Consider the following 144,179-nt stretch of genomic DNA (forward strand, 5'->3'; position numbering starts at 1 on the left):
CATCATTATTATATGTACCATTGGTTGAAAAACAAATCCATTATACTGACACACTATCAACTGTAACACACATGCTATTTTCTAAAATGTTTTTACCTTGTAATAGGTGAAATGTGTTAATTACACACCACAGATCCTGTCCCTTGAGCACAAAATCAGGCAACTATCCTCATCCCCTGAAGACCTGAAGTTTACTCTCTGAACAATCGACACCAGGCACCTCTGTTCTTTAACATGACATGAAGCACAGCTGAGGGAAAGATAAAGCTCTGTGCTGAAAAGAAAGGATAAAATGAAAGTACACTAAACAGTATTATTCCCATCCCATCTGCCATTGAGCTCCCATTCTCTCTCCTTTCTGGGATTACAATTGCTCATATACTGAACTGTTCAACCTTGTCCCAAAGCTGTTGGGTGCTGTAGGTTTACTTTATACTCTTCTCTGTTTTCCAGTTTGGGCCATTTCTGTTGATTCATTTTCAAATTTATTGATTCCTTGTCTCTGTTGAGTCTAGTGATGAGATTGTCAAAGGCCTTTTTTTTTTTTTATCTCCATTATGGTTTTCTTTTTCTACAGTTCTATTCTACTATTTCTTAGGCTTTTCATCTCTAGTTACATCTGTTCATTTTTTCATGCATATTGTTCACCTTTTATACTATATATTTAACATATTAACCACGTTTGTTTAAAATTCCTTATCTGATATTTCCAAAATCTGAGTTATTTCTGAGTATGGTTCTGTATTTTGTGTCTTGACTGTTTTCTTTTTCCTTGTCATGTTTTTAACAGTTTTTGTATCACACAGTTTTTGTTCTACATGTGTTGATGTAGAACAGTGGTGACAAAAGAAAATAATATTTTACAGGCTAGAAAAAGACACAATTAAAATATCTGTAAGATCAGGAAAAAACAGAAAATAACATTTATGCCTGGGATGAGAATGCCTCTTCCACTACTGGGTAGTTTGTTGTTCCTGTGACCATCATACTTCTGCTGTTGCTACCCAGCCTCAGTCTTGGACGGCCCTGAATCCATGGGTCCATCTGAAGACATCCCTGAGTCCGTGGTGGAGCTTTCTCAGTGATTCTGCTTCCTGAGTGGTAGAAAACTTCTAATGCTGTGGGTCTGGAGCAGTTTCCTGCTCCTTACTCAGGATGGGTTCATTCATTTTCTGTTCTTGCCTCAGAAGTTCAAGCCTTTTGTTTTGTGTGTTTGCTCCTCATAATGAGATATTTTTTTTCTTAAGAGAAAATAACTTTATTCAATATGAAATAAATTTAAACTATGACATAACACAAATTGAGGAAAAAATAGAATACAATTTTACACTCCAAATGTTATTTTCAAAGGAAAATATGCAAACTAAACTGAAACAGAACAAAAGGAAACAAAGAAAAAAAACAAGAAAACCCTTTGAAATATCATTTCTCTATATGTTATTAGATTTATATATTAATAACAATTTCTGGCCTTCTGCCCTGCCCTCAGTCTTTCATTTGGACATCCTCTGAAGGGGTGTGGAAAAGTTGTTAAGTGGAAGCTGTCAATGAAATATCATAATATGGTTGGAAGATCAAAATTAGAATTTAATCATCAAAGTAAGCATTTAAACCCAGAAACGGTCTGAATTGACTGATTTGTAAGCTTTTGTTTGGTGACCTGTTTTATACATTTTCTTACAGGATAGGTATGTGCATTGAATTAAGTTTAAATAAGACAGGTTTATGTTGTTATCAATCACATTCAATATCAAAGAAAAATACCTGGTAATAGTTACAGAATTGATTATTGATTAAAGAAGTACATGATATTCCTACACTCCAATGTTATGTATGTGCAGGGAGAAGCAATCAATGGGATTATTTGGCATTTTTCCTGTAATGACCCTAAGACATAAAGATTACGCCTTCTTAAGATCAGCAGATGTTTCCAGGGTCAGTTTGCTGAAGTCATGCTGAACCTGCCTGAATCCTGGATGGCTTAGCTCTCTGCAGTCACCATCTACTCTTCAGTCCACAGTGCAGGTTCCCCTTGGGTCTGCAGCGCCAGGGGTTCTGTACCTTAATATAATCCAGATTTATCCTTTAGCAATTCACTAAAGACTTTAGCTGAGTTTTTCCTTCCTTGTATGGTGGTCCCATCTCCCTTCCATGCTCTGTCCCACATTAGCCACTGAAACAGTGGCTCATCCCGTTATCGTTACAGCTCAAGCTATTTTGCGGTACAATTGTAACTCTCTGATGATTTGAAGAAGAGTTACAATTATGTAGATTCTCAGGTTTTTTTTTTTTTCTCATGACTAATGTGAGAGTGCATCTCTTTCCAGCTTTCTCCATCCTAAGCAGAAATGGAGCCCCAAAGTTTTGGTTTTTGTCTGGTTGTAGAGAATGTTTCTCTACCTTCTATTTATTTTCTGACCATCTCAGGCTATAGAAGCTTATGGATGAAGCCTTTTTATGACCAGAAAAATTAATTGGCTATAGCAGTATCATACTTGAAACGAAACACATAAGTGAGTCACTTGTGACCAGAGGCAAATCCTCATCACTCCCTATTCTACCCCAATACCTAATTTATTATATTAAGATATTGCATAATGACTGGGTGAAACCTTGAAGGTACTGCTATTAAATATATCAATTAAATTTTACAATTCTCTACATAATAAAACCATGATGCATCTTTGTTTTTTAAACTCCCAGAAGATTCTGGTGACAAGGCCAGCATTCCACATTTTTATTATTCAATGACTTCCAGCTATCTGGTTCTGAATATTGAATACCATCCAAAGACTTTCTAAACACACTTCATGATTATTTAACATTTGTGAATTCATGGTTTATGGGAAGCAGAAAAAATAGTTGAAAGTGGGAAAGGGGAGGGTTGCAAGTGGGAGGGACGTTATGGGGGGCGGGGAAGCCATTGTAATCCATAAGCTGTACTTTGGAAATTTATATTCATTAAATAAAAGTTAAAAAAACTTTAATAAATAAAATTTCCAAAGTACACTTTATGGATTACAATGGCTTTTCCCCCCCCATAACTTCCCTCCCACCTGCAACCCTCCCATCTCCCACTCCCTCTCCCATTCCAATAGTTGAAAGAATTCTAATTCCAGATAGGAATCATAAAATTTGGTCTGTGATTAAGATTTGCCTAAAACTCTAGATGACCTTGGCTAAGCTACTGAACCTTTGTTTTTTTTCTTTCTTTTTTTCCTCAGAGAACAAACATGAAGAGGTTGACTACTAATTCTGAAATTGCCATTCCCAATTTCTATGAACCAGTCAATTCTTTGATTATGAATAACCATGCAAAGACTACCCCAAAAGCTCCACAAGAGGGCAGCTCCTCCACACTGTTTAATGTCTTCAGAGAAATTGTGAACACCTGTTATGAAATCACCTTCATACACAATATTTCATTTTTATTTTAATTATATAAATAAAACACAAATATATTCCAATTTTTTAAATTCCAGAATCACAGATCAATTTCAAGTCTCCTGATTAATATCCCAATCCTAATCTACCTATTATCAAATTGGTTGGCATTTTACTTTTTTATGAAGTTTCATCCTTTGACTTTTTTTAAACTTTTATTTAATGAATATAAATTTCCAAAGTACAGCTTAGTTGTCAAAACAATAGAGTATTACAGAAATTAAAGCATGTGACATCTGAGACCAGATCATAAAAGACTTTGTGTCTTCCACCTTGTTCTCCCTCTAGGACAACTTGCAGAAGGGGAATCCAGCTGCCATGTCGTGAGGACATTCAAGCAACCTTTACGAAGAGCTCCAAATGGCAAAGAAATAAGGGCTCCTGCCAACAGCCAGCATAAACATTCTGACCAAATGAGTGAGCCATCCTGGAAGTAGATGCTCCAGCCCCCACCAATCAATTAGATGACTACAGCCCTGGCTAACAGCTTCAATATAATCTTGTGAGAGACCCCAAGCCAGAACCATTCTTCTAAGCTGCTCTTGAAATCTTGACCCACATAAAAAGTGAGAGGTTATAAATTTGTTGTTGCGTCAAGCCACTTTGGGGTAATTTGTTATGCAGCAATAGATAACTAATACAGCTTCCAAATGTTCTCAAACTAAGATGCAAGCTTCTTTGAATAATGTAATATGGCTGAGGTCGTGCTAAAAAAATTGTCAATATTCCAGATTATATGTTTCTTTTTCATTATTGTGATGTAATACTTGAAGTAGGCTAGGTTTATTAAGAAAAGAAGCTTATTTATTTCATAGTTTTGGAGGATGCAAATCCAAACAGCATAGTGCTGGCTCCAAAAAGGGCCCTTGTTGGAACAACTTGCTGTCACAAGATCTCATGGGTTGTATAAGAGCTAACTTAATTCCTTACGAGAGTAGCTACTTTACTGACCCAAGAACCACTAGGCTCCAGTTTTTAAAAGTCCCACTTCCTCTCAGCACTGCCACACTAGGGACAAAGTTCCCAACATGTGAACCCTTGAAGAACACCCTTAATCCAACCAAATCCATACCATAGCACAGTCCTTCAGGCCAAGCTGAATGGTGCTGAAATAAAGACTAAAAGTAGAGGTTTATTAGGAGGCTAGAAGGCCAATGGCCACCTATCTTTAGAAATGCATTGCAATAATTGTAAGAGGTGCATAAAGCAAAAATTTTTCAGGATCTTAGAAAAAAATAAAGTTAGAACTCCCTTCGTGACTGCTACTTTCTCTAACCCAGTTTCTAAATTGTTTTCCAGCCTTATCTTTCTCTTCCTACTTTCCTGTATCTAAGGGATTCTGTCCAAGAAATATTTTTTAATTCCCACGGAAAGACACAAATACCTATAAAACTGACTCATCAGAGGAGGTGGAGGTTACAAGAGTGGATTGGGGGGCCTTGAAGTTGGGTCTTACGTCATTTCCCTTGACACTCAAAAGAGCTGGAAGCAGCCTGCTCACCTTCACCTCAAGATGCCATGGTTTGATTTCTACAGAGACTGTTGGTGACAGCATTTGGGAAATAGGGAAGATATCATCTTCACATTTAGAGGCTAGAAGGTGTATTCTCCATTTTGATCTGAATTTTGAAAAGTCATTCACTGGGAGGACTAGGGAATCTGGCCATTTAAGAACTGCTGGGGTGAGGAGATTGCTAGATGGATGTCTCAGGAAAAAACTCTGCAATTTCCCACAAGCAAGTTTTTTATTTAAAATTCAGGAATAGAACATAGTCTTTTAGAGTGGAATGAACATGGTTAAATCTGACCAGCTGTGCAATCTAGAGCTTCTCTGACTTTCAGTTCTCATTCCCGGAAGAAATAATTAAGAAAAATGTATGTCATGATAAGCACAGTGTCAAGCATGCTTAATAAGTGTGCCTCCTCCCTGTTCCTATGAAAAACACAATGATGATGATGGAGACAGTGATGATATTGAAAAACCAACTTGTTGTCCCACTTTACCTTGTTCACAGACTCTGGGGAGCCCCTCTGATTTTCAGGGTCTTCATCAGCAAAATGGCAACAACACTAGTGTGCACTTACTGAGTCGTATACTGGACAGTGTTCTGAGCATTCTTTACATGTATTTTTTTTCTGCCAATACCCCTCCCCCAACCCTTTATATGTGTTAACTAACTTATGCTTACAGTCTCATGAGGTAATTTATTATTATTATTCCATACATTATTAGTATTCCATAATATTCAGTTATTATTATTATTTTCCATATTATCCCATTCCTATTCCAGAAAAAGGGGCAGAAAAAGGAATGTATCAGTTGGACGAAAGTCACACAGCCAGTAGATGATAGGAGCTAGAGTTCAAATTCAAGGAGTTTAACTCTAGAGCCCACATTCTATTTTTGTAGAACATTAAAATGTAAAATAGAGCCATAATTTCTAGGAAAACAACAATCATTGTGGTGGATAAAATTAGTTCTCATTAACATAGGTAGGGTCATATGATTCATGTTCACCAATGAAAGATGAGTAGATGCTCAGTAGGTATTACTCTAAGCACTTGAAGTCGGAGGCAGTTAAGAGAGAAGTGTTTCCATCTGCTCTCTCATATAAATTATCTGAATTTCTAGAAACAAAGTACTCTGAGATGACAGAATTGCAAGTTTGCATGCTTTGTACCCTAATTTTCCCTAGAGTAAGGACAAACAGGAGAGCCTCCTGACATGCATTGATTTGTATTATGGTTGAGAATAAAGCTTTTTATGTTTGGCTATTGAATTTGGGGGTGCACATATTTCATACTGAAGCCTACTTACCCTAACCTAATAGTCCTTAAAGGCTATTCCTGTAGTAACTTTTCTCAAATAAAATTCACACAGCCATAGAAGGAAAGTCTCATGAAGCTGATGTTAAAAAAGAAGAATTATTCTTGGACAATAAGAAAAAATATTATGGGATTCCCCAGAGTTCAAGAGATTCATTATAATGATTCTGGGTAGAGAAAGAAGCCAAAAGGTCAAGAACAGAAAGAAAAGGAATCCCAAGGCAATTTTGTCATTGTAGAAACTTCCGGAACTTCAGCATCCAATTTACACAGACTAAGCCTGGTACAGAGCTTCATAAAACAACTCAAGTCACTGCTCTGACTTGCTCCCCTGGGCCACAGCATAGTTCAGGGAAGATACTGTCCGTGGTGGAGTGGCCTGTATTAAAGACCCTAACAAGTCAGGCGGGCGCCGCGGCTCAACAGGCTAATCCTCCGCCTTGCAGCGCCGGCACACCGGGTTCTAGTCCCGGTCAGGGCACCGGATTCTGTCCCAGTTGCCCCTCTTCCAGTCTAGCCCTCTGCTGTGGCCCAGGAGTGCAGTGTACGATGGCCCAAGTGCTTGGGCCCTGCACCCCATGGGAGACCAGGAGAAGCACCTGGCTCCTGCCTTCGGATCAGCGCAGTGTGCCGGCCACAGCGGCCTTTGGAGGGTGAACCAACGATAAAGGAAGACCTTTCTCTCTGTCTCTCTCTCTCTCACTGTCCACTCTGCCTGTCAAAAAACAAACAGAAAAACCACCCAACTAAGTCTTCTGAGGCCAAGTTCCCAGCCTTGCCTGTGAATTCTAGGTCTGAGTGGGCTCAGAAACCATTGTCCCAGCTTCCCAGACAGGAGGAAAGACAAAATTAACAATAAATGAACACTGGAGGAGCTTTCTAATGGATAAAAGCCAGGAACCCACTACTTTTCCTTTTGTCCCTCAACAAACCTAGAGATATTTGGTCACTTTCCTTTATACCATCCCATTTGACTGAAGCTTTTTCAGATATCAAAAGTCTTAGTATGGAATTTTCCCATAGACTCTAGAGCAACATCCTCTGGAGATCATGGTACCCAAAGGAACAATGGTGAAGGTGTTGATGGTTCTCTTTAATCTCAGGATAGGGAGGGTCTGGACCATAGGCAGGGACCACTGTGCTCCTGCATCTGAGGGGAGGAAGGGATCAGCTTATTATTCACCACATTTCACAATACTGTTTCCTAGATGGGGAAGCTGAGTCATTAAAACTATAATGCATAGAAACAGCATGATAGGATGGAATATGCTGATCTGTGAATTAAAAGAGCTGGGTCTGGTTAATCCTTAATTTGATCCTATACAGATCATTAATTTCTATAGACCTAAGTTGCATCACCTACTAAATGCAAAATATTAGTTATAATAATAACTGTCCTGCCTACATTCCTAAAACTACATTATTTTGAAAAAATATGTTGAAAAACAGCAGAGTGAACTACTGCTTTGATACACACTTAAAATTTAACCCCCTCCTTTTTTTTTTTAAATCTAGGCAAACTGCTCTTACTTATTTCTTACTATGAAAATAGAAATGTGTTTCAGGGTAAGGAGACTCAATCTTCTATCTGCTTCATTATTGTTAAAATGTCATTATTCTAGGCTAACTCGATGAGATTCTTAGCTAAGGCCTGTGGAACTATGTTACAGTGAAGACTGATATACTATGGTGTAAACCTTAGTTTCATTTGCAAAGACAAATTCTGAACTAGTCATGAACAAAATGCCTTTCTCTGATGAACAAGCAGGTAACTTGAATTTCTTTAAGATTATATTTATTTATTTATTTATTTGAGAAGTAGAGTTACAGACAGTGAAAGGGAGAGACAGAGAGAAAGGTCTTCTTTCTATTGGTTCACTCCCTAAATGGCTGCAATGGCCAGAGCTGTGCCAAGCTGAAGTCAGGAGCCAGGTGCTTCTTCCTGGTCTCCCATGCAGGTGCAGAGGCCCAAGTGCTTGGGCCATCTTCTGCTTTCCCAGGCCATAGCAGAGAGCTGGACTAGAAGAGGAACAACTAGGACTAGAACCGGCACCCATAAGGGATGCTGGCACCACAGGTGGAGGATTAACCTATTGCATCATGGCACCAGCCTGACTATTGCATTTCTATCCTCAGCACTGTCCTCCTGCTGCCTTTAAGGAGGGGGAGTGGGAAGAAAGGAGGGTTAAATGAGGCCTGGTATCATTCAGCCCTACATAAGGGCCTCCTCTAGGCTCCTGCAATCAACTTGGAAGAAGCTGGGGGAATGCGTTTGGGGTTTTTTTCCTTCTTTTTAAAGACAGTCACAGACACTACTGTTGAGTGAATGCCACCTCTACAGAAAAACCCAAGGCTCAGAGAAAAAGCATAAAGTTCTGGGGTAGCTCTCTGGGTAATTTGAGAAAGAGACAGGAGAGGCTACAGTCTTCTCTAACTGTCCACTTATTCTTTTCTACCTGAACTCTACAGCAACCAGACAAGAGGAAGTTGCTGGAATCTGGGAAAAATTCCCAAACAAGATCCCGGTAAGACTCACTGTCCTTCCCCAGAGGGGCTGTATCTGTTCTTTGAAGAAACAAAGATCAAACAATGGCCTCCTCCTCTCTTTTCCAAGTCCCTAAGATACTGGGGGCTCTGAGTCACATTCTTAGGCACCTGCCTCAGGAGAGACCCATGCTGATACTCTTGGCAGTAATAGTGGAGCGCTACCCCAGAGAGAAGCTCCTGCCCCTGCTGGACAAAATCAAATTCCTGGTTCCTCAGGAGCTGAGCATGACCCAGTTCCTCAACATCATACGGTAGGCGGCCCCGTGTGCACGTGTGTGTGTACCTGGGCCTTTCGGAAGGACGGGCCCTGGCAGAAGGATAAGGGGGCAAATTTGTTTCACTTTTTCTGATTGTGCCTTTAAAAAGGATGATATGATGAATAATGTTTTAAACAGGTGGTGATTATCTTACTAGCAACCCTAAAGAAAGTGAGAACTCCCAATGTTGATTCAATAGCAGTTTTCTCTTTTATTTCAACATTTTACTGGTATTACACTTTTAAAAATATTTATTCATTTTCAACTTATTTGAAAGGTAATGAAAGAAAGAGAGAGACAGAGAGTTCTTTCACCTGCTGAGTCACTGTTCAAATGCCCATGACAGCTGAGATGCCAGGGACCCAAGTACTTGATTCATCATGTGCTGCATCCCAGCGTGGCACATCAGCAGGAAGCTGGAACCAGAAGCAGAGCCATGACCCACACCCAGATGCTCTGATACAGAACATAGGTGTTCCATGTGTGTCTTATCCCCTGGGCCAAATGCCTGGCCCAGTATCATATTTTAAATATCAAATTTCTCTAACAAGTTTCCAAAGGAAGCTTTGGAAACTAATCTATAGAACCCTCTGTTTTCAGGGATTTTTAAAGCCCAATGACAGCTGTTTGACCCTAAGTAGTTATTTCTCTCCCTGATGGCAGGAGGTGGGAGTGAACAGGAGGGATTTTTCAATAGGGAAATACTCAGTGCACCTGCTGGAATCACTGAGCAGAGGAACCCGGGCCTTCCCAATATTCAGTTTTCTCCCACTCTGGACAAGGAAAAGAAAGGCAAATTAAAGCAAATACTTCTGACTTTACAAATAAAGCTTAAGGTGTTAGAGTTTTCACCTGTCATTTAGACTCAATATAAAGTGATATAAAACTAAACTAAATAGCTGAAGGGGGTTCAGTAAATGACCCTGGCTCGTGGTGCTCCCTGAGCTAGAAACAGCCCCTCAGATGTTTTGGCTGATGCAGACAGTTTCTTCAGAGCATTTGTCAGGATTTTCAATGAGCTCTTTAAGAATGCCCTTCATTCTCCTCAGACCTGACAATGCTAGGTTAATCCAGAAGAAACTTGGGGCAACTAATGACAATCCAAAGTCAGGTTTAGATCCCAATTCCTGACAGACTCCAGGATTCTGCACGAACTCAACTGGCTCCTCCGAAAGGTGAGTTTTGACACAGTTTGCCCCTTTTTCCTATAGGGCTTTGTCTCCAAATTTCATGCACTCCCTATTTTCCAACCCCAGCAATAGTTATTTATAATTAATTCATTTAGAAATTTATATATGAAGCACCCATTATAATCAGGCACTGTGCTGGGCTATGTGCATAAACATCTTCCACCTCAGCATTTTTACTCTTGGGCACTTGCCAGCCTTAATAACATGAGAGCCAGGTGGAAGAAGAAAGGAAGTGAAGGTGCAATCTCTGGACATGAGAGCCTGTTGCAATTTCATGGTTGCCGCAGCCCATCTTCAACCCCCTGCTTTCCCATGCAGAAACACCTTGACTCCACAGGGATACAGAGTAAGGATCAGGGCTGTCTTTGTATTATCCAGCTGAGATTTAACCACGCCCTGAAACTATTTCCTGTTTGTATGCTTGGCCCCTCCAGCCCCTTATAATTGGCACTGTGAGTGCCCTGGGCATGCCCGTAAGGACACTGATAGTGTATGATTGGTTGTCCAGGTGGAGGGTGGTTAAAGAGAGGATTCGCCATCATAAACGGACTTAACTTGCCATGATATTAGAATGATTACGATTCCTCACAAAGTCCAGCCAAATGTGGCTACTAATCTTTTTTTTTTTTAAAAAAAGATTTATCTATTTTATTTGAAAGGCAGAGTTATGGGAGAGGCAGAGACAGAGAAAGACAGGTCTTCCATCTCCTGGTTCACTCCCCAAATGGCCGCAATGGCCGGAGCTGAGCTGATCCAAAGCCAAGAACCTGATGCTTCTTTCAGGTCTCCTACATGGGTGCAGGGGCCCAAGCACTTGGGCCATCTTCTACTACTTCCCCAGGCCATAGCAGAGAGCTGGATTGGAAGTAGAGTAACCAGGATTAGAACCAGTGACCATATGGGATGCGGGCACTGCAGGTGGCGGCTTTATTGGCTATGCCACAGCACTGCCCCCTACTCATCTTTCTTTAGCCCAAAGGGAGGGATCTTAGATTTGACACAGCAATTCCTGCTCAAATGTCATGTTAAAGCTGTGCCAGAACACACCACCTTATGAGTTCCTTTTGCAGCACCTGAGAAATCCTTTGAATTCATAGCAAACAGAGGCATATTTGCTTAACATGTTTGAGCTGTGAGTGTTTTTTCTAGTTAATGGTAGAAAGGCCTTGCACTCTGAGCCCAGATGAGAATCCTGGGCTCTTTTACACCTCCTGAAAAGTGTATGGAGTCTTTTTGCCAGTTTTTGATGTCTATCTTATAGCCTCAGATGTAGAGGGTTACTCAGGCACTTTAATGTGCGTTATTGTTTAATTATGATAAAACTAGTAAAAAATTTACCACCTTAACTATTTTGAAATGTGCAGCTCAGTGGCATGAAGTACTTTTTTCTTTTTTTTTTTTTTAAGATTTATTCCATTTATTTGAAAGGCAGTTACAGAGAGAGAGGAGGAGAAAGAGAGAGGGGCCTTCCATCTGTTCGTTCACTCCCCAAATGTTTGCAATAGTCTGAGCTGGGCCAATCTAGAGCCAGGAGCCAGGAGATTCTTCCAGGTCTCCCATGTGGTGTATGTGCCCAAGCATTTGGGCCATCCTCTATTATATTCTCAGGCACATTAACAGCTAGCAGGATCAGAAATGGAGCAGCTGTGACTCAGCTGGTTCCCACAGGGGATGCCAGTGCTGCAGGTGGTGGCTTAACCCGCCAAACCACAACACCAGTCCCAAGTACTTTCACATTACTATGCACCATCACCACCATCCATCTCCAGAATGTTTTCATTTTTTCCAGTCAAAACTCTGTACCCAATCAACACTAACTCCTCATTACCCTTCCCCTAGCCCCTGCAAATCATTATCCTACTTTCTGTCTCTGATTTTGATTAAGTCCCTCATATGAGTGGAATTATACAGTATATGTCCTTGTGTGATTATCTTATTTCACTTAGCATAATGTCCTCAAGGTTCATACATATTGTGCATGTGTCAGAATTTCCTTCCTTTTAAAGGTTAACTAATATTCCACTGTTTGTATACACTACATTTGATCTATTCTTATTGATGGACGTTTGGATTGCTTCCACAAGATCCTTCAACTTCTGTGCCTTGATTTCTCTATCTGTAAATAAGGAATCAGTAGGATTAGGACTGAGGTTTTTTTGTAAAAAGTTAAGTAGTATGGCCAATGCTGTGGTGTAATGGGTTAAAGCTGCCATCTACAGTGCCAGCATCCCATATGAGTGCCAGTTTGAGATCTGGCTGCTCCACTTCCAATCCAGCTCTCTTGCTGTGGCCTGGGAAAGCAGTAGAACATGGCCCAAGTCCTTGGGCCCCTGCGCTGGCATAGGAGACCTGTAAGAAGCTCCTGGCTCCTGGCTCCTGGCTCCTGGCTTCGGATCGGCAAGGTCCAGCCATTGCGGCCATCTGGGGAGTGATCCAGTAGATGGAAGACCTCTCTCTCTCTCTCTCTCTCTCTCTCTGCCTCTCCTTCTCTCTGTGTGTAACTGTGACTTTCAAGTAAAATAAATAAATCTGTGTTACTGTTTCTGCAGTTACGTGTGTAGGCAGGACAAAAGATATGAATGAGACTTTGAAAGATGTCAGGCAGTGATGGGGTGACAGGAGAAGGATCTGTGCTTCTTGAGCTGCTTCACAATTATGCAGATTCCTGGGTGGCTTCCAAGATCTATTGAATCAAAGCCTGTGGGGGTAGCACCCAAGAATCTCCATTTTCAAAAATCCTCCTCTGGGGAATTCTTATGCACTGGAGTCTGAGGTCCACAGCCTTAGAGTTTGGGAAATTGGGTACTTCATGTGATGGGAGCTTTTGTCTCTACCTTTGTTCTCCATCTCAGGAGCCTCGTGGTCCTGAGGGCCACTGAAGGCTGATATTTGCTGGAGAACACAAGAACTTGGTCAGCATGCACGTGACCATGGCAGAGACCTACAGGGGCTACAAGGAGAAGGATGGCTTCATCTACATGACCTATGCCTCCCGAGAAAGGTTTGGTTTCTTGGGGTCAGCAGCTCTTGGAGACTATATGGCCCTACATCCTCACTGGCAGATGGGACTCCTCTGCCAGGAAAGTTTGTAAAGGATTTTAAAGGGCTCCAGGATAATAAGGATAGTGGGCGTTTCTGCCCTTCAAATACCTTTGAAGCTATTTGGGCCATTTCTTGCTTAGTTTTTTTTTTTTTATGCCTTTTCTTTGTAAGAAAAGTTTGCACTGCTCTTGGAAATGTTTCAAGCAGTAACTGTTCTTAGTAAGAAATGGTCAGCTTGTGTGATGTGATGAGTGTTGAGGTGTGTTGAGGTGGAGATGGATTGTAAGTGTCATCCATGGTGGTGCCTGCAGGCCTTTGAGGAGTTTGCTTTTAACACTGTGTGTAGGCAGGAGGCCTGCATGTGGTTCTCATCCTACAGTGACTGACAGGCTGCTGATATGGTGGCTCCAGGACTGCATTCCAAGGGAATGATTTCCTTAATGATTGTTTATGTATTTGCATCCATTTGAAAGGCAGAGCAACAATGAGAGTGAGAGAGAGAGAGAAAGAGAGAGAGAGAGAGAGAGAGAGTGATTGAGACCTTCCAGCTACTGGTTCACTTCCCACATGCCTGCAACAGTCAGCATTGGGTTGGCCAAAGTTGGGAGTTTAGAACTCCATCAGAGTCTCCCACATGGGTGGCAGGGGCCCAAGCACTTGGACCATCATTGGCTGTCTTTGAGGCACATTAACGGGAAGCTGGATCAGAAGCAGAGTAGCTAGGATCTGAACCAGTACTGTTAAGGGATGTGGATGTCTGAAGCCACAGTGTAGCCTACTATGCCACAATGATATTCCCTCTTCCCCCCAGGGAGTATTTTCTAGAGGAAGTGGTGTCTAAGCCAATATTTGCTGAGAAAGAATTAGCTTGACAAAGAGGACATGAAAAATATTGTAGGCACAGCAATTGGGATGAGATATTTGATGAACTAATATCACTTTGATGTGGTTAGAACTTTGAGAAGGGAGTGGAACAAATAAGAGTGAGATAGGAAGCTAGAGTGGGGGCAAGGGCCTTGAGGGCCGGTTAAGAAGAGAGAACCTCACCCTGAGAAGATTAGAAGGGATGGTAAATGCTTCTGAGGCCTGGAGTGCTTTGGTCTGGTTTCTTTTTAAGAAAGATCATGGTGCCTACAAGGAAAGCCATTGGAGGTTTGCTTCAAGGGAGCCTGAAGATCACCAGAGACATTGTTTACATCTTTCCAGTACACAAAGACCTGGATCTCCCTCTGTGTGAGGAGCACACTGGTAGCCTTTTAGGGTAGCTGGCTCACCTGTCTGAACTACACAGGCTGTTTGGAGATGAAGAGCAGGTGGGTGAGGATGGGAGGTAGATGCTCTGGATGGAGGTATGGGGTCCAGGGCTGGAAAAAGCAGATTGGTTGAGGACATAGAGATGTAGAGAACCATGAAAGAGACAGAAAGTCATGAGGCAGAGAGGAAATAGAAACCCTTCCAGGTATTACAAGCAGAGGTATTGAGTGCAGGAAATTGTGATCAGATGTTGAAATGCTGGAAGAGCAAAACAGACAATGGACATAGGAGAAGATTAAAAGGATACCTTGAGGCCGGCACAGTGGGTTAACACCCTGGCCTGCAGTGCCGGCATCCCATATGGGCGCCTGTTTGAGACCTGGCTGCTCCACTTCCAATCCAGCTCTCTGCTATGGTCTGGGATAGCAGTAGAAGATGGCCCAAGTCTTTGGGCCCCTGCACCCACGTGGGAGGCCCAGAAGAGGCTTCTGACTCCTGGCTTTGGATCAGCGCAGCTCCGGCCGTTGTGGCCAATTGGGGAGTGAACCATCGGATGGAAGACCTCTTCCTCCTTCTCTCTCTCTCTGTGTAACTCTGATTTTCAAATAAATAAATAAATCTTAAAAAAAAGGATACCCAGTGATCAGAAAGAAAAAAAGTGGAAATATAAGAGAGAACTGTGGTACCAAGCCAGCACTTGCCACTGCATTTGTTCTACAGGGAGGTATATGCAGCTAAAAGTGCTTCTGTCCTCCCACCCCTTTTTCCCTCCCTCCCTTGCCCCTCTGTGGCTGAAAGGGGACCAGGAGACTGACACCAGGAGGCAAGGGAATTTAAGTGTACAGTATATAGTATCCCAGCCCCTCAGTTCTTAGCCACACAAAGAAGAAAGGGCACAGGAAGGGGTGGGGGGAAATGTAAATGACCTTTATCTGTCCACTGTATGTTTTGCTGTCATATAGTATTTAAGTATTTTTAAGCCCCAGTAGACACTAACTTTACTGCCTGATGAAATTTGAGTTCATTCAGTTACCCATATATGCTTGACTTGCTTTATTGATGCTGGTGATGGATTCTTTTATTCTTAATCTGAAAGTATTTTCATTTACCTTCATGTTTAAAGATATTTTTACTCAGTATATAATTTTGGGTTTGTAATTATTGCAATTATTCTTTCAGTGAATTTATGGGTCATTCCCCATTCTATCAGCCTCACCATGGATACTTCAAAGATAAACTCTCTCCTCACACCTATCCCTCCCTCTCCTTTTTCTTCTCTTTCTCTCCATACCCCGAATATTTAAAAAATATTGTTTTTCTTTGATCATCCACAGTTTTATTATTTCTAGATATGATTTTGTTTATCATCCATTGTGCTTCTTGAATCTGTGGATTAGTGTTGCTCATCCTTTCTGGATAACTCTGACATTAAACTTTCAATTGTTGCCTCTGCCAGCATTCTCTCCTCTTCTGGGACATCTAATTCTGCCCTCCAAGTCTCTTACCCTCTCTTCCCTATTTATTCATTCCTTCTCTCTCTAGTCCTATTCTGTATAATATCTTCTAATTTATTTTCCAATTCTGTTATTTTCTCTTCTGTGTTCCATTTTCTTTAAATCTATTGCATTAAATTATTAACTTGGATTATTTCATTTTTTTTCATGGTTGGAAGTTTCATTTGATTCTTTTACAAATCTGTTGTTTTATTTGTCATAGTTTCCAAGTACCTGAAGATATTTTTAAGCTCGTCATACTTTTTAGATATAATAACCATTAGCAATAATTAGTTTCTAATAATTCTAGTATTTTAGTCTTTGGGTTCTAATATATCCTGATTTTTCTATTACATGTTATTCATTACACCGCATTCCTTGTTGTATTAATATGTCTTTGATTTAAAGGTGACTTTTTTCATTTAGAAATTTGTCTGTGAGATTTTTCAGAGGCCTTGAAAGAAGATGCTTCCAACCAGAGAGGTTTTGCTTTTGCAATTGCCAAGTACCTGGGCACTGAGAATTTGTAACCATCTAAATTTTTTAATCATGTTTCTTATACCTGACATTGTGAATTTGGCCTGCAAGTGCTCACTGAAGTTAGCATTTTTTTTCCCAGTTCAGAGAAAGATTCTTTCCTCACTCAATATCAAACTCTTCATATTCAAGAAGGATCAGAAGAGGTTCAGATATACTTCTGGTTCAGCTTCCCTTCGGAGCCTCAGCTCAGTTATACAACTGCCTCCAGTCAGATCTGCAAATACTCTCAAGGACAAGAATGAACTGTGGTGTATCAGCCCCCTCTTATTTCTTCAAATGAGCCATCTTTTATTTTAATCTTTAAAAATACTTATTTGTTTTCATTTACTTGAAAGGCAGAGCAATGGTTGGGCAAGGAGTTCTTACATCTGCTAGTTCACTTCCCAAATACCTGTAACAGCCAGGGGGTGTGACAGGTCAAAGCAAGGAGCCCAGAAATCCAGGTTTTCCCATGTGAGTGAAAGAGTCCCAAGCACTTGAGCCATCATCTGCAGCCTCCCAGGATGTGTTAACAGGAAGCCGGATCAGAAGCAAACCAGCCAGGACTGGAACCAAACATTCCAATATGGGACATCAGCATCTTAAGTAGCAGCTTAACCTGCTACACCACAATGCCCTTCCCTGAGCTATCTTTTTGATGTAAGTTTAAGTTTCTCATACTCCACCATTTTAAGTTGTCTTTAATAGGATTTTGGTCCAAGTAACAGACTATATTACTTAAAAATGGAAGCTTCCCTAGTCATCTTTCTGCTTTTCCCTCCACATTTCTATCAAGTGTTAGCAAACTTGTATACCAGTTGTAGGCCAAGAAACTGTGTTTCCTCAACTCTAACAAAGGGTGAGTCATTGCTAGCAGCTCCATGCAGTCAGTGTGAAAGTCAGATAAGATTCCATAGGAAAGAGTTCCTGTAAACTCGAGTGCCAATCACAGAGAACAAGTGGGAAGGATGTGAGTAGAAAGATCAGATTGTGTTTATGTTCCTTCCAGTTCTAAAATTCCAAGAGTCTATTTCTGCATGGCTATTTCCCATCTCTTCCCATTATAAATGCAAACTTTCACAGCCTCCCTGGCTCATCCATGATACTCAGCACTCTATTTTTTCCTATGGGAAATCAACCTGTTCTTCAAGATTCATGCAAGCACAAGATCAGTAACCTTCATGAAGCTACAGAAATGCAGATATGTGAACCCCACCCAGACCAATGTAATCAGAATCTCTAGGGTGGGGCCTGTACAGTAGGATTAAAAAAGTTTTTTTTTTTTTTGAAGTATTTTGTGATAAAGTGAGGCATAGCTATCTTTCCTTCTGAATCCTGCCTCTTAATGATTGTATCACTCATTGGGACAGATCTATAGTGCCTTGTATTTTCATTATGTCTTTAAATTTGTAAATATCCTGTGTTTCTAAACAGAATACAAATTCTGTTGTGGGTAATTTAGCTTCTCTTCTCATATCACATATAGAGCTGTCCGTTGCTAATAATAAGGAGCCTAAAAATATTTTCATATGTGGTGGTTATTGTGAGTGTGAGCAGGGGAGTAATATACTAATGTCACACTAAAATCATAATAATTTTTTTTAAAAACTCCAAAATAATGGAGGATTGGCTCAATAAGTTATATGTTAACCACATGATGAAATTACATTATTACCGGGGCCGGTGCTGTGGCACAGTGGGTAAACGCCCTGGCCTGAAACACCGGCATCCCATATGGGTGCTGGTTCGAGACCTGGCTGTTCCACTTCCAACCCAGCTCTCTGCTATGGCCTGGGAAAGCAGTAGAAGATGGCCCAAGTCCTTGGGCCCCTGTGCCCACATGGGAGACCCAGAAGCTCCTGGCTCCTGGCTTTGGATTGGTGCAGCTCCAGCCATTGCAGCCAACTGGGGAGTGAGCCATCTTCCATCAGATGGAAGACCTCTCTCTCTCTCTCTCTCCCCCCATCTCTCCTCTCTCTGTGTTGCTCAGACTTTCAAATAAATAAATCTTAAAAAAAAAGAAACTCATCAAACATAGCATTGTTTAAAAATAAATAATTAAATAGACAAATAAATAAATAAATTACTTTATTGCCATTAAAAACAACACTGAGGGAGACTATTTAATGGCATAGTAAAATTACTTTGATCCCTTTAATAAAAAAAGGTAAGTTACAAACATTCTATGTACTATTCAAGTCATTCTACATTTGTCCAAACCAAACCAAAAGTGAATAACACTTAGTGTACAACAACAAGGTTGCACCCCAGTGTAGACCATAGATTTTGAGTGACAATGAAGAGTCAATGTCAGTTTATTAATTGTAACAAATGTGCCCCTCTGGTATGGGATGATGTACTAGGGGAGGCTGTGCATGTGTGGGGCAAAGGATAGTATGGGAAATCTCCGTCCATCCCACTCACTTTTTGCTGTGAAACTGAAACCACTCTCAACAATAAAGTCCTGTAAAAAGTATGTAATTTTTAAAAAGATTTATTATTTAGGGCCGGCGCCGCGGCTCACTAGGCTAATCCTCCGCCTAGCGGCGCCGGCACACCGGGTTCTAGTCCCGGTCGGGGCACCGGATTCTGTCCCGGTTGCCCCTCTTCCAGGCCAGCCCTCTGCTGTGGCCCGGGAGTGCAGTGGAGGATGGCCCAGGTGCTTGGGCCCTGCACCCCATGGGAGACCAGGAAAAGCACCTGGCTCCTGGCTCCTGCCATCGGATCAGCGCGGTGCGCCGGCCGCAGCGCGCCGGCCGCGGCGGCCATTGGAGGGTGAACCAACGGCAAAGGAAGACCTTTCTCTCTGTCTCTCTCTCTCACTGTCCACTCTGCCTGTCAAAAAAAAAAAAAAAAAAGATTTATTATTTATTTGAAAGAACTAGAGAGAGAGAGAAATTTTTCATCTGCTGGCTTACTCCCCAGATGGCCTCAATGGCTGGGCCAACCTGAAGCCAAGAGCCTGGAATTCTATTTGGGTTTCCCACATGGGTGGTGAGGGCTCAGCCCTCAAGCCATCTTCTGCTCCTTTCCCAGGTGAATTAGCAGGGAGCTGGATTAGAAGTGGAGCAGCCAGGACTTGAACTAGTGCTCGCATGGGATGTTGGCATCACAGGTTGTGGCTTAACCTACTATACCACAACACATGCCCCGCAAATGTGTTATTTTTAAAAATTCAGGGAAGTATTTATGGAGAAGTGATATTCCTGAATATTTCATATTTATAGACAAGGGCTACCGTTGTGGCACAGTGGGTTAAACCATCTGCATCCCATGTAGAAGTGCCTAAGTCCCGCTGCTCTGCTTCTGATCCACCTTCCTGTGAATGCTGGGAAGGCAGTGGAAGATGGTCTAAGCACTTGGACCCCAGCCACCCATATGGGAAACACACACAGAGTTTCTGGGTCCTGGCTTCAGCTGGGCCCAGCCCTGGCTAGTGAAGCCATTTGAGGAGTAGACCAGTGAGCGGCAGAGTCCCTCTCCCTGTCTCTTTCTCCTCTCTATCTCTGTTGCTCTGCCTTTCAAATAAATAAATCTTAAAATGATAAAAATACAAATGAAAGCAGCATTGTTTTCCTGGGCAGGTGTGTGTGTAGATTTGAGCAAGAATAAGTAAAAGGTGCTTATCATAGCATTTATTTTTTATTTTTTAAAATTTTTTGACAGGCAGAGTAGACAGTGAGAGAGATAGAGAGAAAGGTCTTCCTTTGCCGTTGGTTCACCCTCCAATGGCCGCAGCGGCCAGCGCGCTACGGCCGGCGCACCGCGCTGATCCGACGGCAGGAGCCAGGTACTTCTCCTGGTCTCCCATGGGGTGCAGGGCCCAAGCACTTGAGCCATCCTCCACTGCACTCCCTGGCCACAGCAGAGCCTAGTGAGCCGCCGCACCGGCTATCATAGCATTTTAAACACCCTAGATAATTCTAATGACAGAAGATGATGTTTCCAGCACAGCCAGCAGAGATACTCTCTCTCTTGTTGTTGCTCTGCCCCAGACAGCTTCTGTTTGCCTCTGTCTAAGGCAGGGAGAAATGGCCAGGCTGTGGCCTTGGCCTGAAGCCTTTGCACATAAATGATGATTGACTACTCAGTGAAGTCCTGGTTATAAATATTTGGGCTTACTAAGTTTCAACAATATTCAATATTCAAGAAATGCAATATAAAAAAAAACATAGCTCAGCTTTTTATATCCTTAGTTGGTTTTAATTTGGTTTTCAATATCTATGGAAAGAGATTGCTTTTTTTTTCTACTTGGAGAATAAGATAATTTTACAAGGGAAAAAATTAGTATGTGTCATCTGATTCCAAGATTGTTAAAGGGAAATAAGCCTGGAAGGGAATATACCAAAGTCCCACCAACCATTGGGACTCTTGTATGGTTGGCTGGAGTGCTATTTGGTATTAACTCCACTGAAAACAATTTCATAATAAATATCAAAATTACAAATTTGCATACCATTTGATGTAGTAATTTCATCTCCCAGGGTATTGCTATGATATATTTACATACTTGTAAGATAAAATGTGTGTAAGATTATTAATTCAATATAATGTGAAAAAACTTTGACAGTAAGTTAAAACATCCACCAGGAGGAACTTGTTAAACAAGTATGATATTTGACTAATTGTCAGCTAACTATAGACAAAAAGAGGAAATTCTTTATAAATTTATGGAATAACCTCAAGGTATATTTTAAGGGAAAAATTGTAAATACATGTATAAGAAATAGTTTATAGTTTCTATGCAACTATGCAACTATTTGCTTTAAATAAAGGAGCAGAGAAAAAATATTCATACTTTTTTTTACATGTTTTCCTTCAGGAAGAGAAAATGGGCCTGGACAAGGAATTGTTTTTTATTGTTTATTTTTTGTATGTATTGAATTTGAACCATGTGAATGAATTTTATACTTAAAAATTTAAACTGATAATAAAAAAAAGTTGTTAGAGCATGAACTTCATGGAAGTTAGAGATTGTGTCTGTAATTTGTACAATTCTGTTCACAGTGCCTGGCATAGAGTAGCCTCTTAACTAAATAACTGAATGAGTAACTGAATGCTTAATAGTGAGTGGTGATGTGGGAGACCCAGAAGAAGCTCAAGACTCTTGGTTTCAGATCTGCTCAGCTCTGGCCACTGGGGCCATTTGGGGAGTGAACCAGCAGATGGAAGACCTCTTTCTCTCTCTCCCTTTCTCTCTGTCTGTCTCTACCTCTCTCTGTAATTGTCTTTCAAATAAATTTAAAAAAAAAACTTTAAAAAATAGTGAATGGTGAGATTCCAGGAAATGTTTTGTAATTTTAAAATATTCTGTATATGCAGACATTGATTTTTATAATCTGAAACAAGTTTTTTTTTTTTTTTTCCAGAAACCTTTTATTTAAGGAATACAACTTCAGGAACATAGTGATTCTTCCCACCCACACTCTCTCCCCTCATTCTCCTCCCTCTCCTATTCCCATTCTTATTTCTCACTAAGATCTATTTTCAATTAACTTTATACACATACAATTAACTCTAAGTAAAGGGCTCAACAAATAGTATGAAAAAAATGTTCCTCAACAGTTGAGACAAGGGCTATTCAGAGTCTTCACATCTCAAAGTGTCAATTTCATTTATATAGATTACCTTTTAGGTGCTCTATTCACTACCATGGATCAGGGAGAAGGTATGGTGTTTGTCATTTTGGAACTGGCTTACTTCATTAAGTATGGTGTTTTCCAATTTTATCCATTTTGTTGCAAATGACAGGATTTCATTTTTTATTGCTGTATAGTGTTCCATGGTGTACATATCCCATAATTTCTTTATCCAATCTTCAGCTGATGGATATTTGGGTTGATTCTATATCTTAGCTATTGTGAATTGAGCTACAATAAACATGGAGGAACAGATAGCTCATTCGTATGCTGATTTCATTTCCCTTGGGTAAATTCCCAGAAGTGGGATGGCTGGGTCTTGGTGAGTCTATATTCAGATTTCTGAGGTATTGCCATACTGTCTTCCACAGTGGTTTTATGTTTACGTTCCCACCAGCAGTGGATTAGGGTGCCTTTTCCCCCACATCCTCACCAGCATTTGTTTTTGAATCTGAAACAAGTTTTAAGTGGAAGGAAAAACTGATGCAGTGGAGCCTGCACTCAGATGAGGCTTGCTTGGGTCAGCCTGGCACCTCAGGTAAGCCCTGTGCTTTCTGGAAATTTCCTAAGACCTCTTCTGAGGGCTGGAACAAGCCAGAGTTGGCAATGCCATCACAGCAAGGTGCCATAGACACTGATCAATTTCTTAAGGTGCTCTCCAACCTTTGGCTACTCAACCCCTCAAGAGGTAGACCCCAAATCCAGGAAGCTCCCATACTGTGCCTATGAGATTTCCATGACCTCGCTCTTAGCTGGGTCCTAGTTCAGGGAGCTCAATAGACAGACACTGCCATTGGCTGCTATGGTGTTTCTTTTGTGGAACTGGACCACAATGGGCTATCAGATGGTGTTGACACCTGATATGGGGTAACTGCCACTCAAGGCAGACACAAGGAAAAGGATAAATTCAGTGTTTGGCTTGAGTTCCCATATAACCTGAACACTGATTTTCACCCATGGTCTGACAGTTTTTCATTAAATTGTTCACATAGATGATGTCTCACAAAAGATGTGGCTTGCACACATCAGGGGTACCTTGTTTAAATTATTTTAAAAATTTCAGTGAGACAATTGAAAGTATGTAGTGTTCTGACATGTCAAAGCAAAGTGTTATTCTAGAAGATAATGTTGCTAGGTGGGAGATGACACCTAGGTTATTATGATCAGAGATCAGAGATCATGCCCATAAATTTAGAGTCAGAGGAGCCCAGTGGGTAAAACCATGGGTTTCTCTTACAGCTAGTCAACCATTTTTCAGTGATTTTTTAAAAAATTATAACAAGTAAATAACTTTTAACTCTTGTCTGTTTTTCTTTTTTTTTTTTTTTTTTTTTGACAGGCAGAGTGGACAGTGAGAGAGAGAGAGAGAGAGGAAGGTCTTCCTTTTTCCGTTGGTTCACCCTGCAATGGCCACCGCAGCTGGCACGCTATAGCCGGCACATCACGCTGATCCAAAGCCAGAGCCAGGTGCTTCTCCCAGTCTCCCATACGGGTACAGGGCCCAAGTACTTGGGCCATCCTCCACTGCACTCCCGGGCCATAGCAGAGAGCTGGCCTGGAAGAGGGGCAACCAGGACAGAATCCGGCGCCCTGACCGGGACTAGAACGTGGTGTGCCAGCGCTGCAGGTGGAGGATTAGCCTATTGAGCCGCGGTGCCAGCCACTCTTGTCTATTTTTCATAACAGCTTAGAAATGACCAAGTCCCACCACAGAGGCAAAGCGGCTTTGTGCTCTACTTCATTATGTGATGGTCCATACACATTTCAGCACTACAGTTCCATTAGACAATTTAACTTTTTCTTAAATTTAAATCCTCTCTCTCATTCCATGCACATTTTCCAAAGAAGCAATCTGAGCTTTAGAGAGAGCAGAGTGTTAGAAAGAGATTAGCCCAAGAAAAGCCAGCCTCAGGGTAATAGTCAACTTCTTCCTCTTAAAATAAGAAACTGAAGTTTTCTGACTTTTCTCCCCTTCACCTCTGTGTGCAACTCTCTGCTGATTCAGGGAATTCTATGTTTCCTTGATTAAAAAGCCCCCATGGTGTTCTGTGCCCTAAGTCTCTTTCCCCTCCATCCAGGGAACTCCAGGAGACTCTCAACCACAGACTGGGAGCCATGAAGATGATATTGCTGGTGCCACCTGGTTTTCCCTGACATCCTGGGAGGACCATACAGGAAATCACCCTATCACACTCAGGAATCCAGCTGAGTCAGTTTTTCATTTTCATAAGTGTATGTGTGCTATTGACTGGAAAATGCAGTGCAGCTATCTGAGAAAAGATGTGTGCAGGCACAGGCTGAGTGGGAAGGGGCACCAAGTTTGGGACTCTCATTGTTGGTTGAACCCAATTAGGTGCCAGGGACACACACATTTGTAGAACTGTGTGTGATGGGCATGAGAACCTTTACCTCGTATCTCCCCATCACTGCCCACAGTCTAAGCTCCACATCATTGGTCCTCTGGGTCCTCTTTAACCTATAGAGTCTGAGGGAGGGCTTACAAAACTAGACAGGGTAGTCCGAATTTTTGCTGGAAGAGTCACAAATGTACTGGCAGTGGGAGTGACGTGGAATGTGAAAATCCAGTAGACAGTAAGTGGGGAGGGAGGGAGATAGGCACCCCACTATGACCAGTCTGATCCTCTGCTGATGCTTGTGACTGACCTTGCAGGGGTGAACAACAGGCAAAGCGGGGGATGAAGGCCAGGAGGAAGTGGACCAACAAGCTAGAAAATGTGCGAGCAGAAACAAAATGTGCTGTTACTGAGTAGTTTCTTTTACACTTTTATTAAATTTCTGTTTGTTTTTTTTTTTAACTTGAAAGAGAGAGATGGAGAAAGAAAGACAAAAACTGAGAGACTTTCCAACTTCTGGTTCACTCTCCAAACTCTGGCAACAACCAGGACTGGGCCAGGCAGAAACCAGAAGCTTGAAACACAATCTGAGTTTCCCATGTGGGTGGCAGGGACTCAACTACTTGAACTAGCCCCACTGTCTCCCAAGGTACTCATGAGTAGGAAGGTGGATCAGAGGCACAGGAGCTTAAATTCAAACCAAGCATTCTGATATGGGATTCTGATATCCCAATTAGTATTCTAACTACTGCACCAAATGCCCATCCCTGTTATTGGATTATTTACTGACTATGTCCATTTCACTGGCCAAGAGATATATTTCTAAGCATCTACCAGGGGCTACTCTAGCAAAAGATTCAGTTCCAGTATCCATGCTAGTTATTTGCATCCAGGCGGCAGGGAGACACAGCATAAATGGAAAACTTCAATGGTGCTCTAGGTAGCAAGAGACAGAAGTCCTGACAGGGAACACTAGGTACTCAAAGGAGAGAGTAACCAGGAGGCTGATGAGAAACGTGGGTGAGTTTTCATGCAGAACATGATGCTTGAGCAGGATCTTCCAAGCAGAGGAGGTAACTGCAGAGAATGAAGGGTCTGGAGATGGATTCTTGGTAGAGGGCGTGACAGGGACGGGGAAGGAGCATAAAGCAGCAGTGTGACCTGAAAGGGAAGAATTTGGCTGGAGTGGGATGCAGACTGTGTCCTAGGGTAGAAAAGAGAGGGCAGAGAGAAAGAGAGAGAGCTAAGGGTGGACAGCAGGAAAGGGCTTTCCATTTAGACTTAACCCTGGGTGTCAAGGAAGCTGCCACAAATCATGATTTTGCATTTTGTTGATTCTCATTTTTTGAAATGTCAGAAACACCAGAGCTTAGGGAGGGAGTGGGGAGGAGGCGGAGCTAGGGAGGGTGATAGTGGGTTGTTTTAAAGGTCTTTTTGGAAGAGGATAGGTAGAGGTGAAGTTTTGAGGACGTGAGGGACCTAAAGCTGAGAGGCCCACATTAGTACAGGAGGGAGAAGGTTAAGTAACAGCAGGGGGGTGCAGATGGCTGAACTAGGGGGTGTGGACCAGCAGTGTAAGAGGTGGGATCTGATTAAGAGGAAAGGTGAAGGTTATTCTTGAACAGGAGGGAAGATGTCTCCTCCTTGGTATGTTAGAGGAGGTAGCAGAAGGTGCTGGTTTATAGCGTGGGAGCAGGACCAGAAGGGGCTTGGCAATTATTTCTTTTTAACCGTTAAGAATTATTTATTTATTTGAAAGGCATTTGGGCTGCTAACCAGTGGATGGAAGACCTCTGTCTCTGTCTAACTCTGCCTTTCAAAATAAGTAAAATAAAAATCTTAAAAAATTTTAAATTATTTCCACAAAAAATTCTTAAAAAATCATGGGGCATTCAGAGCTAATTACATTTTTGGCTTAAATTATTACTAATTTTAAATAAATATAATTTTAGAGTAACTATTTTGAAATCTTAGTTGTTTTATGTATCTTGTTGATATTTCCAGTTTATGCAAATTGATCCCCTTCTGTTCTATAGCTGAGTGCTATTGCTTGGTCTGGATGAACCATAATTTACTATGTCTATCTCTTGCTCATGAACTTAGAAATGCTTAGTTTCTGCTGTTGCAAATTGTGCTCCATGGGACAGGACCACAAGCATGTGCAAGGAGTAAACACTGATTAGGATTTGCTCATCCCTGGTGGAATGACCTTGAACATGTTTTTCTGTCTTAAGCTTTAGTTTTGTCATTTGTAAAATAAACATTAGCAATAGTATATTTATTTAGTAGTTGTGAGGATTGGATGATGATAAGGTATTAGACATGGGACAGATGTTTGGCATAACAATTAAGATGCCACCTGAGGGGGCAGTGCTGTGGCTTAGCGGGGCGAGGGTTTGATTCCCAGCTGCTCTACTTCCAATCCAGCTCTCTGCTATGGCCTTGGAAAACAGTAGAGGGTGGCCCAAGTGCTTGGGACCCTGTACCCACATGGGAGACCCGGAGAAAGCACCTGGCTCTTGGCTTCGGATCTGCCCAGCTTCAGCGGTCGTGGCCATTTGTGGAGTGAACCGGCAGATGGAAAACTAACTCTCTCTCTCTCTCTCTCTCTCGCCCCCTCTGATTCTGCCTCTCTAACTCTGCCTTTCAAATAAATAAATAAATCTTTTTTTTTTTTTTTTTTTTTTTTACAGGCAGAGTGGACAGTGAGAGAGAGAGAGTCAGAGAGAAAGGTCTTCCTTTGCCATTGGTTCACCTTCCAATGGCCGCTGCGGCCGGTGCACTGCGGCCGGCGCACCGCGCTGATCCGAAGGCAGGAGCCAGGTACTTATCCTGGTCTCCCATGAGGGTGCAGAGCCCAAAGACTTAGGCCATCCTCCACTGCACTCCCGGGCCACAGCAGAGAGCTGGACTGGAAGAGGAGCAACTGGGACAGAATCTGGTGCCCCAACCGAGACTAGAACCCCGGGGTTCCGGCACCACAGACAGAGGATTAGCCTATTGAGCCACGGCGCCGGCAATAAATAAATCTTAAAAAAAAAAAAAAGATGCTACTTGGGACTCCTGCATCCATATCAGATGCTGGAGTTTGAGTCCCAGCTCTGCTCCTGGTTCAGCTTCCTGCTAATGCAAAACCTGGGAGGTTCAAATACTTGGGTGCCTGCCACCCATGTAGGAGATCTGGACTGAGTTCCTGATTCCTGACTTTGGCCTAGCATAGACCTATCTGTTGCTAGCATTTGGGGAGTGATGCAGCAAATGGGACCCCTTTTCCTCTTCCTCTCCTTCTTCCCTCTCCCCTTTCTTCTTCCTTTTCCCCCTCCCTCTCCCTCTTCCTCTCTCCACCTATGAAATAAAATACATTTTAAAATTCAAAAGTGTTAGACGTAGAACCTGGCATGTAGTAAGTTCCAACTCATAATAATAGTGTTTATAATGAATGCCAACTTTGTTCGTCTGTATTTGGGTGTTTATATTGATACTGCCATGGGAGAAGTTTTTAGAAGTGGAAGTGCTGGGTAAAGAATATGCATATATTAAAGAATGATGAATATCACTGCCTTTCTCTCTACAAAATTGTTTGGCTTACACTCACGTCAAAGTTTCCCACTTCACCATCTATGCTGGAAATAGAAATCTTTAAAAATACTTGCCAGTCTATGAGGTGGAAAATTGCCCAATACTGTTTTATTCTGCATGCTTTTTGTCTTCCAGCATCTTGTCAAATGTTTATTGGCAATTTGTACTTTCTGTTTGGTGAATTCTGCTTCTTTGGGGGTAGAAAAACATTCATCATTTTTGTATTGATTTGGAAGAGTGTTTGTTTATTAAAGAAAATTGTCTTTTATGAGCATTGCAAAAATTCGCCTTTTAAAAAATGTTCTTTGGCCTTTTCTTACATAAGCTTTAAAATTTTTATGAGATCAAGATTTCAGTTTTATCCTTTATGGCTTATGGAATTCACATCCTGCTTAGAAAACAGTTCTACTCCATGATTATAAAATGCTTCACCTATGCTTTGTGTTTTGTTAAATCTGTTATGATCTTGTTTATTTTACATGTAAATCTTGATATACTTGGAATCTATTTTGGTATTATAAGGACTCAGCTTCTAAATGCTTGCAAAGCTACGTTCCCAATGCCATGTATTGAAGAATTCATCTTATCCCCCTCATCACCATGTGAATTGGCTGTAATTGCCGTATTCAGCTGTCATAGAACTAATGCAATGCTGAACTCTTCAAGGGTAAAGGCCAAGATTTTGCCTCTCTTGACCCTTGGGGAACCTGGAAGCATGCTGAGCACATCACAGCCGCTCACAGGACAAGACGGTGAAGTGAAGCTTTTGAGTGGGAGTCACCGCAAGAGGATATGGCTGGGCTCAGTGAGGCATGGGGTGTCTGTTTTCAGGCCTGCATCATGGAGGGAATCAGCTCCTTGCATCTGTCACCCCTTTTCTCCCCCCTTCACATTCCAAACTGTCCTAGCACAGTGGAGAACCAAACATAGGGTTTCCTCACAGCTGAACTAGGGTCACTAGCTGCTCTCAGCCTCATTGAGTATTTGGTTTACATGATCCTATCATCGAGACCTTCTGGAGAAATAATGGGGCATCACAAACGTGAAGATTGGGGTCTTGTCTCCAAGAGTTGTAAAGAAAGGTGTCCAGAGCTTCAGGCTCATTTATTGACTTCATGTTGCCGAGTGTCCTATCAGGGGAGCTCCAGGTACTTTTTCTGGTCCTTCTGAGTTATTTGCTGTGCAGCATTCAGATGACTAACATGGCTTTAGGAAATGGAAATTCTTCAGCTCCATGATAATCTGATGGGCCCATCACGTTTATGCAGTCCAAATCAATGGCCAAAAATGCTAATATGTAGCATATGACTGTATCATTAAGACAAGAAAATTGGCTCTTGAGGAAAGGAGTGACAAGGATGAATGAGGAAGTGCTGCTGAGCAGAGATGAGTGAGGAAGGAAGCAGTGTCCATCTATGGGAGGGTCCTCCAGGTGCAGGTGACCATGACAGAGACGCAGATAGATGGTCCCTCCAGGGCCCTTCAGCACCAAGAGCAGGGGAAATAAACAACCACTAATAAAGGAATGAGAGAGTCATTTCTTGCTTTCTTGCTTCCCTCTGTATGCTGGAGAGTTGTAGAGAAAAAAAAAAAAACAATCCTATAATCCTACGTGTACAAGGGGTCTTCATAAAAGTTCAAAGAAATGCAGATTATTAAACACTGTATATGAATTTCAAAATTTCTTTCTTTAAAAAAGGATTTGTTTATTTGAAAGTCAGAACTACAGAGGAAAGGCAAAGGCACAGAGAGAGAGAGCTTCCATCCACTGGTTCACTCCCCAAATACCTGTGACAGCAAGGGCTGGGCCAGGCTGGAGCCAGGAGCTTCATCTAGGTCTCCCATGTGGATGCAGGGGTCCAAGAATTTGGGCCATCTTCCACTGCTTTTGCAAGTATATTATGATGGAACTGGATCAGAAGTGGAGCAGCCGAGACATGAGCTGGTGCCCATATGGGATGCTAGGACTGCAAATATGGGACGTTCAGAGCTGCAGAACTGGTGCCCTTTTGTGGTACAGCATAGCTTTACTTGCTACGCTACAGTGCCAGCACCTTCAAATTTTCTTACACCAACTATATGTATCTTTCAATTTTTCATGATTTTTTTGAAGTCTCCAGGTATGCCTAATGTATTCAGTACAGATAAAATTTCACAGGAGAATAGATTAATATTCCCATTTTTTAAAAACAGAGATCTTTTTGTGGGAACATATGGGAAAAGTCTGAAGACCCACAGCCAAATATTATATGTGGTTGGAGAGCTGCACAGTGGTTCAAAAGGGGGAAAGAATGTAACAGGTCAGTGGTTGCTCCCACGGTTTCGTAGAGCAAATGAAATATTCTGGATCTCCCTTAAAGTATAACTCAAAGGTGCTAATCACAGAACATATAGACGATCTTCTGGCATGCAGTTTTGACATGGTCTATTGTAAGCTCTGAAAGCACAAATCCCTTAGAATGTAATGGAAAAAGAGATAAAATACTAAGTATAAAGCTCTTAGCAAGGTACTTGTAAAATTCTAGATCCTCCACAGTGTTCATTCCAGGTGAAATTAACCCCTCCTCCTTTATATCAAAGATTTTTACCCTCTTGGAAAGTGCCAGTTTTATTTTCTCATTTTCTCCCCCTTTCTCATTTTCTGCTTTCTTTTGGATTAGTAGAACATCATTTAAAATTCCTTTTTAATTTACTTATTTGCCTTTTAGCTAAAACTATTTATTAATTATTTTTTAAAGATAGATACAGAGAGAGTTCTCATCTGCTGTGTCACTCCCCAAAGCACACAATGGCCAGGACTGAGGCAGGCCAAAGCTCAGAGCTGAGAACTCAGTCCAGAACAGTCCCAGGTGGGTGGCAGAGATCCAAATATTTGAGCCATCACTGTTCCTCACAGGCATTAGCAGGGTGCTGGAATCAGAAGCTGGAGCCAGAATTGAATGCAATCATACTGCAATATGAGACATGGGCATCCTACCTAGTGGCTTAACCACTAGGCTAAAAACATCCACACCAGTTGTACTTCTTGGTGTTGTTATTTATTAATGGTTGTAACCTTTTACCTTCAAGTTGACAGTATGCCACTTCACACAAAATGGAAGAACCCTGCAGCTGTATAGGGTGATTGTTTACCTCTCTTCCCTTTATTCTATAGTTGTCATATGTATACATCTTCCCATATCATATAGCCCACGATACAAAGTTGAAAGTCCACTTTAAATATTCATATGTATTTTAGAGAAATTAAGAAGAAAGCGTCTTTCATACATATTCACATACAATTTCTTTTTTTTAAGATTTATTTATTTATTTGAAAGGCAGAGTTACAGAGAGGCAGAAGCAAAGAGAGAGAGAGAGAGAGAGAGAGAGAGAGAGAGAGAGAGGTCTTCCATCTGCTTGATCATTCCCCAGATGGCCACAAGGGCCAGGAGCCAAAAGATTCTTCCAAGTCTCACATGCGGGTGCAAGGGGCCCATGGACTTGGGCCATATTCTATTGCTTTCCCAGGCCATAGCAGAGAGCTGGCTTGGAAGTGGAGCAGCCTGGACTCAAACCAGCACCATATGGGATGCTGGCACTGCAGGCGGTGGCTTTATCCACTACGCACAGTGCTGACTCCCACATACTATTTCTAGTACTCTGACTTGGGAGTTGTAATGCACTCTGAGAAAAAGGAAGTCATCATGGAAGCTGGAGAATAATGCAAAGCAGGATACAAGCTTTGTAGATAAGTGTGCTGGAAGGAGTCCCCAAAAGTTGATGGAATTGCCTGCCTGATTTGGGTGCAGACCATAACTCTTTCTGGATTAGATTTTATTTCTCTGATCAATTCTCTCTAAAGTAATGTGAAATTTTCTTTTTTCTCTTCTGTTTTTATGAGATCTAATAAAATCACTGTATATTCTGTCCTTAAGCATTACAAAACTTGGTTCTACTTTATGATCCTATTTTAGAGGAAGAATGGGCTTTTGGGGGAGAGAAGGGGTATCTTTGTCTTATTAGTTGAAGCATTGCAATTGCTTCTCTAAAATATTCCTTGAGGGTTCCAGATGGCTGTGATAAAACCCATCATTTTACCCTCTTATACAGAGATGGATTGTTTGAGGGAGGTGTCAACCTTGTCAATCCCTGTAGGCATTTGGGTTTGTTGCTTGTTTTTGAAAACTGGGCCAGGAGTGGGCCAGGCTTTAAGCCTAGTGATTGGGATGCTGATTAAGATGTCTGTGTCTCACTTCAGAGTACTTGAGTCACATTCCTGGCTCCAGCTGCTGACTCCAGTTTCCTGCTAATGCAGACGCTGAGAGGCAACAATGATGGCCCATGTCACTGAGTCCCCCAACCATATGAGGAGACCTGGGTTGAGTTTCTGGCTCCTGGATTCAGCTAGTCCCAGTCTCATCTGATGCAAGCATTTGGGGAGTGAACTAGCTGATGAGAGCTCTATCTGTCTGCTTCTTAAATAAATACCCATAATTTTTTTTTAAAAAAAAAAAGAAAATCCAGGATGTTGGAGCACCAGAAAGGAGGGGGATAGGGAGGGAGAAGCAAGCAGGGGAGAGGTCAGTATTGTTGGGATTTTATTCTAACTGCAATGAGAAGTACTAAAGAAGTATATTGAGTGGGGTGAGATGGTGCAGCTGGAACCTTCAGGGCATTGCTGTGGCTGTACAGAGATGGGAGTAAGCAGGAGAGGAAGTAGGAAGTCCAGGTTAGGAAGGCTTGCATGAGTAGGTGCCAGTGAGATGGAGGGGAGTGGGAAAATTCAGAGTCCAGCCTGGAGGCTAAGCTGTTGGGGCTTTGAGGAACGAGGTGAGGGGCTGGAGAGAGAGACCTGCAGGCAAAGCTCAGTGTCAGGCCTGACCTGTTGCTTTGATGAACACTGCTGCCACTTACTAAGCTGGAAAGACCTGTCAAGACAGGTGGTGGGAAGATTTAATTTTAGAGGGGAAACCAATAGTTTCTTATTGGATTTTGAGGTTCATAATTGTGCAGCATCCATGTGAGACTGCCAAGCAAGCACCTGGTTTTAAGATCTTGAGGCTTGAGGCTGGTGCTGTGGCACAGCAGGTTAATGCCCTGGCCTGAAGTGCCAGCATCCCATATGGGCGCTGGCTCAAGTCCCGGCTGCTCCACTTCCAACCCAGCTCTCTGCTATGGTCTGGAAAAGCAGTACAAGATGGCCCAAGCCCTTGGGCCCCTGCACCTGTGTGGGAGACCCAGAGGAACTCCTGGCTCCTGGCTTTGGATCAGTGCAGCTCCAACCGTTGTGGCCAATTTGGGAGTGAACCATCAGATAGAAGACCTCTCCCTCTCCCTCTCTCTCTCCCTCTCCTCTTTCTGTGTAACTCTGACTTTCAAATAAATAAAAAAAATTTTTTTTTTTTTTTAAAGAAGAAGCAGCTTCAGCACTGGAACTGGAGGTTGAGCTTGTTCAAAGTGGTTAGAAAGCAACAAGTTACTTTAAAAAAAAAAAAAAAAAGATCCTGAGGCTGGTGGGGAACTTTGCCTTCCATTAGTCTTGGAAGGAGTCTTTACCTCTGCAAGCTGGGCCCTCACCTGACCACCTGATGTATGCACTGTAGTAGATTAAAGTCAACCCCACACGAGGCTGCCCCTGTGCAAACCATCACATGCCATTTCTCCTGTGCACAATGTTACCTGTTCATTGTATCTCAGATAATTCCCTCTCGTCCAAGTTGGAGCATGGCCTGAATTGTGTTGGGAGTGTAGACACAGACTGAGAGTGGTGGCCTACTAATAGCATAAGAATCCAACAATAAGGAGGTGAGCATGTTGATCAGCTTTTCTTTAACAAAATTCCTGAGGCTGCCAGCTTGAAAGAGAAAGGGGTTATTCAGGCCACAGTTTTGGAGATTCAAGTCTGAAATCAGGTGACCCTATTGGTTTGACCTCTGATGAAGGCAGCAGATGGCAATGGCATAGGGTGTGTGGAGGAAGAATCATATAGTGAGTCAGGGAACACACTTGGGCTTTCTAACAACTCTCTTGTGAGAACTACCTTGCAAGGGGAGTGCATGTCCCCAGTGACCTAAGGATCTCTTCGTGAGCCACATCTCCTAAAGGGTCCACCTCTTCCCAATAACACCACCATGGGGATCAAAACTTCAACATGTGAATCCTTGGAGGATATTTAACATCCAAAGTTACATCCCAATGATAGCAGTAAGGCAAGAAGAAATGGGAGGGACAAAACTGACAGGGATCCACTGAGACATATAATTTTCTCAGTAATTCTTTACATTCAAGTATAATACAGTTGGAGGTTGGCTTCTGTCCTCTGCCATGGATGTAGGCATCCTGACACTTTCATACCTGAGCAGATGAGGCCCCGTCCTGATTTAGAGGACGCCACTCTGGGTCTCCTCCAGCAGCATACGCCCCCACAGGGTGGGGTCTACAGGGCCAAGAGGACATGTCTGCCTAGCACTTGTGCCTTATTTGAGTAATTCCAAAGTACCAGGACCCCAGAATTAGTCTCACAATAGGCACATGACACTTCCAGAGCCTCCATGGACCCATTCTTTGTCCAAGCAAGGAATTTCATACTGTGGGTTAGAGCTGGGAGGAAGAATGACACAACAAGGAGGGAGAGCAGATCTGTGAGCTGGGGTATGCTCTGCCCACACCACTCCCCACAATTCCCCAATGCAGAACACTGAGGACTCAATGCTCTTGAATTTAAACCTGTACTTCCAAGGTTTTTTTTTTTTTTTATTTGACAGGTAGAGTTAGACAGTGAGAGAGAGAGACACACAGAGAAAGGTCTTTCCTCTGTTAGTTCACTCCCCAAATGGCCACAAGGCCAGCGCTGTGCTGGCCCAAAGCCAGGAGCCAGGTGCCTCCTCCTGGTCTCCCACACAGGTGCAGGGGCCCAGGTACTTGGGCCATCTTCCACTGCCCTTCCGGGCCACAGCAGAGAGCTGGATTGGAAGTGGAGCAGCTGGGACTAGAACCTGGCACCCATATGGAATGCCGGCAACGCAGGCGGAGGATTAAGCAAGTGAGCCACAGAGCCGGCCCCCGTACTTCCAAGTTTTTACAAAGGTGTATTATTCAATGCAGAAGGATAGAATATATTTGCTTTTGGTTTCATTTAAACTATCACTGCTTTAAATATGTGATAGGTAGAGCTTCATTTTTATGGTTAACCTGTATATTATGTCAGGGCTAAAGTTCTTTAAATCTTTTTCTGGTCAGTCTGTAGGCGCAGGGATGGGGAAGCTTTTCTCTGTCAAGGGCCATTTGGGTCATACAAAATACAAGGGCCATCATTTGTGGGTCATACAAAATTATTAAAAATCTAATACGTTAGACTTTTTGAATTTCAAGCCCCAATCGTGGTTGCCTTGGGAGGACCAGACCAAATGATTTAGCTGACCTTGTACATCCTCAGGGTTGGATGTTCCTCACTAGGCACACATGAAGGGAAGTTATGGCAGAGTAGGACAGGGTCAGGCAGCCAATTTGGGGAAGGATGAACTTCAGAGTCTTCAAACTTTTCCAAGTTCTCTCTCAGGTCACTGTAGCTATCCAGTAGTATAGGGAATTGGAATATTCTCCTTGAATAAGCTATCACCACCAGGTGGTGCCAAACCATCTAGGAATAGGGCAGTGATGGCTTATTGGCCAATAAATACTCAAAGGCTCAAACAACTTGAAACCTCATGGTAAGTATATTTGAATCCTCTGAGAAGTTAGTATGGGACAGGAGGCCAGGAATAGATGTTGGGGAATAGTAGCTAAGAAAATTAAATGGATCTCTTTGATGTGAATGCTAACCCAAGGGATCCTGAATCAATCACTCCATAGGAAAGAACTTTGAGAGGAGCAAAGCACTAAAAAGGAAAGCCCAAGTCCTCCACACTTGTGGGCTGCCATGGCAGCTGGAGGATGGCATGAGGTCATCCCAGAGGGGCCAGTGGCCCAGGTGAACCTTGGGAGCAGCGCCTGGGAGTGAGGACTCAAACCAGCAGGGGGGAGATGGAAACCAAAGCAGGAAAGGGAAGGCGTTTCCAGTAACAGGACAAAATTAGTCACAGTGGTGAAGCTGTAGTCACAACATTTTGAACAGATCTTTTGGCTGAACAAGAAGGGAAAGACACTAAATTTATTTTATTCCTGCATATGTCCTTCATCAGAGGATATTAAATCACTTTGCCCACACCAAACACCTTGTTCAGAGACCAGTTGCTTCCATTTTATGAGTCAGTGACTCATGCTAAGGGAGAACGTAGGATGCATGCATAAGGTCATGTTATGGGAATTGGCACTATAGTAAATATTTGCACACTCACTGTAGCCCCCAAGATCAAACCTCCTATTTTACCCAACTTGCATCTAACCTCCCAAATAACAACATACGATTAAAGGAAAGCTACCTCTCAGATATCAGACTGATTGTGCAAAACCGAAATATTAAAACTGAGAGGGATGGTGCAGACAGGGATTAAATAAAGGAGAGACAAGGGTAGGAACAAGTGGAGACAGGAAGGTCATGTCCACTCAGCAGCTGAAATCTTGTGGTCTCCTAGAAAACCCACAGATAAGGGAACTTACCTTTTCTGATGACTCTGTACGTCTGCTCAAGGGCAAACTTTGCTGAGAATAGGAATAACCCCTGGTAGCTGAGCACTGACCTCTCACACAGCCAGGCTTGGTGTCCTCGTCTTGAACATCGGCAAGATCATGGAACACTGACATCAGGCAAGACAAAGCCAGTACCGCTCTGCAGTCATGTTTTGGTGCAGACAAAAACAAGACTGGGTTACACAAGTGGCTGAGTTTCTGCTTAAGCTGGTGAATCACTGACTGCTCCTTCTTGACCAGTCCTAGTTTTAGCCATAATCTTTTCTTTCTGCCTTCTGGTAAGAATGAAAATAGTCACAGAATCACTCCCACTTCCTGGCACCATCCAATCTTGAGCAACATCCTGCTGCCTCCAACCCTTCCCAAACCACCCAACACAAGCCACACTACTAGAATAATTCCCTTCTTAGCCCTGTTACTGGGCTGTCCCCTGGTTTGCCAGTGTGCATTCTCCCTTTTGGCAAGGGGTTAATATACCCAATTTTGTTTAATCGCCTGGAGGGCGGTGAGAAGCCAGTTAATTTATATAGGGCAGACATGGAATGTTCACTAGTCTACAGATTCTACATGTGCTTTTTAAGAAAGATTTTATTTCTTTATTTTGAAAGTCAGAGTTAGAGAAAGAGAGAGAGCAAGCTTCCATCCGTTGGTTCACTCTCCAGATGGCTACAAGGGCCAGTGCTGGGTTGGGCCAAAGACTGGATCCAGGAGCTCCTTCTGGGTCTCGCATGTGTGTGGCAGGGGCCCAAACACTTGGGCCATCTTCCACTGCTTTTCTCAGGCCATTAGCAGGGAGCTGGACTGGAAGTGGAGCAGCCAGGGCACAAACTGATACTCATATAGGATGCCAGCATTGTAGGTGGTGCCTTTACTTGCTAAGCCACAACACTGGCCCCCAGATGTGCTTTTATAAACCCTGCCTTGCTTTTGTTCATGGACTGAAGTTACTTTGTCTGCTTATGAGTCAAACTATTTTTTGTCAAAATGGTGAATCTTCCTTTACTTGGCACAATGCTTTATGCTTTAAGGCCAATTTTGTCAATTTTGTTTATGAATATAACTGTACAAATTTGGAAGAAATCATTATTTGGATGGTGTGTATTTTTCCACTTTTATACTCTCAGTCCATAGATCTTTTATTATTGGATAAGATAAAAAATTTAATAAACTATCCTTAACTTTCAGTCTACTCACATTTAGTGTAGATGCTTAATTTTTTTATTTTCAATTTTTAAGCAGAGTTACAGAGAAAAAGGGAGAGGGAGAAGGAGAGGGAGAGCGAGAGAGAGAGAGGGAGAGAAAGAGATACTTTCCAACCACTGGCAAACTCCCCAAATGCCTGCCATGGCCAAGGCTGGGCCAGGCCAAAGCCAGGAGCCTGAAGCTTCATCTGGGTCCCCCACACGAGTGGCAGGGACCCAAGTACAACTTGGGCCACCTTCTTCTGATTTCCCAGATGCATTAGCAGGGAGCTGGATCAAAGTGGAGCAGTCATGACTTGAACTGGTGCCCAAATGGGATGGCAGCGTTGCAGGTGGCAGCTTCACCCATTATGCCACAGTGCCAGCCTCAGTGTAAATGCTTTTATAATAAGTGTTTATAATTAAAAGCTTTATTTTACATGTGTGTATGCTGTCCATCTTTCTTTTCCCCACTGTCCTAGGTTAGGAATTTTGTGTTTAATTATTTCTCTCCTCTTGGTGGTGACCCTAGGAAATTACAACTTACCTTCTTAATTCTTTAAAGTCTGGATTAATTTATTTACCCTGACCCTGGGTTATAGAGGAAATTTAAATAATTTAACTCAATTTGCCACTTCTGTTATTTCTTAATTTCATGTCTTTTAGTTGTATCCTGGTTTATTTATTTTATTTTTATTAAATTATTATTTATTTTATTAATCATTGTATTTATTTCTTTTCCTGTTTGAGGGAGTCAGTGTCTGGATTTCCCTACATATTTTATGTCCTTTAAAACTACCTTCAACCAAAAGTCTACACATGATGAACTTTCAGTTTTTATTTGTTCTGAATATGTCTTTATTTTGCTCACATTTATGACACATCATTCAGTCTAGGGTTTTAGATGGGAAGCTTTTTTTTTCCTGTGCCTATAAATCATTTTATTCCATTTTATCTTAATGCAATGGAGGAGCCAGCTGTCAGTCTAATTGTAGCTCTTTTTTTTTTTTTTTTAAAGATTTATTTTATTTATTTGAAGGACAAAGTTACAGAGAGGTAGAGACAGAGAGAGTCTTCCATCCGCTGGTTCACTCCCCAGATGGCCAAAATGGCTGGAGCTGAGCTGATCCAAAGCCAGGAGCCAGGATCTTCTTCCAGGTCTCCCACGTGGGTGCAGGGGCCCAAGGACTTGAGCCATCTCCTACTGCTTTCCCAGGCCATAGCAGAGAGCTGGATCCAAAGTGGAGCAGCAGAGACTCGAACTGGTGCTTATAGGGGATACTGGCACTGCAGACAGCAGCTTTACCCACTACACCACAGCGCTGGCAGGCCCCAATATTTAATTTTAAGATATTTCCATTAAGTTATATTTTTTGCAGCTTTACTATGATCTGATCAAGGGTGGCTTTTTTTTTTAATTTATTGAACTAGGAGTTTATTATACTTTTTGAATCTGTGAATTAGAGTCTTTTATTCACTGCCATTAGTTTTTCTATTTTTTTTAAAGGTTTTATTATTTACTTGAGAGGTAGAGTTACAGACAGTGAGAGGGAGAGACAGAGAGAAAGGTCTTCTGTCCATTGGTTCACTCCCCAAATGGCCGCAACCACTGCAGCTGCACCGGTCTGAAGCCAGGAGCCAGATGCTTCTTCCTGGTCTCCCACGTGGGTGCAGGGCCCAAGCACTTGGGCCATCCTCCACTGCACTCCCGGGCCATAGCAGAGAGCTGGACTGGAAGAGGAGCAGCCGGGACAGAATCCGGCGCCCATATGGGATGCCGGCGCCGCAGGTGGAGGAATAATGCACTGCACCATGGCGCCGGCCCCTGCCATTAGTTTTTCATGTATTGCCGCTAATTCTCTTCTTTCCCATTAGGACTTTGATTAAACGTGTGTTATATCATCTTATTCTATCATTTACATCTCTTAACCTTGCTATCACATTTTCGATCTTTTTATCTGTGTGGCATCAGAGACAATTTATATAAACATCTTTTAATTCTGTAACATTCTGTTTTGCTGTTTTCAATTGAGTTCCAAACTCATTTGAAATTTAATAAGATTTTATTTATTTATTTCAAAAGTAAGAGAGAGATCTTCCATCCACTAGTTCACTCTCCCAAATGACCACGATGGCTGGAGCAGGTCCGGTCTGAAGCCAGGAGCCAGGAGCTTCTTCCAGTTCTCCCACAGGGGTGCAGGGGCCCAAGCACTTGAGCCATCTTCCACTGCTTTCCCAGGAAAACTAGCAAGGAGCTGGGTTGGAAGTGGAGCAGCCAGGACTCAAACTGATGCCCATGTGAGTTGCTGGCATCACAGGTGGTGGCTTTACTCAGCTCCAGCCCCAGCAAAGTGTTTTTTTTTTTTTTTTTTTTTTTTTGTGATTGGTATATTTATCTTGTTAATTATAAAGTGGAATATTTAGTCTCTGAGCTGACGGTAAATACAAACCTCTAAATTATCTTATCTTGACTCATTAACTTATCTTTTCTGCATGTGCCCATTACATTGCTGTGTGGTAAAGGATGTTAGGTGTGTCATGAGAGCAGAGATGAAAAATCCGGAAGTCAAGAAAGGCGTCCTGGAGGAAATGACCTCTAAACCAGCCTGAAATGATGAATAGGAATTAGCCAGGTAAAGAGGGTAGGGGAAGAGTTTTCCATCTAGAGGGACTAGTATATTTTGGAAGAACTGAAATGCAGTTAGTAAGCAGGAACTTAGGAGCCCAGGGGTGAGGACAGCAGAAAATGGAGAAAGAAGCTGGAGAGGTAGGCAGGGGCTGTGGTATCAAGTAGAGGTGATGGGCTTTATTTTAAGGTAAGATAATGGCACTAAATATTTTAAGGAGGGGCGTGCCATGATCAGATTTTAGTTTTAGAAAGACTGTCCTTAAGGTGTGCCTAGCAAATGTTAAAGGAGGAGGGCGGGATGATCAGATTTTCCTTCTAGAAAGGATCACTGGTCCCTCTGGCAAGAAGAGATCAGCAGATAAACTAGGAGGGAAGACTTGTGGGTTTATAAGGAGAGTGACAAGTGGAGATGTTCAACTGGGAGCCAGAAGAAACCTAGACCCAAGGTTAAAGTCAAGACCTCTGCCATGTCTCCTATCTTCATCTGCCAGCGTTGCAGCCAGCCGCTGAAACTGAGCGAGCCCCTGGAGATGCTGGCCTCAACACAGGGGGAGCAAGGAGAGAGCCAGGAAACCGGCACCTCCTCCGAAAAGATGAGAGGGAGTGAAAAACTACAGGTGGGTGCCTCCGGAGGAGCCCTTCCCGAAGACAGCAACACACCGGAGGACAGCGGCGGCTTCATCCTGCTTGGGGACGTTTGCTCCGTGGGAACCTTGAGTAGCCTCCAAGAGGCCACCGTGCAGATTTTTGACATCCTCTCCGGGCAGAAAGATGTGGAGCATCCACTGTGTGAGGAGTGTACCGACAACCTCCTGGAGCAGCTGGACTCCCAGCTCACCCTCGTCGAACTTGACACTCAGAACTACAAACGCTGCCTGGAGTCCGGGGAGCTGCAGGAGGAGCCTGAGACCGAGTCGCTGCACGCGGAGCTGCGGGCCCTGGAACTGGAGGAGGCCCGGCTGGCCCGAGAGCTGGAGGACGTGGACAAGGGCTGTGCAAGGGTAGCAGCGGCTCTCCAGGAGGCCGAGGCAGAGACACAGGAGCTGGAGCAGCGGGAGAGGCAGTCCCACAGGGAGTACAGTGCGCTGAAGTGGCAGCAGCTGGAGCTGTGTGACCAGCTGGGGAGCATAGAGAATCAGCTGTGGTACGCCCAGGCGCAGCTGCACTGGCTGAATAAAACCAGCATCTTCGAAGTCACGTTTGAAATCCGGGAGGAGGGCTCCGTGGGCATCATCAACAACCTCCGCTTGGGCTGCCTCCCCATCGGCCCTGTGGACTGGAACGAGATCAATGCTGCCTGGGGACAGGTGGCCTTGCTGCTGCTCGCCCTGTCCAACACAGTTGGCCTGGAGTTCCAGAGGTACCAGCTCATCCCTTGCGCACACCACTCCTATCTGAAGCCTTTGACAGGTAACTCGGCTCTGCTACCCTTGTTCTCTGATGGGAGCCAGAATGTTTTCCTGAGCAACAAGTTCGACTGCGCCATGATTGCCTTCCTGGACTGCTTGCAGCAGTTCAAGGAAAAGGCTGAGAAAGGGAAGCAGGGCCTTCGGCTGCCCTACAGGATCCGAGTAGAGGAAGGCCTGCTGGAGGACTCCACAGGCAGTGGGGAATGCTGTGCCCTCAGGAGCCATCTGAACACCAGGGAGCAGTGGACACGGGCGCTCAAATTCATGCTTGTCAATTTGAAATGTAGCCTTGCTTGGGCCTCCTTAAGATATCATAAAAGTTAAGCCTTTTTCCTAAAATATTGTGAAAATATTCAATTGTAAAGCTAAGGAATACAATGTGTTTCTAATTCAAAAGCTCACTGAGCACACCAGGTATTAATTTAAGAACAAGGTCGAATATTAGGGGCTGGTGTTGTGGCACAGCAGGCTAAGTATCCCATATAGAAGTGCTTGTGTGAGTCCCGGCTGCTTGGTTCCCCACCCAGCTCCATGCTGCTGTGCCTGGGAAAGCAGCAGAAGATAGACCAAAATGCATGGCCTCTGATAGTCATGTGGGAGACCAGGAAGAAAATCTTGCCCAGAGCAAGCCAAAGCCATTTCTGTTATCTCTAATGCATCTTTGGCTTCTTTGTACCATCACCTAGATTAACATTCAGAATCACAGAAAATGGTTTACAAGAAAACAGGATTATTCCTACATAAAGGGATAATGGGAGGCAGTTGATAAGAAGCTCAGAGGCAGTGGGACTCTTGAGGAGTTGGCCTGGTGGGGTGGGGTAAGAATGTTTAAGACTTTAAGTTGTAAGTGTTGTAAATCCCTCCTTTATCCTTGAGAAAAATTCAATAAATTTCTATACATTCCTTCATGACTTAATGTGAAAAGCTGTTTTATTACTTGGAGTTAACGTTTTTTAAAAAAATATTTGAAAGTCAGATTTACAGAGAGAAGGACAGAGAGAAAGGAGAGAAATCTTCCATCCACTGGTTCACTCCCCAAATGGCCCCAACCACCAGGCCAAAGCCAGGAACCAGGAACTTCAAACAGGTCTTCCATGTAGGTACAGGGGCCCCAAGCACTAGGGTTATCCTCTGCCAACTTCCCAGGCACACTAGCAGGGAGCTGAATTGGAAGTGGAGCAGCTGGGACTTGAGCTGGCAATCCTATGGGATGCTGGCACTGCAGTTGGCAGTTTAAGTGGCTATGCCAGGTGCCAGTCCTTAGGGAGCTAACTTTGAGGGGAGGGGATGGGGTGGCCAAACACATTAGTGTTAGCTGACAGCTCAATAAAGGGGCCATGAGGTAAGCCCTTGTAGAAAACAAAAAAAGGAATAAACCAGAGACATTTCTAAACATGTAAATTGCATTGCAGCATTTTCTTGTGTCTCAAATGCTCTCAATAAAATTCCAAATACTTACCATCATTTTCAGTCCTAGGGAGAATTTTCTCTGCCTGCCTCTAGGCTCACACACACATCTCCTGGCTTCTTCCTGTTCCTCTGTGCCAATCCACCCTTCCCTGCCCTTTGCCCATGCTCTTCTGGGTGTGTCAGTGTCTTCTAACCAAACTATAAATGCATACAGTATTGACTTAGCTTTGTAGTCCAGAGAGTATGTAGAAGAACCCCAACACACTAAACACTATAAATAGAAGTCATTGTGGGGAAATGAGAAAAGGGAAGAGAAGAATTTGTCATTGACTTGGAGGGAATAGAAAACTCCAATAGGATATGGCTAAAGGTATTGAGGTCTGTGCCTATGATGGAATACTGTCGATTACAGAACAATAATGACAATGTTCAGCAAAAATGCTTATCAAATATTACATAAAATATTGGGTTATAAAATATGTAACCTGGAATCACAGAAAAGCTGGTATTGTGTAGCTGGTTAAGCTACCACTTGCAATGCAAGGTTCCCATATTAAGCATGGGTTTGTGCCCTGGCTGCCCCATTTTTGATCCAGCTACCTGCTAATGTGCCTGGGAAAGCAGTGGATGATGGCTCAAGTACTTGGGCTGCTGCCATATGGGAGACCCAGACAGAGTTCTAGACTCCTGGCTTTGGCCTGGCCATTGTGGCCATGTGTGGAGTGAGCCAGTGGATGGATCTCCTTTCTTTGTCACTCTGCCTTTCAAATAAATAAAATAAAACCTTTAAAAACTACTTAGAACATATTTCCAACAATATATATTCCTTAAATATATGAAAGTATTACCACAAAAATTTTATATTTAAAAATAAAGCTTTCTACCTAAGATTAGGAAATAGATCAGATCCTGGCTATTAGTACTTCTATTTAACATGCACTGTTGGGGCCGGCACTTGCAGTGCTGCCATCCCATTTGGGCGCTGGTTCAAGTCCTGGCAGCTCCACTTCTGATCCAGCTCTCTACTATAGCCTGGGAAAGCAGTGGTAGATGGTCCAAGTCCTTGGGCCCCTGCACCCACGTGGGAAGACTCAGACAGAGGAAAATCCTGGCTCCTGACTTTGGATCAGCACAGCTCAGGCCATCGCAGCCAATTGGGGAGTGAACCAGCGGATGGAGGACCTCTCTCTGCATCTCCTTCTCTCTCTGTGTAACTCTGACTTTCAAATAAATAAATCTTTAAAAGATGCAGTGTTGGTCTTAGCTAAGGCACTAGTTAAAAGGTAAAATGCATAAAGATTTGATGGGCAATAATAGTATTTTTTTAAATAAAAGATTTATTTATTTGAGAGGTAGTGTTACAAAGGAGGGGGGAGAGATGAATCTTCCATCCCCTGGTTCACTCCCTAAATAGCCATAATGGACAGAGTTGGGCCAGAATAAAGCCAGGAGTCAGGAGCTTCTTCTGGGTCTCTCATGTGGGTGCAGGGGCCCAAGCATCTGGGCCATCTTCCACTGCTTTCCTAGGTGCATTAGCAGGGAGCTGCATCAGAAGTGGAGTAGCTGGGACTTAAACCAGCACCCAGATGGGATGCTGGCACCACAGGTGCTAACTTTACCCACCATACCACAGTGCTAATTTCCCAGAAAATTGGTATTTGTTTATGACACAATCATATGTTCCCCCCAAATCAGCAGATAAATGATATAATTCATAAGTGAATTAGTAAATTCACTAGTGGCAGATAATACAAATCAAGTATGTTCATTGTAGCAGCAATTAGAAAAATAAATTTACTAGAAAAGGTAATTTACTCAAATAAATTTAAAATAGTTTAAATCATTAAATAATCAAAAATAATCTGGCAAGCCCTTTGCACAGAAAATTTAGTGACACAACATCCTTTGCACAGAAAATTATTAGTTGCTTCTAGATCAAAGGTTGGCAATTTCTTTCTGTAAAAAGCCAAATAGCAAATATTTTAGGAGTTTTCATTCATGTGGCCTGTCTTGCTACTGCTCAATGTATTTTATGGCATAAAAAAGTCAGAAAATATATAAATTAATGGGTGTGGCTATGTTCTGTACCTACCAGAACAGGCAGCAGACTGGATTTAACCCAGAAGCTGCAGTTTGCTGACCCCTGCTCTAGAAAGTAACTCTGTTGAGTGATGAACTACGTTTATCTTCTTTGCAGTTACATCCCAAATACCCTGCACAAAGCCTGCTGCATAGTAGACAGTCAAGGAATAATTGAATGGAAAAGTTACAAAATTATACTGAGTTGTGGGATTATAGAAAATTTATTCTTTGTGGGTTTTTAAATATTCTCTAGATTTCATATATTTGTCTTATACTAAAAATAATTAGGGGGTGGCACTGCGGTGCAGTAGGTTAATCCTCCACCTGCAGTGCCGGCATCCCATATGGATACTAGTTGTAGTCCTGGCTGCTCCTCTTCCAATCCAGCTCTCTGTGATGGCCTGGGATAGCAGTGGAAGATGGACCAAGCACTTGGGCCCCTGCACCCGTGTGGAAGACCCGGAAGAAACTCCTGGTTCCTGCTTTGGATTGGCACAGCTCCAGCCATTGCAGCCACTTGGGGAGCGAACCAGCAGATGGAAGATCTTTCTCTCTGTCTCTCCCTCTCACTGTTTATAACTCTACTTCTCAAATACATAAATAATAATAATAAAAAGATTAAGAGGTATGACTAAATGCCAGGTTAGCTTGTTTCATTTTGAGATGATCGCCAGGCCTTACCCCTGTCCCAGGATTTCTTGCATAGACACAAATTTTCAAACAAAATCATTTTAAAGTCAGAAACTTTTGGCCAGGAGATTTCAGGCATCTGGACTAAAAGATAAATCCACTGTAGAAAAAAAACAGTTCTAGGTTTTGCTACTCAGAGTGAGGTCTGGAATGGCTACCCCAGCACCAACTAGGATAAGAAACATAGTTTTTCAGGCTCACCCCAGACTTAGTGAATCAGAATATTCACTTTTAACAGGGAGCATTTGCGATAAAGAGACAGAGCGGAGACAGCCAGGAGCTCAGAAGAACTGGAATTCAACTGGGTTGCTGCTGAGAGAGATAAGGAGAGATGCAGGGATGAGCACCATCTTGGAGATGTGTTAATGCCATGTCAAGGAGTTTTAATATGTAATCAGTGGGGAGCCACTAAGACCACAGCCCTACCACCTTGGCTAAAACCAGACAAGTCTGCAGAAGTCATAGACTTGCATTTGAAGAAAGATCACAACTACAGAGTTAAATTATTGAGATAAGGAGTCTTCAAAAGCACCAGCCCTAGAGGAACCATCAAGGGAATGGCAGGTAATGGTTGTAGCATTAGGCAAATAATGTGAGAAAGGGAAGAGAGAAGAGTCAAGAGAGTCAAGAAAATGAAGACATTTTTGTTCCCTTTAATCAGAGGATTTTCAGAGTGGCGATGGCAAGATCTAGTTGGCAGAAGGCAGGGAAGTAAAAAGGAGGCTAGGTAGAGGCAATGAACACAAATAATTCTTTGGAGACCTTTGGCACTTAAAAGGAGGACCAAGAGAAGCATAGGACTATTGAAGCTGCAACAGATTTGAAAATTTATATGAGCTAAGAGGAAGGGTATATAGGAGAAGATTAAACATACACAGAGAGAAAGACAAGGAGAGAAAGAGAATGAGCTCTCACCTGCTACTTTACTCTCCAAATGCTCACAACGACCAAGAGTAGACCCTGTGAAGCCAGGAGCCAGGAACTCCCATGTAGTGGCAGAAATTCAATTACTTGAGGCATCTCTTCTGCCTCTCAGGATCTGCATTGCAAGAAGCTAGAGTCAGGAGCCAGAGTTGGGCATTGAACCCAGGCACTCTGATGGGTAAGGGGCATGTTAACCACTAGGCTGAATGCCCACCCTGAGAGATTTCTTCCTTTTTTTTTTTTTAAGATTTTATTTATTTATTTGAGAGGCAGAGTTACAGATAGAGAGACAGTGAGAGAGGTCTTCCATCCTCTGGTTCACTCCCCAAATGGCCACAACAGCTGGAGCTGGGCCCATCTGAAGCAGGGTGATAGGAGCTTCTTCTTGGTCTCCTATGTGGGTGCAGGGGCCCAAGGACCAGGGCCATCTTCTACTGCTTTCCCAGGCCATAGTAGAGTGCTGGATTGGAAGAGGAGAAGCCGGGACCTGACCTGGACCCATATGGGATACCAGCATCTCAGGCAGAGGATTAACCTTCTGAGCCACAGTGCCAACCCTGACAGGTCTATTCTTGAAGAGGAGAAAATACAGTTCTTTGAGACTAGGGAGAAGGTGCAAGGAGATGCAGATTGCTGGCAAGAGTTCAGGAATATTGGTGGGGAATTGATGGAGAGAATGCACACTTGGTGTGGGAGAAATTGGGATGGAAAGCTTTAATACAAGCTTCAAAGCCTTCATGGAATGAGGTGGAATAAAGGCTATGGTCTTCAGATTGAAAGAAGTTGGGAAGTTTATCATGAACAACCTTATAGGGACTATAGAGGAAGGGTTACTTAGAGATTCAAGACAAGAAGGAAAATTCTGAGGAAAGAAAGATGAGGAGTGAGGTTGTGTCAGTTGAGAGGAGAACTCTCAGAAGAGGTTTTCACTTGGCCCTGGACAAGGATATTGGCAGTGGGACACATATCAGGGCTGCGTGTTTCTACTGTGTGACCATGGGAGGTTGAGGCTTCCAATGGTGTTAGGAGTGTCAGAGGTTTGCTAACTTCATTGCTATACTGGAAAGCTGCTGAGAAGTAGGTCTGCGACCCCTGAAGACCACTGGCACCTACCAGATGGCAAGGAGGATCATATGGTTTCCGGACACCTGTCAACATGTTGATTAATTGTTAAGTTCTGTGGTTTTGTGGGGAAAACTAATGAAGTCCTAGTCTGTTGGAGAGCAGAATCCCTTAAGCAGACCCTGCTGTAAGCACTGGGAGAAGAACACTGACTCCCAGGTGTTCTCCTCTGATGCAATCACAGTGGATTGTAGTGGCCATTAACTATCCATGGTCGCACAGGAGGAGCCTGAACTAGCTTCCAGACTATGGCCCTTGAGCACACCTGCCTCTACAGGGAGTTGTTCTGCAATTGAAATCCAATGGCATGTCCAGTGTATTGATTCAAGCAGTAGAAGGAAAACAACCCTTTAGCAGAGCTCTCTGCAGTCTGGATGATTTTGCTGCATACTCATATGTCTTATAGCCCAGGTAACAAAACCTGACCTGCGAAGAAAGTTGTCAAAGTCCATGCCTTATCTAAAGGGAGGGCTGGGAATTGGATGCTTGCATCAAGATCTTCCAGCATTTCAGCGGATCCTGGACATCTTGATTTGTATAAGACATTATTTAGTTTCTAAATAGTAATGTCTAATCAAGAGATTTAAAAGCATTGAGTCAAAAAAAATAGTTTGGGGGGGCTATATTTGGCCCAAGAGGTGTTAATTTGCAATCACTGGCTTATTTCACACAGTTGATTTGAGAATTAAATGAGATACAAGTTTATGAAAAACTTTTTTCAATGCAAAATATAACTAATACCAATTGTTATTTATGCAGTAGGTAAAGTAAGTAAGGAGAAGAGCGATGGCTGCTTTTTTGGAGATAGGAAATGGGGCATTTGACCTCTACTAGAGGTCTTAAGACAGCAACTTGCAATAAATACAATGCAATTCTCAGATTTCATTGCAGATTTCCTTTAAAAAAGAGATCAATATTAATATCAGTTGGGTGGCAAGTAGAGAGGGCTGAGTTTATTATTTTCTAAAACTCAATATAGTATAAAGAAAGAAATTTAATAATATATCAAAATTTAACACAATCACACACACAAGGATTATTTTAAGTATGCTTTTAAAACTTCATTTATTTATTTGAGAGGCAGATGTGTAGAGCGTCCATCTTCTGTTCACTCCTCACATGACCACCATGGCAAGGGCTGATTCAGAACTAAAGCTGGGAGCTGGGAACTTAATCCAGGTCTATCATAGGGTAGCAGGAACTCAACCACTGGAGTTAGGATTGCTGCCTCCCCATTAGCGGAAAGCTGGAAGCTGGAATCGGGAACAGAAGCCAAGCTGAACCCAGATGCTCTGATGCAGGATGAGGAAGTCTTAACCAACATATGCATTATGCTAAATACCCATCCCTGTAAGTACTCTTGAAACCAACAATCGTAATAAATATACTCTAGATAAAAATATAGTATAATGAAATATTAAACCTTGCCTAGTAGTTTTTTCAGTAGTGGTAATACTAGTTTATAATTTAAATTATTTTAAAATTTGCATTTAGGATAAAACCATCAACATTTGAGTTAGAAATATTGGTGTGAATTCTTGTGCATAGTATGCATATTTGTTTTCTTAGCTCTGTTTACTGAAAGTATTAGAAGTAATGAGAATCTGGTAGCCATAAATAACCCCAGATCTTGAATTCATACCATTTTCTACTAAATGGAAGTTTCTTAGAGAATTGGTTAACTCCAGATTAGGGAGGGGTGGTGTATACATGAGTTAGTACCATGTTGTGCCATAAATTAAGGAAGTTGTTAAAGACTAATATGTGGGGGCCAGCGCCATGGCTCACTTGGTTAATCCTCTGCCTGCGGTGCCGGCATTCCATATGGGCGCTGGGTTCTAGTCCCGGTTGCTCCTCTTCCAGTCCAGCTCTCTGCTGTGGCCCTGGAGGGCAGTGGAGGATGGCCCAAGTGCTTGGGCCCCTGCACTTGCATGGGAGACCAGGAGGAAGCACCTGGCTCCTGGCTTCGGATCAGCGCAGCGTGCCGGCCGTGGCAGCCATTTGTGGGGTGAACCAACAGAAGGAAGACCTTTCTCTCTGTCTCTTTGTCTCACTGTCTGTAACTCTGTCAAATAAAAAAAAGACTAGTGTGTGCGTGTGTGTGTGTGTGTGTGCGTGAGGAGGGCTGTTGCTGTGGCATTTGGGGAGTGAACCAGATCTTTCTCTGGTTGGAAGATGGAAGATCTTTCTCTGTCTCTCCCTCTCTTTCTCTCTTGCTCTCTATTACTGCCTTCCAAATAAATAAACAAATCTTAAAAAAATAAGACTAGGGGCTGGTGGTGTGGCATAGCAGGTTAAGCCGCTGCTGCAGTGCCAGCATCCCATATGGGTGCCAGTTTAAGTCCCAGCTGCTCCACTTTTTTTTTTTTTTAAGATTTATTTTATTGTTTGAAAGTCAGTGTTACAGAGAGAGGTAGAGCCAGAGAGAGAGAGAGATGTCTTCCATTCCTCTGGTTCACTCTCCCAAATGACCGCAACAGTCAGAGCTCAGCTGATCTGAAGCCAGGAACCAGGAGCTTCTTCTGGGTCTCCCATGTGGGTGCAGAGGCCTGAGGACTTGGGCCATCTTCTACTGCTTTCCCAGGCCATAGCAGAGAGCTGGATTGGAAGGGGAGCAGCCGGGACTCGAAGCAGCGCACCCATATGGGATGCTGGTGCCACAAGCTGGGGTTTTAACCCACTGCACCACAATGTCAGCCCTAGATCAGCACTGCTCTGGCTGTTGAGGCCATTTGGGGAGTGAACCAGTGGATGGAAGACCACTCTCCCTCTCTCTGCCTCTGCCTTTCTGTAACTCTGACTTTAAAATAAATAAATAAATAAATATTTAATTTAAAAAAAGGACTAATGGGAGATTTCAGGAGAACAGAGTAGCCAGCTTGAAGGGGCTCCCATTGACCAAATTTGGGACACTTTGACCAATATGATGTGACCAATATGACAATATGAATGACAAGTGTTTGTAAATTATTGCAAAAACAAAAATCCCAGAATCCTTAGTGATATTAGAAATGCAAGAGGAAGAACATGCATTTGTCATGATCTGAGGTGATTAATATGGCCAATTCTTACCTTAAAATTCAGCATTTAAAGGGAAAATGATGAAAAAGCATGTCTTGCTTCTCTAGGAGAGCATGCAAGCTGATCCCCAAATAAGTGAAAATTCTTCTTTATAGAAAAATGGCATCTAAAAATACAAAGGGAGCAATAAAGGTAGAAAATATCTGTTTTGGAACCTCCAAAGAAATAAGTGATTCAGATGAAGAATAGTCTGCTGAGAGAGGATCTAGGGAGAGGATGCTTGCACTGCACACTACTGTAATGTCCCTGGCTTCACTGACATTCCTTTACAGTGGGAAAGTTTGCTGTCAACACTTCAACCAGGCTGTCAAAATTAACATCACTAATAGGGAGGAGACCTACCATTAGGCACCTCCTAAGAGGATGTGTTAACCTCATGATAACACCCATGAAGTATTCTTGCCAAAAAGAAAAATTAGTTTAACTCTTACCAAGCCCTTAGACCTATTTTCCAGTTTACTGTGGTAAGTTAAATGCCATTTCAGGGAAATAATCCAATTAATCAAAAATATGAGATTTCCTGTAAATGGACTAATTTAGTTTTCAATAAGTCATTTTTAAAATTTATTTATTTTAAAGGTTTATTTATTTATTTGAAAGGCAGAGTTACAGGGAGAGACAGAGGGAGAGACAGAGAGAGAGGTCTTCCATCCACTGGTTCACTCCCCACATGGCCTCAACGGCTGGAGCTGGGCCGATCCAAAGCCAGGAGCCAGGATCTTCTTCCAGGTCTCCCATGCAGGTGCAGGGGCCCAAGCATTTGGGCCATCTTCCACTTCTCTCCCAGGCCATAGCAGTGGGCTGGATTGGAAATGGAGCAGCCAAATCTCCAACCAGTACCCACATATGGGATGCTGGCACTGCAGGTGGCAGCTTTACCCACTATGCCAAAGCCATTTTTAAAAGTAGGAGGAGAAGGCCTGTACTGTGGTATAGTGGGTTAAGCTGCCATCTGCAGTGCTAGCATGTCCTATAGGTGCTGGTTCGAGTCCTGGCTGCTCCACTTCTAATCCAGCTCCCTGCTAATATACCTGGGAAAGCAGCAGAAGATGGCCCAAGTCCTTGGGACCCTGCACCTGCATGGGAGACCTGAAAGAAGCTCTGTGCTTCTGACTTTGGCCTGGCCCAGCTCTGGCTGTTACAGCCATTTGAGGGGTAAACCAGCAGATGGAAGATCTCTCTCTCTTTCCTTGTCTCACTGAAACTCTGCCTTTCAAATCAATCAATCAATCAATAAATAATTTTTTTAAAAAAGTAGGGGGAATGTATTAGATTAAAAAAGAAAAATTAGATATAATAACCAAATATAATTTTTTTATTTTATTTATTTTTTTTGACAGGCAAAGTGGATGGTGAGAGAGAGACAGAGAGAAAGGTCTTCCCTTTGCCATTGGTTCACCTTCCAATGGCCGCTGTGGTTGGCGCACCATGCTGATCCAAAGGCAGGAGCCAGGTGCTTCTCCTGGTCTCCATGGGGTGCAGGGCCCAAGCACCTGGGCCATCCTCCACTGCACTCCCGGGCCACAGCAGAGAGCTGGCCTGGAAGAAGGGCAACTGGGACAGAATCCGGCACCCTGACCGGGACTAGAACCCGGGGTGCCAGTGCCGCAGGCGGAGGATTAGCCTATTGAGCTGCGGCGCCGGCCACCAAATATAATTTGAACTTTGAGAAAGAAGAAAATTAGCCCATGATGTCCATACCTGAGCTGGCCTGGTCCATACAGGCCGTGGAGTTCTCTTGTTGAGCATAAAATATTTTACAGAATACCAAAATATAAGGTTGCTCTGTGACTTTTATGGAGCAAGACAAAACAAACTATTCTATAATCCTACGAACATGCAAAAAAAACTTGTCCAGGCCACAAAAATGGCTAAACATCTTCCTTTCCTGCATTGTTTCTTCTGCTTCCAGAAAAACATTAAAATAATCATGGAATTGCTCTTGGTTTTTGACAGCCCACAATCTATAACCAAACCACTGCTATCTTGAACCACTCATACGAGCCAAATTCTTATGAGCCCCAACTCAAGCTGCAAACTGTTCAATCAAATATGTCCTGTCCCCCTGCCTTGATAAGTATACCTACATAATTACCTGGAAGACCAGTTGCAAAGTGAGATGTCTAGGACTCCTTGAAGTTATTGTCTAGGATATACTGTGTGTTTTTGTAGCCCATAAACAATCTTGCCTTCTCTTTCCACCCCACCTTCATTCCATAAGACAGCCCCTCTGGCTTCCATGTGGACACGTCAGCCCTGCAATCAGCTACCCTGGTAGGCCAGAAGTACACACATCAGTAGTGTAGGCCACCTTGGGGAAATGGGCAGCAAAAGATATGTATGTAGTTTCTGACATGGGCACTGGTCCATTTGCACAAAAAAGTACAAAACCCGGGTGTCTGGAGCATGCTATAGATGGGAAGTCCTCTTGTCGGATCTGTTTTGTTTTGTTTTTGTTTTTGTTTTTTTTAGTGTCTGTTTGTTTGAAAGGCAGAGAGACAGAAAAAGAGAGTTTCCATCCATTGGTTTGTTTCTCAAAGGCCTGTAATAGCTAGAATTGGGCCAAGATGAAACTAGGGCCGGGGGACTCAATTCAGGTCTCCCATGTGGGTGGTAGGGGCCCAATTACTTGAGCCATCACCTGCTGCTCCCTAAAGTTCACATTAGTAGGAAGATGGAATTAGGAGCAGAGTTGAGACTCAAACCCAGGCACTCTGATGCAAGTGGCTTTACTACTAGGCCAAACAAATGCCTGCCACCACATTTTAAAAAATTAAATATTTACTGATTTATTATGTGAAAAAAATCTCAATGCTTTCAACTTGAATTTTTGTCACTACTTTTAAACAGTTTTGGAGTTTACTGACCATTATATTTCCTCTTTGCTGGACAAGGGATACTTATTTTACTTTTTTGTTTAAGATTTATTTTATTTATTTGAAAGACAGAGAGGTAGAGACAGAGAGAGAGGTCTTCCACCCGCTGGTTCACTCCCCAGATGACGGTAATGGCCGGAGCTGTGCCAATCCGAAGCCAGGAGCCAGGAGTTTCTTCCAGGTCTCCCACATGGGTGCGGGGGCCCAAGGATTTGGGCCATCTTCTATTGCTATCTCAGGCCATAGCAGAGAGCTGGATCAGAAGAGGAGCAGCCGGGACTAGAACCGGTGCCCATATGGAATGCTCATACTTCAGGCCAGGGCTTTAACCCACTGTGCCACAGTTTCAACCCCTGCTTTTTTTTTTTTTTTTTTTTTTAATAAAGAGGAAGGAAGAGAGAGAGAATACCTACCTCTTCTTCTTCTTTTTTTAAGATTCATTTTATTTATTTGAAAGACAGTTACAGACACACACACACACACACACACACATACACATACATACATAGAGGTCTTCCACCTGGTGGTTTACTCCCCAAATGGCCTCAAAAGCCAGAGCTGAGCCAATCCAAATCCGTGAGCTTCTTCTGGGTCTCCCACGTGGGTGCAGGGACCCAAGGACTTGGGTCATCCTCCACTGCTTTTCCAGGTACATTAGCAGGGAGCTAGATTGGACGTGGAGCAGCTGGGACTCAAACTTGTGATCATAGGAGATGCTGGAGCTGTAGGCCTGGGCTTAATCTGCTGCATAACAGCACTGCCGCCCCCCCCCCCCCCCCCCGCCGCCATCTTCTGATTAACTTCCCAAATATCTGCAACAGCCACACATGGACTGGGCCCAAACTGAGAGCTGGGAACTCAATCCAGGTCTTCCACGTGGGTGGCAGGGACCAAAATAATTGAGCCATCACCTACTTCTCCCTTGGTCTGTTTTGGTGGAAAGCTAGAACTGAGAGTTTGAGTTGGACGTGAACATGCCAACTGGCATCCTGACCACCGCACCAAATGCCTACCCTAATAAAAGCCATTTAATCTTTTTTCTATGAAATTATAAGAGCTTTTTGTATATTAAGGAAATCAACGGTTTGTCATATGAATTACAAAGATCATCCTTCTCCAGTTTTCTCTGTATTATTTATATTAGAAATTTTTATTTGGACAAAATTGTAGTCTTTTTCTTTATAGCTTTTGGGATTTGAGTCATGATGAAAAATATGGCCTTCACACCAAGATATAAAATTACACAGCTGTTGTTTTGCTTTCCTCTGTTGCCATTATGGTTTCATTGTTTCTACATTTAAATATCTAATCTATCTGGAATCTATTTTATTTTTTAAATTTATTTTTTAAGGAATACAAATTTTATAAGTGCAACTTTAGTTATTCTTCCCACCATACCTATCTTCCCACCCACACTGCCCCCTCTCCCTCTTCCCTTGCCAGTCCCATTCTCCATTAAGATGGACTCTGTTTTCACACAAAATTATATTTAGGGTTCAAGTTTTCCTTTTATTCTGAATGACAAGCTCATTAACTCCACTGCACTTGCTGACTCATCTATCCTTCTGCATGGATTATCTGACTTGCATGTAGAGGAAACACCTCTTATCTCCTGAACAGCACCCTCAATCCCTCAAGAGGAGACACAGTGGCACCTGGCAGATTCTAGATGCCCAACAAATACTTAGTGGACTGGGGTGCATAAATCTGAGAGCTGGATGTAGCATCTTCAGAGAGATAGTGATTGTGAAAATTAAATGAAATAATTATGGTTCTTTAAAAAATAATCACAAATTAAGATAATACTAGTATGTTTTTCTGGTTTTTGTTTTAAAGTTGTCTAATATTATAGTTAGACAATTACATTAGTATCTGAGTCATCATCTGCAAACACTGGCACACAAATCAAACAACAGACTTGGTATCGCAGTTGACCTCAGATTCTTTTTTTTTTTTTTTTTTAATTCACAGGGTCAAGGTATTCTGGGGAAGGAGGGAGAAACTACAATAGCAAACATTTTTTGGCTCTGTTTTTGCTGTTGCTACAAATACAATTATTGGGGAAAAAAGCTTTTTAAAAGTCTCTGTTGTGTTCATGTTTACAAATACATAATTGTAGCTGCATTCATCTTAGATTTATTCCCTGCTATGTCTCTGACTCTCGGTCCCTCTTGAACATAAGATTTCCAAGCAGATCCTGTCACTTTGAAAACAGCCTGCTTCCCACCTAGACTTCACTCAGGTCAGAGCTTCTCAATGTGGATCAAGTCATATGAGCCCAGGACTACCGTCTTCACACTCCTGGGAAGTCTGACTGCTCTTTCTCCTCCCATCACAGGAAAACTTTCCTGATTATGGTTGATCTGTGTCCATTTCTCTCCTGGCTTTGGCAAAAATCAATTCAGCAAGTATGTTTTGAGCAAATCCTCTAGCCCTACATGATTCCAGGCAGCTGAAATACCCAAGAAAGTGCCAGTAATCCAACAGATGTTCTGAAATACGGGCCTGTGACCGAGGGCCCAAGAAGTTACTTAAATGTCATCTGTAAAACAAAATCATGAGGTTCCGAAGGAGCCACACACAAATGATTGCAATTAGTCATTTTTACCAAAGTAGGATTGGGAAATGCGATGGTTCAGAGAGAGCATCCAGGAATAAAGAACACATAGAGATGATGTCACTTGTGACCAAAAAACTGCCCCCTCTGCGATGTGCTCTTTCCACTTGAACTCTCTGCCTCTTTGCTCATCTGCAAAATAGAAATATTGCATGGTGCTTACTACAAAGAGTCATTTAGAAGATTAAATGTGACAATGACTATAAAGCACTTGTAATCAGGGACCAGTGCTGTGTGTAGTGAGTAAAATCCCCGCCTGCTATGCCGGCATCCCACATGGGCATCAGTTCATGTCCTGGTTGTTCCACTTGCATTCCAGCTCCCTGCTGTAGCACCTAGAAAAACAGTGGAAGATGGCCCAAATACTTGGGCTGCTGTACCCATGTGGGAGACCCGGATGGAGTTTCTGGCTTCTGGCTTTGGCTCATCCATTGTGGCCATTTAGTGGAATGAACCAAGAGATGGAAGATCTTTCCTTCTCTCTTTCTCTCTCCCCTTCTTGCTCTCTCTATAACTCTGAATTTCAAATAAATAATTTTTATAAATCTACCAATATAAATTTGTACAACATTTTATGATGATAATTTGGCAGTGACTGTCCAAAGTTTGAATGGACTTTTCTATCTAACCTTCCTAATTCTAGGAAACCTGAAATAATTGTGTAAAAGTGTAACAATTAGACAGTCATTCATTCATCAAATATTTTCAGAGTGTCAACTCTTTTTTTTTTCTTTTTTGACAGAGTGGACAGTGAGAGAGACAGAGAGAAAGGTCTTCCTTTTTCCATTGGTTCACCCCCCAAGTGGCCACTGCGGCCGGCGCACCGCGCTGATCCGAAGCCAGGAGCCAGGTGCTTCTCCTGGTCTCCCATGCGGGTGCAGGGCCCAAGGACTTGGGCCATCCTCTACTGCACTCATGGGCCATAGCAGAGAGCTGGCCTGGAAGAGGAGCAACTGGGACAGAATCCGGCGCCCCGACTGGGACTACAATCCGGGGTGCTGGCACTGCAGGCAGAGGATTAGCCTATTGAGCTGTGGTGCCAACTCCTTTTCTAAGCTCAGTACTATCGCTCACATACACACACACACATTGAAAAGGGCAATACCACTGTTCACAAGGACTCAATGCCAATACAGATCAGAAACACGGATCACTACTGTAGCTTCATATTGCTGCAAGTGCTATAGGAATGGCAATTTCCTAGGAGCCTCTTATAAGATAAAGTAACTACTGGTAATTGCTTCAAAGTTTGGGAAAACGTAATTGTAAGATAATATTTAGAACCTTCAGAAAAGCAAAGGATTGTAGTTTTTATAAATGTTTAAAATACATTATGGAAGACTAAGAGACTGGTAGAATTCAAATTAACATATGAGAAATATGTTTCTTTCTAAGTTCTTCCCCAGGCACATTAGCAGAGAGCTGGATCAGAAGTTGGGCAGCCGGGACTCAAACTGGCACCTATATGGGATGCTTAACTCACTGTGCCACAGCACCTACTCTTTTCTAAGTTCTTGTTAACATTTTTTAAAAAGATTTATTTATTTACTTGAAAGGCAGAGCTACAGAAAGGGAGAGGGGAGGGGTGGGAAGGGAGGTCTTCCATCTGCTGGTTCATCCCCCAAATGGCCGTAAAAGCTGAAGCTGGGCCAATCTGAAGCCAGGGGCCAGGGGCCAGGAGATTCTTCCATGTCTCCCACACAGGTGCAGGGAACCAAAGACTTGGGCCATCTTCTGCTTTCCCAGGCCACAGCAGAGAGCTGGATTGGAAGTGGAGCAGCTGCACCTCGAACCAGTGCCCATATAGGATGACAGCATTGCAGGCGGTGGTTTTACCCGCTATGCCACAGTGCTGGCCCCTCTTGTTAACATTTTAACAATGGATTAAAAAGAAAATACAGTCAAAGGATGCTTGACTCCTTCTTGTACAATGTAATTAAGCTCCAGTCACAACCTTCCGTTCGTTCATTGCATTTCCTTTTTAAAAAAAAAATTTATTTTTATTTTTATTTATTTGAAAGGCAAAGTTACAGAGAGAGGAAGAAGCAGAGAGAGAGACAGAGAGACAGAGACAGAGGGAGAGATCTTCCATACACTGGTTCACTCCCCAAATGGCCATGATGGTCAGGGATGGGCCAGACCAAATCCAGGAACCTAGAGATTCTTCTAGGTCTCTCATGTGGGTGCAGGGGCTGAAGTGCTTGGGACATCTTCCATTGCTTTCCCAGGTGCATTAGCAAGGGAGCTGGACTAGAAGTGGAGCAGCTGAGATTCTAACCAGCAACCACATGGGATACTGGTATCACAGGTAGCAACTTTACCCACAAAGCCAAAACTCTAGCTCCTGTTCATTGCATTTTCAGCACTAACTACACCAAAGCCTTTCTCCTTAGCAAGTGCCTTTGCAGCTTTTTAGTTTTCAAGGTCAACTTTCTCACTGTCCCCTCAAGTTTATTTATTCATTAAAAAAGTAAGAGCAAAAGTGAACATCATAGAAATGAGGCATGCCCTTCCTGGACTTTCCATTCTGATGGGTGAAGTAGATGAGTAGATGAAGACAAAGATTAAACTTGTAATGAGGTGACGCTGGTGTTGGAGTGTCATCTTATTGGCTTGCAATGCCAGCATCCCATATGGGCACTGGTTTTTTCCTAGCTGCTCCACTTCCAATCCAGCTAATGCACCTGGGAAAGCAGTGGAAGATGGTCCAAATGTTTGAATCCCTGCTACCCATGTGGGAGACCCGGATGTAGCTCCTGGCTCCATCTATATCTTTTACATGGTTGGCACTTGGGCCATCTTCTGTTGGTTGCTTTCCCAGGCACATTAGCAGGGAGCTAGATTGGAAATAGAACACCCTGGACTTGAACTGGCACCCATATGGGATGCCCGAGTCAAAGACAGCAGCTTAACCTGCTGTACCATGATGCTAGCACCTATGGATTATTTCAAACATGCAAAAGTTATAGAATATGATAATAAATACTTAGCATGCATTTTATTTTTTTGAGTATGAGTCTTCTTATTTTTATTTTTTTCTTCCCACTGTACCTGCCTTCCCATCTTCTCTCCCACCCCTCTGCCTCCTCCCTCTCCTATTTCCATTCTTATTTTTCACTAAGATCTATTTTCAATTAACTTTATGCACATGTGATTAACTCTTAAGAGTTCAACAAATAGTATGGAAAAAAAAACTTTCCCTCAACAGTTGAGAGAAGGGCTGTTCAAAGTCATTGCTTCTCAAACTGTCAATTTCACTTTTATAGATTACCTTTTAGGTGCTGTATGAGTTATCACAGATCAGGGAGAACATGTGGTATTTGTCCTTTTGGGACTGGCTTATTTCACTAAGTATGTTGCTTTCCAGTTTTATCCATTTTGTTGCAAATGACCAGATTTCATTTTTATCACTGTGTAGTATTCCATGGTGTACATATCCTGTAATTTCTTTATACAGTCTTCAATTGATGGGCATTTGTATTGATTCCATATCTTAGCTATTGTGAATTGAGGTCTTAGCATGCATTTTCAATGATCTTCAGAAAGTGGCTGATCTCAATCTCTACTCTCTTCCTTATTTTGAAATAAATCTAAGATGTTGCATAATTTTATTGATAAGTATTTTAGAATGTCCATTCCACAACACAGCCTTGGGACCTTTATCTTTCTTAAAGGGAATTGAACTATTCTGTCTAGTCAGTGACAGAATCTACTTTCGATAAGTTGCTGCAGAAAGGCCTCTTCAAGAAGGTAGCATTAACTCTGAGACATAGAGTAATATTTTCCAAATTATCTGTGGTCAAGGACCAGTTTTTCTGTCTTTTAAAATTTTCAGTCAGATGCAGATGAGCATATTATGAAACATAATAAAAATAAATTACGTCAAAAGAAAAATTTGGTAGCCTATGGGCCAAATAAAGTCCGTAGCCTGTTTGTGTGTGATTCTAATACTAAAGATGTTGTTTATTTTGCTTTATTTTTAATTGGTTGGAAAATAATGATATTTCATTACCTAGAAAAACTATGTGAAATTCAAATTCCACTGTCCATAAATAAAGCTTTATTGGAACATAGCCACTCTCATTCATCTATGTTGGGTTTGCTTTCATATGTTTTCATGTTGCAATGAACAGCTGAACAGTTACGATAGACAGTGTGGCTCACTAGCTTAACACAATTGCTATCTGTCTTGTACAGGAAATATTGCCTGACTTTGACAGTAAATTGAAATCCCATTATTTTATCATTATATTTAAGAGATGTAAAACCACTATACCAAATTGCTGTAAAACTTACTCTTAATGTTTTTACATCTCTTATTGTTAACTTGTAAGCTTACAAACTTGCTAATCATCTTCTATTCTCTATGTCAGAGGTGTTCAAAGTCCATGGATCATACCTTGGAGAACTCTGACCTGGAAGGCAGAGGAAGGAGCCTCATAGTGAGACGAAGAAGTGTTCCAGACATGACTAGGTGAGTGCAAAATGGTCATGGGAAAGAACTTGGCCTGATCTAGGCTAGAAGATGCAAGCTTGGCAGTCATGGGCAGGGTTTTCACTGACAGGTATCCTGTTGTCCTACACTATGTTTATAAACAAATTAGAATCTTGTAGGCCGGCGCCGCAGCTCACTAGGCTAATCCTCCGCCTAGCGGCGCCGGCACACCAGGTTCTAGTCCCGGTCGGGGCGCCGGATTCTGTCCCGGTTGCTCCTCTTCCAGGCCAGCTCTCTGCTGTGGCCAGGGAGTGCAGTGGAGGATGGCCCAGGTGCTTGGGCCCTGCACCCCATAGGAGACCAGGAAAAGCACCTGGCTCCTGGCTCCTGCCATCGGATCAGTGCGGTGCGCCAGCCGCAGCGCGCTGGCCGCTGCGGCCATTGGAGGGTGAACCAATGGCAAAGGAAGACCTTTCTCTCTGTCTCTCTCTCTCACTGTCCACTCTGCCTGTCAAAAAAAAAAAAAAAAAGAATCTTGTGCTACTAGTTTTTACATGAATGATTTCTTTTTAAAACCCAGATTTCTGACTTGTGGGAAATCTGAAAATGTAGCACTGAGCAATCTCCTGGAGTAGAGAAGCATCTTCCCATTGGATGAGTTGTGTGTGGGCATCCCAGCCCACCACAGTACCCCCTTCACCTGCCAACAAGAGCTGCGTTGCCCCTATAGACATCTGAGTTTTTGACCCTTGCTTTATGCTGTTAGGAAGGCCTAGGATCAGAATCAAAGTATCCATGGGAACAGGTGAGATGGAAACTGTGTGGAGAGGCAGGTGAGAATCAAGTGTCTCAAGACTAAGAGGTCTTGGAAAAGGAAATAGATAAGGTGCAGTGGAGGGGTTTTATGTAAGGGAGCTCATTAAGGTAACTCGTGTAGGTAACAGATTAAGGCCAAGTATTGTTGTAGGAGAAGAATGGCAAAATGGTGGAAGGCCAGGGAATTGGTGACAAAGATTGCACAAGAGATTGTCAGGGGAACTGGGAAATTAAGATATGTTTTGGAAGAATTGTGAGGACTTGTTGACAGGTTTCAGGTTGGGGTGTGATAGGAGAGAAACCAAGGATGGAGGATGATGTCTAGGTTTCTGACTTCATCCACCATTTGGACAGTGGTGCCATTTATGATGGAGAAAAAGTGGCAGAAGGAGGCTGGAGACAGCGCTTAGAAAAGCGGTGTGGAGCACTGTTTTGGACCCCTTGTAAACTGTATGTGAAATTCAACAGTGAAGGTGCCACATGGGTGCTTGAATGGAAGAGTGTAAAGACTGGCTAAAGGTGTTCCTCTCATCTAGCCTTAGAGGTTAAACAAGCCCTGCCTAAAGATCACTACCCACTGCTCCTGCTGCCTTCACAATTACCCCAACACTCACTGCAGAAAATCCAATAAACAATTATAGAAAACTCTTTTCTTGGGGTAGTTTCTGTCAAGTACAAAAATTATGAAGACCTCTACCCTTTTGAAGCTCCTATTCTGAAGGAGGAAATCCAGGTTTTTAACATTTTAACATTATGAACATTGCAACTCAGTTAATTTTCTCATACTTTCATGGAGGTTCTGCCCTGGAAGTATGGAAACTCGTGTTGATGGTTAGTATAGGGGAAGATGGCAGATGTGTGAGGCAGGTTAGCTCAATGCTGGAAGACTGAGTCAAAGAAATGTGAAAGATATAGGGAGACCAACCTTGGCTACTGGTGGGATGACTGCTGGAGATTAGCCCTTTAATGAATGAAACCCATTTATCCCCAGGCACCTCATTCTTCCTCTCTGGGCTTTGGTTTCTTCTTGTCAATACAACCAACATTTATAATGAATATAGGGTGGTTCTGCATCTCTTTAGGGGAAATGCATTTCCCATGAGATCTATTATGAGATTTGTCTCAATTAACATTTCCAAATTAGCACTAAGTGATACAAATAAGTTCTGCTATCTATAAAGTATCTTGAGTGAACTGAGTTCAGTCTTGAGTATTTGCTCTTGAACCATCATTTAAGCCCCATCTGCTTCAACCCCTTATCAACCTTGAAGAAGTATGATTTTGAGTCTTTTTAAAATTTAACTTCACCATCAACATTTCTGAGGTGCTTCCAAAATCTAAAAGTGGATTCAATAAGTGACCAAGATTTATCACAAGTGTCTTGATATATGTTTGCAAAACCCATTCAACTAGATTATTTTAAACCTTCTAACTCTAACGTCATATAATTTTGAAATACCTATGAATAGAAAGCTGGAAGAAAATCAGTATCTTTTAGAGTCATAGCAGCAACTTATGTCTGGATTAAACTGGGATATAAATAAAAAAGCAATAGACAAAATTACTACCTTTTATATTCCAATTGTTACCATTTAATTTCTGAAACCCCTATTGGAGAAGATAAAGGCATATCCCCTCATACCTTGGAGCTGGGCTGATACACAGCTGTGTCTTCCTTATGAACACAGCTAATTTCATAGAGCATCAACATCAAACAAGGTCATTCTGTGACCCTCCATCATGATCAAGGCAAAAACAAGACCACTCTGTAATCAGATCTCACTGTAGACAAAACATGAACATTATCCAAACCACATAAATGGTCAAAGAGTTTCTATCCTGGCTCATATCAATCACTGCTGCTGCTTTACAATTGAAGTTTAACCTCCTTCATTCTTTCTCCCTTAATACAAATGAAGATACCTAATATTAGAATTATTCCTGCTTCCTTACAGCATCCAATTCATAGCAAAGCTCTACTTCCTTTCCTTTCCTTTCCTTTCCTTTCCTTTCCTTTCCTTTCCTTTCCTTTCCTTTCCTTTCCTTTCCTTTCCTTTCCTTTCCTTTCCTTTCCTTTCCTTTCCTTTCCTTCCTCTCTCTCTTTCCCTCCCTTCCTCCCTCCCTCCCTACCTCCCTCCCTTCCTCTCTTCCTTCCTTCCTCTCTCTCTCTCTCTCTCTCTCTCTCTCTCTCTCTCTCTCTCAAGATTTATTTATTTATTTGAAAGGTTGAATTACAGAGACAGAGAGGCAGAGGTAGAAACATAACTCTTCTGCCCTACTGGTTCACTTTACAAATGCCTGAACAGCCAGGGCTTGGCCAGACTGGAGCCAGGAGCTTCATCTGGGTCTCCCAAATGGATGCAGGGGCCCAAGTACTTGGGTCATCTGCTGCTTTCCCAGGTGCATTAGCAGGGAGCCAGATCAGAAGTGAAGCAGTCAGGACTTGAACCAGCACCCATATGGATGCTGGTGCTGAAGATGGCAGCTTAACCCATTATGCCACAGCACTGGCCCCAGCTCTATTTTCTTTTAACCTTTCAAAATTACCTAATATAAGTTCCAACCCCAAAACACATTTCTATCTCCCACTTACTGAGACACACATGGCTTCCCATGTGTGTATTCCCCCATACTGTGATGGGTAAGAAACCTAATTTGTCCAGCATATGTGTGCTTTTAGTAGCCTCTGACTAGAGAACATTAGCAAATTCAAAGCTAAACTATTCTCTGGAAAATGAATCAAATGGCCAATTGTAAATTGTTTGGTCTCTCAATAGAAAGTCCAGAGATTTCTTGAAGCAAATGTAGTTTGCTTAAATCAGGATGTGGTTTACCTCAATACTTGTGCAATTGTAGATCACTTCATTCAGCTTTGTAAGATTTAAAGATCCTCAAGCAGCTGTTGTCCTGGGAGGGAAGCTCACAGAAGATGGGGTAAGCTACAGATTTTTGAAAATTACCAGATTTAAAAGATCCAAATAGATGAGTATGGATTATCTGAAAAGACCTCAGTCAGAGGATGGGGGTGGGGTTTGAAGGGGCAGTAATGTTCAGCATGAGGACCTGGATGACACAATTCTGGGTATTCTATTGCCCCTAACAATGAGAATGGAAACTTCTACAATTGTATTACACAATACTCCTGAGATAGATGGGTGAAAAATCGCTAGGAAAATCGAGTTCCATTTGGCACAAACAGTGATCAAAAGGGCACCCGAATTGTCAGTGAGCTCAGAATGCTTCACACTGAGCTGAGGAATGCAGGAAAGTCTCTGTAAAGGAAATTACAGCCTCCAGATCCCTCATGCCGCCATGAAAACTGGAACCCACAAATGATGCAATTGTAAAGGCAGCTGGATACTTGCACATAGCACTGTTGGGAGTTAGGATTGAGGGTGGGAGAGATGAGGGTAAGATCCCACCATGAGGAAAATAGAAACCAGGCAAGGAAAATGTACAAACTAATCCTGGTAACAGAAATGAAACTGGTCACAGCTGTTAGCTATAAGAGATGGGAAAAAGCAGTAAGTAGATTCCACTTTTGCATGATGTCTTCCATCAGATATTGTTAAAACACACTTCACTATCATTAATTCAATCCTCTAGCACCATGCTGAGGGTGAGTCAGCCTGTTTTATAAGCAACATGGCCAACTGCGTGACTTATGATTGGGAGGAAAAGCAATCACATGAATAAAACATTCCCCAGCAACTGGCTGTGGCACCAAGTATCACAAACTCATTTGCAAATCCCACATTTTCTTCACTGAAGTTTATCTAAAGTTTAACATTCAAAGAAAAATTTTCTCTCAAAGTGTAGTGTAATGAAATCATTTAATGAATCTCAGTTAAAGAAGAAGTTAGAGGCTGGCATTGTGGCATGGGGAGTAAAGCCACTGGCTGCGACACTGGCATCCCATTTGGATGCTGGTTTGAGTCTCGGTTGCTCCACTTCCAATCTTGCTTCCTGCTGGGAAAGCAATGAAACATGGCCCAAGTCCTTGGGCCCCTGCTACCCACATGGGAGACCTAGAAGAAGCTCCTGGCTTCTGGCTTCTGGCTTTGGACCAGCCCAGCTCAGCTGGTGCAGCCATTTGGGGAGTGAACCAGTGGAAGGAAGATTCTCTCTCTCTCTCTCTCTGTGTGTATGTGTGTGTGTGTGTGTGTGTCCCTCTCTCTTTCTGTATCTCTGCCTTTCAAATACATAAATAAATATTGAAAAAAGAAGTTAAAGAAGGGGTATTCCTTATATAAAGATTGTAGTTTAGCTCTAAAGTTGAGATTCTGTTGAGATACAAAATCACACCAAAATAATTACAGCAACTTTGCCAGGATCTTTCTAAGTGGAGGGATTCCAACTATTTTGTCTATCACTATGGTTAGTATCAAGCTCAGGATGCTGTCCACTTTATGTGCTGAATCAATTCTTATTAAGTAACTACTAGATCCTCAGTGTGTGGCAGCAACTGTTAGTAAAGGTAACTTGTCAATGCCTTCTCAGTTAAAGTGCCAACTCAGCAACCCCAATGATATGTGATATGGGGCATTTTCTTATGACTTTATTTGCTCCTAATATTCCATTCATTCCACCCACATTTTCCAAGTGCCTATAGGATGCTAGAAGCTGTGGTGGATTCTGGGTGTCCAAGGTTGATGAATATCTGGCACATATACTCATTGAGTTTAATCTCAGGTGAAAAAAAATAGAGGTGAAACAAACAATTTACAAGTGGGAATTGACCTACAATGGTGACAAGGACTATGAGGGAGACTGGACAAGGAAAAAGAAGAGAACAGGGAGAATGAGCCTTATGTACTGAGCAAAGGATAGAGGGGAATGACATGATTTTAGGGAAAGGATGGAGAGGGCCACACCAAGTCTTGTAGCCAGTTTTATGGTTGAGTTTTTTTTTTAAAGATTTATTTGAAAAGCAGAGTTACAGAGAGGCAGAGAGAGATCGATCGATTGATCTTCCATCCACTGGTTCACTTCCCAGATGGCTGCAATGGCCTGAGCTATGCCAATCCAAAGCCAGGAGCCAGGAGATTCTTTGGGTTTCCCATGTGAGTGCAGGGGCCCAAGGATTTGGGCCATCTTCCACTGCTTTCCTGGGCCATAGCAGAGAGCTGGATTGGAAGTGGAGCAGCCAGGACTCGAACCAGTGCCCATATGGGATACCAGCACTGCAGGTGGAGGCTTTACCCACTATGCCACAGTACTGGCCCCAAATTTATGTTTTTTATAACTGTATATGTTTAAGGTTTACAGCATAAGGCTTTTATCAATATATATTCAAGGGGGCTTCAAAAAGTTCATGGAAAATTTGTGTTGTCTTTTGATTCTATTTTCCATGAACTTTCTTTTTATTATAATATTTATTTGAGAGAGAGAGGTACATGATGGTGGCAGGGGAGAGCACTCTCCCATTCAATGCTTCACTTCCCAGATGCCTACAACATCCAGCACTGAGTTAGGGTGAGAGCCAGGGGCTGGGAATTCAGCCTAGGTCCCCTACATCAGTACAGGAACACAAATGTGTGAGCCATCATCACTGCCTTTGAGGGTCTGCATTGACAGGAAGCTGGAATCAGGAGCTGGAGCTGGGAACTGAAGCAAGGCACGCCAATGTGAGACATGGGCATCTAAACGACTGCTCTTGCAGACTTTTTGGAGGTCTCATGGGGGGAAAGTGGAGATGATTTTTTGATGAATGATTTAGTTTAAAATCTTGGCACTGACCAATTGCTGCAAAGAACTGAAACACCTAGTCACAAGGTTGGGCATGAAACAGCTGGGAGACCTCATTCCCTACATGTCTCTTTCATGGTTGTAGTCAGGTAGCTAGTTTTGTGTGTCCCAGTGAGTCCTGACCTTGACCTGCTTCCATTGGAGGAGAGCCTGGTTATTGAGGCACCAGCCTGCCACCGTTCTCTTAGCTAGCCTAGTTTTTCCTGAGTGTGCATTTTTTAAAACCTAGAAACCTTTTATTAAGATATACAAACTTTATACATTTCATGTATACAAATTTAGGAACATAGTGATTCTTCCTAGCCTACCCTCCCTCCCACCTGTACTTTTACTCTTCTTCTCCCTCTACTATTCCCATTCTTATTTTTTACGAAGATCTATTTTCAGATATCTTTATACACATAAGATTAACCCTACGCAAAGTAAAGACTTCAACAAATAGTATGAAAAGAAATGTTTCTCAACATTCGAGACAGAGGCTGTTCAAAGTCATCACATCTCAAAGTGTCAATTTCACTTCTATAGATTACCTTTTAGGCATGCTATTAGTTACCACAGACCAGGGAGAACATATGATATTTGTCTTTTTGGGACTGACTTATATCACCAAGTATAAGAGTTTCCAGTAATATTTATTTTGTTGCAAATGACAAGACTTCATTTCTTTTTTCTTTTCTTTTTTTTTTCTTCTGTGTCGTATTCCATGGTATACATGTAACAAAATATCTTTATCTAGTTTTCAGTTGGTGGACATCTGGGTTGATTTCAAATATTAGTTATTGTGAATTCAACTGCAATAAATATGGAGGTACAGATAACTATTTGATATGCTGATTTCATTTCCTTTTGGAATGGAATGAATGAAATTTCCAGGAGTTAAATGTCTGAATCATACGGTAGGTCTATATTTAGATTTCTGAGATATCTTCATACTGTCTTCCACAGTGGCTGGACCAGGTTACATTCCCACCAACAGGGGATTAGGATACCTTCTCCCCCACATCATTGCCTGCATTTATTGTTTATTGATTTCTGTATGAAAGCCATTCTAACTGGGTGAGGGGAAACATCATTGTGGTTTTGATTTACATTCCCTGATGACTAGTGATCCTGAGCATTTTATCTTATGTCTGTTGATCATTTAGATTTCCTCTTTTTGAAAAATTCCTGTTCAAGTTATTCCCCTATTTCTTTCTTTTTTTAAAAATTTATTTATGGCCAACGCCGCGGCTCAATAGGCTGATCCTCCACCTAGTGGCATCGGCACGCTGGGTTCTAGTCCTGGTCGGGCACCGGATTCTGTCCCGGTTGCCCCTCTTCCAGGCCAGCTCTCTGCTGTGGCCCAGGAAGGCAGTGGAGGATGGCCCAAGTCCTTGGGCCCTGCACCCCATGGGAGACCAGGAGAAGCACCTGGCTCCTGCCTTCATATCAGCGCGGTGCGCCGGCCGCAGCGCGCCAGCTGTGGCGGCCATTGGAGGGTGAACCAACGGCAAAAGGAAGACCTTTCTCTCTGTCTCTCTCTCTCGCTATCCACTCTGTCAATAAATAAATAAATAAATAAATAAATAAATAAAATAAAAATAAAAAATAAAAAAAAAACTATTTATTTGGGGCTGGTGCTGTGGTATAGCCAGTAAAGCTGCTGCCTACAGGGCCAGCATCCCATATGGGTGCCGGTTTGAGTCCTCGCTGCTCCACTTCGAATCCAGCTCTCTGCTATGGCCTGGGAAAGCAGTGGAAGATGGCCCAAGCACCTGGGTCTCTGCACCCAAGTGGGAGACCCAGAAGAGTCTTCTGGCTCCTAGCTTCGGATCAGCACATCTCTGGCTGTTGTATCCAATTAGGGAGTGAGCTAGCAGATGGAAGACTTCTCTCTGTCTCTATCTCTCCTTTCTCTAACTTTCTCTCTTTCAAATTAAATAAATAAAGCTTTTAAAAAATAGAGGGAGGGAGGGGGAGAGGGAGGGTTAGGTCTTCCATACACTGGTTCACTCTCCAGGTGGCTGCAATGGCCAAAGTTGCATCGACCCAAAGCCAGGAACCAGAAGCTTCTTCCGGGTCTCCCATGCAGGTGCAGGGGCCCAAGGATTTGAGCTATCTTCCACTGCTTTTTTTTTTAAAAGATTTATTTATTTATTTGAAAGTCAGAGTTACACAGAGAGAGGAGAGGCAGAGAGAGAGAGGAGAGAGAGAGAGGTCTTCCGTCCACTGGTTCACTCCCTAGATGGCTGCAACGGCTAGAGCTGGAGCTGGAGCTGTGTCGATCTGAAGCCAGGAGCCAGGAGCTTCCTCAGGGTCTCCCACGTGGGTGCAGAGGCCCAAGCACCTAGGCCATCTTCTGCTTTCCCAGGACATAGCAGAGAGCTGATCGGAAGTGGAGCAGCCAGGACTAGAACCGACGCCCATATGGGATGCCAGCGCCTCAGGCCAGGATGTTAACCCACTGCGCCACAGCGCCGGCCCCCTTCCACTGCTTTTGCAGGCCACAGTAGAGAGCTGGATTAGAAGTAGAGCAGCCAAGACTTGAACCAGTGCCCATATAGGATGCCAGCAATGCAGGCAGTGGCCACCTGCTATGTTACAGTACTGGCCCCTGCCTATTTCTTAACTGGATTGTTTGTTTTGTTGTTGTTGAGTTTCTTGAGCTCTTTATGGATTCTGGATATTAATCCTTTATCAGTTGCATAGTTGGTAAATATTTTGTCCTGTTCTGTTGGTTGCCTCTTCACTTTACTGAGCATTCCTTTTGCAGTACAGTAACTTCTCAATTTGATGTAATCCCATTTGTTAATTTTTGCTTTGATTGCCTGTGTCTCTGGGGTCTTTAACAAGAAGTCTTTGTCTATGCAAAGGCTTGCCGAGTTTCCACAATGTTCTCTGATAATTTGATGGTATTGGGGTGTAGATTTAGATCTTAGATCCATTTTGAGCTGATTTTTGTGTAAAGTGTAAGGTAGGGGTCTTCCTTCATAGTTCTGCATGTGAAAATCCAATTTTCCCAGCACCATTTGTCGAAAAGTCTGTCTTTGCTCCAGGGATTGGTTTTACCTCTTTGTCAAAGATAAGTTGGTTGTAGATGTGTGGATTGATTTCTAGAGTTTCTATTCTGTTCCATTGGTTTAACCATCTGTTTTTGCCAGTATCAGGCTGTTTTGATTATAACTGCCCTGAAGTATGTGTTGAAAGCTGGTATTGTGATTCCTCTGGCTTTGTTTTTGTTGTATAAGATTGCTTTAGCTATTCAGGGTCTCCTGTATTTATATATGAATTTCAGCATCATATTTTCCAGATCTGAGAAGAATGTCATTGGTATTACATTGAATATGTAAATTGCTTTCAGTAGTATGGACATTTTGATGCTATTGATTCTTCCAACCCATGAACATGGAAGATTTTTCCATTTTTTGTATCTTCTTCTGTTTCTTTCTTTGACGTTTTGTAATTTTCATTGTAGAGATCTTTGACCCCTTGGTTAAATTTATAACAAGGTATTTGATTTTTTTTTGTAGCTATTGTGAAGGGGATTGATATTAGAAGTTCTTTCTCAGTCATGGCATTGGTATATAAAAAGGCTATTGATTTTTGTGTATTGATTTTATATCAAGCTAAACTTTATATGAGTTCCAATAGTCTCTCAGTGGAGTCTTTTAATCCCCTACATATAGAATCATGTCAGGGCCAGCGCTGTGGTGTAGTGGGTAAAGCCACCGCCTGCAGATCCAGCATCACATATGGGCAGCGGTTCGAGTCCCAGCTGCTCTGACCCAGCTCTCTGCTGTGACCTGGGAAAGCTGTAGAGAATGGCCCAAGTCCTTGGGCTCCTGCACCCATGTGGGAGACCCAGAGGAAGTTTCTGGCTCTTGGCTTCAGACCAGTACAGATGGAAGACCTTTCTCTCTCTCTGCCTCTCCTTCTCTCTCCATGTAACTCTGACTTTCAAATAAATAAATAAATAAAAAGAATCATGTAATCTTCAAATAGGTATAGTTTGACTTCCTCCTTCTACTTTGTATCTCTCTGATTTCTTCTTCCTTACTAATGACTCTGGCCAAAACTTCCAGGACTATATTGGATAGCAATGGTGAGAATGGGCATCCTTGTCTGGTTCCAGATCTTAGTGGGAATGCTTCCAACTTTTCCCCATTCAGTAAGATGTTTTCCATGGGTTTGTCATCAACTGCCTTGATTGTGTTGAGGAACGTTCCTTCTATATCCAATTTGCTTAAGGTTTTCATCACGAAAGGATATTGTATTATATCAACTGCTTTCTCTTCATCTATTGATATAATCACATGATTTTTGTTTTTCAATTTGTTAATGTAATATATCACATGATTGACTTGAGAATGTTGAACCATCCCTGCATACCATGGAAAAATCACAACTCATCCAGGTGAATGATCTTCCTGATGTGTTGTTGGATTTGATTGGCTAGTATTTTGTTGAGGATTTTTGCTTCTATGTTCATCAGGGAAATTGGTCTGTAGTTCTCTTTCTCTGTTCTATCTTTTGCAGGTTTAGGAGTTAAGGTAATGGTGGCTTCATGAAAGGAGTTTGGGAGGATTCCTTACCTTTCAATTGTGTTGAATGAATTAAGAATAATTGGAGTTAGTTCTTTAAATGTCTGATAGAATTCAAAGGTGAAGCTGTCCAGTCTTAGGCTTTTCTTTGTTGGGAGAGTCTTTATTACTGATTCAATCTCTGTCTTGGTTATGGGTCTGCTTAGGTTTTCTATGTTTTCTTGTATCAATTTAGGTAGGTTATATGTGTTCAAGAACCTATACATTTCTTCTAGATTTCCCAGTTTATTGGCATACAGCTCTTTGTAGTAATTCCTTATGATTTTTTTGTATCTGCTGTTATATGTCCTTTTTTATCTCTGATTTTATTGAGTTGGTTTTCTTCCTCTTTTTCTGACTAGTTGGGTCAATGGTGTGTCAATTTTTTAAATTATTTTCAGACTTATTTATTTTTTATTTATTTATTTTGAAATCAGAGCCAGATTGAGAGAGAGGGGGAGAGAAGAAAGAGTCAGTCTTTCATTTGCTGGTTCACTCCCCAGATGGCTGCAATGGCTGCAGCTGTGCTGATCTGAAGCCAGGAGCCAGGAGCTTCTTCCAGGTCTCTCACAGAGGTGCAGGGTCCCAAAGACTTTGTCCATCTTCTGCTTTCCCAAGCGCACCTCACTGATCCAAAGGCAGGAGCCAGGTGCTTCTCCTGATCTCCCATAGGGTGCAGGGCCCAAGCACTTGGGCCATCCTCCACTGCACTCCCTGGCCACAGCAGAGAGCTGGCCTGAAAGAGGGGCAACCAGGACAGAATCCGGTGCTCTGACTGGGACTAGAACCCAGTGTGCTGGCGCCACAAGGTGGAGGATTAGCCTACTGAGCCGCGGCGCCAGCCTGCTTTTTTTTTTTTTTTTTAAGATTTATTTATTTATTTGAAAATCAGAGTTACATAGAGATAGAAGGAGAGGCAGAGAGAGAGAAAGAAAGAGAGAGAGAGAGAGAGAGAGTCTTCCATCTGCTTCTTCACTCCCCAATTGGCCACAATGGTTGGTGCTATGCCAATTCGAAGGCAGGAGCCAGGAGCTTGTTCTGGGTCTTCCACGTGGGTGCAGGAGCCCAAGGACCTGGGCCATCTTCTTTTCCAGGCCACTCCAGAGAGCTTGATTGGAAGTGGAGCAGCCAGGACTTGATCCAGCACCTATATGGGATGCCAGCACTGCAGGCAGTGGCTTTACCCACTATACCACAGTGCCAGCCCCAAGCATAGGGTTGTATCAGCTATGCTGGCATAGTCTCACCCTCACCTTCTCTCCTCCAAGACAACCAGTGCCTGAGTGCTAGCCCCACTGGGTGCAATATTCATCTGCATTGTCACAAGAACCACAAAGTCCTCAAAGTGAGCATGGATCCCATAACAATGACCCACCACAGGCAACCAGAGCACCCCAAGCATATAGAACCATTCACAGTGACTGCCCAGAGACCCAGACACACCTGTGCCCTCCCATGCAGCCACAGTGTTTCCAGTGTGTTCCACAGTCACAGGTTGCTGAGGATCCACTCTGCTCTGCCATTTTGTCCCATCCACAGAGATGCAGAGACGCTTTCAGGACCAGCAGCCTGTGGGTACTCTGCCTAGACAGCCTAAGCCCCAGAGGCTGTGAAGCACTGGGAGGCTTGGAGCATCTCACAGTCCTACTTGGGCACCTTGCCCCTGTCAAGCCTCCCAGCCAGACTCAGGTGTCTCCTCTCGGGTGGTTGCTGGGTGTGTGGACATGAGCTAACACAGCTGTTACGTATGTCTTAAAATGGTGCCTGCCCTCTCTTAGCTAGTTAAGGGATGCCAGTGCCAGGTGGTTAGGGAGAGAGAAACATGCCCCCTTTGTTTTCCTCTAGATTGGCAGGTACTCTGGACTCATGCCAGTCTTTTCCCACAGCTTTATCGCCAGTGTCTTGGGCTGCTACAATCTAGTCTCATTTCATGCTCCAAAGTTGATGCCAAGGCTCTCAGCTGCTGGGGTCCTGTGCTCTGTCTGTGCCTGTGTTGTGCATCCACACACTTCACATAGATCCACAGCATCCCTCTATCTTCCATAGCATTTCCACTGCCATTTTCTCCCTAACTCTTTCCTGAGATTGCACTCTCTCCACTTTTTTTTTTTTAACCATCTTCCCCTTGACTAGAGCAATTAGTTCCCTCCCTAGTCCACCATCTTGAAATCCCAACTTATCTTTCAACTACATTTTCCTGGAACTTTTTGAAGTATCCTCCTATAGCATATGCTACCATTTCTTTATCTGGTCATCCATCCACAGACATGTAAGTTGTTTGCATTTCTTGCCTACTATAACTATTGCTGTCGTGAACGTGAAATGGCAGACAGCTCTGTGGGATACTGCTTTCATTTCCTGTGGGTGTAAGAGCTTTAACGTCAGGGTAGCCCAACAACCCAGCCCGAGGAGTCACTTGACTGGACTTGTGTCTTTCAAGTTATCATACAGGCCCAATGTTCTTTTTCAATTAGTCTTCAGAGTCCACAGCCTCCGTTTGTAACAGCCCCATGGATCAGACATATGCATGGAAGGCTGGCACACGCTGCTAAGTGCCTAGCAAAATGGTGGCTAATGTTTACTTCATGTTTAATCTGAGACAGGCATTATGTTAAGCTCATTACATGCATTAATTCATTGAATTTCCATTCAGTCTGTGAGGTGGGTGCTATTTTTATCTCCAGTTTTACAGAAGGGGGTTATGAGGCACAGAAAATCTTAAGTAACTTTGACAAAGTTATGGAGCAAGTGAGGGAGGCACAATTCACACCCCAGCAGGCTGGCTCTCAAACCAGCTGCAGTGGAGGTGAGGGGAATTAGGATGCACCACTACCGGATATGCCGCTTGGCTTAGAGAACATTTGGAGTTGAAGGCCATTCAGAAATCACAGATTCAGGCAGAGCTCTCTGCCCTCCTCTTCTCTGCCTCAGAACAGAGCACCAGTTTTCCTCTGTGACAGTGTCCCCATGCAAAAGTAAGAACTGCTTTTATCATCAGAGATGGAGAGTTGACTGGGAAATGCGTTTGCACACAGATCCTATTAGACTAACCCTTATCTTCTGATAGCTCCTCCATTTATTTTCTGGTCAGCTTTCCACATTTATTGTCCTTTAAAACCAATCCCCTTTCTGTGTTTAAATGGCATATAAATCCACAAGTCTTAACTGCTTCTTTAAGTTTTATCTCTCTTCTATGAACTCTAATGGGTATAAATAGAATATGGGTGCTTTTCTCTGTCAATTTTCTTTTGTTAGCTTAATTCACAGGCCCACAGGTGCATAAACTAAGAGGGCAGAAGAAATGCTTTTCCTTCCTCATAGTACTGATGGGAGTCTAGAGCACAGGGGTATTGGTCAGGTCACATGACCACATGGCTACCCCATGATTCAGATACACCACACCCCATCTCCTAAACCACCATGAAAATGCTTTGGTGACAGAAAAAGTTCATGAAGAAAGCATCATCAAACACAACATAAAAACAGACCCTTCTTTCCCAACTCACTTGGAATCTGCTTTCCCAACCTTGGCCTCTCTTGTTACTGATGAAGAAAGTTTTCTTAAAAATTGAGGAGAGTTTATCTCCTGGTCCCACATTAATCCCAGACTCCCTGCTGCTCCAGGGAGTTATAGCTGTTTCCATGAATGTACAACCTAGACACAGGCCAGGTGTGGTCATCTCTTCACTGGCACCCCTGGGAGTCCCAGACTCTCTGACAATCTTTTCACTCTCTTTCTGGACCTGCTGAGGGACCTGAATATGAATATTGCCTTGTGTTTTCCTCCCTCTTTCCCCGACATACCTCTGTTGGAGACCTGACCTGACTTTCTGTACCATAGCCACAGCTGATTCACGATGAAGATAACACCTGTAAGTCATTGTGCAGAGACTGTTATCAGGGCCAAAACCCGATGTCCTTGAATGCTACAAGATACTGGCTTTATAGAATTCTGCCCTCGCAGTTCCCCAAGTGTGGCAAACAGACTTACAGGAACAGACTAATTAGAAACTTGTTAGAAATGGCAGGCCTCACCCTAGGCTGTCTGAATCAGAAGCTCTTAGGGCAAGGTGCACCAGTCTTGTTTCAAGGGAACCTGATGTTTCTGAGCCATTGATCCAGCAGAGTCAGCAAACTCAGGCCCTGAGGCCAAATCCAGACTATACCTGATTTGCACAGCTTACAAGCTAAGAATTTTTTTTTTAATGTTTTCAAGAGGTTGGGACAAATAAATTGAAGAACAGTATTTTGGAACATGAGAAAATTATTTTAAATTCAAATTTCAGTGTGCAACAAATTTTATTAGAAGCCAGCCACAAGCATTTATTTCTGGGGTGTCTCTGGCTGCTTTCCAACCACAATGGCAGAGTTGATGAGTGGAACCTAAAATATTTACTGTCTGGCCCTTTGAAGAAACAGTTTGTTGGCCCTTGCTCTGGGCAAAGCTCTTTTGAGATCTACAGTGTTTACTGAGGTGCTGCAGCTATCAGCTGCACCTCAAACTCAGCTAGTTACGTACAGGGGAAATTGTCGTCCCAGGCTTCAGTCCACAGATCCAAGCCTGTGCCATCAAGTGAAATTATTTGTGTCTCTAAACGATGGTGAAAATGGTTCTGGGATTTAGAAAAATATCCAGAGGCACAACCGGCCTCATATCCGAATAAATAAATGGGGTCCTTGTAACCCAGAACTGTTGCTTTCATTGCCAGAAATTTTGCCAGATATGCCCAGCTGGTGTTTACCTATGTCTCTGTATGGCAAATGCAGAGCAGGTAGTTTGGTTTTCTCTTCTGTAGATGTCCATGGAGAGAATTAGTGGGGTTAGGAATTTTCAGGGTTTTATCTGAGGAAGGTTAAGCTTAGCTTGAGCTGGGACTCAGCTACAGCACAATGAATGAAAAGTTTTACAGAGACACCATTCCCTGAAACATGCTATATCCACAGGGTTCTGGATAGACTTGAGGAAATTCCATTAAATGTAAGTAAAATCTATCTGTAGCTTTGGATTTAGGTTATAGAGTCTCAAGATATGAGGCCACACAGATAGTTAGGTCATTGAGCATCTTATATGATATACCATGGAAGCTGGGAATTATTCAATATACAACTGACATCATGGAAGTATGTATTTTAAGAAGGAAGGAATAACATTTTCCTTAATGCCAAGTTGTGGTGCTTCTAGTGATACAAAATAATGTTCTTGCTCATTAAGAAATCAGTCATATAAAAAAATTTTTGATATTTACACTTTACATTGCAAATTAAAATGAGGAGTTTTAAAATTATGAATCCAAGAGCAAAGTACCTTAAACTTGGACCTGTGTGTTTGCAGGTGTGACCCTTTTCCCAACTTCCCAGACACATATGACTCAATAGGTCCAAACAGGTATATCCACATGGATGACTATTGATGCAGAGAGTCGGGACTACCCCAAGGGAATCCCTCTATGTGAAGAGGGCAGCTCAGATAGGAAGACCAGCTGTGACAAGGCCAGTAGGCAATAGTTTTGTCTGCTTAGGGAAAGGCAAGTTGTTAGTGTGGTTGGAATTTAAGATTCTTACAGATGATAAACAGTTAATAGATGATTGTCATGAAGGTTTTGGGTTCCAGAGCAAGCCAGTGATCAAACTTCAGCTCTAGTACCTTTCTCTGAAGGGAGGAGAGAACTTCCACTTTGACTATGGCCTTGTCTAAATAAGGTCAGAGTTGGTGAACTCAAGAGGCTTCCATAGCCTTGGCAGCTCATGATAAGAGCCTCAGGTGATTACTGACATCATAAATAAGAGTGGCAATTGTTAAATGAGCAACAGGAACCACTGTGCACTTACTCCCCATATAGGATCTCTTTCCTTAATGTGTTGCACTATGAGAATTAATGGTAAAACTAGTCTTCAAACAGTACTTTATACTTTGTGTGTCTGTGTGGGTGCAATCTGTTGAAATCTTTATTTGGTATATACTAAGTAGATCTTTGGTATATAAAGATAATTGAAAATGAATCTTGATGAAGAATGGGATGGGAGAAGGAGTAGGAGACGGGATGGTTTGCAGGAGGGAGGGTGGTTATGAGGGGAAAAAGGCACTATAATCCAAAAGTTGTACTTTGAAAATTTATATTTATTAAATAAATGTTTTCTAAAAAAAATTCAGCTCTATCCTTGCTTCCCCGGTGTTCCTTAATCTCTCTCCCTCTCAATTTTCCTCACTGCTCAAATAGGGACAATGATAGTGACTTCTTCACAGGATTGATGTGAAGTTCAAACAAAACCATTCATGAAAAGAGTTTATCATGATGCCTGGCTCATTGTGGTCAATAAATGTTAGTTTCTAGGACTTTTAAATTATTATTGCATATGAATCCATAACAGTTAAGCCAAAACCAAATGAAAGCTTTGTTAACATTGGGAAGTTAAATTCCAGTCAATTGTATCCTGTTAAAACAAAAGGACAGAATCTAGAAGAAGGAATATATAAGGAAGGGTTCAATAAGTTGATAATAGTTATGTCACTATTGTTGGCAGAGAAACACTGAATGTAACTGAAAGGAAGTCTGGTTACTGGAAAAGATGGCCCCAAATCAGGTCACTTTGTCTGAGAAGAACACATTTACTTACAGGAACAATAAGCAAATCGACTTTCCTGCAAATCCAGAGACAGGATACACTCTTTTGGGCAGTTCCTCCTGAGGATCTCAGCAACCAGGAATCCTGGGTTTAATGACTTGCGATAGCAGGGAACTGGGCCACCAGCATCAAACCCCACCTCCTGGTAGGGAAGGGGAAAGCCAGACAGGTAAAGCGATTGTTCAAGAGTTTGGAGCCTGTGAGAGGTTGAACCAGGACTGGATGCTGGTCTTTGGACTTGCGTGTGTGCTATTGTGGAATATTTCCTCAAGCTCTGGTCATGCCTGGGAGCCCTCTGCTCCTGGGGAAAAGGGGCACACTTGCATTATGTGTGATATGTCATAAAATATTGGTTGATATTATCAGTTAAGGTGCAGAAATGTACTACATACTTACAACTATTGAACAGGTAAATTAGTGAATTCTGGGAAAATCAGTTCACATTCTATCTACACTCAGAAGTGTTTTATTGATTAGTGAGAGTAGTCATGTTTCTCACACTCTGATAATCTTCATGATTTTAGCTGTATCTGACTTGTATTATTTACTTAAATATGTATAAATAATCAACTTTTTCTCTGATCTGGGCAAATTTGAGTAAACTGATGTTGCAGCTGTAAGAAAAACCAGACATAGTGTTAAGATTGCATGCTGTTATGCTTTCTTATCTGTGCATTCATGGAAACTGGGCAGGTCCCAGTGATAGATACATTTTCTGCAGGTCAATGGGCCTGTTGTGGACTAGGTGGTGTCTAAAAATCCCTATTCCAGGCTTCTGCCTTTTACCTAGAAAAGTATTCTAAGTACAGGCACAAGTACAACTTACAAAGTGATAAAGTTTATTTAAAAAGGTGAGGAAGTCACAGACGGGCCATGTTCAGGAATACAGTAAGCCAGGAAGGGAAAAGGAGAGAGGAAGAGGGAGAGAGGAAGGGAGAGGGAGAGGGAGGTTTCAGTAACCTGTCTCTTCTGAGTCTGTGGGAGGAGAGAATGCCCCTCCCTGTTGCAGGGCTTCTTATGAGCCTGGAAAGGGAAGTGGTTACATGGTATCACCCCAAGGTCAAGGGGGGAACATCCTGGGGAAGGGGTCATTTGATTGACAGGTGGGCGGATAGGATTATGTGGGACAGGAGAGATGTGGTTTCCAGCTCATGGCCCTAATCTAGCTACCTGCCTTATCCCATATCAGGTCTAGTAAGGCTGATATATTTTCTGTTGGGTAACTCCTTGGCTAAAGGCCACTATTGTGTAACCATGTATAAAAGGAGCCAGCCTTTGTGGGCTACTGCCACCATGTTATGGTCACCTATGCTGCTATTGCTGCAGCTGACTATATAAAAAAACAACCTATCTACCTACAGCTCTGCACATGTTTTTCAGTTCTCAGCCCTGCATGTCTCAATGTCCCTGTCAACTGAGCAAAGCTCTGACAACTGGTGCCTTGGTTTGATTAAGTATTTTAAAGCTGTACTTGCACAAGCTTATTGGAATCAGCTAGTGGTGAGGCTGCATGAAATGACCTAGGCCCAAGCCCTGTGACTGTCACCAACTCAATCTATGGGTCTGGCTTTGGGCTCAGGGGAATACACTGGCTCCTTCATGCTCTTTAGGTAGAATATCTCACTTCATCATCACAGGAAATGAAAAATAATTTATTCATTTAGTAAATATTTGTTGAGCACCTACATGTGCCATGCTCTTAACCGCGAGGAATGTTTGCATCATGTTTCACATTAAAAACTGAATCTCAAATTTCATTTTATCTTTTTTTTAGATTTATTTATTTGAAAGTCAGAGTTACACATAGAAGGAGAAGTGGGGAGGTGGTGTTCCATCCACTGGTTTATTCCCCAGTTGGCCACAATGGCTGGAGCTGCACCTATCTGAAGCCAGGAGCAGGAGCTTCCTCCAGGTCTCCCTTGTGGGTGCCAGGGCCCAAGCACTTGGGCCATCTTCTACTGCTTTTCCAGGCCATAGCAGAGAGCTGGATTGGAAGAGGAACAGCTGGGACTTGAACTGGTGCCCATATGGGATGCTGGCACTGGAGGCGGCGGCTTTACCCATTACACCACAGCAGTGGCTGCTCATTTTATCTTGTATTAATTCAATTATTTCTTGGCTATGCTAATTTCCAATAAGACAATGGCAAGCTAATTCAATCAAAAATGAGGAAGTTTTTTTGAAAGAGTCATGAAAATCAGTATTCTTTGTTAACCAAAGCTTACAGAAACAAGTGACATTCCATATCTTTTGATTGTTCTAGTGGACTGCAGAATCCATATCAAATATAAACCAGATAGAAAATGAAAAAAGAAAATGAAGCAAAAAAATGGAAATGTCCCCAAACCAGAAAGAATAGAAATGTTCTATAGAGTGAGGTATAGATTTGTCTACAGGTCCTAGCCTTATTCCTGTGAGAGAAGGTTCTAGAGAAATTATCCCTACTCATGCTCTAGGGCAATTTCTGGCTGGCTCATGGAGGATTATCTGAAATCCAGTTTTTCCTAGAACTGCTGGTAGGTTACTTGTGAGGAATAGTGCCTACCTAGAATCCCACTTCCTCTCCTGCCTTTGACCTCTAGTTGCTTATTCAAGGTGAGTTCAAGAGTCTGGGTCAGAGCCCTCTGAATGGCTAAGGTTCCCTTGTTCTAATAAAAGCATAAATTTGGTTTAACCAAATTATGTGTCAAATGATGTGCCTGAATGTTACCTGGACAATTTTTACCTCTATGTAGAATTTGTAGTGTTTACAGAAAGAATGTCAATTGTCTGAAACAAAGTTAAACTAAATTCATTTGAGTCAAATAAGATGACATAAAATATTTTAAAAAGTTCTGAAACACAGGAAATGCTTCCAAAATATGTTCTAGATCATCCTGTCCCTTTGGCTTCCTTCCTCTGTACTGAAACTGTAGCTGGGCAGACATGAGCCTGTATGTCTGAGAGGAGCAGGAAAAAAATGGGAATTTCTGTGTGATGGAACAAGGTGGCAAGTCTTGGAAACAAATCAGTATTTGCATATCAAAAGTTGTGCCATTGTTCGATAACCCCATTGGGTTGGTCCCAGCCCTCTCCTGGGGGCAGTTTAGGGGAATCTCATCTGCCCTTCATCAAGGAGGCTATTATGAGGGATTTCACAGCCATTAATGCCTCCACCCAGCAACATCCCAGAAAGAGTATAGGGGGAGAAGAAATAGGCCCACACCCAACATCCATAAAAACACCAGTTTGATTGCAGACTGGGCTCTGAGTTCTTTACTGAGAAGCCAGCCTGGTCTGTGAGGTGTACTCTCCTCATTGAACTTTGCTAGCATGCTTACCAGTACTCTGATACTTAGTGTCTTACATCTGAATTCTTTCTTGCATGAACACAAGAGCCCCCAGAGCAGCTGATCCCCAGGGACGAAACAATGGATGATAAGGCTGCCACAAAATACACCAGACACCAGAGTAAGGGAAAGGGTTTATTGGAGAAAACCCAGCAGACGGAGGGAAGGGACGAAGAAGGAGAAAGAGCGCAAGTGTCTGGGAAGTGGGCCTGATATCCCTTTTCCAGGGGGTGGGCAGGGAAGTAAGAATAGTGAATCCCATTAGGATTGGGGTGGAGCTTGATACCAGTGGTTGGGCCATGGGGTCGCCTGGCTTCCAGCAATGGTGGCAGGGGCTAGGGCCTAGGATGGTGTCAGGATGTAGAATGTGCTGTAGATAAGACTGCACCATTTTCCTAACAATGGACCCAATCAAGATTTTCACCACTTCTCTGGCCATTGGGGGCTTGTGTTGGTGCTGGTGGTTGGTGCTAGTATAGGGACCTCAGTTCCTCGGCAGAAGGACAGGGATGATCCAGATTGAGAAACACCCATAGCTGATTTGACGGAGCTATAGTTTTCCCAAAGTTGATGATAAAGCCATATATTTTATTCTTCCAGTAGTTTAATGAATGACAGGTTCAACTTTAACCCAGACTTAACAGGTCTCCTGAGATCTGTAGCCAGGGACATACTAATTTCTGTTACATGAAAACCCAAGTTACTGTAGAGCTAAAGGAAAATATCTAAGTTATACTTGGAGGCCAGAATATAAATGGTTCAGTGAATTATTCTCCTGAATATGAGAATAAAGAATAGTCTGTATAGGGCTTTTGTCTCAGGGTAACTTTAGAAAATCTCTTTTCAGTTGTATAATGGTAGCTTAATCTGAGATGTGGTTTCTCTTATAGAGAGAATCTAAAACCTAAACTCTAAATCTAATCAGAGATCCAATTATAATGTAATTAGCCCTCAAGAATAAAGCAGGGATAGTTTCACTCTTTTCTATACACATAACCCCACCTCCCTAAACTCATGGAGCCACACCCCTACACCCCTCCAAGCTCACCTGGGTAATTCCTTCAGATGTAAACTTGAAAATGACTTTTGGAGAGATTTTCAGAAATTTGTCAGGAAATCTGAGCATATGCGATCACCAGAAACATTGCATTTATTCATTATTTTCCCCCTTTAATTGGTCTGATTTTATGATCTAAATAATTGTTTTTTGTTAATGTCTGAAGGTTCTTTGGACACTAAAATCTTGGTGTATTAGTCACTGTTTTCAAGTTTCTTCACTTGTATTTTTGTATTTTGTTTTGTATTTTGGCAAGTTCCCTGTTAGCCCCATATAAACAGGAATCTATTTGGAAAAGTAGATACAAAGGGCCGGTGTCTTGGCTCAATAGGCTAATTCTCCTCCTGCAGCGCCGGCACCCCGGGTTCTAGTCCTGGTCGGGGTGCTGGATTCTGTCCGGTCGCTCCTCTTCCAGTCCAGCTCTCTGCTGTGGCATGGAGAGACCAGGAGAAGCACCTGGCTCCTGGCTTCAGATCAGTGGATCAGTGCAGTGCGCCAGCTGCAGCAGCCATTGGAGGGCGAACCAACAGAAAAAAAGGAAGACCTTTCTCTGTCTCTCTCTCTCACTGTCCACTCTGCCTGTCCAAAAAAAAAAAAAAAAAAAGTAGATAAGTAGATACAAAGAAGACAAGAAATATTCATTTTTAAAAAAGACTTTTAAAATAAATTAATCTTTTTATTTATTTGAGAAGCAGAGTTATAGATGGGGGGAGAGAGAAAAAGAGAGAGAGGGAGGGAGGGAGGGAGGGGAGGGAGGCCTTTAATCCACTGGTTTGCTACCCAAATGGCTACAATGACTGCAGCTGGGCCAGTCTGAAGCCAGGAGCCAGGAACTACTTCCAGGTCTCTCTGTGGCTGCCGTGGTCCAAGCACCTGGGACATCCTTCACTATTTTCCTAGGTGCAATAGCAAGGAAATGGATCTGAGTGGAGCACCCAAGACTTGAACTGGTGCCCCTATGGGATGCCCATGCTGCAGGCAGCAGCTTAACCCTCTATGCCTCAACACCAGCCCCAAGGTGCTACATTTTTAACAAGCCCCCAGGTAATGCTGATGCTACAAGTCTACAGGCCACATTTGGAGACGGAGTAGACTGTAGACCACTGGTTCTTACAGAGGGCTGTATTACCACACCAACTGTCCCTCAGAGACATTTGGCTATGTTTGGAGAAATATTTAGTATCTTTATAAGGGGATATGTGGCAGCTATTTAATAGATGTTGTTAGACATCTCTTAGTGCAGATGATAGTCTCCCACAACAGGTAATTATTTGCCCAAATCTCAGTCATGTAAAGATTGGGAGATTCTGTCCTAGACCTGGTCTAACTGCCATGGAAAATCATGTCCTCCCACCAAGAGGGTTTCCTAGGAAATAGGTGCAACTGGCTCCTTTTGTTTGTGATACAAAGCAGTACACACCTAGAAATAACTCATACATATTTTAGAAGAAAACAGAGGATGAAGGGGCATGGAGAAGACTTGTGATGATAAGGCCATGATCAAGAACATATGTGATCGAGGCCAGCACTGTGGCACAGCGGGTTAAAGCCCTGGCCTCAAGCACCGGCATACCATATTGGGCGCTAGTTCTAGTCTAGGCTGCTCCTCTACTGATCCAGCTCTCTGCTATGGCTTGGGAAAGCAATAGAAGATGGCCCAAGTCCTTGGGCCCCAGTACCCACAGGGGAGACCCGGAAGAAGCTCCTGGCTCTTGGCTTCAGATCGGCACTGCTCCGGCTGTTGTGGCCTTCTGGGGAGTGAACCAGTGGATGGAAGACCTCTCTCTCTCCCTCTCCCTCTCTACCTCTCCTAACTCTGACTTTCAAATAAATAAATAAATAAAAGGAATCTTTGAAAATATGTGATCTATGAAGGACTTTGGATGTGACCATATGTGTTACCCTTCAGGTAAGGGCTTGGCAATGCAGAATCAGTAAGTCCAATAGACTTGGGAAGTCTCTTATCTCGTGCAGGACCAAAACACCAGCAACAAGACTCTATTGTGATTTATCCCCTATTCCCTTCCCCTCCCAAGATATCTTGATGGTAGAACTGTTACTATAATCCTATGGCAGGGGTCAACAAACATTTTCTATAAAAGATTTTATCTGCATATGCATGGATTTCAAAGTATTTTGTACCAAATATGCTTTTGATTCCATTTTTCTGCAAACTTTTTGCAGTTCTCGGCTGCGGTCTTTCGGCAACTACTCAAATCTGTCATTTTAGCAAAAAAGCTCTAGAGACTGTTGGGAATGACTACGTGTCAACAATACTTTATTTGACCCAGAGCTTATATTTATAAATAGTCTGTGAACCTGTTTGCTGACAGGTCAGTTTGCTGACCTCCAATTCAGGCACTCAAATGAATTTGGGGTTATCTATAATTCCCGTGTTAGTGGTGACATAAGAAGCTGCATTTTCCTTCTAGCCCTCGAAAGGCCACCACAAAATATACCAAACACTGAAGGGAAAAGGTTTTGTCAGTGGGGGCGGGGAACGTGGCAGGCTGGAGAGAAAGGGTGGGAGAGAGGACCTGTGTAGAAAAACAGGACTTGTTATAGCCTTGCAGAGAAAAGGAAGTGGGAGCAGTGAATCCTGTTAGGGTAGGGGTGGAGTTGACACTTGTGGTTGGGCCATTTGGTCACCTGACTTCCAGTAAGCCAGGCTGAACTTAGGAACTGAGACCGAAACTTACTGTTCAAGATGGCGACTGGGCCAGAACCTAAAATGGCACCCAAGATATAAGATGGTGCCTCAGACGAGATGGCACCATTTTCACTAACAGCCCTCACTTATTTTATGACTTGGGGAGAGTAACTAAAGCCTTGTAATAGGTTGCCCATCCCCACCACTCAGTCTGTGAAAACACTCAGCAAAATTCCACAGTCCTGGGTTCTCCCTCTGAGATTAACACTGCAGTTTTTTTTTTTTAATTATCATTAAGTACCAACTACCAAAAATGTATTTATTATTGCTGGGAGCTATGAGAAATACTGCCCCTCTCCCCAAGTCAAGTTCACATTCTTAAGGAACTTTTAGGGAGATTATTCAGTAAATTCATGTGTGACAATTTGAGTGCTTAGTAAATTCAGGTATGGCAAGTGAAAAAAATTGATACTGAAAACTTTCTTAAATTTCATTTGGTTCAAATAAGTGTAAACATAATGCAAGCATAGTGAGAGAAGTAAATGCAGGATGATTGCACACTTCTAATCATGTTGGAGAAGGGAGAGTCTAGTCACATTGTGAGCCTCAAGCCACTGAGCTAATGATCACATAAAAAGCATCCACATGGAAAAAACTGCTATAGATATTATCAACAGGAAGTAGGATTTATTCTTAATACACATGGCATATAATGAGTTACTATAATAAAAACCAATAGAAAATTATGAATAGCCTCAAAGAAATGTGATCATAATTCATAGACGTATACATTCCCAATAATATAGCTGTGTAGATACAAAAATAAAAGGACAATATCCAGACTGAAAATGATTGAAATCCTTCTCCTATAGACAGGCCAGCTTCTGTCTGGCTTTCCTGGATCATCTGCTGTCCAGCTGCTCCTTCTGAGGATGCTCTCATCTGGAACCCAGCTGTCAAGCTGAGAGGCCACTTGGAGCCCTGCCAGTCTTTGGTCCCAGCTGGACCCAGCCTTGAGTCATCCCAGTCTAGGAAAGTAAATGAGAAGCCTCCAGATGATTTCAGTTCCCAGCCCTCTGAGTCATGCCCAGCTTTTCAAGTCTTTTGTGGAGTCTGCAGATGTCATAGAGCAGAGACAAACTATTGCTACTTTGCATTTCCCTTACCAGAGACTTCTTTATGCACTGAATTTTGGCTGGTAACGCAATGCCCACCCTAAACAAGACATCTGAACCCATCCTTAACATCACATATGTTAAACAGAAAGGTTAATATGAGGGGAAGCTACATCAAATGGATCTTGGAGCCCAAACAAAATACAAGACCATCTAGCTACAAAGCCAGGGGAGGTCCTCTCTCCTGCAGTATGGTGACAATCCCAAGATCCTGTGATTCAAGAAAGACCAAGGCAGTGGAGAAGCTGAGGGCAAGAGGGGCATCCCTGGGCATGGGCAGTTGGGTAAATGTCCAGGGCCACAGATCCCTCATCAAGCTCAATGTCAATCATAGTATACTTATGTGGGAAGAATATTAATGGATCAAGTGAAACAACAAGGATCTGTCTGGAGAATGAGTCTGGGAGACAATGTTTTTACTTGGTGTATGACAAAGATGACGGGGCATGAAGGATGACAGGGGAACTGATTAGAGCTGGCAGGGCAGGAAGGGAAAGACTAGCTTGGAGCAGCTAGGAGCAGGGAGCAGCAGACCCTCCAGAGGGAGCTGGGACATATGCCAGCTGAGGAACTGGAGTGAGCCCACACATTTTCTGTACCTCAACAGAACTTCTCTTCCTTTTTTCTCTTCCTTTTTTTCCCATCCTCCAACATTTAAAGTCCAAAGCCTTTAACAAAATTCACAGGGTCCCATAGAGATCGCCTAACTTCTCACTCCCACCCTACAATCTTTTCTGTTTGCAAAGCTCTGCAGATTTTCAAACCTTGAGCCACCCTTCCTTCTGCCTGGCACACTCTACTTCCACTTACTTCGTCACTTGGTCCCAGTGAAAGTTATTCCATCTACCAGTCATTCTGGTTTTCCTTCTTTATTATACTCCTAAGTATCTGAATGTCATCTTTCTTCCCTTGCTGGAATTAAAGAGAACTCTATGAGGCCCAAGACCTTGCCTATCTTGTTCGGTGCTATATCTCCAGAACCCAGAATAGTGCTCAGCAAATAGTAAATGCTCAATGTTTGCTGAAGATGATTAAATAACACTCCTTCCTAGAAAAACTCTTATCTACACTTCCTATAAAATTAATGTCCGAAGGGCCGGTGCTGTGGCTTGGCAGGTGAAGTCACTGCCTATGGTGCTGGCATCCCATATGGATGCCCGTTTGAGACCCGGCTACTCCACTTCTGATCTAGCTCTCTGCCATGGCCTGGGGGGACAGTAGAGGATGGCCCAAGTGCTTGGGCCCCTGCACCCGTGTGAGAGACCCGGAGAAAGCTCTTGGCTTTGGATCAGCCCAGCCTCAGCCATTGCAGCTATTTCAGGGGTGAACAACTGGATGGAGGATCTCTATCTCTGCCTCTGCCTCTCTGTAATTCTGCCTTTCAAATAAATAGATAAATCTCAAAAAATAACGTCCTGCAAGCAGGACCTGGGGCACTTGTTTCTACTGTTGCTGCTGAGAACTCCACTATGAGTGCGTTCATGGAGCTCCACTGCACCCCTTAGTCATCCTCAGGCTCCCTGCAAGCTGTGTTAGCATCACTCAACACTGTAGCTCAAGGATCTGGTAGGGATTCCTCAAGAAGAGTAACCGAGTCTGAGGGAACCTAGCAGAAGGGTAGTAGCATGGTTTCTGCAGCCAACCTCAAGTCCTAGGTGTGTGAATATGGAAATGGTTCTTGGTTTTGGGTCTCAGTTTCTCTATCTGTAAAATGATGGTTGACAATAGATAACCATGGATTTGTGAAAAGGAAATTGCATAGAATGAAGCTTGACACATAGTAAACAAACTGTTTAAATAGCTTTATGTTGAGAAGTTTCAACTTTGGCATAAATATGTGTAGCACAGCTTAACAAAAAGGAAATAAAAATAACCACATAGAGTAAATGCCAAGGAAATAGAATAATCTCTCAAAAGACACAGGTCAGGGCACCCCCAGGTGAGCTTGCCATGGTTCCCTCTGACTTCACCTGGCTCCATAGGCCAGAGCTGCTCTACAGCTGCCCACAGGTAGGGGGTAAAATAACTCCTCAAGGGCCTGCCCACCTCCGCCAACAGGGAACACTTATGATACATCCCCAGCTCATGTCACAAAACCATTGCACAGCACATCATGTCGTATTTAGAAGAAAGTGACTATTTACAAAACTTGCAAAAGCAGCTCACGTTTTTCTTTTATAAACAACATGGATTTATTTTTTTCCAGTTTTTTTTATTCACATTTTTCTTAAAGTAAGAACAGAAAGCACAAAGAATGTGAGCCAGGGAGGGCCACAGCTTTGCAGTCTTTGGGTGGAGATGATCACCCCATGCATCCCTGCTTCCCAATCCCCTCCAACATACACACACAAGAGCAGTGCCTCTCACAGTGTCTGATGCATCCATCAGAGGACAAGTTTCTCTTGACATAGGCTGAATGGGATTTCAGGTCTGTTCCCATGGCTACTCCCACTGCTGGGGGCTGCTAACTCCGAGCAGCCAAACATCTCCTGGGAGGCATAGGTCATGTAGACAAAGCCGTCCTTGTCCTTGTAGCCCTGATAGATCTCTGCCATGGTCATGCTCATGCTTACCAAGCTCTTGTTGTCCACTAGGAGGTAAAAGGCTTCGGTGGCCCTCAGGACCATGTGGCTCCTGGGAAGAGGAGAAGGGTAGTGAGAGACTTGACCTGGAAGCAGCTTAGGAATCTGAAGGCTCAGGATGTGCAAGACAACTGAATTGCCCACAGCTGTTTCCCTGGAGCTTTGAGATCCTCAGGGCCTCCCAGTTGGGCCAAACAGATGAGGCCATTCCATTTTTAACTAAGGCGAATACCAACACAATAATGCTAAGCAAATAAGTCCTAGGTCTCGATGAAAGCATTTCCCAAAGGGTGCAAGAATGATGCACTATCTTTCCAGCGTCTACAGTTAAACAGGCGTGGAAAGGATGTATGTCTGCCAGCGAGGAGATGGAGAAGGAGCAAGGCTTAGTTGGACATCCTTTAAATGTCAAGGGTAAGCAGACTTCCAATTCAGTGTCCAGTGATGATAGTGAATCAATATAGGTGCCTACAGGAAGGCTCAGTCTCCCCTCCTACACACATTCCATTTGCTCTAATTAGTGAAACAGACACAATTTTCCACTGCACTCTTAGAACTTTGAACCTCGATGTGGGATAAAATCAAACATAAATGGGACATGGGGTGAAAAGCCACTCCCCTCCGTCCCAGATGAAGTAACACTTTGTCCTACTTAGAGAGTTAATTCTTAGAAGTAACCTTTGCCCCACTTAGAGTGCTAGTTCCTAGAAAGAGCCCTAGGCACCAGCTGTTACTTGAGATGTGGTTCGCAGCAGGAACCCCGTCTCGAGGCTTTGCGATAAACTCCTAGTTGCAGAGCACCTTCTGGCGAGCAGCAGATATCCCACCCTAAAGTCTTAAAGTGACTCCTGCGATAGCCAGAAAAATTTTCCTGCCACTAACTCCCTCATTTAAACCCTCCAATCAGTGTGTGAATCGTGTGTGTATCATTTAAACCCTCCAATTAGCGTGTAACTTGTGTGTATTAAGTAAATTGTGTGGTTTTTCCCTTTAAAAATGCTCGTTAACAACTGTTCGGGGCTTCTTCTTTGGATGGCTTTGTGCTGTCAAGAGGCCCGTCTGCACAGACATTGAATAAATCCTCTTGCATGTTGCATCTACTGGTTTGGAATCTGAGTCTTTGGGGTGCGCATCTCGACGTGTCGGGGCCCTGGTTCAGGAACCCAACAGGGGAGTGACTGGAATCTGATTCAACTTACACTCAGGTAATTTCTCCTAAAAGAACCCCAAAAGGCATTAGTTCTGGCTATTGCCCAGTGCCTTTGGGTGAAAAGCAACCATTCTGCAGTGGGGTGGGGGTGGGAGAAGAGTGGAACTAGGGATGGGAATACTGCCCTTGGCTGGGTTGGAAAAGCTCCTGTGCCCAGAGCTTGCACTTGTCTCCTTCATTTCGCAAGCTCACTTTTGATGAGTGTTTGGGCATCCCCAAGGAGGAGGAGGCCACGGACAGGCATTGTTGTCTATTTTGTTCACGGTTGGCTCTACAGAGTCCAGAAGGCACACAGAATACCGTTGGTGCTCAATAAACACAGATGAGGATGAGGATGTAGGTTGGGAGCCACAGGCAGTGAATGGAAAGAGGCAAAAGGGTTCTCCATCTCCAAGGGGTCACCTAATGATTAACTGATACAATGGGATCTCCTCCCGACTTTGATATCTCTTTAGGCATCTGTCTTCACAATGAACTTGGAAACTTGGACAACTCTTTGAAACAAAAAAAATGAAGACGCTCATTCACAGTGAGCTCTCAAAGCAACAGGCAGCTGGTGCCGCGGCTCACTAGGCTAATCCTCCACCTTGCGGTGCCGGCACACCGGGTTCTAGTCCCGGTCGGGGCGCCGGATTCTGTCCCAGTTGCCCCTCTTCCAGGCCAGCTCTCTGCTGTGGCCAGGGAGTGCAGTGGAGGATGGCCCAAGTGCTTGGGCCCTGCACCCCATGGGAGACCAGGATAAGTACCTGGCTCCTGCCATCGGATCAGTGCGGCGCGCCGGCCACAGCGGCCATTGGAGGGTGAACCGACGGCAAAAGGAAGATCTTTCTCTCTGTCTCTCTCTCTCTCTCACTGTCCACTCTGCCTGTCAAAAAAAAAAAAAAAAAAAAAAAAAAAGCAACAGGTAACAGTGGCTACTCAGCCTCCAAACAGACTTTTCAACCCGGTGAGGACTTAGTCACTGGCTGTATTTACTCACAAATCATTTTCTAATTGCACTCATGCATCAGGTGACACCACTTAACCCTCTTAAGCTTTAAGAAGGGCAGGGACCTTTTGCTTTTCAAACAGTTCCCCGTCTGCCAGAAACACAAACCCTGAGGAAAGCTGCTGCTCTCTGCCAGGGACACGCAGACTGGCTTGCACACAGTATCTGGAAGAAGGATCCTCTGGATGAGTTCGAGAGCCAGAACTACTCTAGGGAATTCTTCGAAATGTCGGCAGCTCTTGCAGTCTGTTGCTTGTTGTCTAAGGGGTTCTCCCCACTTGTTTAAAATAGAATGATTCTCACAGCATCTTCTTAGGGCACAACAATCTAAAAGATGAGTGAGTCACCCAAAGATCTCAACCCCCTTTTCTTCTGGAATGCCCACATACCAACCAAAGAAAGCAGCAAACTTAGATAGTTGCAGAATTCTCTCTCTCTCTCTCTCTCTCTCACACAAACACACACGTTCACTGGGCCACCTACCGTATGATGCTGAGGAACTGGGACATGGTCAGCTCCTGAGGAACCAGGAATTTGGTTTTGTCCAGCAGGGGCAGGAGCTTCTCTCTGGGGTAGCGCTCCACTATTACTGCCAAGAGTATCAGCATGGGTCTCTCCTGAGGCAGGTGCCTAAGAATGTGACTCGGAGCCCCCAGTATCTTAGGGACTTGGAAAAGAGGAGGAGGCCTTTGTTTGATCTTTCTTTCTTCAAAGAACAGATACAGGCCCCTCTGAGGAAGGATAGTGAGTTTTACCGGGATCTTGTTTGGGAACTTTTCCTGGATTCCAGCAACTTCCTCTTGTTTGGTTGCTGTAGAGAGTTCAGGTAGAAAAGAATAAGTGGCTGGCGCTGCGGCTCACTTGGCTAATCCTCTGCCTGCGGCACCAGTACCCCGGGTTCTAGTCCCTGTTGCTCCTCTTCCAGTTCAGCTCTCTGCTATGGCCCGGGAAGGCAGTGGAGGTTGACCCAAGTGCTTGGGCCCCTGCACCCATATGGGAGACCAGGAGGAAGCGCCTGGCTCCTGGCTTTGGATCGGCGCAGTGCACCGGCTGTAGCGGTCATTTGAGGGGTGAACCAATGGAAGGAAGACTTTTCTATCTCTGTCTCTAACTCTGCCTGTCAAAAAAAATGGGTTAAAAAAAAGAAGTGGACAGTTAGAGAAAGCTGCATCCTTTCCTGCCTCTCAAATTACCCTGAGAGCTGCCCCAGAGCTTTACCTAGGCTCTTCCTCTGCTTGAAGGGTCTGAGGCTTGGGTTTTTCTGTAGAGGCGGCATTTTGCTCAACAGCCGTGTCTGTGTTGGTCTTTAAAGGGAAAAAAAAAAAAAAAAAACTTATTCCCCCAGCTGCACCCATGCTGCCTGCAGGAGCCCTTTAAATAGGGCTGAGTGACATCAGGCCAATCCTGACCCTTCCTTCTCTTGACTCCCCCTTCCTGGGCAGCAGGAGGTCAGTGCTAAGGCGGGGAATGGAATGGCCACCTGCTTGCTGGTCAGAGAAAGTCACTTTGCTCTTGACCAGTTCAAGATGTTTCTTTGCTAAAGAAATTAGGGTTCATGATGAAATCGTTGGAATGCACACTCCGACAGCCGAGGTATGGGCTGAGGACTTTAGAGAGGTGGAACTGCCTTATGCCATGGTTGTTTTTGCACTTCAGTAATGAACCAGCTTGAGGTGAGTCCATGATAAATCTGCCTCTCTCTGAAATGTGTTCCATAATTCTCAAGGCAGTCTTTGCTGCTTTTCAAAGAACAAACCCCTGTGTTCAGAAAGCTTAAGTGATTTGCCTAAAGCCATGACAGCTAGTGAGAAGACAGTTGGGATTAGAACCCAGCTGAGGCACAAGGTAGACATACATGACAGTATGTGGTGTCATTTATCTTCTCTGCAATAGTGGCAGGAAGGAGGGACCGTTCTAGGATCTTTAAGAAGGGAGGTGAGCAGCAGAGGCACACAGAAGGTAATTTTCTTGCCTTGGGATCAAACATGGAGTAGCAGGTGGAAGGTGGCTCTCTTGGTTCTCAGAGCTTGCTTCCAGATTCTTATGCCTATCCAAGGAGCCCTTCAGATTCTGAGTGAGCAGGTTTACGTTTCCTTTGTCGTGAAGAGTGCTTGTGTATACTCTGACTTCCCAGCAGTCATGGAACAGTGAAGAGTTTTGAAATGAATACACAGTAGAGTGGAGGAAGGAAATATGTTCTCCATATTTGCAGGATGAGTAGAAAGGAAGGGTGAGTCTCAGGGCTTTAGGTCAGAGATCAGGGATAGGCAGGAGGTGCTTAACTGACAGCATCACTGAAGAGAGAAATTGACCTCATGCTGTTTCACTTGATCTTCAAAAGGAGGCAGCCCCTCAGGTGTGCATAATACAAAGCAGGTGTGTGGCGCTCTGGGGCCAAGCATCTTTCAAGTCTGGATTTCATTTAAATCTCCCCAGTTGCCTTGCAGGTTGGAAGGCCAGGTGGGAAGCATACCTTGCAGGGATCAAGACAACTCGGTCAGATTACACTGAGGTGGGACCCATCCTACACTGGGATTCTCAGGGGCAGGCCTGGGCTCCGACACCATGCAAAGCTGGTGCCAGGCGTGGTGCTCCCACTACATTCACCTTAACTTCTGATCTTATGTAGGTGATTTCACTTTACTAATTATGATTTTGAATACCTTAACTTAGAGTGGGTATAGGAGGCTTAACGAACTGGGTTAGGTGAAGCAGCTAACATGGTACCTGGCACCAAATCCAATTCTCAATGTGTGTATTTTTTCCCATGCTTCCTAAAACCATGCCTCCCCAGAGCTCCCACAATCCCAGGAAACTTATGTGTATTCAGATCTGAAGGCTGAAGGTAGAGGTAAGAGAGAGGTCAGGGGAAAATAAATTCCAGCTACAGCCATTAGACAATCGTCATAAGGGTTTGTGATGTTTTCTAAGTGCTTTCTCAGCTGGGACATGGGGCTTACAATCTTTACCAGGCACTCTGCATTTCAGGAGATAATGAGGTAGTAAAATAAAGGACATGGGGAAAAATAAAGTTTACCTATGTATCATTTGGGCAGAGGCATGGGATAGAGCATTTTTGTTGAAAAGTATCTTTTTGAGGGGAGCAGAGTACCCAGTGTGGTGTGTCACCCAATCATGTTCCTGGCCAGTGCTCCTTTGGGCTGTGTGTGGTGTGGGACCTATCACCTGGGAGATAATTCAAGCCACACAACCCCAATGCCACATGGATTTGGGGAAGGGATATAAATAACCTTACGGAAAATGGTTGGAGTAAGAGTGCTCGTGCTCAGTGTGAAATTCTACTTGCTGATACAGTAAACAAAAAGCCAACTTTTGAGGCCAATCGGACATGGACAGTGAGAAATACAACTTTTAGCATCTGACCTGTCCTGTGGGCAGAACAAGCTAACAGGTCATTTTGATTCTCATTGACCTCAGCAATCACCCCACCCAGCCCTAAATCTTTTCTCAGACCCAAGGACTGGGGGAGTAAAAGACTAGGAGTTCGGGTGCTGGAGAGCAAGCTGCTCAGAGTGGGATGCCTGAGATCAGAGTTAGGAAGGATTTGCTCCTTTCCACCTATAAACAGGCTTAAGCCCTGTCTGTCTGGAAATCACACCCAGTCAGCCTGCCCTTGATTCTCACGCACAGAACTTTGGAAATGGCCTTGGGTTCTAACTCCTCTTACAAGAGAATTAACCTCTTCAGAATGCATATTATCCATGAGCAAAATACATGTGCTGTCATTCATCTTGTAGAGCTCTGTGAGGACTAAATATATAAATCTGTGTGATGCACACATACATAAGGTACGACACTGCTGGAGCTCAATACACATGCGTTCTTCCACACTACTCACGTGCTGGGTAGCTTATAGCCTCAGCACTCAGCTCACACCTCCTGGAACCTTTGCAAGAACGGTCCGAGCTCACTCTTTCCACTAGCTCACTGCCTCTTCATTCCTTCGACTCCTGGAATCTGGAGTGTGTCCCAATACTAATGCAATGCTCTGGGGAGGTCAGCAATAATTCACACAAGAGCCTCCTTTCATAGTGCCAGTTTAATTTGATCTTTGATCCTTCAACATTTAGCATGTTCCATCTTCTCCTGCAGGGCTACTTCTCCTTAGGGATCCCAAAGACGACCTGATTTCAAAATTGTGTGTGAGTGCGTGAGAGAGAGAGATTTTCACTTTCCTCTGAAATGTGGATAGAAACTTTCACATAAATTTTCTACCTTCTTACCTATAGTATGCAATCTTACATGAAAGCAGTGTTAGTAAAATGGCACAGGTCTTATCTGTGGCGCAATCTACGACCCAGACACCATCATAGGCTCTAGCCCCCATGCCATCGCTAGAAGCCAGGTGACCAGATGGTCCAACCACAGGTGCCAGCTCCATCCCACCCCCAATCTAATGGGATTTGCTGCTCCTGTTTTCCTGCCCCTTACAAAGGTTTAATAGGACCTACTTCCCAAACACATGTTTTCTCTCTCTCTCTCTCTCTCTCTCGACCACCCTGTCTCTTACTCTCTCATCCTCTCCCCCCAGCCAATTGGGCTTGCCCCATCTGACCATAAATCTTTTCTCTGACTCCGGTGTTTGGTGTTTTGTTTCTCTAACTCTGGTTTTGTGGTGGCTTTACAAGCAGCATGCTTACTATGCAAATAGAGCTTTAAAATAAGGCCTTTAGGATCATTATTTCTTCCCAACCCATTGCTGCCAGGAGCCCTGCTGTGTACAGATTCTGTAGCCACTAGTGACTCTTCTCCTGCCCCTTGATGTTATCATCATGGTCTTGCTCTCTTTGCTCTCCTGAGATGAATTTCACCGTTCCTAAGGAATTTCCTAAACTCAGTTTCCCCAATATGATTAAAAATAGACTAGCCCCTTAGTACGTGTACATATTTGGTCCTTGGGAAATGCACACTGTGGCTCCTGTCACTCATGCTTTCTGGCTACAAGCTCTGATGACTGAGGGAAAACAAATTAGCAAAGTTGTAGCAACAGGGAAATGAGAACTCTGCATCTAAGGTAAGAGGCTGGTGCGGGTTGGAGGGCTGAGTAATAAAAGGAAGTCTGTGTTAATGTTGCATTTCATGGAGCGGGATTCTCAAAGTTCCCATAAAATGTCACCTCTATTAAGCCTTCTGTGGTCTTTGTAGCTTCTCAGGGTACAGCAGGGAGATGGGAGGTAGGAGGTGTGGGACTGAAGAGCAATCTGATTGTTTTTGGGTGGCTCGAAACCTCCCAGTCTAATGTGAGTCATGCAGGATGGCAAGGCAGCACACACAATCTTTTTACAAAAGTAAAAGCTTGAAGTCCAAACTTTATTTTATTTTGTTTCATTTATTTACTTTTATCATCAAATTCCTTGAGATGCTACTTATCAATAAGACTTGTTTATTTGATCAACATAGGATAAGTATGTTTCATTTATGATCAGGTCATCAAAGGAAATAAATTATTCTGTTCCCAGTCCTAAAGGAACCCCTGAATTGAGTCACATGAGCTCATGATTTGCTTAGTCAAATTGTCTTGTGAAATGATTTTAATGCTTGCGATTTTTCTATCTTGCCCCAAGAACAGAGGAAGCTCATGGTAGCTATTAAATGACTGGGAGCCAGGACCTGTTTGCCTGTTCATCCTTGGGAACTCACACAGAGCTTGACACGTAGTACACATTTTATAAAAGTTCAGTGCATTTTTCTTCCTGCAGATTGCTAACATGGGAGAGTGGCCAGCCACAGATCAGTATTGCATGAAGGCTTGTAAGCAGGAAAGGCAAACTCATATCCAGAATATGTTTATACTAAAGAATTACAGTCCTTCCAGGGATAAAGTGGGGCCAGCATAGTCTAGTTGCCACTATGTGGTCTCCTGGAGGATTCTGTCTGGCACCAGGTAATTGATGTTTGGCAATAGTGCAATGGTAGCTAGGTCAGATCAGGTGGGTTAGAGTCCATGCTGCTGGGATTATGTACAACCTCTACTCCTGCACTCATGGTTAAGGTAGATGGTGGTACCCAAAAATCCACTGACCTGTTGGCCAAATCTTCTAGTTGGAGGTCTAGATGTATGGATATTCTCTGGTGGACTTTAACATGTAATACATAGATCTTCATGATTCACATCATGTCCAAAGATTTATACCCGTCCCTGTTTCTCAGAGTTTTTCTGTCTCCAGTCTCCAAGTTGTTGTTCTGTCAGCCCTTGACCAATCAGTCAAAACTTTTTTTCATGTCTCTAAGTCTGTGTTTATCTTCTACAGCTACACTGCACAAGGTTTGGTCCAGTGGGAGGATTTCCCACTCAACACTGTCTTTAATGGCTACCTTTGAGTGGGGATTTAGTGCAACTGCAGTCCATTGGCTTGTACCATATACTGAGCCTACTGTTTGTGAACCAAGTTTCTTTTTCTCTGACAACTGATCCTAAGGGATCCTGCCCCACAGTGGCCATTAAAATGAACAAAGGAGGAGACAGAAGTGCAACACTGGTAGACCACATAAGGATCTGGGTCACCTGATCATGCACTTTACTTGTTCCCTATTTTTTCTCTGGATAGGACACATCAGCACGTCCAGAACAACTTGATCCCTAAAGCTTCACTGATGTGTTGGAGCCCTGAATCATTAAAAGCTTTGTGTCTCATCTTTGGAGTGCATGTGTCTTACCAAGATTCCTGATGCATTTGTCACTTCTTATCTGATTGGATCAATGTGTTGTCATTGATATAAATGGCTGATTCTAGGTTATTTGGGCTGTCTAGATCTGTTTCTTTTTGGACTATATGGCAGAGTGGAAGAAATAATATAGTCTTGGAGCAAGTCTAGTCATGTTTATCACTGTCTATCCCAAGTAAATGCAAACTGTTTTAAGTTCTTAAATAGGGATGCAAAAGAACAGAATTGCAAGATGCAGGGCCAGATATCATGTTTGTAAGACACATTAATATTCTCCAGGAGATATCCCATATCTGGCAGAAGACTTCTGCTTGATGGAGTAAGCTATCTTAGCATCCTATTAACAGCAGCATCTTCTAAGTCCTTTCCAGGATATAAAATCTATCTCATGAGAAAGTGCTCCTCTATCAACAACTTTCCCCTTATTTAGCTTTATATTCCATGCCTTTCCACCATCCATATCTCCCATCCAGCACACTTAGAACCCAGTCCCATCTGTCATCTCCTGGATCCTGAGGTCCATGTTGTAGGCTAGGGCCTACAGCTCCTTTGAGAAGAGGGTATTGTCCCACTGCCCCTACTGGCCATTATGCCAATGCCGAAGCTTAGGTCACTGTTCACTCATCTGGGTTATGTCCTAACTTAAACCTAGGTATTAATATAGTGGTCAGTAAGAGAGGTGGGGGTATATCCTGATCAGGGGTCAGTGTTGTATCACAAGGCAAGCATCTCTGCATGATCTTTAGGCAAGTCGGAAGTGTTTGCCTGGAAAGAGTAGACCAGATCTTTCATAAGACTGTTTTCAAGTGCATTGATCGGGATATATCCATCCCAAATCTCAGGTTCCATTACTTCCCATCCAGAGTCCTGACCTTGGCATAGCACACATACCTAGACTGAGAGTTCAACTGTCTGGAGTTCTATTTGTCTTGTACTCTGGCCTTGAGCCTTGGCTTCTTCTATTCTGTGGCTGTACGATATGAGTCTGCCAGAGAGACTTTCTGGGTTTCATACTTCTATAATTGAAGATTAATCACTTTCAGTTTTTCTTTTACTTCTGCAAAATATTAATAGTCTCTAGTAATCACTGTACAATTTCATAGTCCTTATAATTACATTATATCTCTAGTTCTTTTATTTTTTATATATTTATTTATTTTACTTGAGAGTTATAATTAAAGGCAGAGTTAGACAGAGAGGTCTTCTATCTTCTGATTTACTCCCCAAATGGCTGCAACTGCTAGAGCTGGGCCAATCCTAAGCCAGGAGCCAGGAGCTGCTTCTGGGTCTCTCACATAGGTACAGGGACCCAAGCATTTGTGCCATCTTCTACTGCTTTCTCAGGCCAACAGCAGGGAGCTGGATAGGAAGAGGAGCAGCCCGGACTTGAACTGAACCATATATGGGATGCTGGTGCTGCAGGTGGATCCTCAACCTATGATGCCACAGTCCTGGTCCAGCTCTTAAACAGGTAGTGTACTTCCTTGTACAACTTTCCATCCAATTCACCTGGAAAGGTGAATGCTTCATTCTTGGACAGAAGACCTGAGCACTGGAATTCAGTATCCACGACAGTCTTCATTACTGTCATCATCATTATTATCTTCACTCTCTGAAGTACGTAATGTGTGTCATTGGCCTGGGCGTGGAAGCTAACATTTATGGGGCACACATACACGTTAGGCACTGATACAGTTAATCCACTTTCTCCTTTAATCCTTTTGGCAAAAACAAAAGCAAAAATAAACCACCTGAAACAGAGAAATGAAGTAATTTACTCAAGATCCTTCAGCTTGTGAAATTTGAGCTTATGATCATGTGCTTTGAAAATCGATTAGGGGGGCTGGTGCTGTGGTGTAGTGGGTAAAGCCACTGCCTGCAGTGCTGGCATCCTGTATGGGCGCCAGTTTGAATCCTGGCAGCTCCACTTCTGATCCAGCTCTCTGCTACGGCCTGAGAAAGCAGTGGATGGTGGCCCAAGTCCTTAGGTCCCTGCACCTGTGTGGGAGACTCTGAAGAAGCTCCTGGCTCCTGGTTTCAGATTGGAGCAGCTTCGGCTGTTGTGGTCATCTGGGGAGTGAACCACTGGATGGAAGATATCTCTCTCTCTCGTTCTCTGCCTCTCCTTCTCTCTGTGTGAGTGACTTTCAAATAAATAAATAAACCTTTAAAAAAAAGAAAATTAATGAGGATAAAATGCTTTTCATTCTAGTATTTTAAAAGTTAGCTTAAAATAGAGCCATCACTATCATGTCAAACACTTTCTGAAACACCCTGCCCCAGCAGTTCCACAGCTAGGGTTGCACACATCCAGAACATTTATCTCTTTTGCTCAAGGGATCCCCAAGTTCTGATCAGAACAAAGTATGTGTGTGAGATTCTCCCCAAATGCAAATAGCCCAGTTCCCAGCCACTGTTCTCATAAGTACACCCCTTGGACATAAAGGTTGAGCATCTCAGCCTGTGGCCAAGCAGGCTGTTTCCGGATCCCTTGCTGCCAGGAGACATGAGCTTGGTCCTGCTTCATAAAGCGCATGCTCCACTGCCAAGAAGGTCCAGCTCTTCCCCTTTCCCAACTCCATCTCACAGGTGTTTGCCACCTCACCACCACGCAGATGAAAAGTGACCTGCTGGCTTGGGAAGATGTTCTAGGGCTTATTAATCCCTTAGACACTAGAGAGTAGAAGACAAGGGAAAAAACCTCGTGTGAGAGGTGAGGCAGTCTGGAAAACATCTGGGGAAAAACCCACAGGCCTTCCTTAAGTCAGTCAAAATCGGGAACACCAAAATTCTTTTCCCAGGTGCCAGAAGCATTTCTTGTGTTCTGCATCTGTCGTGTTCAGGATCTGCCTGGCCTTGAGGGAAGCTGAACATGGGTCCTGTTGTCTACCAGCACAGTCCCCTGTAGCATCTTTAGAAGTTGGAGGAGGCTGCAGAGGTGGCCGCCCACGAAGGTCTGCTGCTCCAAAGCCCTGGGAATTCACCCAGCCTCACCTCCGCCACACAGCCTCTTGTACAATCCGCATCAGTTATGTCTCAACTGCAGGATTCTGGGAAGTCATTTCCTGTCACTGAGCTTAACTTTTCTATCTATAAAACAGGCTATTATTTTGAATTCACAATAATGTTTATTTTTTGTTCTCCCAATATTTCTTGGTTATCTACTGTATAATAGGTTACCCTAGTAGATTCTCGTTTGTTGTTAATTAATGTATTGATGTTATTTGACAGCAGAGAGGCAGAGATCTCCCACCCACTGGTTCACTCCTTAAATGCCTGCAACAGCTGGGACTGGGCTAGGCTGAAGACAGGAGCCCAGAACTCAAGCCAGGTCTCCTATGTGGGTGGCAGGCATCCAAGTACTTGAGCCATCACTGATGCCATCCAGGACAAACACTGGAGGGAAGTTGGGATTGGAAGCAGAGATGGGGCTTGAATCCAGGCATTCCAATACAGGATACAGGTATCCAAGCAACATTTAACTGCTGTGCCAAATACCTACCCCCTTAGTAGTTTCTGAGGATGTAACAGAAAAGTAAAAACAATGTCTCTTAAGTCAGGCAGAAGCTCTGGGATTATTTTGCCATCATATCTTAAACATATTTGGTATATTCTCTTTCAATTTTCCCCTAACCTTGTTTAAGAGAATATCTTTTCTCCTAAAATAATCCCTGTAATTATAGTGTTGCCAGGCTCATTTAAATTTAACTTTGAATATATGGACTCAGGAAATATGAACAGATTTGGCTTATTCTCAATCAACAATTAGTGGGAATTGTGGGAAATATAAAGATGTACTTGATTTAGCATCTTTCCACATTGGGAAGGGCCAAGTGTATCCTTTTTTCTCTGTGCATCCTCAATAGTGGATCAGTGGGGCTATTTCCAAGCCTCAGAGCACTGTTTAAGCCAAGAACACAGCTGGGAATGTTCCACTGGCAGGTGGACAGCATTGCAGAATGATTCATATCACGTGAACTCAAAACCATCCAAGAGTTATTAGTACCTCTCTAATTTAATCCCTTTGAAGCCTTAGCTTTCATTTATAATTTTAAAGCAAGTAAAATTCATAAAACCATCTACTTCAGAGTCACACCTGAGATTATGAATTTGAATTACCTTGAAACATGATGGAGGCATCCTCTTAAAAAATGAATAAATAAATAGTACTAGTGAGAAGGTACATGAATACTAAACTACTCTGCACAGATGTGCAATCAGATGTGGCCATGCAGAGCCACTAACTCTTTACTGCCCTCTGCTGTTACACACATTGGCTACATTGGGTTACTGAGTCACAGTGAGAGCCAATTCTCCAGATTTATCAAGTGACAAATCATATTCACTTTTTAGATGATGACTTTAATAACATTGACATAAATGTTTAAGTTAAGAAAATGAAATTCTTAACATCATCTAAAGTTCCTCTAAAAGTTGATCCCAAACTTGATAAAAATTTTAAGCAGAAATCTTTGAGATGAAATATTTTCACTGGATTTTATAACCTAAATTTTGGCATTCCATGTGATAGTACCAGAGATCTCTTAATCACTTTGGGATTTATGAAATGTTGCTTTTTTTTTTTTTTAGCATTTTGTGATGTTTTTATTGGGGCAAGGACACAGGGTGGGAAAGGGTACCCCTCGCAGGTGCAGGGAATGTCCGTGCTCGTCAGTCTTCCTGGGATGCTTTATGGAGCTTTTTTTTTTTCTTGGCACTGCTCTTGCTGGGGGCGGCCTCCTCAGGGCTGCTGCTCCCTTCCTCCTTGGCGGAGAATTTCCTCTTTTTCTTGGGGACTTCCTGGTGCCCGTCTCTTCCACATCATTTGCCATTTCCTCCTGGACAGAGGGTTTCTTCCTCTTGGGAGGGCTTCCGCCGCCCCTGTCTCCACCAGATCACTAACCAGTTCCTCCTTGGAAAAAGATTTCTTTTTCTTGGGTTTGGAGGAAGAGGTAGGTGGCTCCTCTATCCCGTTCTCCTGAGGAGCCTCCTGGGGCTTTTGCTTTTTCTTCTTTTTGGGTTTCTCCTGTGCCTCCTCGCACTCCTCCAGGGTGCTGCTGCTGGAAATGTTATTTTTTTAAGAACACAATTTAAAAAAAAAAATTTCAAATGATTGCGCTTAAATTTGCAAATTTTTTTCAAGCAAAATTAAATAATAATCTTAGCAATATATTCAAACTGCAATTTGAAATCTTTTTTTAGTAAGCAACAATATATTTCAAACTAAACTTTTTCAGACATACAAAATCTGAAAGAGTTTTTTTTTTAAAAGATTTATTTATTTGAAAGAGCTACACACACACACACAGAGAGAGAGAGAGAGAGAGAGAGAGAGAGATGTCTTCCATTTGCTGGTTCACTCCCCAGTTAGCTGCAATGGCCGGAGTTGTGTCGATACAAAACCAGGAGCCTCTTCCAGGTCTCCGAGATGCGTGCAAGGGCCCAAGGACTTGGGCCATCTTCTACTGCTTTCCCAGGCCACAGCAGAGAGCTGGATCAGAAGTGGAGCAGCTGAGATATGAACCAGTGTCCATATGGGATGCCAGCACTGCAGGCAGCAGCTTTACCAGCTACACCACAGCGCTGGCTCCCTGAAAGAGTTCTTGACCAGTTAGCCTGTACTGCAATAATGTGAAAGGAAGTCCTTCAGGCAGGATGAAAGGGATACAAGAAGAGAATATAGATTTACACAAGAGAATGACCAGCATAGAAAACAGTATCTACATAGATAAACATAGACATATGTGCACTTCCATATCTAAATGTTTTTAATGATAACTGGCTAAACTAAGATAACAATGGTCTAGAGTTTAGACCATAAAGGAAAGTAGAAAAAAAGGTATGACATATGAGCACCAGACTCAGCTGTTCTACTTCTCATCCAGCTCCCTGCTAATGCGCCTGGGAAAGCAGCTGAAGATGGCCCAACTACTTGGGCCCCTGCCACTCATGTGAAAGACCCAGATGGAGTTCTAGGCTCTTGGCTTAAGGCTGACCTAGACCCAGTCCCAACTATTGTGGCGATTTGTGGAGTGAACCAGTGGATAGAAGATTATCTCTGTCTCTTTCTCTCTCTTGTAACTCTGACTTTAAAATAAATAAGTAAAGCTTTTATAAAGCGGTATAACAATAATAACATAAAGATCAGGAGGAGAAAACCACACTACTGAAATACTCTTTAAAAAATATTTTTAGGAAAGCGGCGAGTAAGATGGAAGATGAGGAAGTCGCTGAGAGCTGGGAGGAGGCGGCAGACAGCGGGGAAATAGACGGTTGGAAAAAAAACTGAAGATCACACAAAAGGAGAGCAGGAAATCCCAATCTCCTCCCAAAGTGCCCCCTCCACAGATCCGCATCCTAAAGAGGCCCACCAGCAACGGTGTGGTCAGCAGCCCCAACTCCACCAGCAGGCCAGCCCTTCCAGTCAAGTCGCTAGCACAGCAGGAGGCTGAGTACACCGAGGCCCGGAAGCGGATCCTGGGCAGTGACAGCCCCGAGGAGGAGCAGGAGAAACCCATCCTCGACAGGCCGACCAGGATCTCCCAGCCTGAAGACAGCAGACAGCCCAATAATGTGATCAGGCTGCCTCTGGGTCCTGATGGGTCACAAGGCTTCAAACAGCGCAGATAAATGCAGGCGAGAAAGGATGCTGCAGCTGCCACCGTCTTCGCCTCCTGGGTTGTCCGCCACCGGTCGCACTGCCGTGGCAGACAGCTGGACTTGAGCAGAGGGAATGACCTGACTTACTTGCACTGTGATCCCCCTTGCTCCGCCCACTGTGACCTTGAACCCCATGCACTGTGACCTCTCCCCTTCCCCCCTTCCCACTGTGATTGGCACGTCGACAAGGGCTGTCTCAAGTCAATGGAAAGGGAAAGAGGGTGGGGATCTGGGGAGGGTCGGGGGGACCCACCAAGCACTCAGAGCAGAGTCAGACAGTGCCACTTGGCCACTTGGGGTAAAGCCAGTGCCAGCAATAACAGTTTATCATGCTCATTAATTTGGGATTTCAAAACACAAGTGAGAACTCCTGCTTACCCACCCCCAAGTGCATGTCTTCATCACTTAAAAAGTAAGTTCCATTTGAAATATATATATATATTTTTTATTAAGAGAACAGATTTTATGTATTTTTTTGTACTCCAAGTGCCATATATCTTTTATTCTTCAGGAGATTATATTTGTTTTTGTCTTACAAGAGCACAACAGGAACCAAAGTAAAAGAGTAACAGATACAGCACTCAGGATAAATCATATCTTTAAAATAATAATAATAAATCTATACCTTGTCCTATATCCTGTTAGTATTTTCATAATATGGCCATGATTGAAAAACAAAAAGTAAGCATTTACAATTTTTTGGGTAAAGACTTGCTATGCCAGGAATGGATTAATTGTCAACAAAATTTTTATGCTAATCAGGATGATGTAAATCTATTTTGATACCATCATATCATTAACAAATTTATTTTTGTAATAGATAAAAATATTGCTCTTTGATAATATTTTTTTCTTTTCTGTTCACACAAACAGATCAAACTTTTTCTTTTTGGGGCCCAGTGCCATGGCTCACTCGGTTAATCCTCTGCCTGCGGCGCCAGCATCCCATATGGGAGCCAGGTTCTAGTCTCAGTTGCTCCTCTTCCAGTCCAGCTCTCTGCTGTGGCCCAGGAAGGCAGTGGAGGATGGCCCAAGTGCTTGGGCCCTGCACCCTATGGGAGACCAGGAAGAAGCACCTGGCTCCTGTAGCGGCCATTTGGGGAGTGAACCAATGGAAGGAAGACCTTTCTATCTCTCTCTCTCTCTCTCTCACTGTCTAACTCTACCTGTTAAATAAAAAAAAAAAACTTTTTCTTTTTGATATTCTAAGACAAAAATGATTATTCTTCAGATTAATAAATTAGGTCATTATAATAAATTTTTGTAAAGTTCAGCAACCTCTGTCCAAGTATGTACAATGATACTTGAAAGTTCCTTTACAAAACAGAACATGTTTTCTTTTCACATTAAGCATATGGGGTATTGTGTCTTTCACAACAAGCACTTTTTTAAAATCAATGCACAAATGGTAATTAGTATAAAAACCTTAAGAGCTGTTTGAAAAGTTAACACTAGAGTATACAGTCAGTTATATTTGAGGCAAACTATAATAAACTTACAGCGTATTGTGGACAATATTCCAATAATTGTTTCAAACTGTTGTTTAAAAGAAAATAATCCAGGAGCTGATTAGTGACACAGATAAAAGTGGCTGTCACTGTCTGTGGCCAGTGAGCCAATTGAAAACCAACCAAAAGCAAATCCAAATGAAGATGATTATTTTAATAAAGGAATACCCTCTCCATAGCAGGTGTGATGCTGGTGCTCAAGGTATGTAAACATACACACATGCACACATGCACACACACACTTGCTTTCACACAGTCACACATTTTTTTCCTCCAATTAAACTGCAGGTTGAGTGAGATTTTATATTACTCAAAAATTTTGTAAGTGATCAAAAGCACTGATATGGAATGCCTGTTAATCTGCCTTTGTTCTTGTTAAAATCTCATAAAATACATTCAGCAGGAAAACAAATTGTATATGCGTAAATACATATGTATATGTATTGTACACACATGCATACAAATACTTTTGTTTTTGAATTGTAAGATACTTAAATATTCCTATAACTGCTAAAGTTTAAAGAGGCATAATTTTTTTCTTGAGCTTCAATTTCAAATATACAATTCTCAGAACATAAGGTTACTTCCCTCCCTCCCTCCTTCCTTCCTTTTATTTAAAATTTTGCAATTACATATTTTTAAATCACAAGCTTAACACTCCAGTAAATGTTCAACAAGTGAAAAGTACAAATACACTGTCCCATAAGAATATAGCCCAGGGCTATAAATCATAATCAAATCATAAGATGTCAGTGTAACTCTCATACAAAGGTGTTTTTTTTGGATTCTAAATATCAGCTATAATAAGTAAGCATAGCATTTGTGTTTTTTTAGGTATGGCTTATTTCACTAAACATAATGGTCTCCAATTGTATTCATTTTGTTGCAAAAGGTAGGATTTCATTCTTTTTTGTGGCTGAGTAGTACACCATTGGGTATGTATATCAGATTTATCCAATCATCCATTGATGGGCATCTGCATTATTTCTGTACCTTAGCAATTATGAGTTGAGCTGCCATATATGCTGTATACACTGGGGTATGGACAAATTTTTCATATGCTGATTTCATATCCTTTGGGCATATTCTCAGAAGTGGGATGGCTTGGGTCATATGGTAGAACCATTTTCAAATTTCTAAAGAGTCTCCAGACTGTCTTCTATGGTGTCTGTATGAGTTTACCTTCTACTAACAATGTGTAAGGGTGCCTTTTTTCCTCCACATCCTCACCAGCATTTGTTACTTTTTGATTTTTAAAATTTTTAAATTATTTATTTTAATTTTAATTAGCATTTAACAGATTCAGTGTGATTTGTAGAAGCAGTTCTAAGGATATTCTCTTCCCCTCTCCTTACCCCTCCTACCCTCTCTCCTTTTCCTTTCCTTTCCTTTCTTTTCCTTTTTTTTTAAGATAACATGTTTTAAAAACCACATTATGGTATAAAGGCTTAATACTTTGTTAAAAAAGAAATTTAACAAATAAAAAGTTAGAACATCCTAGTTTAGTGGGAATAGACAATGGCTATAAATAATAATTGATTGGAAAAATAACCATTTCACCCATAAACTAAATTTTGAAGTAATCACAAATCATTGAAACTATACTAGTATAACATTCTTAACCATTGCTTTAACAAAGGCATAAAACAAATTTTGCAAAACTATATTTGTAACACTAATGGTACACATAAATTTTTCCTTTCCTTTTTTTTAAAAAGCATTTACTAGAATCAAGGACTTTCAGCAAGAGTGGCACAGAGAGGGGCTTCCAAGAGAGCAAAGCCCCCCTTTCTTTTTTAAATTTTAGCTCCCACATATAAGGGTGAATACGCACTATTTGTATTTCTGTGTCTGGCCTATTTCACTCAACATGATGTTCTCCAGTTGCATCCATTTTGCTAAGTTGGTAGAATTTCATATTTTTTAATAGCTGAATAGTATCCCATTGTGTATGTATACCAGATTTTCTTTATCAGTTCATCTGATGATGGACACCTTGGTTGGTTCCAAATTTGGCGGTTGTGAATAGTGCTGGTATAAACACAGTAATGTGGATATCTCTTTGATACATTATGTTCAAGTCTTTCAGGTATATGCCCACTAGTGGGATTGCTGGATCATGTGGCAAGTCTATTTCTAGCTGAAGGAATCTCCACACAGTTTTCCGTAGTGGTTGCCATAATTTACATTCCCACCAATGGTGAATAAGTGTTCCCCTTTGTCTATATCCTCAACAGCATTTGTTAATCTGTTTTTAGGATAGTTGGCCTTTTGATTGGGGTGAGGTGCTATCTCACAGTGGTTTTGAGTTGCATTTCCCTGATGGCTAGTATGTTGAACACTTTTTCATATATTTGTTGGCCATTTGTCTTTCGAGAATTGCCTATTGAGGTCCTCTGCCCATTTCTCAACTGGATTGGTTTTTGTTGTTGAGTTTCAGTTGCTGATATATTTGGGATATTAATCTTTTGTCATATTGATGGTTTGCAAATAATTTTTCCCTTTCTGTTGGATGTTTCTTCATTCTATTGATTATTTTTTAAAATTTTTAATCATTTAAGTTTCATATATTTCATATATACAGATTTAGAAACATAGTGGAGTTTCCCACCTCCCTCCCACCCACACTCCAACCTTCCTCCCCTTCCCTCTCAGATTTCCATTCTTAATTTTTACCATGATCTATTTTCAGTAAACTTAATGATTGTATATTCAACCCTAATCTAAGTAAAGGAGTTCAACAAAGTATGAAGAGAAGGAAAACAGAACAACAACAAAAAAAATCCCAGTGTTTCTCAATGGAAGAGACTAGGGCTATAAACAATCATCAAATTTCAGAATGTGTCTTTCATTCCAATACATTATGTTTCAGGTATTCTATTTGTTACATCAGATCAGGAGAAACACGATATCTGTCTTTATAGGATTGGTTTATTTCACTAAATGGCTTTCATTTGCGACCATCTTGTTGCAAAAGACAGGATTTCATTTTTTAAAAAAGATTGTTATTTATGTATTTGAGAGGTAGAGTTACAGACAGAGGGATAGACCAAGAGAAAGGTCTTCCATCCACTCGTTCACTCCTCAAATGGCAACAACAGCTGGAGCTGGGCTAATCTGAAGCCAGGAGCCAGGAGCTTCTTCTGAGTCTCCCACGTGGGTGCAGGGACCCAAGGAACAGGCCATCTTCCACTGCTTTCCCAGGCCATAGCAGAGAGCTGGATCAAAAGAGGAGCAGCCGGGACTTGAACTGGTGCCCATATGGTATGCTGGTCCCACAGGTGGAGGATTAACCTGCGCCACAGCACTGGCCTCAAGATTTCACTTTTTTTTAACAGCTGAGTAGTACTCCATAGTGTATAAATACCATAATTTCTTTTTCTAGTCAACAGTTGATGGACATCTGGGTTGACTGCATATCTTTGCTACTGTGAATTTTGCTACAATAAACATGGGGGTACAGATTACTCTTTCACATATTGATTTTTTTTTTTTTTTGGTTTGGGTAAATTCCCAGGAGTGGGATGGCTAGATCATACAGTAGGTCTGTATTCAGATTTCTGAGATATCTCTATACTGTCTTCCATAGTGGTTGCACCAATTTATATCCTTTTCAACAGTGGGTCAGGGTACCTCTTTCCCCACATCCTCACCAGCATTTGTCATTTGTTGATTTATGTATGTGAGCCAATGTAACTGGAGTGAGGTGAAACCTCTTTGTGGTTTTGATTTACATTTCCCTTATGGCTAGTGATCCTGAGCATTTTCGCAAGAGTCTTTTGGTCATTTGAATTTCCCTCTCTTGAAAAATGCCTGTTTAAGTCCTTTGCCCATTTTTTAACTGGATCATTTGTTTTGTTGTTGAGTTTCTTGAGCTCTTTATATAGTCTGGATGTTAACCCTTGATCATTGCATAGTTGGCAAATATTTTCTCCCTTTCTGTTGGTTGTCTCTTCACTTTGCTCTGTTTCTTTTGCAGAGCAGAAGCTTCTCAACTTGATGTAATGCCACTTGTTATTTTGACGTTGATTGCCTGTGCTTTTCCAGTCTTTTCCAAGAAGTATTTGCCTATGCCAATGTCTTGTAGCATTTCCCTCACATTTTCTAATGATTTGATGGTATTAGGTCATAGATTTAGGTCTTTGATCGATTTTGGTGTAAGGTGTAATGTGGAAGTCAGGTTTCATACTTCTGCACTTGGAGATCCAGTTTTTCCAACATCATTTATTTAAGAGACTATCCTGGCTCCTCAGGTTGATTTTAGCTCATTTATCAAAGATAAGTTGGCTGCAGGTGCGTGGATCGATTCCTAGAATTTCTCTTCTGTTCCATTGGTCTACAAATCTGTTTTTGTACCAGTACCAAGATGTTTTGATTATAACTACCCTGTATTATGTCTTGAAATCTGGTATTGTGTTGCCTCTGGCTTTGTTTTGGTTGTATAAGATTACTTTAGCTATCTGTGGGTCTTGTGTTTCCATATGAATTTCAGCGTAGTTTTTTCTAGATCTACAAAGAATGTTATTGGTATTTTAATTGGGATCGCATTGAACCTTAAATTTCTTTTGATAGAATGGTCATTTTGATGATGTTGAATCTTCCAATCTATGAACATGGAAGATTTTTCCATTTTTAATGTCTTCTTCTATTTCTTTCTTTAGTGTTTTGTAATTTTCATTGTAGAGAACTTTAATATCCTTGGTTAAATTTATTCCATGTTATTTGATTCTTTTTGGAGCTATTGTGAATGGTACTGCTCTTAAAAGCTCTTTCTCTGCCATGACATTGTCTGTGTATACAAAGGCTATTGATTTCTGTGTGTTCATTTTGTATCCTGCCACTTTATCAAACTCTTCTATGAGTTCTAATAGACTTAGTAGAGTCTTTTGAATCCCAATATATAGAATCATGGCATAGTTTGACTTCTTCCTTCCCAATTTATATCCCTTTGATTTCTGTAAACTTCTGGGGCTATACTAATTAGCAATGGTGAGAGTGGGCATCCTTGTCTGGTTCTGGATCCTAGCAGGGGGGAATGCTTTCAGCTTTTCCCCATTCAGCAGGATGCTGGCCATGGGTCTGTCATAAATTGCCTTGATTGTGTTGAGGAATGTTCCTTCTATACCCATTTTTGCTTAAGGTTTTCATCATGAAAGGATGTTGTTTTATCAAATGCTTTCTCTGAATCTATTGTGATAATCATATGGATTTTGTTCTTTAGTTTATTAGTGTGATGTATCCCATTGATTGATTTGCGAATTTTGAACAATTCCTGCATACTGGAGATAAATCCCACTTGGTCTTGGTGAATAATCTTTCTGATGTGTGTTTTGATTCGATCAGCTAGTATTTTGTTGGGTATTTTTGCATCTGTCTTCATGAGGGATATTGGTCCATAGTTTCTCTGTTGCATCTTTTTTTTCAGGTTTTGGAATTAAGGTAATGCAGGCTTCATAGAAGGAGTTTGAGAGGGTTCCTTCTCTTTCAAGTTTTGAATAGCTTGAGAAGAATTAGAATTTATCTTCTGGTAGTATTCAGCAGTGAAGCCATCTGGTCCTGGGCTTTTCTTTTTTGGGAGTGTTTTTATTACTGATTCAATTTCCATCTTGATCTGTTTAGGTTTTCTATATCTTTATGACTCAATTTTGGTAGATTGTATGCTTCTAGGAATCTATCCAGTTCTTCTAGGTTTCATAATTTGTTGGCATACAGTTCTTTGTAGTGATTTCTGATTCTTCTTATTTCTCTGTTATCTGTTGTTACATTTCCTTTTTCAGCTCTGATTTTATTGATTTGGGTCTTTTCCTTTTGGAGGGAGGGTTATTGAACCAATGGTATATCAATTTTATTTATTTTTTCAAAACACCAGCTCTTCATTTCACCAATATGCTGTAGTTTTTTGTTTTAATTTTGTTTATTCTCTAATGTTAATTATTTCTTTCCTACTACTAATTTTGGCTTTAGATTGTTGTTGTTTTTCTAGTTTCTTGAGATGCATTGATTGCTTATTTATTTGGTAGCTTTCCAATTTCTTCATGTAGGCATCAATTGCTATAAACTTTCCTCCACACTGCTTTTGTAGTATCCTATATATTTTTTAAAGATTTTATTTATTTGAAAGAGTTACACAGAGATAAATACAGAGAGAGAGGTCTTGATTCTGTTGGTTCATTCCCCAGATGGCCACAATGGCTGGAGCTGCACCGATCTGAAGCCAGGAGCTTCTTGCGGGTTTCCCATGCGGATACAGGAACCCAAGGACTTGAGCCATCTTCTACTGCTATCCCAGGCCATAGCAGAGAGCTTGATTGGAAGAGGATCAGTCAGGACCAGAACCAGTGCCCATATGGGATGCCGGTGCTTCAGGCCAGGGCTTTAACCTGCTGCAACACAGTGCCGGCCCCCTCATATATTTTGATATGATATATTGTCATCTTCATTTATTTCCAGAAGTTTTTTGATTTCTATTTCTCTTTTGAATTCTTCTATTTGATTTCTTCTGTTCATTCAGGAGCATGTTCAGTCTCCATGTGTTTGCATATGGAGATTCTTCAGTTGTTGATTTCCAGCTTCATTCAATTGTGGTTCAAGAAAATGCACAGAATGATTTTTAATTTTTTTGAATTTTCCAAGACTTGCTTTGTGATCTAGCATATGTTCTATCCTAGAGAAAGTTCCATGCACTGGTGAGAAGAATGTGTATTCTCCCACTGTGCGGTGAAATCTTCTGTAGATATCCATTAGGTCCATTTGGTCTGTAGTGCCAATTAACTCTTGTTTCCTTGCTGATTTTCTGACTGGTTTATCTGTCCATTGCTTGAGAATGGGGTATCAGAGTTCCCCATTACTATTATATTTGAGTCTATGTCTCTATTCAGATCCATTAATATTACTTTTAAATAACTAAGCACCCTGTGATTGGGTGCATACACATTTATTATAGTCACATCTTCCTGTTGAGTTGATCCCTTAATCATTGCATAGTACCTTTCTTTGTCTCTTAACCATTTTGATGTTAAGGTCTATTTTGTGTGATAACACAAAGTAACTATGGCAACACCAGTTCTTTTTTGGTTTCTATTAGCATGGAATATCTTTTTCCATCCTTTCACTTTCAGTCTGTATGTATCTTTGTTGGTGAGATGTGTTTCTTATAAGCAGCAAATAGATGGGTCATATTTTTTAATCCATTCAGTGAGTCTTTATCTTTTAACTGATGAGTTGAGGCCATTTACATTCAAGGTGACTATTGATAAATAACGATTTAGCCCTGCCATTTTCCTCTAAATATTTCAATTGTTTACTTTGGATTTGTTTTATATTTCTAATTGTGAGCTTTCTGCCTTCTCATTCTTTTGTAATGATGGTTTTCTTTCTGTGTTTCTGTGTGTAGCACATCCTTAAACATCTTTTGTTTAAGGCTGGGTGAGTGGCAACAAATCTTTCAATTTCTGTTTATTATGGAAGGTCTTTATTTCACATTCATTCATGAATGCAAGCTTTGTGGGGTACTCTATTCTGGGTTGACAGCTTTTTTCTTTTTTTAAAAAAAGATTTATTTTTATTTATTTGAAAGGCAGAGGGAGAGGTCTTCCATCCGCTGGTTCACTCCCTAGATGGCCGCAATGATCGGAACTGTGCCAATCCAAAGCCAGGAGCCAGGAGCTTCTTCTAGGTCTCCATGTGGGTGCAGGGGCCCAAGGACTTGGGCCATCTTCTACTGCTATCCCAGGCCACAGCAGAGAGCTGATTCAGAAGAGTAGCAGCTGAGACTAGAACTGGCACCTATAAGGGATGCCAGGGCATTAACCCGCTGCTCCATAGCACCAGCCCCAGTTTTTTTCTTCTAAGACTTGAACTATAACTAGCCATTCTCTCCTAGGCTATAGGGTTTCTGAAGAGAAGTCTGCTGTGAGTCTCATTGGAGATCCTCTGAAAGAAATCTGGCACTACTCTCGTGCACATTTTAGAAACTTTTCTTTATGTTTTACTGTGGAAAGTTTGACTACAATGGGGTTTGGTAAAGATCTTTTCTGGTCATGTCTGTTAAGAGTTCTATGTGTTTCCTCTACTTGAATGTCTCTTTCTTTCTCTATATTAGGGATGTTTTCTGTAATTATTTCACTAAATAGGTTTTCTAGTCCATTCTCTCTTTCCATACCTTCAGGAAATCCTAAAACTCATATGTTGAGTCATTTGATAGTGTCCCATAGATCTCCAACACTTTTTTTTAAAGGATTTATTTATATATTTGAAAGAGTTACACAGAAGCAGAGGGTGGGAGGGGTCTCCCATCCACTGGTTCACTGCCCAAATGGTCGCAATGGCTGGAGCTGCACTAATCTGTATCCAGGAGCTTTATCCGGGTCTCCTGCATGGGTGCAGGAGCCCAAGGACTTGGGCCATATTCTACTGCTTTTCCAGGCCATAGCAGAGAGCTGGATCAGAAGTGGAGCAGCTGGGACTCTAACCGGCATCCATATGGGATGCTGGCACTGCAGGTGGCGGCTTTACCCGGTATGCCACAGCACCAGCCCCAGCACTACTTTTAACTTATGTATTTTCTTTCTTTTTTTTTTTTGTCTGATTTTAAATATTTTCCAAAGTTTTGTATTCTAGTTGAGATATTCATTCTTCTGCCTTGTCAAGTCTACTTTTCAGGCTTTCCTCTGCATTTTTTATTTGGTCTATTGAATTCTTCATTTCTAATTTTATTTTGATTTCTCTTTAAATTTCAGTTTCATGGGAAAAATTTTCATTCATGTCATGAATGGTTTTCTTTAGTTTGTGAATTTTGCTTCTGATTGTTTTTTAGTAATCCTACGATTAATTTTTTGAATTCCATTTCTGGCATTTCCTCAATCTCTTCATCTTCGCATTGTAGTATTGAAATGTTCTTATGTTCCTTTTTGTGGGGGTCATGGTGTCTTCCTTATTCTTGTTTCTTGAATTTCTGGACTTATTTTTAGGTATCTGTTGAGATACTTTTTTGTTGTTTCGATGGCTTTTATCTTTGGGTATGCTTCTGCAGCTTAGTGGAATGGGCTTTTTTAGTGAATACCAAGAAGTGTGTGGTAGGTGAAGTGGGTGTTACCCTGAGGTCTCAGCACACAGATGCTAAGGCTCCCACAGGTGCTGGATCCAGAGGTTTCTTTCTGCCCTGCTTGTCTATCCTTCAATAGAGAGGCAGAGTTCCCCCAGTTCTTTGACCCTGGGAGGCTGTGGGTGCAAGCACCCTGCTTTTCCATGTAGTTGCCCAGTCACCTCCCCAGCCAATCTGAAAGACTGGGGTCTGTGTGCCTGTTCCCTTCACAAGAATCTCTGGGTCACACATGCACATTGGAGCCACTGGCTGAATGCCACTGCCTGTTTGCCACTGCCAGCTGCACTATTAATCAAGCATTCTGTCTCAGCCAACTGCCATGTGTGGCCCAGAGGTATCCAAGGCTGCTGCTGCCCTAATCCAAAATGGCATCTGCCCTCTCTCAGCCAGGCATAGGCATGGTCCTGGGGTGATGGGGGTAGGAATCAAATGTCCCCCTCCACTTCCACTGGGTCCATGGGCAACCGCCAGCAGCTGCCAGCCCCCAGGGCTCCAGTCTGGACCCACACCATGCTCTCCTTCTGTCTCTATCACTGTGCGTCACCGCAGCCAGTCTCACCTCTGTCTCCAAACTGTGACCTGCTCTGGCTTTCCGCTGCAGCTCCACTTGCACTTTTGCTGTATGTTGGCACTCTTCACACAGGTTCATACTGTTTCACTTCATCCCATGGGGCTTCCCTTGTGGTTTTCTCTCCAATTTTCCCTGAGGGTATACCTCCTAAACTTTTCTTTCCATTGTTTATCCCTAGCCCAGAAAAGCATGTTGCTCTTTAATCTGCCATCTTCACGCCCCCCCCATTGATTATTTTCTTTGCTATGTAAAAGCTTCTGAGTATGATATAGTCCCATTTGTTTAGTTTTGTTTTTGTTGCCTTACCTTTGGAGGTCCTGTCCAAGAAGTCATCCCCTACAGCAGTGTCTTGGAGTGTTTCCCATATGTTTTCTTTTGACAGTTTTATAATCTCAGGTCATGAATTTAGGTTTTTGATCCTTCTTGAGTTAATTTCTGTATATAGTGAAAGGTATGGATCTGATTTCATTCTTCTACATGTATACATCCCATTTTTGCTAGCACCATTTATTGAAGAGATTTTTTTTCTTACTCCACTGTATAATGTGAGCACTTTTGTCAAAAATCAGTTGGCTATATATATGTAGATTAATTTCTGTGCTCTGAATTCTGTCCATTCTAACTGGGGTTAGGTGAAACATTCTACGTTTTTTTTTTAATTATTTTATTTCTATGAAGGTGAACACACTCCCGGTATCTTTTTTAAAAAATATTTATTTATATATTTGAAAGTCACAGTTAGAGAAGGATAGGCAGAGAGTGAAAGAGAGTTCTTCCATCTGCTGGTTCATTCTCCAGTTGGCCACAATGGCCAGAGCTGCACCAATCTGAAACTAGAAGCCAGGAGCTTTAACATCTAAGATGACGTTAGTACTATTCAGCTTAATGGGATTTGGACTCCCATGACAAGTTTTTAGCTTTACCCTTAGGGGTAAGTCCGAGGAGTGTGTGCCGAACTGTACATCTCCTCCCTTTCTTATTGCCACTCTAATTTTTATGGGATCTATTTTCAATTGGATTTAAACACCTATGAATAATTCTGTGTTAAGTAAAGAGTTCAACCAATGGTTTTAAGTAGAAAAAGAAAATAGTGAAAAAATAAAATTGTATACTGTTCCTCGACAGTCAAAACAAGGGCTGTTCAAGTCATTGCTTCTCGTAGTATTAATTTCACTTCTTCAGGTTTCCTTTTAGTTGCTCTGTTAGTTTTCACAGATCAGGGGGAACATGAAATTTGTCCCATAGGCTGGCTTATTTCGCTAAATATGATGTTTTCCAGATTCATCCATTTTGTTGCAAATGACTGGATTTCATTTTTTTTCACCACTGCATAGTATACCATAGACTACATATTGTATAATTTCTTTATCCAGTCTTCCGTTGACAGGCATTTAGGTTGATTCCATGTCTTAACTATTGTGACTTGAACTGCAATAAACATGGAGGTGCAGATAGCTCTTTTATTTGATGATTTCATTTCTCTTGGGTAAATTCCAAGCAGTGGGATGGCTGGGGGGTCATATGGTAGGACTATATTCAGATTTCTAGGTTTCTTCAAACTGTCTTCCATCGTGGCTATACCAGGTCGCTTTCCCACCAACAGTGTGCCTTTCCCCCACATCCTAGCCAGCATCTGTTGTTTGTTGATTTCTGTATGAAAGCCATTCTAACTGGGGTGCGGTGAAACCTCATTGTGGTTTTGATTTGCATATTCCTGACAGCTATTGATCCTGAAGAGTTTTTCATGTATCTGTTGGCCATTTGGATTTCCTCTTTTGAAATATGTCTGTTTAAGTCCTTGGCCCATCTCTTAACTGTGTTGTTTGTTGTTGTGAAGTCTCTTGTTCTCTTTGTAGATTCTGGTTATTAATACTTTATCAGTTGCATAGTTTCCAAATAATTTCTCCCATTCTGTCAGTTGCCTCTTCACTTTCCTGTTTCTTTTACCGTACAGAAACTTCTCAATTTAATGTAATTCCATTTGTTAATTTTGGCTTTGACTGCCTGTGCCTTTGGGATCTTTTCCAAGAACCCTTTGCCTGTGCCAAATCCTTGCAGGATTTCTCCAACTCTTTCTAATAATTTGATGGGGTCAGGCCTTAGATTTATATCTTTAATCCAAGTTGAGTGGATTTCTGTGTAAGATGTAAGGTAGGGTGTTGCTGTGGATTTGTTCTGAGAGGAGGAATGTGGTGGGTGCAAGAGGTGCGGAGTCACCACACAGACCCTGGGGGTTGGGTGAAAGCAGGTCAGAGCTGAGCAGCCTGCAGACTCATTTATTTCAGTTGGTACAGCAGCTTAAATAGCCAAGGCAACCAATCTGGTCAAGGGGAAGTCTATGCCCAAACCAATCACAGCCTGTTGCCAGGCAAGCTCCATTGCCAGGTGGTTTTCAAAGCTATTCCTGAGTAACTGATGCTCACTTGCCAGTGGCCATCTTGGCATGGCCTTCTCATTCCACCACAGTAGGGTTCTTGCTTCATACTCCTTCATGTGGAAATCCAGTTTTCCTAGCACCATTTGTTGAAGAGACTATCCTTGCTCCAGGAATTGGTTTTAGATCCTTGATCAAATATAAGTTGGTTGTAGATGTTTTGATTGATTTCTGGTGTTTCTATTCTGTTCCATTCCTCTATTCATCTGTTTTTGTACCAGTACAAGGCTGTTTTGATTATAACTGCCCTGTAGTATGTCTTGAAATCTGGTATTGTGTTGCCTTTGGCTTTGTTTCTGTTGTATAAGATTGCTTTAGCTATTTGGGGTCTCCTGTGCCTCTATGAATTTCATCATCACTTTTTCTAGATCTGAGAAGAATATCTTTGGTATTTTGATTAGTATTGCATTGAATCTGTATATTCTTTAGAAGAATGGACATTTTGATGATATTGATTCTCATAATCCTTGAACATGGAAGATTCTTCCATTTTTTGTATCATCTATTTCTTTAATATTTTTTTTTTTTTGGACAGGCTGAGTGGACAGTGTGAGAGAGACAGAGAGAAAGGTCTTCCTTTGCCATTGGTTCACCCTCCAATGGCTGCCAGGCCGGCGTGCTGTGGCCAGCACACCACGCTGATCTGAAGCCAGGAGCCAGGTGCTTCTCCTGGTCTCCCATGGGGTGCAGGGCCCAAGGACTTGGGTCATCCTCCACTGCACTCCTGGGCCACAGCAGAGAGCTGGCCTGAAACAGGGGCAACCGGGACAGAATCCGGCACCCCGACTGGGACTAGAATCTAGGGTGCCAGCGCCACAGGTGGAGGATTAGCCTATTGAGCTGCAGCACCGGCCTCTTTAATATTTTATAATTCTCATTGTAGAGATCTTTGACATCCTTGGTTAAATTTATTATAAGACTAAAAGGTCTGTAGATATCTGTTAGGTCCATTTGGTCTATAGTTTCAAATAAATCTGCTGTTTTCTTATTGATTTTCTTTCTGGTTGATCTGTCCATTTCTGAAAATGGAGTATTGAAGTCCCCCAACACTACTGTAATGGAGTCTAAGTCTCCCTTTAAATCCCTTAACATCTCATTTAAATAGCCTTGTGCCTTGTAATTAGGGGCATATACTTTTTTTTAAAAAAGATTTATTTATTAATTTGAGAGTCAGAGTTACACACACACAGAGAGAAGGAAAGGCAGAAAGAGAGATTTCTTCCATCCGCTGGTTCACCCCCCCCCCCCATTGGCCACAATGGCCGTGGCTGTGCTGATTTGAAGCCAGGAGCCAGGAGCTTCTTGTGGGTCTCCCACACTGGTTGGGGGGCCCAAGGACTTGGGCCATCTTCTACTGCTTTTCAAGGCCACAGCAGAGAGCCATATTGGAAGTGAAGCAGCCAGGATTCGAAACAACACCCATATGGGATGCCGGCACTGCAGGCAGTGGCCTTACCCACTATGCCACAGCACCAGTGTGCCGGCCTGTGGCACAATGAACTGGGTCTTCCTGAAACAGAGATTGGGAATGCGGGGACAAGGACGCAAAGAATGGAGCCAAGACAAGTCCTGATCAAGGCTCGTTTATTGAATAAATGCAGTAGTATTTAAACATGACCAGTTGTTTACAAGGAGGAGCACAAAAGATTTACATATCAAAACGGCTCTTAAGGTTACAATAAAAACACTTAGGTGATAAGTGAAGGCTACAGGTGTGACTGATTATTTGTATCATCTCTTGTGAAAGGTTTAGGTTCCTCCTGCCTCTTCCCGGAATCTCCCCTAGCCTAATTGTCTGTGCCGGGAAGTCTCCATTCATATGTTTAAGTGTAAACAGGGAGTGACAACCTGTGGCTGCCCACATACCAGCCCCACATATACATTTATAATAGTTGCATCTTCCTGTTGAATTGATCCCTTAATCATTATATAATGCCATTCTTTGTCTCTTAACAGTTTTTGTGTTAAAATCTATTTTGTCTGATATTAAGATGGTTATACCAGCTTTTTTTTGTTTCTGTTAGCATGAAATATCTTTTTCCATCCTTTCACTTTCAGTCTGCAGGCATCTTTGTTGGTGAGATGTGTTTATTGTAGGCAGAAAATAGATGGGTTTTGTTTTTTGTCCATTCAGCCAGTCTGTGTGTTTTAATTGGGGAGCTGAGGCCATTTACATTCTTTGCCCTGCCACTTTTCCAAAAAATATTCCTATTTTTTTTTACTTTGAATTGCCTTTGAACTTTTACTGAGAAATTTTCTTCCTTTACCTTCTTTTGTAGTGATGACCATTTTTCTGTGTACAACATAGCCTTAAGCATCTTTTGTAGGGCTGGAAGGGTGGTGACAAATTCTTTCAATTTCTGTTTTTTATGGAAGGTCTTTATTTCACCTTCATTCACAAATGAGAGCATTGCAGAGTATAATATTCTGGGATGATTTTTTTTCTCTTAAGACTTGGACTATATCTTGCCATTCTCTCACAGCCCATAGGGTTTCTGATAAGTCTGCTGTGATTCTAATTGGAGATCCTCTGAATGTAATCTGGTGTTTCTCTTGTGAACATTTTAGAATCTTCTCTTTATGTTTCACTGTGGTGAGTTTGATTACAATATGTTGTGGTGAGGATCTTTTCTGGTCATGTCTGTTGGGAGTTCTATATGTTTCCTGTACTTGGATGTTCTTTTCTTTCTCCAAACTAGGGAAGTTTTCTGTTATTACTTCACTAAAAAGGCCTTCTAATCCTTTCTCTCTTTCTGTGCCTTCAGGAACTCCTAGAACCTTTATATTGGGTCCTTTTATAATATCCTGCAGATTCCCAACAGTATTTTTTAGTTTTCTAATTTTCTCTTCTTGTCTTTGGTTTGACTGTATAGTTTCCTGTGCTTTGTCTTCTAAGTCTGATATTCTTTGCTTCATTGATTCCGCTGTTAAGGCTCTCCACTGCATTTTTATTTGTTCTATTGAATTCCTCATTTCATTTTGATTCCTCTTTAAGATCTCAATTTTATGGGAAAAATTTTCTTTTATGTCCTGTACGGATTTTAGTAGTTTGTGCTTTGCTTCTGATTACTTCTATGGAATGTTATGATCGATTTTTTGAATTCTATTTCTTGAATTTCTTCTGTCTCCTCATCTTCTCAATCTAGTTTTGAAGTGTCATGTTCTTCTGGGGGGTGTCATTTTGTCTTCCTTATTCTTGTTTCTTGAATTGGTGCATTTGTTGTTTGGCATTTGTGGAGATACTCATTGGTTTCTTCTTCTTCTTCTTCTTCTTCTTCTTCTTCTTCTTTTTTTTTTTTTTTTTTTTTTTTTTTTTGCTGTGATGGCTTTTATGTTTCTACCATGACTTTGTGAATAGGTAGAATATCTGCTTTCAATGAATCTCTAGATGCTTGTAGTGGGTGTGGTCAGAAAGCTCTGTTCAGTTCTCCAGGGTTAAGGGCATGCCTAAATTGACACACCTAGGATTTTTCTCTCTCTTTTCTTTTTCAGTCAGAAGGGAAATTTTTCTGCTCAGCCAAGTTCCTCTCCTCAAAGGAGACCAGTGCCTGAGTGCTAGCCCCAGGGGGTATAACATTTGCCTGCTATGTCCCAAGGACCACACAAAGGATCTGTGCAGTCCTCAGTGTAAGATCAGTTTCCCCAGCAATGTCTCTCACCAGGTAACCAGGAAACCCTGAGTATGTGGAGTCTCCCATTGTGACTGCTCAAAGTCCCAGCCATACCATGAGTCCTCCCACCCACCCTCAGTTCTTTTTCCCAGGCCTTGTTCAGAAGCCTCAGATAGTCACAAGCTCCTAACCCCGTTAGTTTTCCCCACCAAAGTCAGGAGTCTCCACTCAGCTGATTGCTAGGCACAGACACAAGCTGGTGCAGCTGTTATGTATGTCCAAAATGGCACCCACTCTATCTGCTTGTTATAGGATGCTGTTGTATAGTGATCAGGGAGAGAGAAGCGTTTCCTTCCCATCCTTTTTTTCCCCCTCCTCTAGTTCAGCTGGTACACTTTCCTCCACAGCGCTCCAAGCATGGTTCCTTCTAGGCCCTTCCTTTTCACCAGTGGCTTGGGCTTCCAGGGTCTGGTCTCAACTCATTTTCCAATGCTGATGTGTAAGCTCTTTGCTGCTGGAGTCCTGAGCCATGGGTGCCCACGCCCTCCATGGAGGTCTACCATGTCCTTCTAATTTTGGTACAGTTTCCTCTGCTGTTTTCTACCTAACTTTTCCCTGAGACTACACTCTCTCCACTTTTTTTTTTCTTTTTAAAGATTTATTTATTTTACTTGAAAGAGTTACACAGAGAGAGAAGGAAAGGCAGAGAGAGAGAGAGAGAGAGAGAGAGGTCTTCCATCCGCTTCACTCCCCAATTGGCTACAATGGCTGGAGCTGCGCTGATCCAAAGCCAGGAGCCAGGAGCTTCTTCTGGGTCTCCCACATGGTTGCAGGGGCCCAAAGTCTTGGGCCATCTTCTACTGCTTTCCCAGGCCATAGCAGAGAGCTGAATTGGAAGTGGAGGAGCTGGGACTCAAACTGGTGCCCATATGGGATGCTGGCACTGTAGGCAGCGGCTTTACCTGCTGTGCCACAGCGCCTGCCCCTCTCTCCACTTAGAGCAGTAAGCTTTCTCTCTCCTCTGCCATCTTGGAACCTCTGGGCTATTCTCAATTCTATATCTTAACTATTGTGAATTGAGCTGCAGAAAACATGGGAGTACAAATAATTCTTTCATATGCTGATTTCATTTCATTTGGGTAACTTCCCAGGAGTTGCATGCTGAGTCATTTGGTAGATTTGCTTCCAGATTTCTGAGAATTCTCCATACTGTCTTCCATAATGGTTATTATAGTTCACAGTCCCATGAACAACAAATTAGGGTACCTTTCCCCCACATTCTTACTAGCATTTTTTTTTTTTTTAAATTTTGTACGATAGCCATTCTAAGTGGGGTGAGGTGAAATCTCATGGTAATTCTTACTTTCATTTTGCTTGTGGCTAGTGATCCTGAGTATTTTTTCAAATGTCTGTTGGCCATTTAAATTTAATCATTTGAAAAAAATGCCTGTTCATATCCTTTGCTTATTTTTTTAAGTGGATTGTTTGTTGTTTTTCAGTTTCTTGAGCTTTTTATAGATTCTAAATATTAGTCCTTTATCAGTTTTATAATTTTTGCAAATATTTTCTCCCATTCTGTTGGTTGCCTCTTCACTTTGTTGAGTGTTTCTTTTGCAGTCCAGAAGCTTTGCAATTTGAAGTAATCCCATTTGTCAATTTTTGCTTTGAGTACCTATGCTTTTGGGGTCTTTTCCAAGAGGACTTTGCCTATCCCAGTATCTTACAGAATTTTTCCAATGTTTTCCTCTAGTAATTTGATAGTATTAGGTCATATATTTGGATATTTGTTCCATTTAAAGTTGAATTTTATGTAAGGTGTAAGGTAGGGGTCTCATTTTATACTTCTGTTAGTGTGGATCTAATTTTCCCTCACACCACTTGTTGAAGACATTGTCCTTTTTCCAGGGATTGATTTTAGACCCTTTGTCAAAGATTAGTTGGTTGTCACTGTGTGAATTAATTTCCAGGGTTTCTATTCTGTTCCATGGGTCCATACATCTATTTTTAGCAGTACCAGATTATTTAGATTATAAATGCCCTGTAGTATGTCTTGAAATCTGGTATTGTGATGCCTTTGGATTTGTTTTTGTTGTTTAAGATTGTTTCAGCTATTTGGGATTTTTTTTGTCATTTTTTTTTTTAGATATGAGAAGGATGTCATTGTCTTTTTTTAAAGATATATTTATTGATTTGAAAAGTAGAATTACAGAGAGGCAGAGGCAGAGAGAGAGAGAGAGAGAGAGAGACAGACAGACAGACAGAGAGACAGAGACAGAGAGAGGACTTCTATCTGCTGGTTTGCTCCCCAGATGGTTGCAATGTCCAGAGCTACTCTGATGTGAAGTCAAGAGCCAGGAGCTTCCTCTGGGTCTTCCACACGGGGTGCAGGGGCCCAAGGACTGGGGACAAATTCCACTGCTTTCACAGGTCATAGCAAAGAGCTGGATTGGAAGTGGAGCAGCTGGGACTCTAACTGGTGCCCATATGGGATGCCAGCACAACAGGTGGAGGCTTTATTCACTATACCACATTGCTTTCCCCAGTCATTTTCATTTTGATTGCAATCATATTGAATCTGTATATTGCTTTATGTAGTATAGACATTTTGATGATATTAATTCTTTCAATCCATGAACATGATTTCTTCCATGTTTTTTGTGTCACTTAGGTTTCTTTAATGTTTTAGAATTTTTATTATGGAGATCTTTCACATATTTGGTTAAATTTATTCCAAAGTATTTAAATTTTTTATAACTGTTGTGAATAGGACTGATCTTATAAGTTCTTTCTCAAACATGGCATTGTTTGTAAATACAAAAGCTATTGATTTGGGGGTTTTGATTTTATATTCTGTGATTTTACCAGACTTTCTCATGAGTTACAATAGACTCTTAGTGGAGTCTCTTGAGTTCCCTATATTTAGAATCATTTTATCTGCAAAAAGGGATAATTTGACTTCTTCCTTTTCAATTTGTACCCTTTCAATTTCTTTTTGTTGCTTAATGGCTCTGGCTAAAGCTCTGGAGCTATATTGAATAGAATGTTAACTGGGCATCCTTGTCTAGTTCAAGATTCAATACGATGCTGCCTGTGGATTTGTCATATATTGTCTTCATTGTGTTGAGGAATGTTCTCTGTATAAACAGTTTGCTTAAGGTTCATAATGAAAGGATGTTATCAAATTCCTTCTCTGCATATATTGAGATAGTCATATGGTTTTCATTCTTTAATATATAAATGTGATGCATTATGTTTATTGATTTGTGTATGTTGAACCATTCCTTAGATAAATCCCACTTGGTCTGAGTGAATTATCTCTTTGATTGGTTGTTGGATTCAACTAGTTAGTATTTTGTTGAGGATTTTTGCATCTATATTCATGAGGGCTATTGGTATATAGTTCTGTTTCTTTTTGTATTTTTTGTTGTTGTTATTGTTTTGGAATTAAAGTGATACTTGTCTCATAGAAGGAGTTTTGGAAGATTCTCTCCATTTTAATTGTTTTGAATAGTTCAAGAATTGGGATTACTTCTTCTTTAAAAGTTCAGTAGAAATAAACAATAGGCCTGTTAGAAAAGTATGGCAGCTGTCGAGATCGAGTTGGCTTTGGAGAGAGATATAGCCCCAGTCTCTGAAAGGCAGAAACAGCCATAATCATGCCTGAAACCTTGCCAGTAATGGCTAAACCCACCATAGTTGCAGTTGCAGTCAGGACTGGAATGATGCTAAGAGTCTCCAAAGCTGCTTTGGGTACTAAGCTGCTTTCCCTGAGTGATGTATTCACCGTGCACAAGTCCAAAGTGTCTACTTCAGCTGAGATGCTAAGTCAGTTGAAGCAGAAGCTGTTGGTAGAAGCTGGAATGCCTCCTCTAGAATGGACCAAAAGGAAAAAGTAGACTCTGAAGATTGGGTATGGAGGGACTCGAGACTGTGTAGCCCAAGGATACTGGTGGTTGGAATTGGAAGAGGAACAAAAATGATGACCGGTATGTTGTCAGAGTACAAGAGATATGTTGCTATTGGAGAATTGGTGAGAACCACCAATACCCTAGATTCTACAGGGAAAGTAACAGAAAAATCTGATGTTGAATGTGGAAGATGTTGTTATATCAGAAGCTTGGTCAGTGACATTGGTAAAGTGCTCCTCCTGTTTCATGTGTTTATTCCCCATTCCAGTTCATTGATTGTGCTACATTCCTGCACCCTACCCCAATACTCCTTAGGAGCTAGTTGGAGTGCCAGCTATTACACTTTAGATCCAGCTCCCAGATAAAGAACCTGGGAAAGCAGTGGAGGATCTAAATGTAGGGCCCCTTCCACTCACGTGGAAGACTTGGATGGAGTTCCAGGCTCCTAACTGCAGTCTGTCCCAGTCCTGGACATTGTGGCCATTTGGGGAATGAACTAGCAGAGGGATTTCTCTTTCCTGTCTCTCCCTCTTTCTCTGTAACTCTGCCTTTCAAATAAATAAATAAATCTTAAAAAAAAAGCTTGACAGATTGCATGGCAGTTATTATCAGAGTAACCTGGTACTGGCACAAGAATAATGTGTGGACCAATGGAACAGATCGAGGGCTTCAGAAATCAATCCACACATCTATAACCAACTAATCCTTGACAAATGAGCTAAAATCAATCCTTGGAGAAAGGACAGTTTCTTCAACCAATAGTGTTGAGCAAATTGGATTCTGCATGCAGAAGGATGAAACAAGACCCCTACCTTACACTATATAAAAATCAACTCACAGTGGTTCAGGGATCTAAATCTAAGACCTGACAACAATAAAATTATTGGAGAAGAACATAGGGGAAACATTGCAAGATATTGGCATAGGAAAAGACTTTTGGGTAAGACCCTCAAAGCACAGGCAATCAAAACAAAAATAGACAAATGGGATTACATCAAGCTAAGAAGCTGCTACACACACAGCAAAAGAAACACCCCACAAAGTAAAGAGGAAATTGGGAGAATGGGAGAAAATATTTGCAAATCATGCAACTGACAAAGGATTAATATCAAGGATATATAAGGAGCTCAAGAAACTCAACAACAAAATAAGCAATCCAATTAAGAAATTGACTAAGAATATGAATAAGCATTTTTCAAAGAATGGAATATAAATGGACAATAGACAGGAAAAGATACTCAGGCTTATTAGCCAATAGGGAAATGCAAATAACAGCCACGGTGAGATTTTACCTTACTACAGTTAGAATAGCTGGCTTCCCAAAATAATAACAACAACAACAACAAAAAAAACCACAAATACTGGTGAGGATGTAGGGAAATAGGTACCCTAATACACTGTTGGTGAGAGTGTGCACTGGTATAACCATTATGAAAGACAGTAGGGAGATTCCTCAGCAATCTGAAAATAGATCTACCATGTTATCCAGCCATTCTGCTCCTGGGAATTTACCTAAAGGCAATGAAATCAGCCTATGAAAGAGTTATCTGTATGCTGTATTTATAGAAGCTCAACTCAGAATAGCTAAGATACAGAATCAACTCAGATGTCTGTTAACTGATGACTGGATAAAGAAATTGTTGTATATATACATGAAGGAATACTACTCAGTCATAAGAAAAAGAATATGATAAAGGAGAAGGGGGTTGGGAGAGAGGGAGGGTAGAGTGGGAAGTATCATTATGCTCTTAAAACTGTATTTGTGAAATACATAAATTTTTTCACTTTGTATAAATAATTTTTTTTTAAAAAAAAGCTTGGTTGAATTCAGCAGTGAAGTCATCCAGTCCAGGGCTGCTTTTGTTGAAGTTGTTAGGAATGTTTTATGACTGATTCAATCTCCACCTTACTTATTGGTCTGTTCAGGTTTTCTATGTTTGTGCTTCAATTTTGGTAAATAGTATATACCCAGAAATTTATCCATTTCTTCTAGATATTCAAGTTTTTTGGTATATAGCTGTTTGTAATATTTCCTAATGATTCATTTTTACTTCTCTGGCAGCAGTTGTAACATCTCCTTTTTCATCTTTGATTTTATTTATTTAGGCATTCTCCATTCTTTTTCTTTTTTTTTGTTGGGCCAATGGTTTATCAATTTTTTAAAGCCAGCTCTTCATTTCACTGATTTTTTGTATGTTTATTTGTTTATTTCTTTAGTTTTATTATTTATTTCCTCAGTAATTTTGAGTTTGATTTGTTCTTGTTTTTCTAGGTCCTTGGGACGCATTGTTAGGTCATTTATTTGATGACTTTTCAATTTCCCTAACTTCCTTTCTTTCTATTTTCTTTCTTTCTTCTGTCCTTCCTTTCTTCCTTTCTGTTTTTTGTGTTTTTTTTTTTTTTTATTTTAAAGAGTTACAGAGAGAGAGGAAAAAGACACACACACACACACACACACACACAGATCCTCCATCTGCTGATTCACTCCTCAGATGGCTGAAAATGGCCAGGCCAAAGCCAGGAGCCAGGAGCTTCTAACAGTTCTCCTGCATGAGTAGCAGGGGCCCAAGCACTTGGGACATCTTCTGCTGTGGCTTCCAGGCCATTGGCAGGGAGCTGGATTGGAAATGGAACAGCTGGGACTCCACCTGGTGCCTGTATGTGTTGCTGGCATCACAGGCAGTGGCCTTAACCACTATGTCATAGTGCTGACTGCATCCTTCCCACTTCTTGATGTAGGCACTAACTGCTATAAACTTTCCTTTTAACACTGCTTTTTCTGTATCCTGTAAATGTTGATATCTATGACCCACTCTACACTCAGGAGCATATTTGGTCTCCATGTGCTTGTATATTTTTAGAGTTTCTTTTTGTTGTTAATTTCTAGCTTCATTACACTGTGATCATAAAGATACATGATGTGACTTCAGTTTTTTTTTTTTTAGTTTGTTGAACATTGTTTTATGACCTATCATGTGGTCTATCCTAGAGAATGTTCCATGCACTGGTGAAAAGAATGTGTATTCTGTGGTCATGGGATGAATTGTTCTGTAGATATCAATGAAATTCCTTTAGTCAATAGTGCAAATTAGCTCTACACTATTGATGAAATAGTGTAACCAAATAGATTAGTTTTTTCTTTGTTGATTTTTTTTTGTCTAATCTGTCCATTAATAAAAGTGGGGTGTGGATGTCATCATTGTTATTATATTGGAGTATATGTCTCCCTTTATATACACTAATATTTGTTTTAAATAACTGGATTCCCTAGTATTGGGTTTTTCTCTCTTCTATATTTCAGGATCATTTCTTTACATTTTACTTTTGAAAGTTTGACTATAATGTGTAATGAGCAAGATCTTTTCTGATCATTTTTATGTGGGGTCCTATGTGCTTCTTGTACTTGGAAATCCCCATCTTTCTCCAAATTAGGGAAATTTTCTGCTTGTGGGGACCATGAGCCGGCCATGGGCCCACATGCTAAGGCTTAGCGTTGCTGACCGTTTGCAATAGTTACTGCTGTGTGGATGTTTATGGTTTCTGTTGAGCTGCGATATCGGGACCTTTCCATAACCCCAGGCTAGAGTCAAAACAACTATAGCCTTGGGATTTCCCATACTCCTTTTCCCACTGACCAAGAGTTGAGAAAACACCAGGTGGAGCAACGATAAGCTTTCTGCTGGCGTCCGAGCCGCCTGCTACGTGACCAGGAGCTTGATTGGATGAAGACACGTGATCACCTTTATGGTTGGACAAGGAGTGCATGGACTGTGTGTGATCAGGCACCCGACTGGATCGCTGCCGCATGGACTATAGCATGGACTAAGCTTGCATTACATGCTTCTGCAATGATATACTATATAAGCCATTCGTGAAATAGTAACGGGAGCTTCCCCTTTCTTTTGGAGCTCCCCTTGCTCAAGGGTTTCTTTTTCTATCCTGTTTAAATAAAAGTCTACTGAAGACCGATCAGCTGGAAGCAGTGTCGTTCCTTTGCGGGCAAGGGAACCACATCTGCTATTTCACTGAATGAGTTCTTTTAATCATTCTGTTTTTCTAATCCTTCTGGAACCCTAAGACATGTATAATTGGTCATTTGCGGTATCCCATAGATCCTGAACACCGCTTTTGGCTTTTCTAAGTATTTCTTCTTCGCCTTTGTTTCATTGTTGTCTTTAACTTGTCTTCATTTTTGTTGTTGTCTCCTCTTTGTGCTTTTCTTTTCTGACTGAGGTGTTTCCAAAGATTTGTTTTCCAGATTGAGTATTCTTTTCTCTGCCTCACTTAGTCTCAAAAACATCACAAACAAGTGAGTTAATCAAGCTAAATACCTTTATTTAAGTTAAAGTTAAATTCAAAATATCAGAGAAAATCAGTTTTTGTGAAAATGAGGCCATCACGTATACTGAAATTTGGCCTCAAACAAACAGCATTTGGAATAGCCCAGTCTGGTTAGTTTATACACATGAAGATTTTAATGTGTTGGTATAACCTTTCAAAAAAGTATTAAGGAAATAACACTATCACAATCTGTGGTAACCCACATTTGTGGAGCAACAGCTACCACCATCTGATTGTGAGAAGAACTGGGTCAAAGGAGTAAAACCTGAAACCCATATAAGATCTGTGCACATTCTGGGTAATCAGGAAGTAACATAAAGATGAACGAAGAAAAATAATAAACTGAACATTTTTTATCTGAAGTGCTCAATTACCAAAGTATATTAAAGGTTCAGCAAGAAATACCTATCATTACCTGTAACTAAGCTTACAACTGTAAAAGCCAGTTTTGGGTAAGTTGACATTTTTAGTAAGTTGACTAAGGTCACCTTTCTGAGCAGCCTCATTGCATCCTTGGAGGGATATGATTTGAAGTGTTTAAGCCATTCTTTTGTACAGTATGCCTACTGGCTGCTTACTTAATACTAACGTTTTATAGGAACATAGTGCATATTTATGCTTTAAAAATCTCTTCACACATTATTTCAGTTGCTTTGCACAGAGTTTCTGTGAGTTGCGTTTTTATCTTCGTTTATGATTAGACAAGCATCTCACAGAAGATGAATGAACAATTTCTCTCAGGAAATCAAATTTAGAATCTTACAAATGTTAGAAACACCAAAAGCTTACAACAATTCACTCAGAGTAAAACATGAGTTCGTTGGCATTTGGGATTTTACTGTTTATCAAACCAAGGAGTTTCCATAGAGTAGTGACTTGGGGCTTTCCTGTAGATCTTTTTACTATCACAATATTGGGTACTTTTTAAAAATAAATTTTTATATTTATTTGAGAGGGAGAGAGATATCTCTGATCCACTGGTTCATTCTCCAAATACCTGCAACAGTTGTGGCTGAGCCAGGCCAAGCCAGAGCCCAAGTGCTTGAGCCATTACCTGATGCCTCCTAGACTGTACATTAGCGGGAGCTGGAACTGAAAGCAGAGCCAAGACTCTAGCCCAGACACTCCAGTTAGGGATGTAGACATCCCAAGCAACATCTAAACTGTCACACCAATGCCTACCCAGGCAGTGGGTGTTTTAGATTGAATATTTTTTGGTAGTAGTAAATATTTATTGAGTGACTACTCTGTCACATAACACAGTGTTCCTATGCATCATCCACACCCAGGTCCCAGCAGTAACAGCTCACTGATGGATCCCAAATGTATGTCTGCAATCAAGGCATGTTTCATTCCCATTGGATTGTGAAACACCTGCTAGAGGGGTGGACATCTGACCTAATGGTTAAGATACCAATTTAGACACAACCCACATTGAAGTACCTGGATTTGATACAGAGCTTGGACTCCTGACTCCACCTTTCTGTTAATGCAGACCCTAGGAGGCAATCAGTGATGGCTAAAGTAATTGGATTCCTGCCACTCATATGGGAGATCTGGATTGAGCTCCTAGCCCCAGACATTCCAGATATCTGGCAAGTAAACCAGGGGATTGTTCCTCCTTCCCCTCCCAACTCAAAAAGATTTCTTTTTGATTCTTGTTTGTTTGTTTTGTTTTTAAAGAAATTCTGCTAGGGGATAGAACTGGTCACTGTGGTCATGGCAAGTACCAGACCACCTAACCAGTACTAAAATATACAAACTCTTGTCTTTCTTTCTACCCTCTACTGAGTCTGCAAACTCCAACAAGAACAGAAGTACGATAATTTTAATCTTTGAATTCCCCTTTGGCCCTCAGATTAGCATTTTACACATAAAAATTCTTCAATGTTTATCAGCTTCAATGGACATCGATTTATCTCATTTGTTTATATCAGGCCAAGGAAGAAATGAAATTGGTAACTTTGGCCACTAGATGTCATACTACTCTTGAAGGTCAACAGAAAATTCCTGAACTGATATTCCAAGTTTCCTTGAGAGTTTAATATGAAAGCAAAGCTTGTGCTACTGCAATCACTAATCTCAACCATTTAAAACAATATTAACCAGACTTTTCTTGATATTAGTGTCAACTTTTAATTACTTATTTATGAAGGAGGAGAGATTATCTAGGGGAAATGCATAAATATTTTGTAGTTGATTTTGAACTTTCCTTTTTTTCTTTTTTTATCTTTTTTTTGCAAAAATGCATTATTTTTGCATTTGCATTTGGTTCTTTGCATTTCTGAATATAAAAATGAGATGAATTAGGTAGAGTGAAGTAGGGGGCTAATCTGAAAAAAAACAATTACGTTGAGCAAAACTGAATGATGCCATCCTTACACTCGGGTGCTGTTACTTTTAGCAGGACAAATATGCTGACCATGGCCTTTCTGGCCCTGCCTCCTTGGACACCTGATAGCCTCGCTCACCTCCTCTGGCATCAGAACTCCTCTTGCTCTCCAACCTCTCCTGCCAGGTCTGTCTGGATTATTTCCTCCCCTCTTTACCCAGGTCACTTCTCAATTTCCATCAGATCTCAGGTCAGAAGCCACTGCCTGAGGGATTTCCCTAACCTCCACTGTTGTCCTATGGCTGCTATGGCAACGTACTCAAAGTTAGTGGGTTCAAACAACACACATGTGTTCCATTACAGTTCTGGAGGGTAGGGGTCTGCATGGATCTCACTGGGCTAAAATCAAGGTGTCGGTGTTCCTTCCTGAGGCTCTGGGAGGGAGTACATTTTCTTGCCTCTTTCAGTTTCTTTTTTTCTTTTTTTTTTTTTTTTTTTTGACAGGCAGAGTGGACAGTGAGAGAGAGAGACAGAGAGAAAGGTCTTCCGTTGGTTCACTCCCCAAATGGCCACTATGGCCGGCACTGCGCCAATCCGAAGCCAGGAGCCAGGTGCTTCTCCTGGTCTCCCATGTGGGTGCAGGGCCCAAGGACTTTGGGCCATCCTCCACTGCACTCCCGGGCCACAGCAGAGAGCTGGACTGGAAGAGGAGCAACCGGAACAGAATCCAGCGTCCCAACCAGGACTAGAACCCGGTGTGCCAGCGCCACAGGAGGAGGATTAGCCTAGTGAGCTGTGGCGCCAGCCGCCTCTTTCGGTTTCTAGCAGCTGCCATTGTCCTTGTCATGTGATCCCTTTCATCAGGCCCACTCTTTTTTCTTTTAAATTAATTTTATTTATTTGAAAGCCAGAGTTAGAAAGAGGAGAGAGAGAGAAAGAGAGAGAGAGAGAGAGAATATAATATGAGAATATATCTTTCATCCTTATGTTCACTCCCCAGATGGCTACAATGTCCAGGATGGGGCCAGGCCAAATCCAGGAGTCAGGAGCTTCATCTGGGTCTCCTATGTGGAGCAGGGGCCCAAGGACCTGGGCCATCCTCTCCTACTTTCTCAGGCAAATTAGCAGGGAGCTGAATCAGAAATAGAGCAGCTGGGATATGAACCAGTGCCCATCCGGGATGCTGTCAATGCAGGTGGTTGCTTAACCTGTTATGGCACAATGCCAGCCCCATTAGGTCTACTTTGGACCTTTGCATTTGTGCTCTCATTCCGTTCCTGAGTCTCTTGACCCTCCTCACTGAAGGGTTCCTGTGATTACATTGAGTTCACCTAGATAATCCCAGGGCAATTCCCCCTTGTCCCCCTCCTTTTTTTTTTTTAAGATGATTTTATTTATTTATTTGAAAGGCAGTATTATAGAGAGGCAGAGGCAGTGAGAGGGAGGGAGAGAGGGGGGGAGAGAGAGAGAGAGAGAGAGAGAGAGAAAGGGAGGTCTTCCATTCTCTAGTTCATTCCCCAAATGGCTGCAATGGCCAGAGCTGCGCTGATCCGAAGTCAGGAGCCAGGAGTTTCCTTCAGGTTTCTCATGTGGGTGCAGGGGCCCAATGACTTGGGTCATCTTCTGCTTTCCTAGGCCACAGCCGAGAGCTGGATCAGAAGAGGAGCAGCTGGGACTCACCCATATGGGATGCCAGCGCTGCAGGTGGAAGCTTAGCCCACTATGCCGCAGTGTCAGACAGGACCATTCCCTTTTAAGGTCAGTAGATTAGCATTCTTTTCTTTTTTCGACAGGTAGAGTTATAGACAGTGAGAGAGAGAGAGAGAAACACAGAGAAAGGTCTTCCTTCTGTTACTTTACTACCCAAATGGCCGCTATAGCCGGCGCTGCGCCAATCCGAAGCCAGGAGCCAGGTGCTTCTTCCTGGTCTCCCATATGGGTGCAGGTGCCCAAGCACTTGGGCCATTCTCCACTGCCCTCCCGAGCCACAACAGAGAGCTGGACTGGAAGAGGAGCAACCAGGACTAGAACCCAGCACCCATATGGGATGCCAGTGCTGCAGGTGGAGGACTAACCAAGTGAGCACTGGCCAGTAGATTAGCATTCTTAATTCCATCTAAAACCTAAATTCCCCCTTGCCATGCATTATAACATAGCCTTGGGTTTTGAGGATTAGAATCTTGAGCATCTTCGGGGGGCCGTTATTCTGCGTCCAGATTTTGGGCACTAGCTATCATTCATTACAGTGAATTTTTTTAATAATTTAAGGATTGGTGTTAATTTTTTTAAGATCTATTTGTTTGAAAGGCAGAGGTATAGAGAAGCAGAGGCCTAGAGAGAGAGAGAAATCTTACATCCACTGGTTCACTCCCCAAATGGCCACAATGGCTAGAGCTGGACCCATCTGAAGCCAGGAGCCCAGGAGCTTTTTCCTGGTTTCCCACATGGGTACAGGGGCCCAAGGCCTGGACCATCTTCCACTGCTTCTTCAGGCACACTAGCAGGGAGCTGAACCAGAGCCCACATGGGATGCCAGCACTGCAGGCTGTGGCTTTACTCACTACGCCATAGCAGTGGCCCCTACAGTGAACATTTTAAGTGTTTATTGGACTAATGGCATTCTCCCCTCATAGAACTCTCCACAGGGCTGCAGAATCTATTTGCACTCCTCTTGGGTCTCTACCTACTAGCACTTTGCCCAATAAACTGCTCCATACAGGGTTGGCCAGTAGGAGATACACAGTGATTATGACAGCAATTTCTAAAACAAAATGAATCCTGTTTTCTCTGTTTGGATCCCGTAACCCTGTTTCTCAAATGAGAGAATTGGTGGCCTTAGTTGCTTTCTTTCCACTGTCACACACAATCGTCTGGCTTGCTGGAGTCCCAACTGACACTACTCCATTCACTTTTTATCTACATGACCAGGAGTAGGAACAACTTTGGGAAGTCTATGTTTTCTCATTTACAGCATCAGAGAAGTAATAAATGGGATTGTACCAAGGACAAAATGAGTGTGTTAATGTATAAATTGCATAACACTAGACCAGGAAGATAGCAAGTACTAGTATGTTCCAATAAATATAATGTCACTTCCCTGGATATTGTATATATTATTTTATCTTTTCATATTTGGTGATTTAAAATGTTGACTTGCACATAGGCTCTAGAAGTGTTGATCGAATGAAAGGATCCCAAATTGGGGTCATCCTGGAATTTGACAGTTAAGTGTGAAAATGATGAGATTCCTGCCTTAGGCTCCGTGCTCCTCAGTGACAGGAGTGATAGCATCCCAGAGCACAGCAGGGGCTGGCTGCCCTGGGGTGAGGGTGCATCCCAGTGAACACACTCTCAGTGCTTGAGCTCAGGTTTCTCTGACTGTTGGTTTCTTGAGGTCAGCTTGGTGAATGCTGTTAGTACCCTAGGCCCAGACTTTGAGAGACCATTCACGGGAAATGCACAGGGAGCCTTTCATTTCAGATTAAAAGAAAGCACTTTTCCACTCTCAGAGCTAGGCAGGGCCACTGTTGCAGTGACTTTTAGCCCCACACATATACACAGAGCCTGGCTCTCTGGCTGGAATCCCCTAGGGGGAATAGCGTTGTCTACTGTGAGCTAATAGATCAAAGCCCGCACAGTTCTTTCTTCTGGGAGGTGCAGGAACTCGCCAGTGCTTCATGAGATTGAGCCTCTCTAGGTGGTGTGAGGTTTTGAGAACAGTGCTGATTCCTGCAGGGGAGAAGGCTCCACTAATTTCTCCAAGTGCTTAATGGACACTAGGTAATTCTCTCCTTTCATGTAGCAAAGACTTAAAAATAGCTTCTGTGACTTTTCTCTTTACAAAAAATCAGTGTGTACTTAACATGAAACTTTAGAAATTAACTCTAACACAACTACCCAGAAATAACAGTATAAACATTTTTGCTGTATAGCTTTTTGCCCCTAAGAGGGTTACCTTTTTAAAATAAATTAAAAATAAATAAATACGGTCCAGGCATTTTCCTACATGTTTGGCTGTGTCAATGAAAGGATGCAAGAGAGCCAGGAAAGGGATGCAAAGTGAGACCAAACAGGAATCAGTCTCTGCATATGTACTCAGCATCAACTACTAGAGAATTTTATCAGGAAAGATGTTCTGACAAAATTTGGTAACTTCCATTCTGTATCACTCTGGCACAAACAGGCCAAAGAATATTTTGAACAAAGACAAAAAGAGCTCCAAAAACCTGTGCTCACATTATATAGAAAACCCAACTGGTTCTGGTTACCTTTCATCACAGTATTCCATAAACCCTAGGGAAAAGATGTTGGCTATTTCAAACTTCGAGCGTGACAAATTAGGAATTTGCTTTACTTTTTTTTTTTTCCTACGTAGAAATTCCTATCCAGGGTCGGCAGTGTGATGTAGCAGGTAAAGAAAGCCAACGCCAGCATCCCATATGGGCTCCTGTTCATATCCCAGCTGCTCCACTTCTGATCAGCTCTCTGCTTATGGCCTGGGAAAAGCAGTGGAAGATGGCCCAAGAGTTTGAGCCCCTGCCACTGGCGTGGGAGACCCAGAAGAAGCTCCTGGCTCTTGGCTTAGGCCTGGCCAACTGGGGAACGAACCAGCCAATGGAAGACCTCTGTCTCTCCCTGTCAATCAACTTCATGACTCAGTGCCTAAGAACTCCCCTGTAGCCCAGAAACCTTGTTAGGGAAAAAAAGAAAAAAAAAAAGTGCACAGTAGGAAAATGCCTGGACCGCTAACGCTGAGGTGGAGATGAGGGATTTGTGACCTGATGGTATAGTGCAAAAGAAATGCCTTACAAAGGACTCATGGGGGATTTGTGTCACCCACTTAGAGAATCCCTTGTCTGCTCTGAGCACACTTACACTCCCAGCAGTGCAGGGAAACACAGTAGATGCCTAATCAATGCCTGTGGAATGTTACAGCCTGCATCTTCCTGAAATAACAGGATATTTGTTGATAGCTACTTGACAGTCAAATGTGTCTTAAGAAACCTAACTTGGAAAAGAAGATGTAAGAGATTAATGCACCAACACAGTCTCTCTAGTTGCTTAAAATTTGTTACTGTATTTCAAAGACTCTTCATTAAATTTCTTGTGAAGGCTGGAATTACGCCTTTTGTTCAAAATAGCCTCTGAGGACAAGAACAATTAAGGCAATAGAGATAGCATTGGAGTTGGCATTTTCTGTGTATTAACATTAGATATTAGCTACTGAAGTTTGTGGAGGTAGGACTTAAAAGCTGCTAATATATCACAGTACAAAATTGTCTTGAACCTGCGATAACATTTTGTTGGAATTTTTTTTGTTGTGAAAAAGGCCACGTGGCTATGCCTCAGAGCCAGTTTCCTGGACTCATTCAGTACTCTGTTGATAGTTAAGAAGCATTTTACTGGTACAGAAACAGATGGATAGACCAATGGAACAGAATTGAAACACCAGAAATCAACCCAAACATCTACAGCCAACTTATATTTGATCAAGGATCTAAAACTAATTCCTGGAGCAAGGACAGTCTATTCAATAAATGGTGCTGGGAAAACTGGATTTCCACGTGCAGAATCATGAAGCAAGACCCCTACCTTACACCTTACACAAAAATCCACTCAACGTGGATTAAAGACCTAAATCTTCGTCCTGACACCATTAAGTTATTAGAGAACATTGGAGAAACCCTTCAAGATACTGGCACAGGCAAAGAATTTCTGGAAAAGACCCGGGAGGCACAGACAGTCAAAGCCAAAATCAACTATTGGGATTGCATCAAATTGAGAAGTTTCTGTACTGCAAAAGAAACAGTCAGGAGAGTGAAGAGACAACCGACAGAATGGGAAAAAATATTTGCAAACTATGCAACAGATAAAGGGTTAATAACCAGAATCTACAAAGAGATCAAGAAACTCCACAAAAACAAAACCAACAACCCACTTAAGAGATGGGCCAAGGACTTCAATAGACATTTTTCAAAAGAGGAAATCCAAATGGCCAACAGGCACATGAAAAAATGTTCAAGGTCACTAGCAATCAGGGAAATGCAAATCAAAACCACAATGAGGTTTCACCTCACCCCGGTTAGAATGGCTCACATACAGAAATCTACCAACAACAGATGCTGGCGAGGATGTGGGGAAAAAGGGACACTAACCCACTGTTGGTGGGAATGCAAACTGGTCAAGCCACTATGGAAGTCAGTCTGGAGATTCCTCAGAAACCTGAATATAACCCTACCGTTCGACCCAGCCATCCCACTCCTTGGAATTTACCCAAAGGAGTTTAAATTGATAAACAAAAAAGCGGTCTGCACCCTAATGTTTATTGCAGCACGATTCACAATAGCCAAGACCTGGAACCAACCTAAATGCCCATCAACGGTAGACTGGATAAAGAAATTATGGGATATGTATTCTTTAGAGTACTATACCGCAGTAAGAAACAACGAAATCCAGTCATTTGCAACAAAATGGAGGAATCTGGAACACATCATGCTGAGTGAAGTAAGCCAGTCCCAAAGGGACAAATACCATATGTTCTCCCTGATCGGTGACAACTGACTCAACACCAAAAAGGAAACCTCCTGAAGTGAAATGGACACTATGAGAAATGGTGACTTGATCAGCATAGCTCTGACTGCTAATGGACAACTTAATACATTATCCCTCATAGTATTTTTTTTGTCTGTTCTACTTAATATGACTGGTTTAATTCTGTAATTATCACACAGTTATTCTTAAGTGTTGAAATTTAACTGAAATGTGATCCCTGTTAAACATAAGAGTGGGAATAAGAGAGGGAAGAGATATATAATTTGGGACATGCTCGGGCTGACTTGCCCCAATTGGTAGAGTTGGAAACATACCAGGGGATTCCAATTCAATCCCATCAAGGTGGCATGTGCCAATGCCATCTCACTACTCCAAGTGATCAATTTCAGTTCACAATTGATCATAATGAAAGGACTAAGAGTCAAAGGGAGCACATAAACAAGTCTAGTATCTGCTAACACCAACCGATAGAATAAATAAAGGGGAGAGTGATCCAACATGGGAAGTGAGATACTCAGCAGACTCATAGAATGGCAGATGTCCTAAATAGCACTCTGGCCTCAGAATCAGCCCTAAAGGCACTCAGATCTGGCTGAAAAGCCCATGAGAGTATTTCAGGCATGGAAAGCCAAGACACTCTGGCAAAAAGATCTCTGTGAGTGAGATCCCAGTGGAAAGAACAGGTCTTCAAAGAGGGAGGTGCCTTTCTCTGAAGGGAGGAGAGAACCTCCACTTTGACTATGACCGTGTCTAAACAAGATAAGAGTCGGAGAACTCAAGGGGCTTCCATAGCCTTGGAAACTCATAACTGGTGCATAGGGAGATTACTGATGCCATAAACAGGAGTGTCAATTGGTAAAGTCAACAACAGGAGTCACTGTGCACTTACTCCTCATGTAGGATCTCGGTCCTTAACGTGCTGTACACTGAGGCTTAATGCTATAACGAGTACTCAAACAGTATATTTCACTTTGTGTTTCTATGGGGGTGCAAACGACTGAAATCTTTACTTAATGTACACTAAACTGATCTTCTGTAAAAAAAAAAAAAAAAAAAAAAAAAGAAATTATCAATTCCCAACTTGACTCTCACTGGGATTAAACATGACAATAGGTCTGATCTGATTTCATCATCATTTTAAAAAAATCATCTATTATTTTTCACTTTATGTTTCTGTGTGGGAGCAAACTGTTGAAATACTTACTTAAGGTATACTAAGCTGATCTTCTGTATATTAAGATAATCGAAAATGAATCTTGATGTGAATGGAAGGGGAGAGGGAGTGGGAAAGGGGAGGGTTGTTGGTGGGAGGGACGGTATGGGGGGGGAAGCCATTGTAACCCATGAGTCGTACTTTGGAAATTTATATTCATTAAATAAAAGATAAAAAAAAAGCATAAATAATAAACCAAGGGAAAAAAAAAAGAAGCATTTTAATATCTGAGTTTAATTTTCTGATTTTACAAACATTCATTTCTTGGAAAATTTGAATATTTCCAAAAAATAAAAAAATTCAGTATCTTGTTATCCTGCTACATGGAGTTAAATGCAGTTCAATGTTTGGTGCATTTCTTCACAGTCTTTTTTTCAATGTATAAATATTAAACTTATTTTACAGTTGAGAGCATACTGCAAAAAAAAAATAAATAAATAAATAAATAAATAAATAAATATGGGGCCGGCGCTGTTGCATAACAGGTAAAGCCGCCACCTACAGTGCCGGGATCCTATATGGGTGCCAGTTCAAGTACCGGCTGTTCCACTTCCAATCCAGCTTTCTGCTATGGCCTGGGAAAGCAGTGAAAGATGGGCCTAGTCCTTGGGCCCTTGTACCCATGTGGGAAGACCTGGATGAAGCTTCTGGCTTCAGATCGGCACAGCTTTGGCCATTGTGGCCAATTGTGGAGTGAACCAGTGGATGGAAGACCGATCTCTCTCTCTCTCTCTCTCTCTCTCTCTCTCTCAGCCTCTCCTTCCCTCTCTATGTAGACTCTTTCAAATAAATAAATAAATCTTTTAAAAAAATAACAAAACTAAGATCCCAAGAAGTATTTTACATTTAATTTGCTTTTATTTCAGGATAAACCTTATATGTGCACATTTTTCTATGTTAATAATCTTTTATATAACATCTCTTTTAAAGCAGATGATTTAGAGATTACATAATTTATTGCCCTATGAATGGAATGGCTGTTTTGATTTTTAAATTAAAAACAGCAGAGTGGCTAGAATTTTAAAAAAGGATTTGTTTATTTATTTGAAACAGTTACTGAGAGAGAGGGTGAGACAAAGAGAGTCAGTGAGCCATATTCCATTGGCTAGTTTACTTCTCCAATGGCCACAATGGCCAGGCCTGGGCTAGGCTAAAGCCAGGAGGCAATTTATCTGGGTCTCCCATGTGGATGCTGAGGCTTAAACACTTGGGCCATCTTCTACTCCACTCCTAAAATATAAATTCCTAGAAAAAGTCAGTAGGTAGAAGGGTGTTTTCATGTTAAAAGCTGTTGCTACAGTGGGCCAGAGACGTTGCCCCATTCATAGCTGCTATGTTTGACTTGCAGTCTTACCAATGCAAACTGTACCTGGTTTCATCTTGAGGTCCAATTTGAATTTCTTAATTTATAGTGGTGCAGAATTGATACACACTCAGGAGCAACTACACTTGAAGCTTGAATTTCCATTTTTTTGTGGGCTAGTGATAGGTGATACCCTCTGTCATGATGCTGGGTAGTAGCAACAGCTGCTGAAACCTGGGTTGTGTACAAAACTGTAGAATTTGGATAACCTGATTGGCAGAAGAGAGGGGAGGTAAGGGGAAAAGAGAGGAGCATAGAAAAGGGGATAGGTGCCAGGAAAACCTTGAAAAGATCAACATAGTAATGAGAGAGTCAAAGAGTTGCTGTGAGCTCAGCTTGCAAAGGAGCCTGAAATGGAGTAACCACAGTGTCGGGAAGAAATGCAGGGTCTATAGTGAGGTAGATATCGAGGAAACCTGAAGAACAGAGGGTTTGAGCATAGTTGATTTTGTTGAATGTCATCAATAATTTAAGTCAGATAAAGAGAGATGTTTGGTGAGTCTGGTGCCAGGGAAGTGACTGAGATTAGAAAGCCACATTGCAGGGAGTTGAGAAGCTAGTGGGCAGTGGAGAAGAGAAGCAACGTGCTGGAGCAATGGATGGAGAAAAGACAGGTTTGAGGAATGGGATATACCTCTGTGTGTTCCGTTGCTGCCAGAGGAGGCAGTGGAGAGCAAGAGTATGAAGATAGGAGCCTGTGGGAGAGGGAGAGGGAGAGGCAGGGAGAGGAGAGAGGGAGGGAGGAAGGGAGGGAGGGAGGGAGGGAGGGAGAATGAGTATGAGCAGATGTTGAAGACACAAAAGGGGGATGGACAGCGTCCAGAGTCTGGTGGTGGGGGTGTTGGCCTCAGCTGGAGTGAGATGAAGAGGAAAGATTCGAGTTTTAGGAGAATAGAAAGATTTGAAATGGCCACTGTGGAGAATAGCTAGCTGCAAACCAGCCACCAAGGATCAATGAGAATGCAACGCTGCTCCTAACCAATGTCATAAAGGGCATAGTTATTTTTATTAAATTTTTTCTACATTCTTTTTGGTGTTGATCTCAGTCAATCCAGACTGTTATAACAAATACTCTAGACTGGGTAATTTAAACAGCACTTTATTTCTCAAGGTTCTGGAGGCTTGATGTCAAGATCAAGGTGTCAGCATGGCCAGGTTCTGGTAAGGTCCAGCCTCCTGGTTGTTTCCTTGCATGGCCTTCCTTGGTGAGTACTCACAGAGTGTGGGCTCTATTCTCTGCCTTCTTTCAAGGACATTAATCTCATCATGGGGATGTTACCTTTCTGTCCTCATCTAATCCTAATTATTTCCCCCACAGGCCCCGCCTCCAAGTACTTTCCCACTGGAGATTTGAACATTTGAATTTTGGGAAGACACAAACATGAAGTCCAAAACATTTTGATGATTTCTCCATTTCATTCAGGGCATTTCAGAGTCTGCAGGAGAGAGTAGTGGGGTTTTACTTGAGCTGGAGAGAGGAGTCTGTGAAAGATAACTCAGGGGTTTGCTGGGGTCATTATATCTTGCCCAACTGATGCAACCTTTTTTGTATGGTGAGTCTGGTGTTTTCATATGGTCTCCAGGGCTCCCACGGATTCCCAGGGGTTTCAGTGTTCAAGGTCACCTTTGGCAGTAGGTTCTTGCTTTGGCTGAATTAGACAGTCTCAGCACAGTCATTTAAGAGTGTAGATGATTTACTGAAAATTGAAGGAGGCAGATAGATTTATATCATAGCAACACAAACAGTTGAAAATGCCCTGTTAGCTATTTTTCTTTGGAAATCCTTCAGCCATTTCTGAAATCACAGCTCTTGTTAATTTCTGTTGTGGCTTATCCCCCTTCTCTAAGAAATCCTTCTCACTCACAAATCCCTGCTGAGATCCCATGTGCAGAAGTTTAACGTTCTCTCATTGCTGCCTTGAACCTTGCTGACCCAAGTCATCAGTTATAC

The 144,179-nt window shown here is 42.3% G+C and overlaps 2 protein-coding genes and 1 pseudogene across 9 annotated transcripts; 2 read left to right on the forward strand and 1 right to left on the reverse strand.

The window, feature by feature from the left end:
- Positions 1-40,540: 40,540 nt before the first annotated feature.
- Positions 40,541-58,665, forward strand: BECN2 (beclin 2). 5 transcript variants are annotated; one of them, XM_089312300.1, is made up of 3 exons: positions 40,541-41,971; positions 49,438-49,548; positions 58,477-58,665. In XM_089312300.1, exons 1-3 carry the CDS (start codon positions 41,029-41,031, stop codon positions 58,647-58,649), a joined length of 1,227 nt encoding a protein of 408 aa, XP_089168426.1. In that variant the 5' UTR covers positions 40,541-41,028; the 3' UTR covers positions 58,650-58,665. The 5 variants fall into 5 exon arrangements, with proteins under 5 accessions (XP_089168426.1, XP_002717697.3, XP_089168427.1 ...); XM_089312301.1 differs by lacking the exon at positions 49,438-49,548 and having other exon boundaries at positions 40,554-41,971; XM_089312303.1 differs by lacking the exons at positions 49,438-49,548; positions 58,477-58,665 and adding an exon at positions 49,389-49,408 and having other exon boundaries at positions 40,572-41,971.
- LOC103350912 (SUZ RNA-binding domain-containing-like) lies at positions 41,833-106,573 on the forward strand (annotated as a pseudogene). The gene is made up of 3 exons (XR_016219736.1): positions 41,833-41,971; positions 61,146-61,246; positions 104,828-106,573. The product of XR_016219736.1 is annotated as an SUZ RNA-binding domain-containing-like (transcript).
- On the reverse strand, positions 88,953-93,617 carry LOC138844870 (microtubule-associated protein 1 light chain 3 gamma-like). Of its 3 annotated transcripts, none has more exons than XM_070054957.2 (4): positions 93,164-93,617; positions 92,701-92,756; positions 92,429-92,534; positions 88,953-89,799 (listed from the first exon to the last, which is right to left on the reverse strand). In XM_070054957.2, exons 1-4 carry the CDS (start codon positions 93,298-93,300, stop codon positions 89,550-89,552), a joined length of 549 nt encoding a protein of 182 aa, XP_069911058.2. In that variant the 5' UTR covers positions 93,301-93,617; the 3' UTR covers positions 88,953-89,549. The 3 variants fall into 3 exon arrangements, with proteins under 3 accessions (XP_069911058.2, XP_069911059.2, XP_069911057.2); XM_070054958.2 differs by having other exon boundaries at positions 92,429-92,612; XM_070054956.2 differs by having other exon boundaries at positions 92,429-92,756.
- Positions 106,574-144,179: the final 37,606 nt, after the last annotated feature.

This window comes from Oryctolagus cuniculus, chromosome 13 (genome assembly GCF_051225735.1).
Source record: "Oryctolagus cuniculus isolate XC-2025 breed Fujian yellow rabbit chromosome 13, ASM5122573v1, whole genome shotgun sequence".
In the NCBI taxonomy this organism is placed as follows: Eukaryota; Metazoa; Chordata; class Mammalia; order Lagomorpha; family Leporidae; genus Oryctolagus; species Oryctolagus cuniculus.

Bases quoted from the DNA above. Each gene is read 5' to 3' on its own strand.
- BECN2 (XM_002717651.4), top strand. From the start codon at position 41,029: ATGTCTCCTATCTTCATCTGCCAGCGTTGCAGCCAGCCGCTGAAACTG.
- LOC138844870 (XM_070054956.2), bottom strand. From the start codon at position 93,221: ATGCCGCCTCTACAGAAAAACCCAAGCCTCAGACCCTTCAAGCAGAGG. The intron at 92,757-93,163 runs GTAAAGCTCTGG...AACTCTCTACAG, and splicing joins CAAGCAGAGGAAGAGCCTAG to CAACCAAACAAGAGGAAGTT. The intron at 89,800-92,428 runs GTAGGTGGCCCA...TCCTCTTCCCAG, and splicing joins CAGTTCCTCAGCATCATACG to GAGCCACATGGTCCTGAGGG.